We start from the raw sequence: 144,179 nt of genomic DNA, 5'->3' as shown, positions 1-144,179 counted from the left end.
GCACGTGCATGCATAAGAAGAAGGTCAATGTAACATGGATACACCATACTGACATGAAAAACTCTGACTAACCTATGAAGATCATCCACAACGAGAAATGTCGATCAAGTTCAAAAGGATCATAACTTGCTTAGGACGTGAAATGGATTTGATTGACACTAGCTAGCGTCTGATTGAATCTAATAATGGTCCATAGGAAGTAGGTGTATCGTCCTGTATTAACCGTTTTCCAGCGATTCTGGTTTCAGTTTTCAGGATCTCATTTGGCTACGATAAACCCGTACAGTATCTACCGCTGTTTGTGTCGTAGTAGTTAAATGCCAGCACAGGGAGTTGTTTCTCTCGGTGAAGTCTTTGCTTCTATTCGATGAAAGCTTGTACATTTTATCTTTACCGTTTGTATACAGTCACAGCTATACAATGAGTAAAAAAGCTGGAGAAAAAGTTAACATTTTTTATGCAGTTGGTTTTCTGAGCTTTCTTTGTACTTTCCTTTCTGATAAAAACTTCAAAAATAGTAAGAGCATGGCCCACCTGCCATGTTTAACGTGTTTAATCTGTAGGACAGGCTTTATATACTGTTTGTAGCCGTATTTAGGGATACATTTATAAATACACTCTCAAGATAAGTATTATGTATTTGTTATTTTGGAATATTCGCAACAAAACTGAAGAAACTGGTTTGGCAGTTAGAGTGTGTGATTTTATCAAAAGGGCGATCGTATCGTTCCTGAAAGCTATCGACATAACTTTCACTAGCATTCAGAACGTGTTTATTGAATTTAACAAGTTTCTTCTTTGTGATCATCAAAGTCTGAACAATCGTGTGGGATCTTAAACCCTACATACCAGGAATGAAGTCTTTAAACAAAGGGATGTTAGCTCAAATTGAAATGTGATCTATAAACAAATACACAGAGATGGAAGAAAAGACATGACTGAATGAACCGTATCAACACTGAAAATAAGAAAGCTTTATATGCTTATAAGTTAGTAGAGTTATGATATACTATTAAATAGAATTTAACTGTTGCAAAAAATAAAAGCCACAGTAATTGTTTTCAGAAATATTCATAACTTGAAAGAGTTAGAGAATTGGTCATTTAACAGTTGTATATTAGAAAATGTAAAGAGTTTTAGCTATTTCGGAATTTTGATGAAATTCAAAGGAAAATTATATAACAAAAGAAGTAAAAAAGACTAGTAGCTGGACAAGAAAAGAAAGCTTATGGGTATGTTTCATAGGTAGTGTATTGAACTAGGAATCTAGTATAGGGTTTTCATAAAATGCCAGACATTGGAAAAATGCATTCAAAATTTTGTACAAGGTGTTGGGATTATGAAAAGCACGCCAAATATTATGATTTGTGAATAACATGACAGGTTACTTTTACATATGATGAAAGTATATTGGCTTTAACTTCCTTACATCCAATAATTATGTTCTGAAGGTACATTACAAGGAAATGACTGAAAAGGGCAACGAATACACCGATGTATTACGAAGGAATTAGAGAGATAAGTGTTGACGTTTCTTACGGGAAACTGATATTGATAGCAGTGATGTTAACACAATCAGTTTCACTTAATGTAGGATGCATATTTCTTAAATGTTGTTAAACAGAGCCTATTGGCTTACAAAATTTCAAACAAATAGCGAAATACAGTTGTCATCGCATAAGCTGTTTTTGAATATGTTAGATATAATGATATAGACAAAGTCTATAGAATAAGTACATATTGTAATAGTGGTGACACCTCGTTCTCCGAAATTCATCCAATTTTTGAAAACAGGTATAACAAGAAATTAACAAATTTAAGAATTATTTCAGCGTCGGTAATCAGCGATGGATGATTAATGTTAAAAAACGCCATGTCTGTATACATCCTCTGTGTGTATGGTGTGTGTATACATCCTCTATGTGTATGGTGTGTGTATACATCCTCTGTGTGTATGGTGTGTATATACATGTTCTATGTGTATGGTGTGTGTATATACGTTCTCTGTGTGTATGGTATATATTCGTGTTGTGTGTGTATGGTGTGTATATACATGTTCTGTGTGTATGGTGTGTATATACATGTCCTGTGTGTATGGTGTGTGTATACATCCTCTGTGTGTATGGTGTGTGTATACATCCTCTGTGTGTATGGTGTGTATATACATGTTCTGTGTGTATGGTGTGTATATACATGTTCTGTGTGTATGGTGTGTATATACATCCTCTGTGTGTATGGTGTATATACGTGCTCTATGTGTATGGTGTGTATACGTGCTCTGTGTATATGGTGTTTGTATGTGTAGTCATTTATTCATGGTTTTTGTGGGTTTGTGCATAAATTGCATTGTTTTTACATTTACACTACATATATTTAGGTTAAACTAATAAATTTGTTAAAAGGTTATGCATTGACTAGATAATTAAAAAGTTAATATCAACGCTAACGTTAACTGCCCCACCCCACGGACATCTTCAGACAATTGTGATATGTATAAACAATGACAAACTTAAGGTTTAAATCAATAAATTAATTACAATGAAACTGGATGAACTGGCGAAAATATCCAAACTATCAGGATCATTACCATATATGGAAATATGCCAATTAACGTTAAGTATGATATGATCACTTAGCCGGGAAGATGAAAAGACCAGAGGTTCCCAACACAATAGGTTATTTCTACAGGTTATATCTAATTCATGACTTTTGTTATCAGTGAAAACTAGAACGATTATGAATATGTTTCATGTTTTTTGTGATGTGATCTAACAGACATCGTACATTAATGTAGAGTTCATTGCGTACAGAGGTTGTGCCGAAGTGTGAAGATATCAATTAACAATTAATCGTTTCTCCTTGTGTGTGGATGTCATTACCAAAAACAGGTCTGTCGATCGGAAAGCTAGTTATAAAAGATGCTATAAACTATAGTGGTAGAATGATGTAATTAAGAAAACCCTGGATATTTGATATTTCAAACGTCGTGGCAGAAATGCTCTGATTTATCTGTAGGTCTTTTTTTTAAACATTATATGTGAGTAATATACCATTCCTGTCTCAACCATGATTCATACTTCATTTCTCGACAGAGTATTGTGTCCAAAGTAAAGTAACATTACAATATTCAGGTCATATAATGTTGACTAGGAGTCGTTGTGGTGTTGTCAGTGCTCGAGGGTAAGCTTTTAAAGTAATGCTTTACAGACCAACCATCACAAAAGCTTGGTCCTGTTGTCATTCATTCCTTATCTAGCGAATGGAACTCGAGTGATGGTAGTATGATCTTGATCTTTTGTAACGGGTCACATTTTGTAATAGAAAATGTGCCGTTTACATTATTTAAGACAAGGCGTAACAAATATCGCGAATTAAGCGAAAACAAAATCTGTGGACACTAATTAGCAAATGACGTTGACGTTAAAAGTTGTTTATTTATTAAATGTATTTTCATCAACTTTGTGTAAATAACTAAGTCACAATGCATCGATTTGTTCCATCTATAAAGTATTTTGAGGTCACATCTACTAACACTAAAAGACAGACACTGTTGAACACTCCCAGCAGCTGATGGTCATCAAACAGAGGTCGAGCAAGAGTTACAGTTCTGTAACTGATGAAAATTAACGACAAATTCACTTCGGGAAACAACACTTGTGTATACACTATATTTACATCGATCGATGTGCCGGTACCGAGACTTCTGTCGAACACTATAATCTCGCTCATCGTCCTTCCTTGCCTTCGCTTGTTTCATATTACGATTTCATTACTCTTTTCTACTGCTGTTCTTTAGAAATAGCGTGATTCAAGATGGAATTAGCACACTATTCTATACTAACCAATTTGTTACTTATATGTTATACGTTGCTACAGACAATCTCACACACACTGTCAAGTTGATTCCTGTGCCGTTTTCCACAACAACGCTTCTGCTGTGTCGTGTTTTGATCCAATCATTTTTCTGAACACGTAATTATCGATTCCATTGTGTCGTTGCGAGTTTTATATTTCAAGTAATATCATCTCGAAGCACTTTCATGGTGCTTGATGTAACAAACCACAAGACTGTCTCTAGACACTACAGACATTCACTATACAGTGTGGAAAATTTGAGCATTAATATAGAAAAAGCAGTATTATGGGATGTTTTACGGTCGTCATAGTGATCGTATTGAAGAATATTCTGTTTCTTTTTGCGATGTGAAGCTGCATGTATTTGATACTCGTGAGTTTGCTTGTTAGTTGCGTTGTTGCATACCTTGTTATCATTTGGGAGCGCGATATTACTTACTTTAATTGATCAATGTTGACATAGCGGGTGTCATCGATGGAAAAGACGTTTGTTCTTCCGGAACACCTTGTCATATTCTCCTTATACTTTTTCATAAATCTTCCTTGTGAATGATTCTATCATTCATGTTTTCGTCTGGTTTCATTGAATTTGAATTGGATTATCTTCACATGGTGGTTTGGTTGATATTCGTGTGGACCAAGAACCGTTTCTTTACAACACAACGCGTTTTACTTAAAATTTACAGAATAGAACTTTACTTGACACTCAGATCAACATACATTGTCCAAAATACATGAGCGACATACCCACATCAATCTATAATTTAATTAGTAATTATTGCGGAACAACTGTTCTGAGTGGACAAACATACCAATTTTCACCCTCCACATAGTGTTGAGAGAACCGCTTGTTGCTGTGGTAGGAGTGGAACCAATCCCTTTCGGGTCGAGAATGACTGTTTCTTTGAGTTGAGAGGAAATGCCAATAAAACAATCTCCTTTAACGGTCTGGTATTTGTGTGTTGTAAATGAGTGTAGGTTCCACTAAGACCAGAATGTGACAGACTAATATAATGTCCAATTACATGTTGCCGACAAGATCTTCTCCGATTTCGTTGAGAAATCGACCTTGGCTGCTACATTGACTTCCGGCTGCGTCAATTTCCTTCCGGAAACGTCCATTGGCTTCCGGCCGAGACCAATTTATCAAGTTGGCGTTTATAGTCGATAAACAATTTGGTACCTGTCGTACCTAATGTGCTTTTATGAAATCAACAGCGAAAATCCTTGTGAAAGCTTTGTCCAACTAGCTTTCCATCACCAAACAAATGTTTGACCACCAGACTAGCTCGGGCATCAAGAAAGAACCCCCTGTTTATCAGACTAGCATGAACAACATTTGTTTATCAAGACACTTGTCTATCAAGATTTCAAGATTTATTGAAAACTAAAGGTTATTAGTACACTAGATATTATCACATAACGCCACGTTTTAAGAATGATTAACAGAAACAGATATATTTCATCCCAATGAAAGGTTATTAGTACATATCTACCTGTCTCTATACATTTACAATTCCTTGATTCTCTACCTGTCTCTATACATTGTTTACAATTCCTTGATTCTCTAGCTGTCTCTATACATTGTTTACAATTCCTTGATTCTCTATGCATTTTTTATATCTACCTGTCTCTATACATTGTTTACAATTCCTTGATTCTCTACCTGTCTCTATACATTGTTTACAATTCCTTGATTCTCTAGCTGTCTCTATACATTGTTTACAATTCCTTGATTCTCTAGCTGTCTCTATACATTGTTTACAATTCCTTGATTCTCTATGCACATTTTTATATCTACCTGTCTCTATACATTGTTTACAATTCCTTGATTCTCTAGCTGTCTCTATACATTGTTTACAATTCCTTGATTCTCTATCTGTCTCTATACATTGTTTTACAATTCCTTGATTCTCTAGGTATATTTCTATATCTACCTGTCTCTATACATTGTTTACAATACCTTGATTCTCTAGGTATATTTCTATATCTACCTGTCTCTATACATTGTTTACAATTCCTTGATTCTCTACCTGTCTCTATACATTGTTTACAATACCTTGATTCTCTAGGTATATTTCTATATCTACCTGTCTCTATACATTGTTTACAATTCCTTGATTCTCTAGCTGTCTCTATACATTGTTTACAATTCCTTGATTCTCTACCTGTCTCTATACATTGTTTACAATTCCTTGATTCTCTAGGTATGTTTCTATATCTACCTGTCTCTATACATTGTTTACAATACCTTGATTCTCTACCTGTCTCTATACATTGTTTACAATACCTTGATTCTCTAGGTATATTTCTATATCTACCTGTCTCTATACATTGTTTACAATTCCTTGATTCTCTAGGTATATTTCTATATCTACCTGTCTCTATACATTGTTTACAATTCCTTGATTCTCTAGCTGTCTCTATACATTGTTTACAATTCCTTGATTCTCTAGCTGTCTCTATACATTGTTTACAATTCCTTGATTCTCTAGCTGTCTCTATACATTGTTTACAATTCCTTGATTCTCTAGCTGTCTCTATACATTGTTTACAATTCCTTGATTCTCTAGGTATATTTCTATATCTACCTGTCTCTATACATTTTTTACAAGTCCTTGATCCTCTAGGTATATTTCTCTATCTACCTGTCTCGAACAGCTTATCCACCTCGATCGAAATTCTTTGATCTTATATACATGATTCCCCCTGTAAACGTAGTGTATCACACAAATCTTACATCTGGTAACGTAGTGCTAATGAGACCACGATTAAACAGGCCTAATTTTGATTATTACTCTCTTATCTTATACTTTTGTGTCTTTAATAAATTGATGAAACATTTCAATTTGATCTATTAAGTGTAGAAGTTCGCTTCAATACACAATAAGCCTTAACAGCAGAACAACGTGAATCTATCATGGTGGATTCCAGACACGATTGTTCAGGGTCGAAATGGTTCCTTGTCATGTAGCCCGTCTATTAGGTTAGTATGATTGATGCTACATGCCAAGCTCAATCTATGTATATTTCCAAGGTTCGTTAAATTTATTTACCATGACAATGACGTGTAATTACAGATCAAAGGTAAACGCAGTGAGGGTTGATCAATGTAAACAATCCGTACAGTCAATTTGACCTCTCATTTTTCTATTACGTTGTATCACACACAAACTATATCGGATACCGAATAAATATACAGAAAATATCTATCATTTTGTTAGCAATGTCGAAACGAATTCCAAATATTCGGAAGTATCCTAATTATCACTTGGATTTTGTGGTAAAATGGGATAGTGTCTCAGTTTATGATTATTCATAATCACATATTCCAATCTTGTTTAGATTATACGCGTGTGGTTGGGGGCAACGTTTTACGTTTTCTGAGCTAACCAGTGAAAACGCTTGATACTTGTCACTAATAACAAGGGCTTTCAAAGCTAAATTGAAACTCGAAACTATCAATCTGACCTGTCACAACAAATCTATAGCTGTGAAACGATAAAAAATATTCCTTTTTTGGTTAAATTCATCTTTTTACTGTTTGAAATAGCTATCTAATGACTTGCTATTTTCTGCATCAGCATTACAACTACGTGTCTGATATCTGTTGTGTCGGTCATGTAAGTATAGAATTTTACACAGATGACACAGATGTACAACAATGATACTCTATACTAGATATGTTTTACTTTTACAGGCTTACATCTCCTGTACGCTAGGTGTCACTAGCATCGGGCCGGTGATGATATGTTTCGGGGCCGTCAGCGCTGTAAGCTGTGTAATGATTGGTTACTTTGCCAGCAAGCACATCAAGCGATTCGCCTTCATCACTGCCGGGGCCACCTTTAATGTGGGGCTGCTGATAGTATTGTGGCTATGGAAACCTAGCCCGAACGACATTCCCAACTTCTTCGTGGTGGCTGGATGTTTGGGTCTCTGTGACGCCATTTGGCAGACCCAGACGTATAGTACGTAAAACCATGTACACTTTTTTGTAAATGACGAATTTTCCTTTCCAGAAGCATGTTTTCTTTCCTCAGTTTCAATTCATGCGTTTCAAACGCACCTGCCGGTTGTACCCTGTGGTTACTAAGGGCTTTATAGTCTTTGACATATATCAAGTTTGAAAACAACAAGAAAAAGCAAAATGTTAAGATAGTACAATCATGATCCAAACTCAAATCTAATAAAGCAATGGCAAAATATTAACAAAAGAAAGATTTACACGGAGACTCCTGAACAAACTAGGAGAATTAGACCAGGCGTTTCGGAAGAGCAAGCTCCTCTCTCTCTCTCTCTCTCTCTCTCTCTCTCTCTCTCTCTCTCTGTGTGGTGGTGATGGTGTGTGTGTGGGTGTGTGTGGGTGTGTATGTGTGTGTGAGTTTGTGTGTGTGGTGGTGGAGATGGTGTGTGTGTAGGTGTATGTGTGTGTGTGTTATTAACATAATGAATTTTTTTCGATGACACTTGTCATTTGTCATCATCAATGTCACATGACGTCGTCGAATACTTTAATGCTACAAAATGAGGCACGGTTATCTTTGTAAAGACTCCATTGCCAAGGTACATAAATAGCTCTAATGCTTTTCTTTATTTTTGATTTCAGCATTATACGGTGTACTATTCCTCGACAGACAAGAGGCTGCCTTTTCTTCGTACCGGATGTTCTATGCTACCGGATGTGCCCTAGCCTTCGGTTACAGTCATTTCCTTTGTGTTCAGACCAAAGTCTACGTCCTTGGTGGGGTTCTCGTGCTGGCTTTGATAATGTACTGTGTTATCGAAATGAAAGTTCAGTTACAGAGCCAGCATATCAAAGACATCGTTGCCTTGTAAACAAGCAGCATACGCATCACGTTACAAGAATGAATTGTACCACATAATCAGAAAAACACGCGCAAGATGACGGGATTATCTGTCTTTGACAGCTTAATCTTGTTGTCAAGAGCGGGCAGGGTCATCACGTTTGTAAAGAGGTTGCCCGAATCGCTGGTATGGTGAAGGCCTCTTACTTTATAATGGTAACATGTAACCGTAGTACCACTTGAGTGGACTGGCATTATGAACACAGATAGTTCTTAAGACCAGGAAGTCATTCCGAGATATGACTTAGATAGACAGACTACGTGTCTGTAGGTTTTGTGGACTTCGTTATTCGTGCTTGTGATATGGCATGTGTTGTGCAGAATCAAATCATTGTGACATTTCGAGACATCTCAGGACGATTCGCTCTATTTTCCGATAAGTAACAAACTCTCCCGTTAGGAAGAGAGCAAGTGGTAGCCTCGATTCTATTCGAGAAAATCACTTTTGGATACATTGTAACTTTTTCGGATGATGTTTGGCTTTGTTTAAACAGACTCATTTTGAAGTGTTTTGGGTTCAGATAGGTGAGAAACAATCTAAATGTTATGACCACCTCACGTACAGCAATGTCGTGCTCACGGAGTTATTACATTATCGCATTGTTTCAGTGACCTCTACTGTGTTGTAATTAGCCATGTATCATTTCTTTGTCGGATTTCTGTCTGTCTTTAGGATGTGCGTGTCCGTCCACCAATCATTTTTTAAGTTTCGATAAGGTATTTTCTCAAACCCAGTGTGTTCAATACACTTCTCGTCAGTGTTCGTAACCCCCTAGAAGTTTGTGGGTGTCATGTCCTGATATATAGTCTATACACTTAAATACACAGATTTGTTCTGACAAGATACCAAAATACAGGATAAGTAATGAGTTCGTATCCAACGCCTATGATAATCAGTAGCTATACCTACTGTACAGACCCCGTCATGAGTTTGTGACAGACATTTGCAGTGTTCGCAGTCGATGAATAATTGTAGAACTATTTGGTTGAATATTTGTGTGGGGATTCGTAACTTTTAACATTAGAGATGTGTAACCCAGAAACTACGTTTGTCTGTTTGAGACTGGCTTACTGGGTTCTCCAGATATATCATACCAACAGAAAATGTTATGTAATATACATGTTATTCAATCATCATTCGGTTGTTCAAGTGTTTTGAACTTCTTGTAAATTAAATGTATTATGGTATTTCATGTTTCATTTTTAAACAGCTAATTTGTTTAAGATACAAGAAGTCCACTGGAATGTAAAGTTCTCCAGTTTTTATTATTATTTTTGTCATGTCATCCAAAACTTAACACCTCTTCTTTAATGAAGGTGAAATATTCAAAATAAATAATTTGAAGATATGAATGCATTTTATTCTTTTAGCGATGAAGGTGAAATAAGGTCATTCAATTGAACAAAAACGACAAACAACATACCACCATGTTAACAGAATCTTAATGCAAACTCAAGATCGATGAAACTTGGGCAGAAACCATCATAATCCAAGATTAGATAAAAGCTCATAAAAAACAAGGAGAATAAGACCAGGTGTTCCGGAAGAGTAAGCGTCTTCTGCTTCATCGACGACACCGCCATGTTAATCGTTGTCAATGTAAGTAATCAAGTAATTAATGTCATGTTCTCAAATAAGAACAAGGTATATAACAACGGAACCTACATGCAACATCACGAGCATCAAACTCGTCCAGCTTCATATTCACAAAGAAATAGACTATTTCTCAATGAGGTCACTATGGGAATGCCAATAGTCTGTTGGAAGGTCTTGCCGCTAAACTCGGCGAAAAACTTTTCTACCAGAAACTCATTTTTTATTATTTCGTCCTCCGTATATTTATTGTTTGGTTTGAATGTATCTTTCATCAAGTACGTTTTTTAAGAAGATATTTAAAATAAGATTTCTATTTATTGAACCAAAGGAACATTGGAAGTTGGTCAAGTTCATTTATCTGAACAACAGGTAAAGTGCTTAACTCCAGTCATTCAGCTTTTAACACAATTTATTGCTAAATACAATAATGCCAGAATGAATTAAATTTAATAAATTAATTAATAATGAATAAAACCGCATCATATAGCTGTTTTGGTTCTTCAAGGAATCGTCAGTGATTATAACGGTCCATTTTTCAAAATATAGAAGGCGACTGTGAAAAATCTCGAAAGAGAAGTCAAAATCTGGATGGGAAGGTACCATACCCCTTTAATTCAATACATTTAGTAATTTTCCCAAGTCTGAACATTTCAGGAGACCACGTACCAGTAGATATTCGGAACCCTGCCACTATTTGAATGAAATCAAACGTGACATGCAGGTTATGGCAAACATTGGGACTCAAAGTCCACCAACAAGGTCTAACATCTGCCATTTCGAAGATTTTACAAAAAACATGTGAGTGACGCCTTATAACACAAAAAATCACCGAGGAGGATCGAGCAGTCTAGGATAGACCAGTTAGAAATTTAGTTAAATATTTTATTTATTTGTTCTATTTATTTTTTTTCAATACTGAAATTAAGAAATCCTATTGTCAGGAAACACGTTACCAAAGTCGCAATTCATGCTTAAATTCGATGAAACTAGGTAAAAACATGAAAAAAAAACAAACAAACAAAAACAAACAAACAAACAAACATGGAGACCATCGAAAAGCAAAAGAAAAACAAGACCATTTTACCCGAATTGAAACAGCTTTCTTCACCAACTAGTGAAAAACGGTCACGTTTTCATATGAAGTAAGTTAAAGCGACAAAACTACCAGGCAACGTAAACCTCACCCAAGAAAATGGAATATCTTCAAATAAGATCATGGTGGTAGCTACAAGGCACTCCCCTTCCTCTAAAGCGACAAAACTAACCAGACATGTTAACAGGCAACATGAAACTCGCGCCAAGAAAATGGAATATTTCCTAGTAAGAGCATGGTGGTAGCTACAAGGCACTCCCCTTCCTCTAAAGCAACAAAACTAACCAGACATGTTAACAGGCAACATGAAATTCGCGCCAAGAAAATGGAATATTTCCTAGTAAGATCATGGTGGTAGCTACAAGGCCGTCCTCTTCTCCTACCTTTATTTTGATGTATACCTAAGTTGTATGAATTGATTTCACATTAAACTATGCTGAGAACCTACCTATTTGTTCATTTATAGATATTTATCACATAAACATAACCGCATTTTTGAACGTGCCACTAATATATTGTTCCCTGAAGCATTTTTCATTGGTTGTTCTTGTTCGAATTCGATTGTGGTGACGTAATATAGACAATGGCAGTGCGACATGAATTTATGACGGTGTAACAAAATGACTGCCTCCTTTTGATTTTCTCTTCCATATTTTCGACTTTACAGTTATTTCAGAACGTAAATAGTTTTGATTTGATAAGTTTTACTTTTGCTCGACAAATCTTGTTTCAGCAAATCTCGTATGAAATAAAAACAGATATATAATATGTAAACAAAGTATTTCTCTGGCGTTTTGGCGGACATATAACGGATTGTGAAAAAAACCCCATCCTTTTCAGTGGTTCAAGATAATTTACTTCAAACAAACTACACCTGGATTCTCTTTGATATTTATCAACCACGAAATAGGATTAAAATGATTGATTTGAACAAAAGGAAATGATTATATGGAAACCCAAACAGGCTTCTGGATTAGTATGACTCTACGTCTTCCAACCGATAACCTTGAAGGAGGGTTGAGTTCGTTCATATTGATCATAAAATAACAGACCAGATTGCCAGCATGCCTCAGGTAAAAAAACTCCAAGATTTTATGTTATTGAGATGTCAATCAAATATATTTTCAAACATAACCCACTGATTCAAATAAAACAAACGTTTGATTGCACTTCCTTGACGTTCTTCCGGCAGAATACCGTGACCATGAGCCTCTTGATTATGAGAAAGTATCGTAATTGTTTTCGCGCATTTGAGCCCTCCGACTTTGAAATTAGATATGGCTTTTCAAGCATGCAAACGAACATGACCCTTATCTAAACACATTTGATGCATTTATGACCTTGGAAGTGGATCACCACAATTCATCTCAACAAACTTGATAGTTTTCCAACCTAGCATGCTTCTGCCCAAATGTCATGACCCTTGGTATCTTACTTTGCAAAAGTCATTTAGAGGGAATGTGGACAGCAGCAGGCTTTTATATAGCGGAATCAACGGGAGACCATGTGACAACAAAAAACCACCAAATTGTCAGTATAATCATAATTCAAACTCAGATTCAATAAAACTGGATCAAAATATGAACGAAAAAGGAAGATTTACACGGAGACTCATGAAAAAGTATCAGGATAATTAGACCAGGTGTTCCGGGATCGTAAACATCGTCTGCTTCATTGACGACACCCGACATATAAACTTTGGCCAATCCAAGTAAGTTATGTCACGATCTCAAATGAAAACAATGTGTAAAAATGAACCAACGGGCAAACGAGCATCAATCACGTCTAGCTTCATATCGCACAAGAAAATATAATTTTTTTCTCCGAGATCCTTATGACAATCGTAGCACTTCCCTATAATATCAACATGTATCTTTTGAAACCCTGTATTACGAGTTTGTCCGTCAGTTGACGAATTCTTGCACGAAAATCGTGGTAATGAGAACAGGCCTGCGACATGTAAAGACTACAGGTTGGGGATGCTGCTATCCTGAAATGGAAAATTCACAACGGAGAGACCGAAATCATCACTTTTATCACACAGCTTGGTGTAAAGCTGTCCATGTTTGTTTCGTAATGGAAACGATCGAAATAAGCAGCTGATGTAGAAGAGTCTGTCATGTTTTTGATTTCCGGTACTGGTGAATATATACGATAGACATGGCCAATAAATTGTCCTGCTATTTAACGAGACGTCGTCAAAAGTCTGAAAGTGAAATTAAACAACTTTGCAAAGTTTTGATGACCTATTTTGTTAAGCTCTGTAATAAAGTCGGCCATGTATGAAAACGAAAACAAGTCAGCTAACAGAGAGACAGAGACAGTTCCCATAGGTACGTCAATAATCTGTTGATCTTGCAACCAAACTCTTCGGAGATGTTCACAACCAGAAACTCGTTTCTTTAATATGATTTCGTCCTCTGTATATTTCTACCTTGTTTTTTGCTACTTTTCAGTATAGTTCACAACCATGTTTGTACACCCATTCACGTAGGAGAAAAAGTTATTTCAGTTTAGAATGAGATATGACGGTGTACAGGATGGGAAAATGAAACGTTTCTATAGAAATTTTTTTCAAAGAGGATGCTGATGATTGTTAAAAAACTCTTCATAGTTCTTTCAAATCCACAAACTATTAATTGTATTTCTTAAGTACAAATGTAAATAGTTTCACAATAAGACTGTAACCGAAATTTGATGGTATGTAGTTTTGATAAAGGCGTGGCGGAACAGTTAGACGAGCGAGCAGTAAAACGTTGTTAATATGAACTCTTGTAAAGCTCAGGAATCCAATATATTCGGATCCTTGTCATTAATAGGCCTTCTAAATTATTGTAATACCACAGGACGATTCGCCAGTATTTCGTCTTTGGACAGGTTACATAATATATATTTGTGGTTTCCTTCGTTATCAAGCGAGCCAAGTTCTCTTTGTGTATTGGACTCCTTTGTCTTCAGGCACAATAACATACCTGTAATGTAAATCTCCAAGTGTGGACATAGCATCACGACTCGGGAAAGCTGACATGTGTTTTGTTTTCATTTTAGCTTTCAAACTCTAAATTCTATTAAGAATGACGGACCGAATAGACTTAACCCACTCAGAAAGTGGCAGCAGGTTCTGGTTTCGCCCATTCTCTGGCAGAGTTTTCAACGGAGTCCATAAGTTTCTTGAAATTCATATTCCCAATTAACGGACGGGGTTTCACGATATTTAGGACCCTTCATGAAAATCTCTAGCAGCTTAACATTTTGAGTAATACTAACATCACATGTTACGGTGTGCTCAGCTGGACCATAGTGTGAACTGAGTTTTCTATTTGTATATTCTTAACTTACGCGTCCCTTTCAATCTGTCGATTTTCCCTTTTTTATGTAATATAATATCTCCTTATGGAGGAAATAAAGTTTGATGAAAATGTGTGCCCAGCTGGACCATAGTTATAAGTAAGGGTAGAACAAGAACAAGCTGATGGAGGACCAGTTATAAACGTAATATCTTAAGGTAATTTTAAGTAAACTTAAAATACGCTTAGATATAAATCAGCTTCCTAGTGAGCCATACAATGTATGCTGTGTACTAGTAGTGGTCTGGGCCCTAGTGGTCAAGCTAGGAGTCTCTTTAGATAATATTTTACTTTTACAAACGTACATTTTAGTATCTGTTTACGATAACAGACAAAACAGATAATAAACAAGTAGATGATATGTGATCATCTAAAATCCTTTTTCTTTTCACTAAAACAAGAATGATAATATGATCAGCCCTGCTATTACTGAGTTGGACATTCTCGTTCCTTCATGAGTATACACAAGCTACATAAGCAAGGAACTGCTGAGCAACACGGCTTGTCTTATTTATACCCTTCAATATTTCTAAAGAGCAGAATTTACTCATACTTACTCCTTTAAGTTCCCCTTTTAGATAAATATAATGTCTAAAACATCACGACATTTTTTTCACCTTGTCCATCGTACATAAAGTCTACCACTCAGAAATGGAAATCAGTCGCTCGCCTCGATTTTTTCCTACTGATACGCGTGGTGATTTCAATTTCCCATTTTGTGAAATACTCCTCTCCTGATAGCAGTTTCCTGTCCTCCCGACCCATGATGTCTACATGTCACGGTCGATACGATGTTCAATGAATTGTAATAAACATGAAATGTGCAAGATGTCGACAGCTGACAACTTCGACAGATGCAGGTTGATCAGATTATGGGCAAGTTTAATGACAGACATAATGATCTCATTAGTTAATAATCTATTCCTTGTGCAACATGAAGTGGGACGGATTTAATGATCATTAATATTCCTTGTTCCCGTTATTTTGTTCTCACTAGGGAACGTGACTTACTTCGATAAACAAATATTTACATGGCGGGTGTCGCCATGACATAAGACTTTTCCCGAATACCTGGTATCATTCTCACAAGTCTCCATTAAAATCTTTCGTTTGCTCATATCTTTTCACGTTTCACCGGATTTAAGTTTGAAATAAGAGTGTGTTGACATATCCGTGTTTCCTCTCTTGTTTTAATATTAGCGCATTCAACATTTAAAAGTTTGATAGTACATTACTATGAAACATAAAACATGAGATTATGCCAGAGACGTATATATACCTGTGTTATATATGTCTCTGATTATGCTGTGCTAGATGTTTCAACTCACAGCCAGCAGTTCGTCTAGCTGCGGATCAGCTGACCTCCAAATCAATGCAATGGTTAAAAGACTATATTCAACACAGCCAACAATGGTAACTAAATTTATTTACCATTTAACAGCTGCAATTTCTTACAGTCATGTGTGTGTCAATCACGGAATTTTTTTTAGTAATTCAACAAATATGTACCGATTGTTTAATTTAAAAAATAGACAAAACCTGGAATGTTATTTGTAAAGGTTTTAAAACCTGTTTTAGTATAAATGCAGTCCTTACTGTCTATGTATCAACTTTAAAACGAACCTTAATTCAGGGACAACTTCTATCCAGCCTTCATTCAAACTCACAAGTTAGTTATATTATACAGCAGACATATAAGAAATAACAGTTAACAATGAATCGGTTAGATCTACATAACAATTTGTTGTGTGTATATATAATCATGTACAAATAAAATATATCAAATGGTCTCGGTTTGTAGATCATAATGTACGTTATTTTCCATTTTTTACAGAATTTAATTAATTGATAGACTTCTTCATAAAGCATGTCTTAACGGTAATAGATGTCTCAGAAAACATATAAAATGAAAAATGAATAAACACGTTTGTCAATCAACTCTGTTTTGTTAATATTTCATTAATTTTCCTTGTAAACAGTAATATCCCTGCTGATATTTAAATACATGACACTTTAAATCATGCGACACTAAATATGGCACAGCATCATGAAATAATATAATGATATACATCATGGTATACTGCACTTGTTATCAGTATTATATCAGTGGTCGCTGCTTTCTGCACTCTCTTTCACTTAGTAAGATAGGGAAATAATGTGGCGACTTTTCCTTTAATAGAACTGACATAGAATGGATATACATGTTTACTGTTGAAGTAGGTGCCACTAGGAAGTCATCACTTACATGTACAACCTTTTTTGTATTGGTAATCCTCCTATACCATATAGAATATAACGCCATCACTACATCATGACACTATTATATGTTTTAACCACAGGAAACACATGCTACTGTAAAAGTGAAAATTTAAGCTAGGGGAAATTAATGCTAATTCAGCAAAGATGGTTAAATCGCACAAATTTCCCCAGCGCATAATTTGTGATATGCTTAAATTTTATTGACAAAATAAAATGAAAATTGATCACAAAAAAAAAAAAAAAAACCAGACATACAGTTTACCCACAGAAATTGCAAGATTAACCCCTCTTGAAAATTTCCATGTCTACAGTAACTCAACTAAAATTGGTTGGGAAATGTTACATGTTAACAATCATCTCACTTTAAAACAATATTTCTAAATTGAATTGAAATATAAAAAAGTATAAAATGCTTCCAATCTAACTGAACCTTGACAAACTGAAGGAAAAAACAAACTTATTCAGAAGAAATAATGTAAACATTTTTATTAAATAAACTATATAGCAATCAGCAGATCACCTAAGAAAAGTAAAATTGTTACTTTGTAATCTAGGTTCACAAAAACATCATCATCATCATATCATCATCATAAACCTCCTCCTCCTCCTCATCATCACCATCATATAATCATCATCATCATCATCATAATCCTCCTCCTCATCATCATCATCACCACCATCATATAATCATCATCATCATCATCATCATCATCCTCTTCCTCAACATCACCATCATCATCACCATCACTATTCTACAATAACAGACGCTAAAAGGTTGGTGTACTTGCACTATGAAGTAAAAGTTTTATGGCTGTGACAGTTGTTATACCACCACAAACTCTGGACAGTCAGTCTAGCATATTTTGTACCGTGGAAGCCCTTTAGTAACATGATATAAACACGGTTTGTCTAGGCTATATAGGGCAGCAATGGGGACACCAAAGTTTGTAAGGACATCACAAAGAACAAAATACCTACCCATAACAATTTCTTCACACTCAGTTGTGTACATATGTAAGAAATCTATTTCATTTGTTCGGTAAAAAAAATCTTACAGCATTCTGACTAAAACCTAAGATTGCACACAATCAATATTACTATGGATTTTTTCTCTACAATAAACAAATTATAAATATCAAAGCTACCAACAATATATCATTTTGTTAAAAATATTCCTGCTGAATTCTATGATCTCATGCTGTTTATAGTACAGTAACTCCTTGGTAAAACACATGTCTCAACAAACCAGGAGTACGTAAAGTGTCAGGTAGGGTTAATATATTAGTAAAAAACCAAATGAAGACATGTAATAAATTACACAGTTTTAATTCCGATTTTCATTTACAAATATAACTAAAATAGTAAAATTGATCGAATGTTAATAATGATTAAAAAAGTTGAAATAGAGATCAAAAATGTAGAATTTTTATCATTTTTTCTACGTCCAAATTCTGATATCAATGAAATAAATATGTATGAGTGGAAATGTGTAAGGTATTTTTGTGTTATGTTGAAATAGAGGATGGAAAACAAATATGTCCTGGTAATCGATGTGAAAGTGAAACATATTTTTAGTGTTTAAATGTGAACAGGTAACTTTGTTTTGTGGACGAAATATGAAAGGTATTTCTGTTTTGTGGTTAAATGTGAATGATATTTTTTTTAGGTAAAGTGTGGAAGATGAAACATCATTATCTCCCTGTAATAACGGATTATAAATTGGATATAAATTTGTACAACAATTGTAAATATAATTAAATCCTGGCATTAAGCACAGATGTAAACCTGTTAGATTAGTATAGAAAGATTATTCCTTAACTTCACAAACATTGTGCACATAAGTGTTCATTGACCATTTGAATTTAATACCGGGTCATTTAAGAAGTCAAATCACAAATTTGTCCCGACTAAATTTGAAATACGCATGTCCCTTTTAACACCAGATTTGAAACTTATTTTTAGGAGTCCTAAACATAATTTCAAGGGTCTACGGAATGCCCTGAACCCTGCACATGTTTAATATGCTTTGTAAAAGGCGGGGGTAGTGTTGCATATTGTGGTCATTCACAAATTACATTTCCATATTAAAAAGAAATTATCATATTTGAATGAGAGAAAAAAAATCATGAAAACAGACATTTTAGAATCTTGACATAATCATATCTGTCGGTGGGGTTTTCCTAAAATGTTGGGTACCAAGTTAAAATATATCTCAAGCTGAATCTAGAAATCTAAACCATTCAAGGAGAGTGTCTTACAGATGAGTATTTATTATCAAACTTGTCACGACTAAGGATAGAAATTCTATTTAGGCCGATAAATCTGTCTTTATTTCATATATAACCTAATATATAACCTAATATATGATGCAAGCAAACTATATGTACTTTGATAACGCTTGAAGGGACTTAACTCTTGTAATTCTGAACAAAGCGGGGTGAAAATTGAACTAAAGGAGGATAATTGTACAGATTCTGGGCATAAGATAAATCACTGAGATCCAGCATTGTATTTTATTGATAAAATAAATCATTGATTCTTTCATTAACACATCATCTCAAACCACAACCGAAGTCTGGAATCTCTTCATCACATTCACTTCCTCTGAATTTTTCAAATGGGTTTTTTTTCTATCGTTAACTGTATTATCATCAACGTGGGTGGTATATAGAACAACATAACATTACAAACATTGGTAATATTTAGATATAAATGTATACACCTCATAACATACCATCATGTAATTTATTTCTATCTAGTAAAGATGTAAACAGTCCTCACTTCAATTTTATTATCCATCAAAATATGGTCTTTTACCGCATGGCTTCCAGAACAAGATAAATTTCATTTTTTACCTGAGATAAAAAAGGTTTAAATTCTAGACAAAACTCCACTGCTAATTGTGGAGTAGTTTTCAGCACTAATGGAAGTATAACATTTAGAACGACAGAACAATGGAAAATACCACAATATCAAACAGCCATACTGCGTTATCAGCAGGGTGCAGTCAAATCAGTCACTGCTGATCCTCTCACTGATCTCAGGGACATATAAAAATATTTCTTAGAACACTTCAGGCAGCACAAATTTTCTCTCTCATCTCACTTTCCGAGTAAGACTTAAAACAGCAGTGAATTACAGGGTGTTTTTAAAAGATAGACATGAAAGGTTGAATATAGCAAATTATATGTATTGCCTGTTGTAATAATAATTCTCTCCAAATTTAATTGGACTAAATATCAGTGGTTAAAATAATCACAAAATTTCCTTGAACATTCATTTTAACTTCTTTATAAACAACTACATATACACTTGTGAAGGATAAATAATATTACTGATCAAAGAACAACTTGATAAATTGAGTATGGTAGTCATTCATTCAAGATACAAATTATAAATATCAGCTTAAAACAATATATGTCCAGTTCTCAATGATCAGGACTGTCACACTCAACATTACACAAGCACTGTATGTGATATTCTGATCAGGACTGTCACACTCAACATTACACAAGCACTGTATGTGATATTCTGATCAGGACTGTCACACTCAACATTACACAAACACTGTATGTGATATCCTGATCAGGACTGTCACACTCAACATTAAACAAACACTGTATGAGATATTCTGATCAGGACTGTCACACTCAACATTACACAAGCACTGTATGTGATATTCTGATCAGGACTGTCACATTCGACATTACACTGTATGAGATATTCTGATCAAGACCATCACACTCAACATTACACATTATAAGCACTACGAGATTGTGTATCTATCCATCGCACACATGCACATTCTTACTGCTTATGTAGTATTTCTTTTTTTTTCAATTTCTAAACTGAAATGAATTATTGCCTCATTAAGAATATAGCATTGTAACTACCAAGGAAGTTGTAATATAGGCCACAGAGTACTGTCAACCATACATTCTCTGTGATCAGCCTTGTAAATCACCACACACAGCTGTACGTGGTGAATGGAAGTCTTTAACGCTGACCACAAAAAGGAAAAATATTTCAATTGTAGGTACTATATAATGAAAACGCTAATCACAATTAGGTTCACCAACTGGCACCCCGTTTTCTTGCAACTTCCTGTAAAAAGTCAATGTGACTGGCATAGATCTCAAGTTTACTTGTAAGGTCCATCCATTTCACTCCCACAGCATCATCACCTGGAATAGAGAGAAGCAGTATAATATAGCATCTTACATGAGTTTACTGTCATTTGTGTAATGGATGTAATTACAAAGGTAACACGATAGTAACTTATGTGGTTAAAAGGGTTGTTATCAGAGATTTTGGGTTTAAGTACAAAATCTTCTAGTTAAACAGAAACAAATGTCACGCTTTACAACAAGACCTTACTGAGATTAAGGATTCTGCTGTGTACCTGAAACATTACATAACATATCCTGGATATCTATATCAAAGGTGTGACACGATTGGTTCTAAATATCATCTTTTTTACAAAACACATCCTAAATTTTTCAGGCCTAATCCAATGATACATACGTTGAACATCCGTCCCGGTAATACTTCCTAATAAACTTACCTGCATGTAACTTGATTTGACTAACTCCTGTACCGTCCCTGTATCACTTCCTAATAAACTTACCAGCCTGTAACTTGATTTGACTAACTCCTGTACCGTCCCTGTATCACTTCCTAATAAACTTACCAGCCTGTAACTTGATTTGACTAACTCCTGTACCGTCCCTGTATCACTTCCTAATAAACTTACCTGCTTGTAACTTGATTTGACTAACTCCTGTACCGTCCCTGTATCACTTCCTAATAAACTTACCAGCCTGTAACTTGATTTGACTAACTCCTGTACCGTCCCTGTATCACTTCCTAATAAACTTACCAGCCTGTAACTTGTTTTGACTAACTCCTGTACCGTCCCTGTATCACTTCCTAATAAACTTACCAGCCTGTAACTTGATTTGACTAACTCCTGTACCGTCCCTGTATCACTTCCTAATAAACTTACCAGCATGTAAGTTGATTTGACTAACTCCTGTACCGTCCCTGTATCACTTCCTAATGAGCTTACCAGCATGTAACTTGATTTGACTAACTCCTGTACCGTCCCTGTATCACTTCCTAATAAACTTACCTGCATGTAACTTGATTTGACTAACTCCTGTACCGTCCCTGTATCACTTCCTAATAAACTTACCAGCCTGTAACTTGATTTGACTAACTCCTGTACCGTCCCTGTATCACTTCCTAATAAACTTACCTGCATGTAACTTGATTTGACTAACTCCTGTACCGTCCCTGTATCACTTCCTAATAAACTTACCAGCCTGTAACTTGATTTGACTAACTCCTGTACCGTCCCTGTATCACTTCCTAATAAACTTACCAGCATGTAAGTTGATTTGACTAACTCCTGTACCGTCCCTGTATCACTTCCTAATGAGCTTACCAGCATGTAACTTGATTTGACTAACTCCTGTACCGTCCCTGTATCACTTCCTAATAAACTTACCTGCATGTAACTTGATTTGACTAACTCCTGTACCGTCCCTGTATCACTTCCTAATAAGCTTACCAGCCTGTAACTTGATTTGACTAACTCCTGTACTGTCCCTGTATCACTTCCTAATAAACTTACCAGCATGTAACTTGATTTGACTAACTCCTGTCCCCGATTCGTCATGGAAATTGATCGCCACTGTCTCCATCCAGGAATTATCTGTATTGCGCGGGTCATCCACGTAGCCTCGATAGACCTGTCATTAAAAGTCAACTTAGTATCTATGCTCAAATACATTTAGTCAGATGACACAGTGGTCACACTCTGGCCTTCCAGAAAGACATCCAGGGTTTAATTTCCCTGACATGAAAAGGTATGGGGTCAACTTCCATATTCTGAAGGTTTTCCCCCAGATACTCCAACCCAGGTACTCCAATTTCCCCTCACAGTAAGACCCCTTCATATGCCCCAATCCAGGCCAACAAGCGTGACTAGGATATCGGGTAAGTCGGATTACTTGTTTTACAATTTTTGCAAGATAAATAAAATCAATGTTTTTTTTTATAGAAATTGCATATTTTCTAGAAAATACTTTTGCTACAAAATAAAAATTGACCAAAGAATCAGATATGATAACTGAGTGACTTACGCGTTTCAATCCATTACCAAGCTATTTGCCACACAACACGACCTACCTTAATTACAGTTAGTGATTAATTTTGACTTCCTTGTACACATTACTTACCTCGTCGCCATGTTGAAATATATTACTAATTGCTTTTTCTAGATTCTCCTTTTCTTTTTCAGACATTTCTAGTGAGTTCATGGCTTCCTCACCAAACTCACGTTTTAAGGTTTGTGTGATGACTTCACCGGGATCAACCATGCCCTGTGAGATTAAAAATATATCTAAATAATATTGATTTGAAATCATGTAACAAAAAGATATGTATTTCTATTTGAAAGATCAAACTGAACTAAACTTAGGAATCATTCCTACTATATCTTAATAAGTAATGGATTTAACAGTGTTTGAGAAATGACAACTTACTGAGGAGGACTCTGATTACATACCAACAGATCCAACACCACTCCTCTAAGGGAAGTGTGAAATGTTTTTAAATTAACTGATGAAAACAATAGCTTTCATAAGGAAACCATGTATGATACCCAAATCATGACACCTGAGAGAAATCATAGTAATCAAATGAAACCGTGACATTAAAAAAAAAACAAAAAAACAAACAACATCACCAACCAAAAAAATCTGCAATGTACTACAGGTAGCCATGGAATTATGTCCTGGATAACAATGACAAACTATTCGGTCTAAAAAGGACTACTCAGGAAAATAATCTGGGGTAGCCATGATTGATTGATAGCCTATCAACAGAGTAAAGGTTATAGGACAACTGACTGTAATTACCCACATCATACACGATAACTTACCCCAGGTATAGCCCACTGCTTATTGTCAGACCTCTGGACTGCCACAAACTGTAATATATCTTTTCCATCCTCTCCTTTCACTTTTTTATTATCTACATCTCGTAGCCATCTGTAACAAAATTTTAATCATGGGAGGTGATACTGGTTTTACAGTCATACACTTGTATACCGTATATGAAATATCGGCTTAAAATTTTGCAAGGTTTTTTTTGATGACAAGATGTCCAATGGCCTTGACCTTTATCTGACAAAGAAGACCTATTGATTATACAGATGTGGTAATGCACACACATACCCAAAATTTTGTTCACACATCATGACCAACACACACTGTACACTGTCTAGAATTGCACATTTTGTGCAGTGTGGTAAAAATGGTTGACCAATATTATGGATTGAAAATTAAACAAAAAAATTGTGCAGGTATGATTAAATGGCAATCACATATCAAAATCAGTGACTATAACAATGATTTTTAATTTGACAGTTTTTGAAATAACAAAGGACCCTGCATTGTTTGGTAGTTCTATCATATAGGTTCACATCTCAGAGAGTGACTTGGGAAACAAAAATTACCTGTATGTGGGTTAAAACCTTACAGATTGTGTAAATTTGTGCGATTGCCAAAACTGAATATCAGAAATTAGTGGTAGTGGGAACATTTATCAAAAGAATACCGGTAACACACTTCTGAATTTAAGCAGTGAAGGTAACAAAACCCAAACTTTCTTTCCTTCAGTTTCACTGGGAACATGATAATCTGGACACTGATGGTATGGAAAATATCATATCAGATGGAAATGTTGGGGTACAGATTTCTGCAACAATTGTACTCACCAGCCTGGAAAATCAAACCCCCTATTCAGAAATACTAGATGGGAATGGAATGAACTTTTAATAGTAATATTTTTGCAATACATGTACGTAGATAGATACTAATTACAAAATTATATACGAAGTAAAAGTCCAAACTAAATGTTTTATAAATTCTGAAGCTCCGAAGATTTCTACTGATAAATTCATTCTACATAAAAATTATAACAAAATGTCATCACATTCAATTACTCTACCCCAAAACACCAACTATCCACCTTACCGTGTTACAATAGGGTCTGCTGCATGATTTGGTCCCCAGCGACCTAAACAACCTCGCCCTTTAACTCCTGTTCGTCCTATTGGATTTCTGAAATGATCACAATATATGTGATATCATACCATTAGATTAGTGAGATCTGATGAAAACTGTTGCTTACATTATGTCAAAGCATGCACTACTTCAAATGCAATTTCATTACGATTTGAGATAAAAAATGATCCAAGCAGATACATATTCAAATATCTACATACCTTAAATATGAATTAAATATATTAAAGTTTGACTATTACTAAATACAGCAGGAAATAGAGAAATCTGGGCACCAATTCCACATAAATACCTTGGGAGGTTGTCATTTCCTAAATTGTAAGACCCCATATGGCTGGCTCGACTCACTTTACCATCTAGAGCATTCCATTTCATTTCAGCAGTTGTAGTTCTTAAAAAATAATATATAAAAATTGTAAACATTTCTGATTAATAAAGCATAATTAGCATATTACAGTAAGATCAACGAGTATATAAGTATATAAGTATATAACAAACAAGAGATCCGAGACCCATCTTGGCATCCATTATCATATGATCATAATAGTTTATATCATGAGAAGGCAAACCTATACATGAAATTAAAGGAGGGGGGGGGGGATCCATTACTTGCACAAGAAAGAACAAAGGGAAGCTTCAAGTAAATTTTAACAAAAATCCAGGAATGCAGAAAAAATGAAAAAAATTATTTTGATACAAGATGGCCACCTAAGCGACTGTCCCAAAACTGAACTTTCATCATAATTAAGGAAATGGAAATCTTCATATAAACTGAACTTTCATCATAATTAAGGAAATGGAAATCTTCATATAAAATTCTAAATTTATGTTTCTAATTATGACAAGAAATAGTGATAACGATCTTCACAAAATATTTTCAATATGATCACCTCCCAGTCATTTTTTTTTTTGCTTTTCATATCAGTCTGAAAAGGGAATGAGCACCCATGCACCATAAGGGACACAAGGGAGCCTCCATGAATTTTGAAAAAGATCAATCCTTCTCATGAATAATGATCAAAATATTGTCAAAATCCAAGATGGGCACATATCAACCATTTTTTTCCCTACTCACTCTCAAAATTGTGCATGCTTCACTAAGAACCAAGAGGAAGGTGTATGTATATATATTAGTGAAAGTTTAATTCAGCATTTTTCAAGAAACAAAGGAAAATTTAATTGTCATACTCTGAATTAGCCACTCTTCAGTCATTCTGATTTTCTGGTCATTCTCAAAATTGTGTAGGCACCACTAATAATATAAAGTCCTACAAATAGACTTTGAGACAGATTTATACACTGCTTATCAAGAAATAACAATGACAAATTTCAATTTTCCAAATCAAAGATATTCTCTTGTCAACTGAAGGGTAAGTGGGCAATATTTATGTACCAACAGTGCATTATAAGGACCAGTCAAGTATATATACTTACAACAGATCTGGATCTGCCCAAACAGGACCTTTTAATACACCTTCTGATGTGTAAACCACAGGATCATACTCAGGATAGTCAACGTCCCATTTCACATATTTATCTTCTACTTGGAATCTTTTCATCTGGGTTCTTGGATAAATTTCACCTCTAGCCTTTACATGAAGCCGGGTCAAGAAACTGTCTACCCGTTGTATCTTTGCATGTTTGGCACACTCCCCTTCCGTCGTCATTTTGGCTATTGTTGGCTTGGCTAATCGTGTAGCTCTGCTTCCCATACAATGTCTCTGTATAAAGAAAACAATTCCTAAAGAGTTCAAATTGCAAAAATCAAATAACACCCAGATTTACCTCATATTTTTCTGTGGCATCCACAGATTTAACCCACAATTATCTGAGGCAATATATAGATATAAACCACCATTAAACACCAATTAATGGTTACCATGGCCACTAATATCCACAGATACACAGGTACTTTATGTATACACAATAACCACAGGTGGTCCATAACATCTACAGATTTCCCCCAAGTATTACCAGAAGCCAATAACATTCACACTTATACCCCACAATTACAACTGACCAATGACATTAAGATTTTCCCCACAATTACTAGAGGTCAATAACATTCACACTTATACCCCACAATTACAACTGACCAATGACATTAAGATTTTCCCCACAATTACTAGAGGTCAATAACATTCACACTTATACCCCACAATTACAACTGACCAATGACATTAAGATTTTCCCCACAATTACTAGAGGTCAATAACATTCACACTTATACCCCACAATTACAACTGACCAATGACACTAAGATTTTCCCCACAATTACTAGAGGTCAATAACATTCACACTTATACCCCACAATTACAACTGACCAATGACACTAAGATTTTCCCCACAATTACTAGAGGTCAATAACATTCACACTTATACCCCACAATTACAACTGACCAATGACATTAAGATTTTCCCCACAATTACTAGAGGTCAATAACATTCACACTTATACCCCACAATTACAACTGACCAATGACATTAAGATTTTCCCCACAATTACTAGAGGTCAATAACATTCACACTTATACCCCACAATTACAACTGACCAATGACACTAAGATTTTCCCCACAATTACTAGAGGTCAATAACATTCACACTTATACCCCACAATTACAACTGACCAATGACATTAAGATTTTCCCCACAATTACTAGAGGTCAATAACATTCACACTTATACCCCACAATTACAACTGACCAATGACACTAAGATTTTCCCCACGATTACTAGAGGTCAATAACATCCACATATATACCCCACAATTACAACTGACCAATGACAACAACAGATCTCCCCACAATTACCAGAGGCCAATAACCTCCGCAGATATACCCCCCAATTACCACTGACCAATGACACCAACAGATCTCCCCACAATTACCAGAGGCCAATAACCTCCACAGATATACCCCCCAATTACCAGTGATCAAATGTGAATTATGATTTTAACCCTGACCAATGTTATCATAATCACTATTAAGCACAGGACAAGCTATAAGCTACAGTTGTGTAATTTTAAAGAGTGTGTTTGATGTGTTTGGTAAGAAAACTGGATAAGATTTAAGATATATTTTGTATACTTCCCCTAATTTAGTTGTTGCCATCTACCACTAAATGATCTAAATATAAATGAAGTTATATATTATGTATAATCTTCATTTCTTACTTTATCATGTACATTTTTGTAAATGCACAAGATTAATTATAATGAGAAAATTCAATATGACTGAATTAAGAACTAATGATCTGTAATGAGGGCCATGAAATACAGGTACTTACTTATAGATTAATGACACTTATTGATTCTTTGATTTTAAATTATTTGTTGAAAAATCAATTAACATTTGGTCTTTGTAACATGGTGATTTATTTCAGGTGAAAAAACCCCACCTGGTCTTTATCTTGAGCCTTTAACAACTCCAGCCAAGGTAGATTTATTGATGTTTACATGTGTATATACCCGGTAAGTCATAAGCGGCCATGAATGACATCTGAGAAAGCAGTTCAGTGTTGATAGGTACATGTATAATCACCAGGAGGTGAATATGGTAAAATTGATTTTTTTCTCAATCCAACCTTAACATAATTATATCTGAAATCAATTCTCGTTCAAAAACAAACAAAAATGTTCACAATGAAAAGGGAGAAGAAACAAGAGGTCCATAGGGCATGTATTGCACACCTAAATTGCTTCATCTAAACTAAATGAAAGGCCTTTAAACATGAATATCTATTTATCCTTTTAGGGCTACCCCTCTGCCAAGGGAATGAGACACATCATTCATACAACATTATATTCCCACACATGGATGCTTCTGACCAAGTATGGGTAAAATTCACAGTTAATATGAAAATGATTCCTATTCTCTCTACGATACTTAAGAATGAATTTAGGCAACTTCAATCATTTCTACAGGAGTAGGATTTTAAAGAACTTAAATGTTGCCCCTAAGGCCCCTGTGACCCAAGACCCACCATCTGTACAAAATTGTTCCACTTCCCCAAAGGATGCTTCTGATGAAATTTGATACAAATGCCCCAATTCTATATGACAACTAACAATTTGAAGAAAAAGTTTACTGAAGACAGATGCCGGCAGTATATGGCATAAACTCTCCTGTCCTTCAAACCAGGTGAGCTAAAAAAAATATACACATATCTTCACAATACCAGCATGTGGAGAAAGAGAAAATGTTAAAATGACTTATACTAAAAGATATCAGATGTTTAAAAAAACCAAAACAAACTTCAAAAATACAAAGCAACGTACAAATTCATTACAGTCACTTAAATTGTGAAGGCTGGGCAAAGTTGTAATTGACTTTTAATGAAACCAGTGTTAAAGGTGACCAACATTAGAAAGCTTTGTGGGAAACACCTTTACCATGTTCTCAAAATAGGAAGTTAGCAAGCAATCACACTCTGTAGGAGAAACTTGGAGAAAATAAGTTGGTTAGATAAGCCAAACATTTATGTTCTGTTATATAATGAAGGCCATACATGTGAAAATGAGGTAATGATATCACTGCATTATAGGTCATATTTAAAGCTTATGATGTAAACTAAACTGAGTGGGATGTCCTATAATGAAGACCTCTTTTGAACAGAGGCATATCTAAAGCATGTGCCTTGTTGGATAATATTAACTGAAATTTATTGAATGATTTTTTTAATGAACATAACAAAGACCCTATTTAAAGTAATTTTGATAAAATGTAGGCAGAATACATTAATTTTTTTGTTTTTTTTTTTTGTTGCTGTGTTATCAACTCGAAGACAGCCACCTGAAGAGTCGTTTGGAAGTGAAGCTTCCTGGTAGTAACTGGTGGTTACTTCACTGAACAGAATGCAGGAGTGTTGTGTATTTTCAAAGCAATTGAGGTGAAGTGAGTCTTTTTTCGTTTTAGGCAATTTTCTATACATGTGCCCATAGTTTTTTGTCACATAATTTAAGCATAGGTCCTACAGGCATTGCCATATCATTGTACCAACATACATCTTCATGTTTAAACTCCAAGCAGCAGGAAAATTAACAGTAAGTGGTGACTCAAGACCATTACTTCCCTACTTATGGTGACTCAAGACCATTACTTCCCTACTTATGGTGACTCAAGACCCTTACTTCCCTACTTATGGTGACTCAAGACCATTACTTCCCTACTTATGGTGACTCAAGACCATTACTTCCCTACTTATGGTGACTCAAGACCATTACTTCCCTACTTATGGTGACTCAAGACCATTACTTCCATACTTATGGTGACTCAAGACCATTACTTCCCTACTTATGGTGACTCAAGACCCTTACTTCCCTACTTATGGTGACTCAAGACCCTTACTTCCCTACTTATGGTGACTCAAGACCATTACTTCCCTACTTATGGTGACTCAAGACCATTACTTCCCTACTTATGGTGACTCAAGACCATTACTTCCCTACTTATGGTGACTCAAGACCATTACTTCCATACTTATGGTGACTCAAGACCATTACTTCCCTACTTATGGTGACTCAAGACCATTACTTCCCTACTTATGGTGACTCAAGACCCTTACTTCCCTACTTATGGTGACTCAAGACCCTTACTTCCATACTTATAGTCAGCTAAAATGTTATGTCATTTCACAAACTTTATAGGCTGATGAAGGTCAAGACATTTGAAAGTGAACTCTGAGTTTTATATCTCGTATATTGGAAAACACAGGAATGATGGCCTACGATGAAGAATTTGTTAGAAAAGATTTCATCAGAAGTTAATGCTGGGTGATGGTGATCAATGCATCATTACAAACGTCAATCTGGGAGAAAGAAATCGCTCAAAAACAAGTAGAGGATGATGTAGGGAGAAAACACTTCTAAAATGAGATGGCAATATTTACATGATAAATTACCTTTAAATATAGATCCCCAAAGTATCCGTGCATATTATCCATGCATTCATTCCTCACCTGAAACACATCGTATCATGCAGTGACCTACATATGTCCTTGATCTCATTCCCAAAAGATGATGTAAACATTTGAATTCTTTACACAATGAACAGCAATTTCCCTGTTGTTATTAATATAAAAAATCCCAATTATTCTGTCTTACTGAACAATTCAATATAAAAACTTTTTAGCTCCATTTATTAATGTATGACTTCTTTATTTAATCAAATCTTCGCTGAAAATAGATTTTATTTCAAAAGAAGCTCCAGTAATTATCAACTATTCGGTAAGACTAGCTAAATACATTCAAGTTTTCTACAAACTTGAAAAACTACAATGTGGCAGCAGGAAAGCAGTAGCTGGTTGTCTGACTATGCAAGAATAAGAGAAAAATGTAAGAATAAGTTCTGGGAAGAGGTCTTTCTTGCATGAAAAAAATTCACAAATCTAGAAGAAAAATATTCAAACCAAAAATAAGTTCCTAATATGTCTTTTTGGTTCAATGAGAGAACTAAGATATAAAAATTTTGTGTTTTACGAAAACTAGGAGTAGTAGTCATTAATGATATGATAAAAGAGTAACGTTACTTTTTAAAGTTTTCTAGAATTCAAACATATATACAGTAGTAGAACAAATTTACTGCAATATCTGGGTATCATAACAGCTATTCAGGAACTATGTAACCAACATGACTACACCTATCTAGAGATAAATATTCAATTTATCCCAAGAATGTATTATGAAGTATCATGTCAAGAACAAAATGAAAACGCACAAGAAGAAGATTACATGAAAACATCAAAGAATCTTGACCTGATATTTCACAAAACATTTCAGATTTACAGATATGTTTTTTAACGGTATACAATATGAGTTTTTGATTCGATAGGATATAAAACATTACAACCTAGGGATCACATATACATGTATATAAAGTGGATACTTGGGGAACCCACACTATACATGTACCAAACTGATACACACATTACTTTTTTTTAACAAAACAACGTGTGAAACTGTCGTACATTTCTGAGCCATATGATCATTGATCTATGATACATCATTCACTGTCACTGAACATTTACATTAGGAATCTATCACTTCCTGTAAGCATTAAACAGAATTGAAAGTGGAAATGACAACAAAATTGTTTCCTGTTTTATCATAATGTATGGTCTAAGTTAATGTGTTTTAAATGGTTCACAGGACATTTGACTGATACACATGTAACAATTTCCTTGTATCTTTCTATGCTTTTTAATAAAATAATAAATTCAGTTCTATTTATTGTCTGCCTATTCAGAGATATCATACCAATATTGTGTTTGACAATTGTAGGATATCCTACTTCTCAATTGGACTGAACATATTACAAACGTATCTCAATGTTGCTTTCTTGGTTATTATAATAACTTGGATTTTACAAAAAAATTCCGGAAAACAGCATATCATAATAAGTGGGCTCCATTGTATACCTGTTGAAAAGAAATTGATGGTTGCTGACTTTTCTGTAACTTAAAAAGAAATCTATTTCCATCCTTTATTTTGTTGAAAATAAAAAAAAACAACAACATGAAATTCAATTCATAAGTCATGCTAACTATAGAAATTCTTTTTGAAAATTTACTTCAGTTGTAACTTTTTTTAAAGTTTTGTAAAAGATGCCTTTGAAAAAAAATGGAGTCAATTTCAAAGTGTATAGAACAACATTTCCCACTAAATATATTTAGTGTGTTTGGCAACATTTAAAACTTACTGATTCAGTTAAAAAAGCTCTACATCTGTGTGGAACCTGTATGTATTAACCTTCTGTAATTATTGACAATACATGGGTTTATATATAAAATACAGATAGTTACTATTGTCCATTCCAGATTCCTTATATGGACTTTCAAATCATTATCAATGTCATACTTGACTGAATAATATATACAGTATTGGTAATGATCAGGGCTTCTCTATATTAATTACTATTACTCACACAATGACCTACCAAAAACTGATGATTATCAGATATCTGAACCATTAACATAAATAACAGAGGGGTGGAGGCGCAACGTCCCTGCAGGGTATTCAGTTCCATATAGTGGCGGTGGGGATTTAACCTAAATGTTAACACTGTAATTTTCCTGTATCTATAAGTTATATATCAATACCAGTAATAAGTCCATCAAAATCATGACCAGAAGTTTATGTAGAATTACATTGTATGACCTAACAATGGCAATCATTTTCTTGTTATAAGATGCCCCCCTCCCTCAAATTTGAGACAGATGTGAGGTTTTGTTAACATCAAGTGCATTACACTGCAACTGCATACAAAGGTGAGGTGCACATATTCATGACCTGTTTGATACATCAAACCATGTGACAACACGTGGAAACACAGCATGCATGCGCATGTGACTTATAGTGTATGTTAAAGTCTTATACACAATAACACATCATTTGCACCCTGACATCTTCCTGTGAATAATTTATCACAGTTCTGTTTATGTTGGTATCTTCCAGTTCCAGGTGTGGTTAAGGAGAGCAGACTAGTTACAGTACAGACCTTGTGATTGTTTATACTGCTAGCATGTAAACACTGCTAAAATTGTTACAGGTTTTTCATCTTTTGGGAACAGACAATCTTCATATTTTGAGACAGAGTGGCCAAAACTTCAAGAGTGTAGAAAACAGAAAAGATGTATTCTTTTTTATAAAATATATAAAACTACTGTGTCATATCTGAATAATCTTCTATCCTGAAATGTTAATGATGTATGGTAATATAACCTAATAAAATACCTTGCTATCATTTAGTGTCATACGAAAAGTCTTTTATTCCGGACACAATCAAAATGTGGAATTTGCTATATACATCAGTTAGGAATTCCAAGTCTTTGAACATATTTAAAAGCAGGATTACAAGGAATGTACCAGATAGATAGAATTCCTCATTAATATTCATTAGGCAACAGAAAATTAAACATTATTCAAAGTAAACTCAGACACAGATGTAATGCACTAAATTCAGATCTTTTTAAAGTCCATTCTGCAGCAAGCAGTTGTTCATATGAAGTTGAAAATGTTATCAAACATCTTCAATCATCATTTATATGAAGAAATCAGAGACACTTTTTTTTATTGAATTGGCAAGACACAGAGAAATTAATATAGATTTAGATATCTTGTTACACAGATTAAGTGTATTTTCTTTGAACGAGAATAAAGATATATTTCTGGCAGTTCACAAATATAAAAAGGGTTCAAATCACTTTAATTTTCTTTGAATATTAACATCAATAATAGTATTAATAATAACAACAATAGTGTACATTTACGTCAAAACATGACGAGATCAAGATGATTTTTTCTTAAAATGGGTCAGTCTGGATCAGATATATGTCAGAGGATAATTAGGAGTGGCTTAAGGATATTGCGTTTTTGTGGAGCCGAGCTACTAACATTTGATAAGATACAATGTTTAAGGTCATTTGTTGTTAAAGAATGTCAATACCATCCTGCTTTGATAGATACAGATTCATTAAAAACAGAAGTATACATGCGCTGAAATCTTAGGATTGTATTAATATCATATGTTCTGTGTCATTCTCATACTTAATAACAGGTGTTTTGGGTGCCAGCATAAATCATTTTATCTATTATTCTAATGTTAATCATATCTATAAATCTATCATAAAGAAGACATCATGTTAATAAACAGCAGTGCATTTTGCTGTCTTTTGGATCACCTATATGTATATTATGGGAGAGCAGATTGAAAAGTTTTTTAACTTGTGTACCATCCTGTTTGATTTCATCAAATGAAATATGTTTAAACTAAACTGCTAAGCAGTGTTAAAGTAAACACTGTCCATGCTTATTCAGCATTGAGTACACCTGTCAGAGAAATTCGTGGGACACACCTCTGAGAAAGGTAGGCTTAGACAGGTGTAATAAATATATTTCAGAGTTAATATATAGCAGAATCATTCCGAATACTGGCATGTTAATTAAAGTGACAATGGCTTACCCTCTGTTCATGAGAACTAGCTGGACAAACAATATATATTGCTAGAACGAGGAACTTCACTTGCTCAAACAGGAACGCCACAGTAAAACCACTCCACACCCGGTATGACGTCAAAGTACTTCCGGTAGCAGGTGCGCATTGAGATTACGTTAATAATACACGCAGTAACAAACGAGGTTGCGTCAAAATATTGTAAGGGTAAGTTGCGATAACGTATATACTATTCAGGTTCATAGTAACAAAGAAATAAATTGTTTGTTTATTGGTTGTTAGCTTTGATTCTTTGATATTTACTAGACAGTCGTGGTCGGACTACTTTCAAGAAATGAAAGTGCAGATGACTTTGTCACATTCGAGAGTCCTGCAAAACATCGTGGAATTAGATACATATTGTATATTAACGATATGTACATGTATGTTAAACAATTTGATCATGCTCCTAAAATTGCAGCATTGATGTATTTAAATACATTGATTAGATTGAATAAATAAATAATTGATTTATACATCAACCTGTACGTGAATCATGCAGTGTTTGTTGCTTATATGTTTGTATGATAGGAAGGAGTAATGAAAAACATCCTTCAACCGCCGAGGTTTGAATTATCGAAGCAACCCCGGAAGCTGTCGGATTTTAGTTAATCAGATATATCTTTTCTATTTACAACAACACGTTTTATCCTACAACAAAATGCAGGAATATTTTTTGTTGACAATAATTGGTATTTTGAGCGTATGCTTAAGCATGCAAGCATACATTATTGATTGTCGATATAGTTTATACGCCACTATTGACGGCTCCCGTCGGCTGTCAAGCTAATTCGCTGTACCAACAGGGTGAACCGAAGAGCAGTTATTATGGGAGTTCAGAATGCGTTGTCAGTTTCATCTTATTTTTCCGAAGACAGTTAACGCAACTAAACTTTATTTTCATGGGTAACATGATTGACTCAGTATTATCTGACTTTGTTTGTGAATATGAAATATTGTAGAATAAAAAAACCTCTTCATACACACACGACGTACTACAATGGGTGAATTCTCACTAACGGAGGCGACCTGTGCTCTCAACTTCTACATTTATCATTTGGCACATTAACCTTCCGATTTGGTCTGTTAATTTTGATAATTCTAACCATAGATCTACATTTAAAAATCACTTTATATTTATCAACTGCAAAAGATTATTCAATGCCTTTCAATTCACTTTTTGTTACTTTGATAAACTTTGCCATTTCTTTCTCTGGAAGCTGGCAAACGGACCGACGTTTGTTGTCGTGGTTTTGTCCGTGGGCAAAACACTTTTACTAGAAGGCATGTGTCGGGCCTCCCCAATGTTATTCCGCCTCAAAGTGACCATGGCTGTTTCCTGAGCCATGATCTGGCAGGGATTGACGTACGACCTTTTGATAACACTACCTATTTGTGCTTAGACGCTGACGAAGAATTCAAACAAGAAAGAATAGGCCCGTAAAATTGGAAAACTTCTTCTCAAGTTCTACACGATCAAGAGTCATTATATTACTTATGATCGTTAGTTATTAAGTGTGATAAATATGAATGTCCTTCCTCCGCTTTCAATGTCACAGGGGTCAATTTTGTTCAAATCATTTTATTTTCATTGGCTCCATTTCAAAAAGTAAGTGGTAAAAGGTGATGGTGTTTGATAATTTGCATATTGCGCACGATTGCTTTTGGACTTATCTATTTTTAAGTTCATTGTGAAACTCGTTCTTCCGTTTATATGTAGATGTTGCGTGAACGGTGTCTTGTGTTATCCTACAGTTGTACCTTCCCCGACAAATTTCACTCATGAGTGTCCGATTAGTTTTACTTCGGTATTTTTTTTTATTATGGAACCGAACAAAAGTCAGTTATAAGTACAAAACGCGCTAGAATTATTAGCTGACATCAGTTTAACATCGACAGCTGATCGACGTCTGATTTATCTATATAACGACTTTTCGGCGAACGAGAACGATGTCTGAGAACAGGTGGATAATAGGTATGCTAACTAGTAACGCATATCCTCGTGGGTGTATTCATAACTTTCATTTATGTGTAGATTTTCTAAGTAAACACGTGCCGCCTGACGACGAAATGTTTACAGGTAAAACAGAAAACACCGGATCTATTTTTAGCACACGTAATACACAACCAAGCGATGTTGGTTCCCAGTGGTGTGTGTAAAATTACGCCGGAATAACGGGAATGTACCGACAGTATCTGTATCAGCTGTCACTTTTATCAGGTGTTAACGCCAGGGTTGAAAGTGACAGGTAAGTTTGCGTGAGAACTGCGTTATTTAGATAGCTCTGGTGACTCGCTAGACAGGATTTTAGTCTTCCCCATTTCAGTATTTTCATTATATTAACCTGTTATCCGGGGATATGATTGGTTATGCAGAAAATACATTCACTTTCGCTGATAAGATTAGATAAATAAATATAAATATTGACGTGATTTACAGAGAGAAGAATGAATCGACTACGACAGAGACGCAGGCATTGGTTAATAACACCAAGTCGTCCCCACCAGTTGGCATCCCACCCCCTCCGCAACCTCCTCCACTGCCACCTCCTTCTCCACCCTACCCTGGAACTTCAGAAGAACCGATTTTGGATACTTCAGAGGAGACAAATCTACCCCAAGTGCACCTGTCTCTCCTAGGGGACACCACCATGTCTGTAGGAACACTGGCAAAGATTGTCAGAATCTTTACCAGTAGTACATTTACAGGTAAAATGGCGATATAGGTTACAGTAACAAGGACCTACACAGGTAAAATAGGTTACTGTAGCAAGAATCTTAACAGGTAAAATAGGTTACAGTAGCAAGGATCTTAACAGGTAAAATAGGTTAAAGTAGCAAGGACCTACACAGGTAAAATAGGTTACAGTAGCAAGGACCTACACAGGTAAAATAGGTTACAGTAGCAAGGATCTTAACAGGTAAAATAGGTTACAGTAACGAGGATCTTAACAGGTAAAATAGGTTACAGTAGCAAAGATCTTAACAGGTAAAATAGGTTAAAGTAGCAACGACCTACACAGGTAAAATAGGTTACAGTAACAGGACCTACACAGGTAAAATAGGTTACAGTAGCAAGAACCTACACAGGTAAAATAGGTTACAGTAGCAAGGATCTTAACAGGTAAAATAGGTTACAGTAACGAGGATCTTAACAGGTAAAATAGGTTACAGTAGCAAGGATCTCAACAGATAAAATAGGTTACAGTAACGAGGATCTTAACAAGTAAAATAGGTTACAGTAGCAAAGATCTTAACAGGTAAAATAGGTTAAAGTAGCAAGGACCTACACAGGTAAAATAGGTTACAGTAGCAAGGACCTACACAGGTAAAATAGGTTACAGTAGCAAGGACCTACACAGGTAAAATAGGTTACAGTAGCAAGGATCTTAACAGGTAAAATAGGTTACAGTAACGAGGATCTTAACAAGTAAAATAGGTTACAGTAGCAAAGATCTTAACAGGTAAAATAGGTTAAAGTAGCAAGGACCTACACAGGTAAAATAGGTTACAGTAGCAAGGACCTACACAGGTAAAATAGGTTACAGTAGCAAGGACCTACACAGGTAAAATAGGCTACAGTAGCAAAGATCTTAAAAGGTAAAAACAGGTTACAGTAACAAGGATCTTAACAGGTAAAATAAGTTACAGTAAGGAGGATCTTAACAGGTAAAATAGGTTACAGTAGCAAAGATCTTAACAGGTAAAATAGGTTAAAGTAGCAAGGACCTACACAGGTAAAATAGGTTACAGTAGCAAGGACCTACACAGGTAAAATAGGTTACAGTAGCAAGGACCTACACAGGTAAAATAGGCTACAGTAGCAAAGATCTTAAAAGGTAAAAACAGGTTACAGTAACAAGGATCTTAACAGGTAAAGTAGATTACAGTAACGAGGATCTTAACAGGTAAAATAGGTTAAAGTAGCAACGACCTACACAGGTAAAATAGGTTACAGTAGCAAGGACCTACACAGGTAAAATAGGCTACAGTAGCAAGGACCTACACAGGTAAAATAGGCTACAGTAGCAAGGACCTACACAGGTAAAATAGGCTACAGTAGCAAGGACCTACACAGGTAAAATAGGCTACAGTAGCAAGGACCTACACAGGTAAAATAGGCTACAGTAGCAAAGATCTTAAAAGGTAAAAACAGGTTACAGTAACAAGAACTTTCACAAAGAAAAACAGGCAACAGTGACCAGGACCTTCACAAGTAAATACAGGTTACAACAGCGAGGACCTTCACAGGTGAAAACAGGTTTCGGTAATAAGGATTTACACAATGCTCTACATTTTCAATATCTAACATATTTATATATCAACCAACACGTGTCGTGTTACAAATACATCATTATCTATACATGAACAACTTTGTAGTCTATATGTTATAAAACTTCATCATTTGGCTTTGTGAAAAGACAATCTCTTTTCTTGGGGACTAATTATGTTTTGGCCCCAAGGGTTAATGCTGAATGTATACATTGAAAAATAATTGGTCATTCATCAAACTGTTTTACCATTATTTAAAACAAGATCTTTTCAAATTTGTAAAGGTATACTTGAAATTAGACTATATAATATATATATATATATAGAATATAAACTCTGATAGCAGGTATATATCCTCCTTGTTTTCAGACACAAAATTTGAGAGAAATACATGGATGAGTGATGCCTATCCACGTGTGAAGGCTTTCTGTCAGGAACGAGGCTATGAGTTTCAGGTGGTGGACATGAGGTGGGGGGTACGAGATGAAGCTTCAGATGACCACAGCACAACAGACCTCTGTCTCCGGGAACTGGAAATGTGCCAGAAACTCTCCACTGGGCCAAATTTTGTGGTTAGTAAAACTTCAAGATCAAAATTCAATTTTCATTGGGTAGAAGTTTAAAGAACAGGTCAACTTACTAGCTTTAGCATGTGGAAATTTCCCTCACTTTAGCAGAAAGAGTGTCTGACTGGAGACCAAATGGTTGCTAGTTCAAACCCCATGGAGCAGGGTGTTTTTCATTACTCCTTTCTATTGCAGATTCTGTGTCATTGACCAATCCAAGGGTAGAAACTATAGGAGAATGAGATACTTCATTGGAAATATTATATGCTGGAGGGACAGGTTTTTTTTTTCAGAATTCCTTCCTATAACAGATTGTACAGAAGTTTAATACATTGCAGGTGTAGATTTAAGACGTCTTGTCCCAATTTATTATGAGAAACTAAAGTGTCAGCTGTTTTACTGAATTTAAATACAGCAACATTTCATGTTTATTAAAAATGTATGGGAGGACATATCACAGCATGTCATGAATCTGTTCATCTGCTGTAATCTGAGATTTCAATTTTCACCCCATTTCTTAATTTCATACCTTGTAGTTTAGGTATTAAAAGCAATTAAATATATCTGTTTAATCTCTTTCCAGTCTTTGCTATCTCACAAATATGGATACCGGTCTCTGCCAAAAAGTATAGAAGCAGAAGAATTTGACAAAATATTTGCTGCTGTGAAATCAAGTGTAGCCAAAAACTTGTTGAGCAAGTAAGTAATTTTTTTTCATAAAATCATCATGATTGATAAGAAATGAGAGTTACAATATTTGACTTTCATTATTACTATGAGAAAGAAATAAGGGACTATGATTAAGTATAAAAAAGTGGACATTAAATTTAGCTGTAGGTAACATTTTATGTAACGTTTGTGTATTGATAAAGGGACAGGTTGCCTCAAAAATTTGACAATTCACTTGTCTGTAATGTTATTATCACTTCATTGATCATATATATATATACCTGTTATGTAGTAATGTGACTACATCAGTGACCTTTGACCTTTGACCTGTAGGTGGTACCTGAGAGACACTAATGCTGTACCACCTGTATACCTACTGTCCTCAATCAGCAAGCATCTCCCTGACTCTGTCAGTCCGGACAAGGATGTTAGCAAGAAGGCGAAGCAGATTTGGTGGGACGAGAGCGATGCCATGCAGGAGGCTTTAAAAACAGCAGCAGAGGAAGTATTAGGGGAGGAAGAGGCCAAAAAATATGTCATCTCTGGTAAATTGTGGATATTGTTTACAGCATTGTGTATAGCGATACTACCAAGATATACATATATACCTCAACAAGGCTTTTACAGAATGCAGCGTTTTCCTGACATTTATACACGAAGGATTAACTACCTCTTTCTTGACAGTTGTCTCCCCTTTCTTGTTTTAGTTACTGAGAAGGAGATCCAGATGGGGCTGTTATCTGTTGATAAAGCTGAAGTAGAGAGTGGCTGTGCATGGTTTAGGAGGAATATCAAGGATATCAATTTGGTGGAACCCAGCTATCAGTTATCAAGATATATGGGTAAGATGTCAATAGCTTGAAAGATGTTGATAATTGATTCAAACAGACCCATCTTATATGAGTGTTAAAGTAGCTTAAAGGTTTTCAGATAATAAGGATAGTAACTTGCAATTAGCTCTGACTCAGAAATACATGGCAGGCAAATACAATACAAGCTCTGACATCTGATAGTTAAGTTAACCATTAATAGAATTATTAGGTAAAGGGGATAGATACCTGTAGTCAATTATTACCAGCGACAAATTACATGTGAACAAACAACAGTGGACACTGTTGAGGGTAACGTTGTGAATAAACAACAGTGGACACTGTTCAGGGTAACATGAACAGATATCAGTTATCAATTACTACCAGCTACAAATTACATGTGAACAAACACCTGTGGACGCTGTTGAGGGTAACGTTGTGAACAAACATCAGTGGACACTGTTCAGGGTAACATGAACAGATACCAGTTATCAATAAGTACCAGCTACAGATTTCATGTGAACAAACATCAGTGGACACTGTTGAGGGTAACATTGTGAACAAACATCAGTGGACACTGTTGAGGATAACATGATCAGATACCAGTTATCAATAATATTAGCTACAAATTACATGTAATGTGATAAAACATCAGTGGACATTGTTGACCATAACATGTGCAGATACCAGTGTTACTTGCTGTCATGATGTATTTACTCTGAAGTACCTATGTTAATCAGTATTGTCAGGAAGCTAGTATTTAGTAACAGTAATGCTGAGATAATAGAGAAAAGTATAGGAGTTGACTAAGTCAATGTTTTAGAAATGCTATCAATAAACATATTACACAGTAACACCCTATCAAACGTTTGGTCATTTCAGCTCATTATAGATCATATGATGTTGTATTTACATGTCTTTAGAATGTTTGGGAAATGAGGAGACGGTGAAACTGGCACAAGGACTTCTGACAGATCTAAAAGATAAGAAGATGTCAGCCCATTTACCAAGCCACAACATCCTCACTTACTCAGTTCCATGGACAGAAAAAGGTCAGTCATATTGTGTTTCCTTAGTGTAACTCGGAGAGCAGTGCATATAGCATTACATTGAAACTATATAAGGTATCAACATAAAACTTCATAGGTAAATAGATCTTAACAAGGAGAAATGCAGTGCACAAGAACCATAACTCTTTTTGCATAATTTAGGAGTTATTGCCCTTGATATTACTGTTATGAATATTTTATTGAGATATATCCTGATCTTGATGAAATTCAGGTATAAATCCAGAGCTGTTAGATCATCAGAAATATCTGAAAGAAATGTCTGAAGACTTTGTCCAGAAAATGATGTCTATGATTACAAAGGGTATATCAGACCGATCACCATCAGACAGCAATGATCCTCTTGAGGCTGAGTGCCTACAGCATATCCACTTCTGTCAGGGGAAATGTGAAAACTTCCATGGAAGGGAGGCCACTCTTGAGGTAAAGTATTTTGTATGTTTGTAACGTGTATAATTATGTTTTCATTTAGCACTAAGACATGTGTCCAAAAGTGTTGTGTTGTCCTTGGAGTGTATCATCCTCTTTCTTAATTAATTTAAGTTAGTTTCAGTCACAAGACACATTGTATTGTGATTGGAACTTACTTGAATTGATTTTGATATTTAATTTCATTGCCCTGCATACATTTTGTTATCCACACCCAACACACCTCACCCAACTTATCAACCTACCAACTCTCACGGAATGAAAATTGGTTCTATCTTTTTTTTCCTCCTCTTTCTTTGTGAGGAAATAAAAAAGATCCATAATTTTTTTATATCCCTTTTTCATATTTACAGGAGATTCAATCATATCTGACAAACTCAAGTCGGGTTCCACTGGTAATACATGGACAATCTGGATGTGGTAAAACCTCTATCCTGGCTAAAGTAGCATCTCTTGTGCCAAGCTCCTACACTGACGACCCAAGTAAACCTGCTGTGATTATCAGGTAAACAATGCTATTGATGTAACAGTATTTTTCAATGGTGATAATCAGATATTGAATTATCATGCTATAGTCTACTGTACATAAGTACATGATCTTAAAGCCTTGATCTTTATATTGGAATTGTAAAGATTAAGTTTGAGTGTGACCTGTGGCTGTTGAGTTAACTTGTAGATATGAGGGTACATGTAGTTACATGTGCTCATTGTTCCCCTTAATATTAATGTTGAATTGGCTGGACAAGGGTATTTTCTTTTTTATCCACTGTCCAGAAAATATGAAATATGACTGAGTGATTTTTTCCAAAGGTGGATGTGACAAGCTAAGACGACAACATTTATATGTTGCACACAGCACTATTAAATAACGTTTACAATGTTTATAGTTTTCAGGGTAATGGATCTTCTTTTCCAACTAATTGATGTTTAATTTGCTGTATTTTGTTTGTTAACACAGATTTATTGGGACAACTCCTGACAGTTCTAACATCATGAGTCTACTCACAAGCATTATCCAACAAATCTACGCTCTCTATGACATCCACACAAAAATCCCGGAGGTAGGATCAGTTTTACAAGTGACACATGTCTTACCAGATGCTATGAATTTAGAATTGGGTATCCTTACCAGATACAGTGAGTCTACGAGAGGGTATCTTTACCAGATACACTGAGTCTATGAGTGGGTATCCTTACCAGATACAGTGAGTCTATGAGTGGGTATCCTTACCAGATACAATGAGTCTAAGAGTGGGTATCCTTACCAGATACAGTGAGTCTATGAGTGGGTATCCTTACCAGATACAGTGAGTCTACAAGGGGGTATCTTTACCAGATACAGTGAGTCTATGAGTGTGTATCCTTACCAGATACAGTGAGTTTATGAGTCTATGAGTGAGTATCCTTAACAGATACAGTGAGTCTATGAGTGGGTATCCTTACCAGATACACTGAGTCTATGAGTGGGTATCCTTACCAGATATAGTGAGTCTATGAGTGGGTATCCTTACCAGATACTGTGAGTCTATGAGTAGGTATCTTAACGAGATACTTGAAGTCTATGTATTGGTATATACATGTTTACTTACCATATTCTACAACATGTCTATGGGTGGGTAAATACATTTACTTGACACTAAGTGTCTATGTATGGGTATAAATTTACAATTTTTAATGTTGGTATCCTTTATCAGGTACCAGGAGTTTATTCTGTTGCCTGAAGTATAATTCTTTTGCTTTTTGAGTTTAAGGAATAAATAGACAAAACAACATGTTGTATTAGATATTTTTCTTCTACTTGTGAATATGCAGATTAAATGTGTTGATAGCTATACAATTCTGTTATCCTTGTGATAAATCATAAGGTCTTGACAGCTGTGAAATCAAACTGAAGGAAGCATCGAATCTGTAAAATCTAATTGATGTTCAGAAAAATTTGTTGTGAGTTGAAAAATCTCTTTGTTTATGAACATGCATTAATCTACAACCATGACTGATGTGAAGGGTTACTGTTGTAGGATATCAAACCACTGGTTAAGATGTTTAAATTTGCGTTGACCTTGGCTAAAAATGTCCGACCTCTTGTGATTCTTCTGGATTCCCTCGACCAGCTCGATCCATCAAACAAGAGTCGTAGTCTGAATTGGCTTCCAGCCCGTCTTCCTGCCAACGTTAAAATCATCGTCTCCACTTTGGAAGATGCTGTGTATGAATGTTTCCCTGCTCTACAGGTATCTTTCAATATCATCTATATGATTAAAGATAATTATAAAGCTTGATTATATTTTGAGTTGAAATAACAGTTAACAAGTGATTTTGTTCATATTTTTTTTCGTTTGAATATCAAACTGGTTACTACGTTATTAATTAATACATGAATTTAAAGCCTGATTGAGTCAGATTCTGTATCACCAAGGCTGAGTCAGATTCTGTAACATCAAGGCTAAGCCAGATTCTGTATCACCAAGGCTGAGCCAGATTCTGTATCACCAAGGCTAAGCCAGATTCTGTAACACCAAGGCTAAGCCAGATTCTGTAACACCAAGGCTGAGTCAGATTCTGTAACACCAAGGCTAAGTCAGATTCTGTAACACCAAGGCTAAGCCAGATTCTGTAACACCAAGGCTGAGCCAGATTCTGTATCACCAAGGCTAAGTCAGATTCTGTAACACCAAGGCTGAGTTAGATTCTGTATCACCAAGGCTAAGCCAGATCCTGTAACACCAAGGCTAAGCCAGATTCTGTAACACCAAGGCTGAGTAAGCTTCTGTAACACCAAGGCTAAGGCAGATTCTGTATCACCAAGGCTAAGGCAGATTCTGTATCACCAAGGCTAAGGCAGATTCTGTAACACCAAGGCTGAGTCAGATTCTGTAACACCAAGGCTAAGGCAGATTCTGTAACACCAAAGCTAAGGCAGATTCTGTAACACCAAGGCTAAGGCAGATTCTGTATCACCAAGGCTAAGCCAGATTCTGTAACACCAAGGCTGAGTAAGCTTCTGTAACACCATGGCTAAGGCAGATTCTGTAACACCAAGGCTAAACCAGATCCTGTAACACCAAGGCTAAGCCAGATTCTGTAACACCAAGGCTAAGGCAGATTCTGTAACACCAAGGCTAAGGCAGATTCTGTAACACCAAGGCTAAGGCAGATTCTGTAACACCAAGGCTAAGGCAGATTCTGTAACACCAAGGCTAAGGCAGATTCTGTAACACCAAGGCTAAGGCAGATTCTGTAACATCAAGGCTAAGCCAGATTCTGTAACATCAAGGCTAAACCAGATCCTGTAACACCAAGGCTAAGCCAGATTCTGTAACACAAAGGCTAAGGCAGATTCTGTAACACCAAGGCTAAGCCAGATTCTGTAACACCATGGCTAAGGCAGATTCTGTAACACCAAGGCTAAGTCAGATTCTGTAACACCAAGGCTAAACCAGATCCTGTAACACCAAGGCTAAGGCAGATTCTGTAACACCAAGGCTAAGGCAGATTCTGTAACACCAAGGCTAAACCAGATTCTGTAACACCAAGGCTGAGTCAGATTCTGTAACACCAAGGCTAAGGCAGATTCTGTAACACCAAGGCTGAGTTAGATTCTGTAACACCAAGGCTAAGGCAGATTCTGTAACACCAAGGCTAAGTCAGATTCTGTAACACCAAGGCTGAGTTAGATTCTGTAACACCAAGGCTAAGGCAGATTCTGTAACACCAAGGCTAAGCCAGATCCTGTAACACCAAGGCTGAGTAAGCTTCTGTAACACCAAGGCTAAGCCAGATTCTGTAACACCAAGGCTAAGGCAGATTCTGTAACACCAAGGCTAAGCCAGATTCTGTAACACCAAGGCTGAGTCAGATTCTGTAACACTAAAATTGATCCAGATTCTGTAACACCAAGGCTAAGGCAGATTCTGTAACAACAAGGCTAAGCCAGATTCTGTAACACCAAGGCTAAGCCAGATTCTGTAACACCAAGGCTAAGCCAGATTCTGTAACACCAAGGCTAAGCCAGATTCTGTAACACCAAGGCTAAGGCAGATTCTGTATCACCAAGGCTGAGTTAGATTCTGTATCACCAAGGCTGAGCCAGATTCTGTAACACCAAGGCTAAGGCAGATTCTGTAACACCAAGGCTAAGGCAGATTCTGTAACACCAAGGCTAAGTCAGATTCTGTAACACCAAGGCTGAGTTAGATTCTGTAACACCAAGGCTAAGTCAGATTCTGTAACACCAAGGCTAAGGCAGATTCTGTAACACCAAGGCTAAGCCAGATTCTGTAACACCAAGGCTAAGGCAGATTCTGTAACACCAAGGCTGAGTTAGATTCTGTATCACCAAGGCTGAGCCAGATTCTGTAACACCAAGGCTAAGGCAGATCCTGTAACACCAAGGCTAAGGCAGATCCTGTAACACCAAGGCTAAGCCAGATTCTGTAACACCAAGGCTAAGGCAGATCCTGTAACACCAAGGCTAAGGCAGATCCTGTAACATCAAGGCTAAGCCAGATTCTGTAACACCAAGGCTGAGCCAGATTCTGTAACACCAAGGCTAAGGCAGATCCTGTAACACCAAGGCTAAGCCAGATTCTGTAACACCAAGGCTAAGGCAGATTCTGTAACACCAAGGCTAAGGCAGATCCTGTAACACCAAGGCTAAGCCAGATTCTGTAACACCAAGGCTAAGGCAGATCCTGTAACATCAAGGCTAAGCCAGATTCTGTAACACTTAAGGCTAAGCCAGATTCTGTAACACTTAAGGCTGAGCCAAATTCTGTAACACCAAGGCTGAGTCAGATTCTGTATCACCAAGTCTGAGCCAGATTCTGTAACACCAAGGCTAAGCCAGATTCTGTAACACCAAGGCTGAGTCAGATTCTGTAACACTAAAATTGATCCAGATTCTGTAACACCAAGGCTAAGCTAGATTCTGTAACTCCAAGGCTGAGTCAATTTCTGTAACACTAAAATTGAGCCAGATTCTGTAACACCAAGGCTAAGCTCGATTCTGTAACACTTAAGGCTGAGCCAGATTCTGTAACACTAAAGGCTGAGCCAGATTCTGTAACACTAAAGGCTGAGCCAGATTCTGTAACACCAAGGCTGAGTCAGATTCTGTAACACTTAAGGCTAAGCTAGATTTTGTAACACTTTAAGGCTGAGTCAGATTCTTTAACACAAAGAGTTTGTTAATTTTCTTATCTTGATATATGTATTATTCAACAATTTCAGCAAAAACTCAAGAAAGCATCAACAAATTTTGTAGCAGTCCCTGTTCTTGGCAAGGACGATGTGAACAGTATCATCAGCAGCTGGCTGGATGCTAATAAACGTACACTGACTGTGAATCAGAGAGAAACAGTAATCAATGCATTTGACATTTGTCCTATTCCTCTGTTTCTCAAGTTGTCGTTTGACCAGGCTTGTAAATGGAACTCATTTTCCCCACCAGATGATGTGAGGCTGCAGTCTACCATTAGAGACAGCATTGACCTTCTGTTCTCCCAACTTGAGGTCAAACATGGCAAAATCTTGGTCTCTGATGCTCTTGGATATTTAACTACAGGTAAAGTGTACCTGTGTCATTGTATTAAACCCTTTACTTGACTCTTTTCCACCTTAAACAGGGTTTTTCTGATGGCTCTGTGGAGACCAATGTGAGCCCCACACCTGAAGGAATGGAAAAAACCTTCTTATACAACACCCACCTCAAAACATTACTTATTGGTCTCCAAACACATCAGCTTTAGAGATCAAACTCATTTAATCATGCAAGTTATTGCTTTAAAATCATGATGATATGTAAGTTTAATGGTCAGCACTATTAATGATGGATAATGAGTTATAATCAGGTGTCTTTGATACTGAATCCCTGATCTTCGTACTTGGTTTACGCTCTCTCTAAATACACACAGTCAAGCTGTATCTATCAGACATTAAAATGAGTAGTGCTCCTAGAATGGTAAAGCAGTGACAATCATATCTGAATATCATGTTTCACACAGTAGAGTTAAATCTCTTCGTTCGTTTTCTATTTCAAAGTTTGCAAGGCAAAAAAGAACAGGTCAGTATTAAAAGTATGTGTTAAAACTTTAAACAACGATGTTTTAGCCACCAATGGCCTGTCAGAGTCAGAGTTAGAAGATATTCTGTCCTGTGATGATGTTGTCCTTAATGACGTATACGTTTACTGGACGCCTCCCATCCGTCGACTTCCACCTCTGCTCCTGGTACGACTGAGGACAGACTTGCAAGAGTATATAGGTAAGTAAACACTACAATTAATATATGATATGGATATAAGATATGGAGGCAGCACTTTGATGTTTTTACTATAATTGTAATGTACACCTTATCTCGTTATCTCAGAACCCAGAAATCTGACATTTTATATGTTATAGCTGTTAAATATGTATAACAGACACATCAATCAAAGTCAAAGTAGATCACTTCCCTTACAAAATGTAGAACATTGGAATCTACTTCTAAAATTACGATATGTCATTGTATTTTGGATAATATATATAAACTTTATTAATTTTTCAACAATTGCGAAACAAGTTATGTCAACTTATACTAATCACTCTTGTTGGCCCGGTGTCGATATGACACCGGGAATTGAACCGTATTTTGGAGATATGGATAATGTCACTTAATTAGGTAAACTGGGTTGGATCCTAATATAAATATACAAAGTGGTTACTGATGAAAGTTAAAATGTCACTATGTGGTATTGATTAGTTTGTATCAAGGCAAAAGGTCCTAGTTCACACAAGAAGCTTTCAGGTGACAGTGATATACATACAGTATTTTCCTGATGTGAGAGTATAGGGGATGGACAGATATTAGGACTTTTGTTCTCCAGGACACTTTTTTCTTTTTTAATTATTTGAATGCACAATTACAGCAATGGACTATCTTTTTTATACAATAAAATAATGTATCCTGTGTCGTTGAGGTGAGCTAGAAATTCTTTGATTATTCTGCGTGACTGTAACACGATATTGTTGACAGTGGAGAGAGGAGCTGATGGCATTCGTGTACTGTACTGGTACCACCGACAGTTTATAGAGGCAGCAAGGGAGCGTTACTGTGGAGATACAGTCATACAAAACCTTCACCAAGGTCTGGCAGAGTTCTTTAGTGGAAAGTGGAGCAATGGTGAGAGTTTTCAGTAAGCTTTGAGAAAAATCCACAATACTTGTACAGATATATTGTTGGTCTGAGTTCACTTTTGAACTTTCAACATATACTTTATGTCATAATACAGTTTATACTGGAGGTAAATTTCAGGAATGTCTTTGATTAGAAAGTGAACAATAACTAAAGGAAATCTGCTGTTTTAATTACAGGAAGTAAGAAGCCATTTACTGACAGATCAGGTAATGCTGGGTTGGAGGACCGTCACTCCTCAGTTCAGCCATTAAGACATGGAGACAAGTACAATTTGAGGAAACTTAACAATCTTCCCTTCCACCTGACCATGGCCAGAAATCTGGAGGACCTTAAAGAACTCTGCTTATTGCGCATAGATTTCCTACAAGCCAAGATGTTGTCTTCCTCCCTCAGGTCAGTGTCTTAACTGCAAGTGGATTTCCTACGGACCAAGTTGTTGTCTTTCTGTCTCAGGTCAGTGTCTTAACTGCAAGTGGATTTCCTACTGACTAAGTTGTTGTCTTTCTGTCTCAGGTCAGTGTCTTAACTGCTAGTGGATTTCCTACTGACTAAGTTGTTGTCTTTCTGTCTCAGGTCAGTGTCTTAACTGCAAGTGGATTTTCTTCAGACCAAGTTGTTATCTTTCTGTCTCAGGTCTTTACTTTGATAGCTGTGAGAATATCATTGTAATTTTCAAACAATAATCTGCAGAGTTATGGCCCCTTATTCAATTATGGAAAGGGTGTGCCCTTGATATTGCAAGTAGTTTTCAAAGAATTAATTTCAAACCTCATAGCAATGTTCATTACTATAATAGCTCAGACAGCTTTGATGACTGCAATTTTTGGACCTAGATTTAAGAAGTTATGGTCCTTTATTCAATTATGGAAATTTTTTGTCCTCTTAATATCTCAATTAGCTTTTTAACAGATCAACTTCAAACTTGATAGGAACTTGAGTATTTTTCACTGATCATCTGGGAATGTTATCACGATTGACACTGGATGGTTAACTCTGGTTCCTTCCACCATTACACAACTGACACTGTCAATGACCTTAATGTGTTGATTAGACATTAGACTTCACTTTTCTTCCCTTACCTGTTTCAAAATACTCATTTTCCTATGATGGGCATATCATGTACCACCTCATATAACTTTTATTTTCTGATAATGTATTCATGTATATATGCAGAGAACCAACATAGTAGTATGTTTATTTGTTGGTTGGGTATATTGTTGTGTGAAAAGCCAGTGCCATTAAGAGGTAGCTTGCAAATACCTTCTGACATAGAACACTATCACAGGGGGTCCTATACATGCTAACAAGGCTACAGTGGCTGTGTAGTTAAGGTGTTTAACCAACTTTATCACTTGTCCTTGACCTCTGGGTCACAGATTTGAGGCCTACATGGGGTAGTCACCAGGTACTGGCTGCAGGTCGGTGTTTTTTTTTCCGAAAACTCTGTCTTTCCTCCACCACCCATACCTGGCACATTCTTAAATGACCCTGGCTGTAAATAGGAGGTAAAGCTACAATAAATAAACTGAATACTTTCTTCTGTGTATTAGGATAAATTATCCAGCTCTGGACAAAATCATACGACCACCGGATACTAAATTATTTTCTTTTAAACACGAACTGCCACAGGTTGGCAGCATTGAATCATAAAACATAGATTTTGATCTGATGTTGCAGGCTGTTGCTTTACTGGCTACGAAACAGAAAGTTAATTGTGTAACCATACACATGTACACAAGCCTGGCCACAAATGACCATCATTCCTTTTTATTTAGGCAGACGCAGTTGATCCGCAACATGAGATAACCTAGCTGGATATTTGAAAATCTACAAAATTGAAATCACCATAATTCTAGAGGTTTTTCGACTGTTACATCTGGACACCACTACTGCCTTTCGTCTGTCATCCCAATACTGTCCTTAACATCTGTTATACTTGTCGTCATCAGCTGTCATGTGATGGTGTAATTACTAAACATTAAATACTGCGGTCCTATATGTAAAACCAACAGTCTTTACCTGAAAGGACTGCCCAACATAAGATGACTGTAAAGTTATAAATCTCTGTTACACAGGAGTTTAATGTCAGACATACACCTAGCTCGGAAGGAGTTTCCGGAAGACTATGCTATCAACACCCTCCATGACGGCATCCAACTTTCCATGCAGGCTTTAGTGTATGATCCACAGCAGTTGGACTTACAGCTCCGCGACAGGCTTGCTGGTGACCAGGTTAAGGCTTAATTATGTTTATATCATTTGAACTTAAGCTCAGTGACCAGCTCACTGATGACCAGGTTAAGTTGTCTATGTTTATCACCAACTGTCATCAGATGGTGGGTTAGTCACCCTATGTCTGCTATCTGTGGTTAGCTGTCTGTCCATAAACAATTTTTGTTATTGTTGTTTCTTGTGACATGCGAGATGGATTTTTAAATTTTATAAATTTCCATTGTTCCTTATATAATTAGTTGTGCACATATGATTTAAGGCTAATTAAAAAAACACAAAAACTGACAGATGGCCATCTTGGATTTTGGCTATGAAATTTTGATATTGGTATTTTTTGAGAAATACTTCCTCAAATTTCATATGTAGATTTTCCTTACTTTCTAGTTGTGCCATTTGATTTAGGACTAAGCAGTAAAACTATACAACTGACAGGCAAACTTTGTATAGTTAAGAGCAAAAGCACAGAGGAACTTTTAAAACAAGTTGAAGATTTCTTGTATATCAATCATAAGTCATTCGTTGTTTGTTGTATACAGGATGAAGGACTAGTGAAGCTATGTGAGCAGTGCAAACACATTTCTAGACCACACTTACTGCCTGACCAAGAGATATTGACTAAACCAGGTGGTCAGTTAGTCTACATGCTGTCTGACCACACAGCAGAGGTATCTGATATGGACATTAGCAGGGATGGCAAGACCATTGTCACATGTAAGTGTAGATATAAGGAAAACACATAGGCAATAAACCCATGTCTGGCAAGAGAGAAGCCACCTGTTTTTATTACATTTTTGCTGAAATCGAAAATATCAATTTAATAAAAAATCATATTGTCACTGAAGTACAGAAATCTTACATCTTCCTATGCACCTAATGACCTTCTCTCAGTTGAATGGCCATTAGGAATGATAATAAGTAATGATATATCTTTTCCATTAATGATATACATTGTATCTTTTTGGGTTTGACCAATCAAAGTGGTGCTTTCTATTTATTCATTATATTAAAAATTGCCATATTTTTCTGCTTGATGGCAAAGGAGGCATATATTGAATCAGTGTAGCTTTCACCAAACATGTACTTTGACTGGATGTTTTCTTTAAATCTTTTTATGCTCCCCGAAGGGAGAGCATATAGTCGCCACTTTGTCCATCTGTCCGTCTGTCGGTCCGTCTGTCATAATTTAATCTGGAGCATAACACAAAACCTATAAGAGGTACCAACATAAAACTTCATAGGTAGATAGATCACAGCAAGGAGAAGTGCATAAAAATCTTCACTATCTTTTTGTATATTTTAGGAGTTATTGCCCTTTGTTATTTTTGCAAACTTAAATTTTGTCTGGAGCATTTCACTAAATCTATAAGAGGTATCGACATGAAATGTTGACGGTTTGAAATGTGCAGAAATACCAAAAAGCACTCACTTTTTAGTGTAATTCTGATAGAAGTGAAAAATATTGTGTGGTTGGAAACACAAATTTTTGTATTGTCACCATTTTGAAAATTAAAAATTTGAACTAAAAAAAATGTTTCAATAAGCCCATTTAACAAAGTTAGAAAATAAATGAATAAAGAAAAATTAAGTCAAACTTGATGTATTGAATTGACTTTATGTAAACTATATTTGCAATTACAGGTGCTGATGATGAGGATCAGAGTGTTAAGATATGGAATTTAGAGGATGGAACTTTGATCAAGTCTTTCAACAAGCTAGGTAAAACCCCTTCAAAGGTGCGATTCATGGTCAACGATTCACTCATCCTGGCTGAATACGAGGGAGGCAAAGTGAAAGCAATCCAGCTCACAGGTGAAGTGGCCTATACATTGCCTAATGTGACTGAATACTGGGTCGGAGGGCAGGAGAAAGATATACTCATTAAACTGAAGGATGATGCCGCTGTTTTGTATAACGCCCTCACAGGGGACAGAAAGTCAAGGGTGAAGACAAAGGGCAAGCGTTTGTTTGCAGATGGTGTTGATAATCTGGTACATGGTAGGTAACAGATTTTGTATAATCATGATAAATTCAAACATCAGGATTATGTTGGCTGAAAAATTTTAATTGTTCATGATATGAAATTACTTACAGCAGAAAGAAACATGCCTATATAAAGCTAACTTAATCACATCAGCTTGGGAAATGACTGTCTATATGTACATTTACTATTGATGAAAATTACATGTATGTTGTTACAGTAACCTCAATTTTTTTGTGTGATAAGAATCTGGACGTGTTTGATGTTCATTAATTAGCATGTTGGTTCTGTTGTTTTATACCTTGTTCTTATTTGAGAACATGGCATTACTTACCTGATGGAGCACCTGGTCTTACATTCCTGGTACTTTTTCAGGAGTTTCCATATAAATCTTTCTTTTGTTCACCTTTTACCCGAGATTTATTGAACTTGAGGATTATGATTATGTTGACATGTTGATCTTTTCTTGTTGTTATTTATTACTAATTAGCTTAAATCTTAAAGTTCTTGAAGTTCATTGTTGTCGCAAATTTTTTCTGAAAGATACATAATATAAAACTCTTAGTATGTATAAGCTCTTCTTGTCTGATACAGAAAAAAGAAAAACAAAATGACTAGAATGATATTCATGTTCACAAGGGCTGTAGTTTGATTTCTATAACAAGTTATTCTGATTAACCAAAAGGCCTTGCATCATGATATTTGGATAATAGCTTACATGTATAAAGTTGGACAAATTATGTGAAAAGAAATGACTGACCCATATCAAACATCACTGGGATCAAAGACAAAGTACATGTAGTTAGAAATACACAAACAACGGATTAACTGTTTAGCTAAAGATCCTACATGATATTTGTCTCAAAGGTTCCAGGGAATGATTGAACAAATGTGCAAAAAAAGGAAAGCAAAAAAAAAAGGCCTTGATCTATTTTCAAGGACACAGAGGAAATACCAGTAACTAAAATGCTCATATGATCATGGCTTCTTCTGATTACAAAAAAGGCCTGGAATCAAGGTATTTGGCTGGTAGTTTCCTTTGATTTGGCCCAGCCAACTGTAAAAGCAAATTTACCAATATCCATCCGAGGTTCTTTTTTAAATATTTAATCAAATGCTTTTAAGGCTCTGAAGAATCAAGAAGTTTGGCCACTAGGTTCCTAATATGAAATAGACATATAAGGCTAAAGGTATAATCTTTACCTGTATTTTAGGTCAAGGAATCAAATCTGTTTAAACACTGAAATGGATTCACCTGCTCATAAATTGTGTTCACTGAAGTCCTCCACACCAGCATCCATCAGTGGTAGACAAAAGACTTGCAGTTGAAGCATGCTAGTTTCAAGGTTTATTTACCAGAGTACATAGATGTAATATAGACTCTGTTGAATGTCTAGTGTAATATAATTTGTTAAAAAGCCTTGGATACCATGTTAGCAGTGCAGGTCCATTGGACCTCTTGTTGAATTCTCTGCCAATGTAATGATCAATTTTTACCCCCTCTGTGTTTTTGAGCAGGATCTGGACGCTATATGGTGGTTGTTGATGTAGAACTATACAAAGTGTCCTTGCTTGATCTTGAGAAAGAAGAGTTTTCACATTGGATTGAAGTGTTCAAAAAACCTCCAGTTGGTGCAGATTTACCAAACTTGAGTGTAGACATGGTGTGTGTCTCACCAGACGAGAAAAGTTTTGTTGTTACAAGCATAATAGATGGGGACTTTATATTCTACAGCACAGAAACACTCCAGAAGACCAGAGTCATGAAAGGTAAATGCTGGCATTAATGTAGGCAATTTTAAAGGTATTTTTGTAAAACAATTATCTTGAGGGGAAAATAATGTTCACTTTAGAGACTTTTATGATAGCTCTTGGGCAGATTTACTGTATGATGAATTTAACTATGGACTTCAACATTCTATTATGAATATTGCTGACTTTTATTTTCTAAGGAATTTTAAAGTTATGTAAATTTTCTCTTCTCTCAGGAAATACAGATGATATTGGACAGTCGTTAGGTTTCACTCCCGACTGTAAATGGCTATTCTTCTCCAATCACAACAATGTCATAGTGTACAACCTTGAGACAGAGGAGAGACAAAAGACCCTTCCTCACCTATCTGCTGTCAGGAAGGTCATGTGTGCTTCATGGAAGATTTTGGTTACTCTGTCTGAGGAAGACAATTCCGTACGTGTCTGGGACATGACACGGCCAGAAAAGCTAAAAATGGCTGACAGAACAGCTCTGGGCATATCATGCAGGTTGTCATCAATTCAAATCAATAGTTGTGCATATTTAGTTCATCACAGGAAAATACAACAGATTTATAACAAGTTTATAGATAAAATTTCCTGAAGTAGACCAGGACTTTACATGTACCTTACATGTATCCTTGTTTTTTTTAAATGGCTGACTTGAAAAATAAGCCCATTGTAAAAATAAGCCCATTATACAAGTAAAAAATAAAAAAAGACCTTTTGAAATCATTTGCAATCAGTTTACATGAAGATTTGTCTATTTCTTAAAATCATTTGCAAATCTTTTTTATCTGCTAAAGTCCGGTTCCCAAGCAAAAGTTTTATCAAACACAATTATAACAATTATAAAGGATATTTTGATGGCTAAGAATTTGGATTACATAGTTTTGTCCTTATTAGAATTCACCTGTTTGAGAAACAGTTAATGGTGTATGGTATTCTTCAATCCTTTATCCATGGAATGTAATGTTCTTTCTGAGTAATTACCTGTTATAATGTTGTTCTATATGGTTAGTGCCACAATGATAAGGTCACTTCCAAATCATGAAAACTCACTCTATTGATGTTATAATCATGTTTACTGTCCTCAGTTGTTATTGCACTCTGCCAAACCCGCGATTTTTCGCCATGGTGGTACGCACTAAAAATGAAGACTACAAAGTTGGTGCTATCCTGGTGTATGATTTTGTGACTCGGAAGGTCGTACGTCATGGAACGTTGGTAAGTTTCTTAATACTAAAGATTAAAAATTTGCACATTCAAATTATTTTACAAACAGCTTTATTTACATGTAATGATAAAAATTGTGTTTATATTTATTCAGAAAACAATAAAAGTATTGGATCTATGAGATTAAGTGAAGCCGGAATGTGTTATAACTATATATACTTTTACACATGGCAAGAGTGATGGCCTCCCCAGCACAATGAATTGTATCAATGACACGGAGGTTGTCCTGGCAACAGCCACCAGGAAGATCAAGGTCCTGAATCTGGACACAATGACCGTTACACGAGTGTTTGAAGGAAAGTTGTGCCGTTATGGTTCTAGAATGGAAATTATCAAGGATGGAAAAGGTAAACAAGCAACAAATGCTATTTAAAGTGATGATAAAATCCAAGATGGCTTCTGAAACTTTGATTGGTCTAGAAACATTAACCTTTTTACTTTGTAAAACAATTTCAATCTTAGACCCTATTTATACTGAATGTATTACATATTATGATCAACATTTCAAGGATTGTGATTGAAGTGTCTTTTTGAAGATTTTTATTGTGAGTTCATTTTTATCCTGGAATGATTTCACTTGCTTGACTTTATTTTGGTCAGAAGAGGGTGTTGAATAAGTACTTGGCTAATACTCTTCTCTCCATTGTTATGTCATCTGACCGAAGGGTCTGATGACCTATTGCGATGGCCTTTTTATCCGGCGTCATCCATCGTCTGTCGTCCGTCGTAAACATTTTCAACTTCTTCTCAAGTTCTACATGTCTCATTGAGCTGAAACTTACCTGAAATGATTGTGACACGATCCTGACCAAAGTTTGTTAATTTCGGGGTGGTCTGAAATCCAACATGGCGGCCATTTTGGAAAACACATTTTCGACTTCTTCTCAAGTTCAAAATTTGAAATCTTGTATTTTATTTCAGATGAACATTAAGGCCCATGGGCCTCTTGTTATACTTTGTATACTTCATGTGATAATAATGATGTTTGTGCTATGCATGTGTCTGTGAGACAGGTGTGGTCATGTGATGTTTGAGAATAAAATATCTGATGAGTCTGGGACAGTTTTAGTTCATATTCTAACTATAACATCACAGCACAAAGTTCTACACCTGAATAGATTTTGGTGGTCATGGATCAAACTGTAACCTGACCACTCCTATTTCAATAGTTGTAATTCTATTATGGTTATGTTTCAGTAATTGATTTCTGTTGGTTGGTATTGGAATTTTTTCTGCAGAAATCTTGACATTAATGCAGGGAAAACATGGATTTAAGACATACAACATAGAAAGCGGGAGAACTGTCAGCTTAATACACGCGCCTTCTGAAATAAGGGAGAGCAAACACAACATGTTTGACCAATATTCCCTCGTAGTAAGTACATGTTGTCAGTGTTATTTATTCTTACTTTTTAAAAAGTGATAAAAGTTTCCTGACTTAACGACACTTTTGTTTGTCAGAGACTTGGAACTGCTACTTAATAACAAAACGAGAAAGGCACACACAGAGCTGGTTCCTAATGGTGTAGGATAGACCTTGCTTGCTCATTTTCTTATCTATTTTTAATCATCGTCTTACCTTATTTTTTCACAGTTTTATTATCTTCCTGTTTCTTTAACATGATTTTTCAGTAAATAATGAAAATAATATACCAATGTTGTTTACTTAGAGACTACTGAGGTATTTGATTTAGGTGTAAGATTTGAGGATATGACGGATCTAGAAGTGGTTTATATAATGACAGGAGTTTCAATCTTGATTTTGGCAATATTGCCATGACAACAACTACATCAGGAGGCTAATTATGGCTTTTTGTGGTGTGATGTCATCAGATAGATTTTTTTTTATCAAGTCCTGTTTTTTTTTGTGATGATGATGAAGTGGTGTAGGGATACAATGGCTTTCATCTGGATAATTTGAGAGGTCAATTTACAGATTGGAAGAGATAAGATATAGGGTCATATACCCGACTATGTAGGTTTTGCAATGATACTCTAGTTTCCTCTAACAGTAAGACTCCTCATGGTTTCCTCCTGTAGTTGGACCCCTCACACACTTCCATCTGAACCAGCAGGAGTGCTTTATACAAGTTGATGTAACTTGTTTCACAATAATTGTTGCAATGTAGATGGTGTTTTATGTTATATATATCAAGCTGTAAAATTTTCATTATGCATACCAGTTAAATGGCATGATATTTTGATGTATTTTGCTACAGATCAACAACATCAATCTAATGGCGTGTAACATTGGATATGAAGGTCCTCATTTGATTGTGGTGTTTGACTACCTACAAAATGTTTGTGTCCGGATTTTGAGGGCATACTCTCATTACAGTACATTTTTGGGAGCATATCTGTCACAAGACTGTTCCTATTTGCCTGTAAATACATACAAAAGCTTCCCTCACCCAATCATTGAGGGCAAGATGAATTCTGTCAGTTGTATAGTTGTGTACAACATTGAACAAGGTGAGAAATGTCTGTATGTTGTTGATGTATGAAAGCTTATCCTCTATTGTTCAGATTTTTTATCCATTAATCAAATTTTTCGTGAGTTAACCAAAAGTCTGGCAGAGAAAGGGATGTGTTGTATTTATTTAATCATGAAATGGACGATTTATTTCTATATCAATTTAATTTTCAGAGTGTCTTCCTTTTGCATTTTCATTCCATCCTTGAAATAGTAAAAACATAGAACCCCTCAAAATTGTTATCTTTTCAGTAAATGCTTTACATGTATGTAGATTTCATCTTTAAACATGAACTCATGTCATTTATGGATAAAGTTTTAATGTTGATGGTTGAGATATGTAGTAAGTGTGCCAATCTAGTGATAGACATTTTTGTGTACCTGAGATATGTAGTAAGTGTGCCAATCTAGTGATAGACATTATTGTGTACCTGAGATATGTAGTAAGTGTGCCAATCTAGTGATAGACATTATTGTGTACCTGAGATATGTAGTAAGTGTGCCAATCTAGTGATAGACATTATTGTGTACCTGAGATATGTAGTAAGTGTGCCAATCTAGTGATAGACATTTCTGTGTACCTGAGATATGTAGTAAGTGTGCCAATCTAGTGATAGGCATTTCTGTGAAACTGAGATATGTAGTAAGTGTGCCAATCTAGTGATAGACATTATTGTGTACCTGAGATATGTAGTAAGTGTGCCAATCTAGTGATAGACATTATTGTATACTACAGGAAAGATAACTCACTGGTGTTTAGACCAGGACCTCTACAACACGTACGCCAGGGAAGGAGAGCTGGAGAAAATGGAAGTGGACAATGCTATATTGTTAGATGATGACCGTTTGGTTACCTCCAGTGAGGACTCCATCCTTCGGGTGTGGAACATAAGGACAGGTAGGTATATGTCAGTGAGAGACGTTTTGTTGTGTACTCATGTTGTATTGGTTGTTGTAAAAATATCTAACATTTCAAATTACAAAATTAAAATCTGTACTATATCTGTTCAAAATCAGACAAATGGTCCCTTTGAATAAGTTGGTTAACATTGAAAATTATTCTTTACCACGTTACACTTTCTTTCCATCTACTTCAGATAAAATTTTGTGTCCTGAGCAAAGCTTTGCTTGCATTCAAACTAGGATCATGAAACTTTGTTTATACATCAGTCATACTAAGAGAATGTGCAGTATACCGTATCCAAGGCTTCCAACCCCTTAACTACATAATTATTGCCCTTTTTTTTTAAAATTTTGTGTTCAATAAAGTTGTTATTGGGGAGCATTCATCAGTTTCACTGATGCTCTTGTCATTTTTCTAGTTCCGTGACTATATCCTGATTTCTTTGTTACAGTTTCCCAGATTATTTTGTTTTGTTCAGTCATTCTAGTCCAGGACAAAATTTGGGTCAGGTTGTCATGATGATGTCACATACAGTCATCATAAAGAACGTTACTTGGTCTTAAGATATAGGTGTATATAATTCTATCTCTGCGGCACTCCTGTTTTATAGGTGAACTGATAAAAAGATTAGAGGGACACAAAGTTCTGCCAAAGTTGGTTAAGAACCATGAAAAGAGCCCATACTTTGTAACCATGGCAAATTTTGGGGAGGAGAACTCACTGCGTATGTGGGACAAAAAAACACTGACGTGTGTGGCGATGTACCGACTGGATCACAAGGTATCGTGTCATCAAACAAAATATCTAACAAAGTTCCAAAGAACAAGGATATTTGTGTCATTTCTTCTCCACCATTACAGGGTTGGAAATTCTGTACCCTTTGATGTCAATAATCAAGGTTTAATTCAAATAAGTCTATGATAATTGTAATAAATACATGATACTGGTAACAGCACTGTGTTTGTAGTAAAAATAATAACTCCTCTGTGTCAAGAATACATAATGTGAATAATACTAATAAAAAAAGATAATCTGGACAGATTTTTATGAAGAGGAATCAGATAAACGTCAGTCAACAGACACAGCATATGACACACACATCATATATAGAAATATTTAGTACCTCACATGGTTGGCCTGCTGAATTTGTACATGAAACAACTCTAGTAGCCTTTGATATAGAAAATTTTCCATTGTTAACATGAGATCTAATTGAATTTATCATGAAAGAGGGAAAGAAAAGCATTCTCTCCCTTGGTAAAACAATGTGATTTTCTCTTTATAGCTTATTTTATGAACATCCTTTAGTAGTGACCATTGGGCAGTCCAGAATACATACCCAGATGATGTATAAAAAACACTAACAAGACCTATGTCCATGTTGTACAATTGTATTTCATAATTTTGTCTTTGTTGTAAATATCTCTATTTGTTTTAGATCCAAATGGTCACATTCTGTGACGATGGACAAAGCCTTGTTTGTATCATGGATGATTGTAGTCTGATACACTGGACACTGGTCAATCCAGACACCTGTACCAAGTCCACCATCCTGGCTGACCATCCACTCACCTTCAAGGGTCAAGGTCAGTGTATTTCTGTTGTGCTAATATGGCTTCTGAGTATCAGTGTACAGACACAAAATATTATACCGTCTTTCAAATCTGTGATGGAATAATCTGTAGGTCTTTTTCTGCAGTGTTTTTAATCCTTGTCACTTCTCTGTGATTTTAACCTTAAATGATCAGATTTCTGGATACTCGTCAACATATTTTTCAGTTTCATATAACCAGTATAAAAGCTGTACATATGGAGAAGCTATGTAGAATAACAAAGTCACACATATGGAGAAGCTATGTAGAATAACAAAGTCACACATATGGAGAAGTTATGTAGAGTATCAAAGTCACACATATGGAGAAGTTATGTAGAATATCAAAGTCACACATATGGAGAAGCTATGTAGAATAACAAAGTCACACATATGGGGAAGTTGAGTATGAATTTTTATAAAAGGTGAATCTGTCTTTTGTTCAATTACAAAGTCGGTACCCAATAGGAAAAATATTTCAGAAATTGTTTTTTCATATTTGATATTCTTTTTAAATGAATTAATAGCTTAATTAGCAAGGAGTGTGATACGGGCCCCTTGGATGACTTATTTTAAAATATGATCATTACTGTTATGCTATTAGATATTATGTTTTCTTCCCATGTTTGTTTAAACCATCTGTCTGCATGTAATAACTCTTTATTCTCTGAGTAATCTTGTTGAAATCATTGCTGTAGGTTTATCTTAACATTGTTTCCAAGTTGTGTGTTTATCAACAGTCGACGTCCCTGCTGTAGGGTTATCTTGACATCGTTTCCAAGTTGTGTGTTTATCAGTTCTGTTGACGTCCCTGCTGTAGGTTTATCTTGACATCGTCTCCAAGTTGTGTGTTTATCAGTTCTGTCGACGTCCCTGTTGTAGGTTTATCTTGACATCTCCTCCAAGTTGTGTGTTTATCAGTTCTGTCGACGTCCCTGCTGTAGGTTTATCTTGACATCTCCTCCAAGTTGTGTGATTATCAGTTCTGTCAGCGTCCCTGCTGTAGGTTTATCTTGACATCGCCTCCAAGTTGTGTGTTTATCAGTTCTGTCGACGTCCCTGCTGTTGGTTTATCTTGACATCGCCTCCAAGTTGTGTGTTTATCAACACTGTTGACGTCCCTGTGGTAGGTTTATCTTGACATTGTCTCCATGTTGTGTGTTTATCAGTTCTTTTGACGTCCCTGCTATGGGTTTATCTTGACATCGCCTCCAAGTTGTGTGTTTATCAACACTGTTGACGTCCCTGTGGTAGGTTTATCTTGACATTGTCTCCATGTTGTGTGTTTATCAGTTCTTTTGACGTCCCTGCTATGGGTTTATCTTGACATCGCCTCCAAGTTGTGTGTTTATCAGTTCTGTAGCCTAATATGCTTGCCATATCTTTCCGCAAATAATACAAATAATTTCAACTGAGATTTTATATACTTATCACCCCCATAACGCTTAATATATGTGAAAAGACTGAATATGTATATCTATTTTAGGAAAAAAGTATTTATCACCATTCTGAACTCTACTCTCATGTTTGTTACACACAGAGTGTGATATCACGCTAGAGATAAATAATGAAGAGGAAGACAAACAAACTGACGAACTTGACCCGGATGATGATGATGATGATGATGATGAAAATGTTGATGCTGAGAATGATGACGGCGATGATGATATCGGTGATTCAGATAACTTTACAGATGACAATGACTCAGATGACTTTGATGAAGAAGATGACGACGACGATTATTGAACAGAACAATGTTGGAATCTCAATAAAAAAGTATGAAATGTCATTAAATCAGCAAATGTTAACATCATCATCTCATACTAGCTACATATGTAGCATGTGAAGGCAGCATCCTAATGGGAAAAAAATAACTGTTTTTCTTTGTAGGTTCTCAAATGACAATACTATCTGGTGTGTGTGTAGCTATATATATATATATCATTATGTTCCCAATTCACTCAAGAATGTAAAAATAATAGAAAAAAAATTCACTTCAAACTTCATACATGATTTGGTCTCTATAAGAACATTTGTGATAGTTTCTTTGAGTTTTATCACACTTTGCCAAAACTTGTACCATATAGTGATCACTATGATAATGTTTACCTGTAAATGTTTTTACATAGTACCAGTTTCTTAGTATATCTACATAACAAACATATCTAGTTTTTTGTAATGTTCGATTTAACCAAAAGTTCCAGTTAACATTTATGTGAAGGAAGATAAATTTTACACTGACTTGATCTCAAAAGTATGATTTATTGTTGATTTGTTTGTAGCTTGCTTGGACAAAAAACATTCCTTTAGGCTTTTAACCATTAAGTATTCCTGTTATTGATCTATTTATATAAATCATAGTGAAGTGCTCTAAGATAAAGTAATTATCATCATAGCAAACTCAATGTGATGTTTTCACTTCAATTTGTTAATTTTGGACAAAATCCTCTGGATTTCTCTTTATTTTATTTTACATTATTTTACATAGATAATAAATATTTACATATTTATTTACAAAATTATATCTTTTACATAAAATGTACACATTAGTATATATTTACTCTTTATTACAATCACATTTTATCCTGACTTGTTAGAATCATATCTCATAGTATGATTAATTATATGTGAATTTGGTATGATAGAATTTTTAATACTTTACAATTAGTGCAATTATCAAAGGGTGATTAAAACTATGATATACTGACAATTTATGAAACATGATTATATTTAATAAACGTATGGCGTTTGGCTGATATTAACATAGTAAGGTAGTATTTTCTGTTAGGAGTTAACCTATTGTTGCTGTTGACGATCTTTATCAGCAGGGATATTTGTTTTTAACATGTACACTTGTTCAAAATAAAATTCTATTTCTGACAACTGTTATTCTTGTTTTGTATGAAGATTTATCTCGTAAAATGTATAATTTGTTAATCTATTTCCTTGAAACCACACAAAAATTTTAGGGATCTTGTGTAGAGATGCATTAAATTTGAAATCATCATGCTTTGTGGAAAGCTGGTATTGTTGTGTGAAAATTATGTCCGGAAAACTTCTCCTGAACTCGAGAACCAATTTTCATGAAACTACCCAGGAATGTTAGAGATCACATGTAGATGTGTATGCTGGTTTTTTTGCAGAAAGTTTGGTTGCTCTGATTATTGGTTCATTAAAAACAGGTTTTTGTGTAAAGAAATTGACAAGTCAACTCCACATAGTTTTTGTGTAAAGAAATTGACAAGTCAACTCCACATAGTTTTTGTGTACAGAAATTGAAATGTCAACTCCACATAGTTTTTGTGTAAAGAAATTGACAAGTCAACTCCACATGGTTTTTGTGTAAAGAAATTGACAAGTCAACTCCACGTGGTTTTTGTGTAAAGAAATTGATAAGTCAACTCCACATAGTTTTTGTGTAAAGAAATTGACATGTCAACTCCACATAGTTTTTGTGTAAAGAAATTGACAAGTCAACTCCACATAGTTTTTGTGTAAAGAAATTGACATGTCAACTCCACATAGTTTTTGTGTAAAGAAATTAACAAGTCATCTCCACATAGTTTTTGTGTAAAGAAATTGACAAGTCATCTCCACATGGTTTTTGTGTAAAGAAATTGACATGTCAAGTGCACATAAGCTGTAGAACTGACTTACATAAAACTACATTGAAATGGTAGGGATCCTGTGTATATGTTCATGCAAGTTTTTGTTAGCAGCAATTATAGTTGTCAAAGTCACCAGCTAATTAAACACCAGCTTTTAAGTGATAATTCTGTCTGAACAACTCCTAAACTTGTAAAATGCCAGTTTTAAACCCCTCCTGCAACATTTGACTTGGCAATTGTGTATGTCTAGAGAAATTCAAGGTCATAGGTAAACTTTAAGGTCACTGGGACTGATACTTAAACAACTGGTGTAGAAACTCCTTGCACCTGTGGGTGTAACGGATGTCCTCAAGATGACATTTCTAGGTGGCCTACAATTTTCAAACACAGACTTGAAGTTAATTTCAAGAACGTTTATTAAAATCAAATGACATATGAAAGCCTACTTTACATACGACTTGTTCTGTAACAGGTTTTATTCCCTTTTCTCTGCTTCGATCAGGTATCTATTGGCCATGTAACCTGTAAGTCCTGAGGCTTCAGGAGAATAATCAGCTGTAACACCAGACGGTAATCTGAGATTGAATTTTTGAAGGATAATCGATATCATCAGTGTTAGCTCTTGTTTTGCTGTAGATTCTCCCATACACATTCTTTTTCCGGCGGAAAAAGGCAGCCAACTTTCAGGTGATGGAGCTAACTTCCCTTCTGACGTCAGAAACCTCTCCGGGTCAAATGTCTCAGGTTGTTGCCAATGTCTTTTATCATTGTGAAGTGCCCAGTGGTTGATAACAACTATCGTGTCCTTGGGAACATCGTACCCACCTGATATAGAAAAAGACTCTGTTTATAACTGCATTTAAAGACGAAAAGTAGTAGTTGTGATGGAAGAGACCAAAAATGTGAATAACTAGATGTAGCATTAGAGAAATCAAACTTGATTCACAGGATATTGGAAAAGAAAGATGTACTAAATTAAAGTGACGAATAATTTCAAACGTACATGGATATATTTTGTACCGATACTGCTATTAACATTCAAGTAGCTGTAATAACTACACAACATTCTGGAATAATCATGACAAATATCACCTGCAAACATGCATTTAGTAAAAGTTGATTCAGTATGTAGAAAGAAAATTTTACTACTGTTAATTAGTAACCTAATTGTAATTAGTAGTAACCTAATTGTAATTAGCGGTAACTTATTTTTAATTAGCAGTACCTTAATCGTAATTAGCAGTACCTTAATTGTTATTAGCGGTAACTTAATTGTAATTAGCGGTAATTAGCGGTAACTTAATCGTGATTAGCGGTAACTTATTTGTAATTAGCGGTAACTTAATTGTAATTAGTAAGGGCAAATTTTGAAAGGTAAAGTAATTTGAAAGCTTCAAGATATTTCTTAATATAATTCAGTAGTTCACTTATTTCATTGGAATATGTATACATACAAATGTTGGAATCAACTCGAGCAGCATGGGCAACGCCAAACGGTACCACCGAAGCAATTCTCATCACCTCGTATAGTACTGCCTCTGTGTAAGGGAGGGCGGCGCGGTCCTTTATTGTTGGGAGTCGGTCTCGACCTTTCGATGTATAATATTAGGTATCAAACATCAACGTTATGAAATACAGAAAATAAAATGTTGCGCATTGAATATTATCGTGATGGTTTTCTATGCTTAAATTAAACAAACTTATTTTGATCTAGTGGTACGTTTTTATTCAATTACAGCAGTCAGCGTCCAATTTTGTATAGAGAATACTCGACAGTGATGTTTTGATCAAGGAGGAAAGTTATTGAGTTGGTCCTTTTGTTACATCTTCAGTGTGACCTAATACCACGTGTTACACATTTATATTGGAAATATGCTATGTAACAATGACATTGTTAGAATCCGTGTTGACCCATTAACCAATTAACAAATAATGATAACGTATGATAAGATCCGCCTGTCACAACTATCATTAATGCTGCATAATGTAAGTACGGCTGTGTCAGTTGCTTTGGGCATGCCTTTGTGAGTACGGCAATAAAATCCTAGTTGTGTCTATTTGTCTAAAGACCAAAAAAGTCCAAAAGACGGACAAGGAAGTGCTTTATCTGTTCCTAGTCAATGCCCTGGAAACATTTTAGTACTAGTGAGTTTATCTTCACATCGTCCCACCCCAGCCACCACTGTTGTTGTGGTTACCTGTAGGCTGGTATACACTCGTTTACATACCTACGACTGCATCGATCTCGTCCTGGGCCCGCTTCTGTACTTCAGGATGATCGGCCAAGTATAACAAGCCCCAGGTCAGTGTTAATCTTGTAGTTTCAAATCCCGCTGATTACAAAAAATCACTTATCAGGATACTTATATTACAATATAATAATAACAAAGTGCTCTCATATAAAAGTTAATTCATTGCTGTAAATTTTCAATATTTCAGTAAAATAATAGCTATCAAAATGTGTGCCGAACATAACTTACCAAAGAAAAGGTCCGCTATTGTCTGTCGTAGATGGACATCAGTTAACTGACTCAGTAGCTCAGCATCCTCTTCGTCCTCTGCTTCCTTTCGTGTCAAGATGACAAAATCAGTCAGGTCTTTGATGTCATCTAAATGTCAAACAGTTTATTAGTTCTAAATGATACCAACGTTGTCATTTATGTTACGGAAAAGTACGTTACCCAGAAAGAATAAAGACTGAAACATCTCAGAGTGGTAGACTATTGCTTACTGCATAAGTACTGCTCATTGATAACCAATTATTGTAGTCGGTCACGCGAGAAATGGTTTGCAATTAAAGACGGGTTTATTCTAAATAAAAGAAATAAGACAATTCTGACATGTTCAGAAAATTTAACTTCCAACTCATAATCGATAACACGAAGGCAAATTATAATAAACAAAATAGAGATTTACCCGGAGGACGTTTGGAAAAGTACAATGATAATAAGATAGGGTGCTCAAGAGGGGTAAGCTTGTTCATAAACAAAACTCGCAGTATAAATCGTGCTCAATCCTAGAAAGTAGTGTCAAGTTCTCAAAGAAATATTTAAAATAAAAAGAAAGAAAAAGATGAAATACGGACATTTGATGAAAATTATGAGGAAGTTTTACTGTCGTCATAGCGATCTCATTGCAAATATTGGTTTTGTCGAGCGATATGAAACTGGACGTGTTAGATGTTCCTTAGTTTGCCTGGTCTGTTGATTACGTTAACATATTTTCTTGATGTTTTTGAAACATCGATTATTGACTTGGGGCTGGTATCTTTTTTTAGCTTTTTAAATATGTTATATCCAATAAGTTAATCTTATAAACAAATGTGATGTAACGGTCATCTGCACATTTATTAACTTTTTTGGCCGTCAAATCTTGGTTTTTATAAAGATCTGAACTTGTCGTTTATTATTAGAGAAAACATTGTCTTGCTAAATCCGTTAGTTTAACGTTTTCATGATGTGTTATCTTTAATTAATTCAATAAAATGACATTGCCTTACCTACCAAATTTAATGTTGTACAGCTGATCCAATCTTCAGGAGCTTTACCCCATGCCATTTTATAAATAATTTCAAACTTTTGCGATCGTCAAAAAAGATCATTATCGGATGTTCCACGATACCAAATGTATTATGATTTTAGATTTAACGTGTACATTCTGCTTTTTTTGTTTTTTTTTTGTCTAGGTTTCTTTCCTCCTAACGTATAATTTTGGGTACATGACTTTCACCGAATTTGAACACTTACTTGCATCAAATTTCTCGACATGGTCGCGGAATTCATCTAACAGAAACTGCAGCATTTCCTTGAAGTATCCCATAACCTTTCGGTATTGTTGGCTGGGCCAGATTTTGGCCAAAAGAGGAAAAACATCTTCTATTAACCCATTACCGAATACTTTAATGAATTCATCGTCAGCGTCCATAAATTTGGTAAACTTTGGATCGTCAAATTTGTACCTGAAATATATATATATCGATGTAAGAAATCAGGATTCAACTTTCGATTTTGGTGCATTGTTCCTACACAGAGAAAAGATAATTCCATTTTGAATTGCGCAAGGGTCCAAAGATTTGTTGACCGACAAGTTAAGCACCATGTGCAGTGATTAGATCTTAAATGTACTATCTAGTGCAGGGTTGGTGATTTTATTCTCCGACAAAACTTTAACTCTTAATAACAGGTCAGTAAGGAATCAGCGAGGTAACAATATCAAATATGTATCAAATATTTTGTTTTATATGTATCAAAATTTGTCACCCAATCGCGGTTTCAAACAGATATAAATTATACACCCATTACACATTCAAATTAATTCCGGTTGTTATAATTATGTCGAGGTTCATTCCAACAAAATACTTACGAACGTCTACTTCAATCATCGTTATTTTCTTTTTCTGTTCAAATCTACAAAGTCATTACCACACACAGGAGTTGTTTCCCTTATATTACGAACTTCAATAGGTTCCGGTAGGTGTAAAATTCTTTCGTTAACATGCAAACATGTACATGTCAATGAATCAACGATATTGTTTGAAATTAAGACTGAATTATATTAGATAAACCCAAAAGTAATGCAAACTTACACTTTGTTGAAACAGAGTCCACACATCACATTGAACAAGGCGTGGTCTACGTAAGCATGAGGTGTGAAGGCTTGTCCCTCAGTTTTCATCAATATAGTAACGAATTCCTTCATAGAGGCATGAACAGCAGCTTCTGGTTTCTCACCTCGTAAGTACTTCCTGAACAGAAAAGACATTTGTCTTGCGATTAGAGCCTGGTCGTAAGATAGAAAAGTATAGATATATTGTTTTTTACGTTTTGTTCACGTGTTGTTTAAAACCAGTTGTCTTTACAATGCTTCCGAAAACTGCAATCGCTGTCTCGTTATGGTGACATATTTGTGTCAAAATTATGAGTTAAGTAAAAAAAAAGTAAAAGTTTGGTGGGTTTCTTTAAAGAAGTAAAAAATATGTGATACGATCATATAAAAAAGAACAACCATTTTTCTGAAACAATAAAAAGATGGTTTTGTTAGATCAAATATACAAATAATGTGACCTGTAGTCTTAATAAGAAATTTCTAACTAAATACGTTCATTTCAAACCTATAAACTGATATATTTTGAAACTGAAAATATGAACAAAATAATAATCAAAAGAATCAACAAGATTTACATCAAAATATTTATCAGGTATAAAAATGGCGACGGTGACTTTGTTCCATTACTCCTTAGTCTGGATCTTCTCTTCAATGTGACTTAATTATATACCGAGTCTATCAGAGAAACACCAGACAAAGAATCCACGGCAGGATGCAGTAAGGTCATCTTATCACGGTCTCTACAATTAATGTAAGACACGTTTGGTAAAATGATAACATACATAGGTTCGACCAATGATAAGTGTTTTACAATAATGCTTGTGGTTCCACCAACCTGAGAGCTTTGGTGGCAATTCTGCGGTGGATTTTCCACGTGGGTGAGTATTGTGATAAGAAGATGTTCTTGCCGCCCTCACTAAGTTCTGTCCCTTTGTTAATAAAAAGATTAATAAATAAAATATTTATGGAAACATCAGTCAAAACGGTCTCTGTACTACTACCCCATCATTTGAATCTGATCTAGATTTACATGGCGTCAGACCATAATGAAACAGTGAACCGTTTCCTTTCCAAACACTTTCTACATGCTGTTTACACTTTCAGTGTGTTTATCGAGTCTGAGTAAGAATGGCTGGTTCGTGTATTTGACGGTATCATTTGTTGTTTTCTGTCATAGATGTCAAAGGCATATTGACATGCAATGTTGTATTCTTTTCAAGAACGAAGTAAAGAAATAAAATTCTTCACACATTTTGCTCGGTTACAGTCCTTGTTACTGTCCGACATTGTCACCATGCACCTTTTACATCTTCAATGTACCCGGTATATTAGAAAGTGTAGTGATGTTACACAGACCTGATAGGATCATTATCAGCTTTAACAAAGAAAATTCCTATTAAATCAGATGAGTATTTTCACAGATAAAACACCTACCAGAAAGGGTGACGGGTCTGTTTGCAAAGTCCGCCCCTTTTGTAACCATGGCCTCCATTACGGCTTCAATGGTATTCAAAACCACCATCCGGATTGGACCTGTCGTAACATGGATAAAGCTCAAATACATATATGATCATGACATGTTACGTGGCATTAACCTGTATTTCAATATGCCGTAATAACCTCGAAAGGAATATTAACTATTATTTTCTGTATTGGTTTTGATAGTACAAGAAAGGGAACCGTATTTTTTTTTATTCTTTTCGCGACGTTTTACCGCTCGGTTTCGTAATAATAAAAACAAAATGGCTTCTTATCGAATAACACTACAGAGGAACGCCAACAAGACTTAAGGTAAAATCCTTGATAATGACTTCTACTACATTTTTGTGGGGATGAAACAAATCGACATGAAATTAGCTTCTAGGGGTTAATTTTAAACAACTAAAATATATATCTCTTTGCAGTTACTGAAAAATATACCTACTTACCAAACTGAATAGTGATGACGGGACCATAGGTACCAGATAGTCGGGCACATGTCTCGTGCAATCTAGAATCTCCCAATACTATCATGAAAAATAGATATATATAGTGAGTTGCAATCTGATCTGCTCGTTATCATATATATACTCAAGGGATAAAGAAACGCAGGGTAAACTTTGAAGATGATTCTAGGCAAGACGTCAATATTTTAGAGTAAGAATGAAGATTAATCCATACAGAACGAACTGCAAAATCAACGATTTGTATTTGGTAAGTGATTTGGGAGTAATCGAAGGGAATTGAAAGAGAACTCTGTAATCTTAAATCGGAATGGACTAACTGTCGGAGCTGGCTAGTCAATACAGGGTATGTCCCCATTCGCTCTCTCCACAGCCCTGATTCTCATAGGCATATAGTTCATGAGTGAGTTCATCCTCGTCAATGGGATGTTGGCCCATTTTTCCAAGAGGGCTGCTCTCAGTTGAGCCAGAGTAACGGGAGGCTGGCGTCGTCGAACCTGTCTATCCATTTGGTCCCACAAATGCTCATTAGGGGATAGGTCGGGGCTGTATGGCGGCCAGACCAGTGGGTGGATATTGTTTTTAGTAAGGAAGTCGCGACAAATCCTCGCTACATGGGACCGAACATTAATCTGAGGGAATGTGATGTTATTTTACTGCAATAATGGGACAATATGAGGTCGAAGGATCTCATCTCTATACCTAGCGGCAGTTAAATTACCTGCTACCACACCCAGTGGTGATTTACCTGCATGTGAGATTCCTTCTCACACCATAACCGATCCACCCCCAAACCTATCCATCTCTGCTAGCAGCAGTCGGCAAAACGTTCTCCACGACGTCGGTATACACGACGTCGACCATCTGCTCGAAACAGGGTAACCGGGACTCATCAGTAAACAAGACTCGCCTCCACGTCTCAGTGGGATATTCAGGGGTCATATGCCGCCACCCAAGCCATACGACGCTGGTGACAAGCAGCAGTAAGGGGCAGACCTACAAACGGGTGCCGTGTCTCCAGGACAACTTCCTGCAATCGTTTCCTTACAATTTTTGCATGGATAGAACGGTTATGAGTACCTATGCTATGAAGGGCAACTTCAGTGACAGTAAGGTGCCGATTGCGTAAATGCGCGAGATGAATATAACCTGTCCTAACGTTGTGACTTCACGCGCAGACGCCCAGATCTAGTCTTTCAGCAACCTGCCCAGTTTCCCTTAGACGTCTAACAAGACGTTCTACAGTGCTAATATGGACACCGAAATGTCTGACAACCTGTATTTGCCTTTGACTTTGCACAATCATCGCAATGGCCTGACCCCTCTGAACTTCCGTCAGCCATAACATGTGTCTTTATGAAAACTACCTAATGGTATGACGAGCAGTGTCACTCAATGTCACAACACTGCTGTACACGAGATTTTCCTGTTTCGTACTTTCCCCTAAAGACATCGTCCCGCAATATATTAATGCAACATTCGTTATTACAGAACTATGCATTGTAACAGAGAGTTTCTTGACTGCTTTACATTGGTTTTGAACCACGCGTCCGCAAGATATTACAAATAATGTCACCCTGCGTTTCTTTATCCCTTGAGTACATTTGTTATCACACTTTAGAACGGAAGTATATTAAATGTACGTACAACTGTAGTTCCCGACTAATGGCAAAGCAAGTGGTCCTGGTGGTAGGCGGTATCTTTTTCTTTTTATCAACCAATAAGCAACAAGACCCGCACTAAAGCTGACCAGACAGGTAGTCGGTGTGAGGTGGTTCCGAATGAGCGAGAGCATTTCTTTGATATGACATAAGCCATCTCGTATTTGTTCTTTGAGTTCGTCCATGGCGAAGATAAATGTGACGTACCTGCTTATATAAAAAAGCAATGCAATATAACGAGTTAAACTTAACGGATGTGGACGTTTATCGCTGGTGCTGGTATACATATTTCTGGTGTAACAAACGCGAGAGGAAGAATAAATCATTATAAATAGATTTTGACAAAAATGAATAGAGAAGAATTTAACATTATTTACCAAAATATGCTATCTATTCAAGAGAAGACGAATTAATTTCGTATATTGCTGAATTTTCTCACTCTTTTATTGCATTAAAGTAACTTAAAAATACGGGTGAAATCCTTCGTTTAAACAACAGTGGTCCAATCAATAACGGAAACATCTATCATACGAAGACAGGTATAGCGGATATACTACCAGGCAGGATGATAAACAAGTCCTACATATGCGTTATAAAGGTGTATATACTATATATACGTATCTAACATAATATCTCATATAATTTAAATAACATATTATATATGATACACATGTTTTTCCCGAACATACATGAGTTAAGTTTCGAAATCTAAGCTTCTCAGGTCACTGTCAACTGGATATATTGACATTATCTCGTAGTTAAGTAAGTTGGTTCCCCTTTAGGGGTTAAATCACAATGAATTCCTTTATCATGTACATGATGTCATTTTTTCCAAAATGAACACAATGCATCAAAGTGAATAACACACTTCATTATAAAGATTATAAAAAGGAGAATAATATATTTATATATACAATCTGGAGTTCGATACGGAAGAGTGAAATAGTAAATTAGTATTGGAGGAAACTGGGGAAGTTTCACGTTGTTGGAAATAGGTGTGAAAAACTATCTGGAAGAAATACAATTATTTTCAAATCAGTGTAAGAAATCCTAATTGCACAGATCATCAAAACATGTCATTATTTTTGTAAATGTAGAATAATTTGTGTATCCAAGCATAACGAACGGCATAGAAATATCTGTATGCGTGTTGTCAAAGCCCATCAATGTACTAAAGTTGTTTAAACAATCATAACATTACCTCATGTCTCCTATTGACACACGGAGGAATACCCACGATTCTATAATAGTGTACGTAGTTTACAGCAGATAGAGGACGGACTTACTCTGTCACCGATATTATATATATAAACTGTTCACGGTACACATTTGTTTTGTCCGATCAGATGTTCGTCATAGTAGTGAGATATGTAAATATGTTGAATCACACGATATAGCTGTACAAGTGATTTGTGACCTGTTGCTAACAGCGAGATGATTTGTTTGACCTATTAAAATACAGCGACATGTTCATAGTACTTGTAATTATAGATGATAGGATATTGATGTACACTGGTATATAGTGCTCTCTCACGTTTACATACCTGTGTGTTTTTGGAGATGTGAACTCACGTTTACATACCTGTGTGTTTTTGGAGATGTAAACTCACATGTACATACCTGTGTGTTTTGGATATATGAACTCACGTGTACATGCCTCTGTGTTTTTGGAGGTGAAAACTCACGTGTACATACCTTTGCATTTTTGGAGATGTGAACTCGCGTGTACATACCTGTGTGTTTTGGAGATGTGAACTCACGTGTACATACCTGTGTGTTTTTGGATATGTGAACTCACGTGTACATACCTGTGTGTTTTAGAGATGTGAATACCTCCTGTGTAAATCAGAACTAGCGTTTATAATTTCAGTCTCAAAATAGATATACCGAGTCTTTTAAGATCTATCTCTTCAACTCACCTCTACTCTGCTTTTGACGAACTGTAAGGGTATACTGAATGCAACGAGTGACACATATTCACCTCGGTGAGGCGTACGTGTTACACTGATATAGAAATGTTACACGTAGCCTACTGAATGGCGTCCCCTGCCTTTTTTTTACACGACCTTAACTACTGTGTGCGAGCCATACATACAGAGACTATCAGTGCGCTTGTACTTTTGTCGTGGTGAATTTTCACCGGTTGGACAGGTGACATATCGTACAATACAGTATTGCCGTTTTCATTATAAATTTGAAAGAAAATTGGTATTTCGCAATATGAAGAAAGTAAATTTTCCTCACACAAGTCTTGATCACCGCTACAACTACTTATCTTGTGTGCTAGTTTGGAGACAGGATTGCATGTTGTTATGTACATAAATAAACTAATCACTATATTTTGCATTGTTTCCAGCTGCATGATATATCATTACTACTTAGTAATAGGCAATGAAAAGTGTATGTTGTAGCGATGGAAGTATTGTATAGAAACTTTAATCATGGAACATGTATTACCAGTATAAATTTCCTTATGCCTAAGGCGTGTTTACGTGTAACTCCACACACGAGTGATCTAAACCTCGTCCTGTATCATTTTGTGATCCTAAGTTATTATTAATGAATCTAATGAATTATCACAGACAAGAAAATAAAAGTTTAACACATTTTCTTATTGATGCAAGTATTTTAAATGAATATTTCTTTACTCGTTTAAAAACAACTGATATGAATATTTGGATAATAGAAATTAGGATACTGATCTAAATGTGTACCAACTGAAAATTCTGACTATTTTTATTCTTGTTTTGATTTGGCTCAGGACTAGACATTAAAGTACAGCATACCGGATATCTCAAACGAGCGGGAACTGTTTTTGTATAAAGCTATATGCTAAATGCTAAAAGCTAAATGTATCATTCCGTTGTGTATTCCTTTCTATGCACATTTCGCAAGTTGTGACACTCGCAGTACTTCTGTCCTGAAATTGTTTACGTGCGGATGATTTATTGCAAGATAACCATCCCAATTTGTTGATTATTTACTTCACTGTCCCATGAAAAACTATACCCAATTCAATGAGCATAGTGAAACTCTTACTGGTTAGCACGATAGCATCCACGATTTATAAAAAAAACAAGAGATGATATTCCGAAAGAAAAACAGGTAATGATCGACTTCAACAGCTTAAATGATGTCTAGAACTACGCCACCAGGTAGGTACTGCTCGATAATTAGAAATCCATAATCAAGAGAGGTAAACCCTGTTAAATTTTCAACATAGAGCTTTTATGACACCAGTTAGAGAATTTTTTGGAGAATAACCAATAAAGAACGGAAATGTCCCATTGTGACAAAACAAGTAATCAGGCAGATATAGTCCAGTGCATCTCCAGGGTGAGATTCATAACTGTTGGACGCTAAGATGGCGCTTAAATAAAAAAATATATTATGAGGTTCAGAAATGCACGGAATATTCTATACCAAAAATAGCATGGAGACTACAGGTTATATTCCTGACAAAAAAATCAGATCAAAGTAACATCGTCGTGATCAGGACTTTCATTAATTCTTTATTTTTCCTTGTGTTGTACCATACATCGGAGAGAAGACATTATGGCACAATATGATAGTACACCATTACACATATTGCAACAAAGTAGTCTAACACTTACTTTGATAATAATCAATATTATAGTAATAGACACTAATTCACATACTAATCGACTGTAATATAAATTCTAGTAATAGACGATAATTGATATAGAAACGCGCAATAATTCATATTATAGTACTAGACAATAATTCTCATTATAATACTGGATAATGATACATATTACAGTAATTGCCATATTGTTACAAATACTGTTTACTATCATAGTCAAAACACGTTATAACACATCATAACTGTATAATTGTAATGTATTATGATATACTTATAACATCCTACACTATAATTACTGACTATTATAAAATGGCTTGGATAATAAAAGTACATTTAAATTAAAAATATAATTATCAACATCGTACAATGTATTAGAGCAGCACATTGTATTGTGTTGATGTACAGTGTAATACTTAATAATGGGGTGAACTTGATTACACTTGGTCTTCCATAAAAGTATATCTTAATATATGTACCTCAAAGATTGTTATAAAAACTACACTTAGTATCAAATGAAATTCATCCTCTATATCATTTTTCTGACGTAATGTACAGGTTCTTTGCTTTCTTTGCTGATTTCTATATCCACCTTGTTCTATGTTTAGATTATGTGAGCTAAACAGAAACCTGGCTATATATATACTTTTCCACTTATCCAGCATTTAAAGAAAAAAATATCAATAATATGTTAATATATTTTACCTATAGAAATATTACTAATATCAGATAATATCCCTTGATGATAAACATCGTAAAGTCTTTGTTTAATCAAGTTGAACACAATTTGTCGTTACAATCTGTATTCCACAAATAGCGTAATCCTAATCTGTTAAGCTCGACTTGAATATTCAATATCCATCTATCATAAAATGCTACCCTTTCATCAAAACAAGATACATTTATTTGTATCCTTCATCTTAAACTAATATTTAAGTATTCTCAGTCTCCTACAGGTTAAAAGTGGTAGTTGTCCAACTCACAACATACTAAACTAATATTTAAGTATTCTCAGTCTCCTACAGGTTAAAAGTGGTAGTTGTCCAACTCACAACATACTAAACTATTACATACACTTTTGTTTACACCAAGGAATCATTTGCAAAAATAACAAGCATTTTTTCAACATCCAAAGTTTTATAAAATTTATACTTGGTATTATATTTTTGCGATCTATTCGACATTCTTTGTAATTTATCGGACGATTTTGCAAATAAAACCATGAGGTCTGTATACACCAAAAGAAAAATATTTATCATGTTGATTTCTATCGATGGACAACCTTCTTTAAAAAGATACATTTCACAATCTTTAACATATATAGAATGTAAAATTGGTGATAAAATTTCTCCTTGAAAGAGGCCGTTGTTGTTACTAAAATATAAAGAATAAGCTCCATCGTGCTTAACACAGGATTCAACACAGCTATACAAGGACTGAATAATTTTACCGCCCACACATTGTATTAATGTACACCACTTATTAGGTTTATCAGTATAATCAAACGCCTTTTCTTAGTCTCCAACACAGCATGAAAATCTCCCTCTTTTTTACCTGAATATTTATTTATTATTAAAGATTAGAGAACAACAGTTGCACCAGTAATAGATTGACCAGGTCTAAAACCAAATTGAGGCTCGTTATTGCACTATTTTCTTTATCATTATCAAATTATCATGTATTCAATATGCCCATGTAATTAACCAAGGTGATGCCTCTGTATTTGCGTCATCATTTCCCCCTTTCTTGTATACTGGTGTTTTATACAACCAAACTTCTGGAAAAGAAACCTGATTGGAAAATGGAAATGAACGACTTAAGATATATCTTTGCATTCTGTGAATAATTCATCAAGTGATTTTCTTCCTCAAAGCTCTAATTCCTGTTCAAGTTACTGATAGCAAAACTAACCTCTTCTTCATTAATAATCATATCCAATTCGTCAGATATGTTTTCTTTTCCGTTCATGTCAACTGTACACATACTATTATGTTTCCATGACGACTTAACTTTAAAATAGTTTGAAAAACCTATCTGGAGTAATTTTGCCTGAAGTTTATAATTTGCGCTTACTAAAACTATTGGTAAAGTGTTTTGGATTTTGCCTTCATAGATACTCCTTCATATCACCCTAATGACGTTGGTATGGGAAGTATCCTAATTAATTCTTCATATTGAAAGCCTGCAGAGGACGAAGAAAATGATGCATTTTCAGTATGTAGATTAGTATCTGAGAAAAGTATCTTTGATACAGATCCATTAAACGCCAGACATTTCTCTGGACAATCCTTTCGTTTATTACTGTCTTCAAAGAAGGGAAGTTACTTTACTGATGTTTTATAATGATATAAACAGCGGTTGTCGTGTTAGTAGACCTTATCCAACAAATGACTGTATGACACGATAATTACGTCCATTCTCAGGTCATTTGTTACCCCATCACCTAGATAATTTCGATTGCAGAGTATATTTTTCGGGAGTAATGTTCTCTTTCCTAAGTAAATGTTCTCTTTTAACTTTTTTATAACCAAGGTTCCAAATGTTACATAGTATATTTAGATATTTCCATGAATGAAACGTTGACGGTCTGTGCTGTTGTATTGCTCATTGTTGAAGTAAAGTGGTGTTGTGTTTCCCATTAAGTAAAATATAGTGTTGATGTAATGTTGTTTATGGTTCAGGTGAAGTATAGTTTTATTGTCGTGTTGTTTATTGCAGAAATAAAGTATAATTCTATTGTCTTGACGTTAATTCTTTAATTGAAGTATAGTGCTGTTGTCATGTTGTTTATGGTTTAAGTGAAGTATAGTGCGATTGTCATGTTGTTTATGGTTTAAGTGAAGTATAGTGCTGTTGTCATGTTGTTAATGGTTTAAGTGAAGTATAGTGCTGTTGTCATGTTGTTAATGGTTTAAGTGAAGTATAGTGCTGTTGTCTTGTTGTTTATGGTTTAAGTGAAGTATAGTGCTATTGTCATGTTGTTAATGGTTTAAGTGAAGTATAGTGCTGTTGTCTTGTTGTTAATGGTTTAAGTGAAGTATAGTGCTGTTGTCATGTTGTTAATGGTTTAAGTGAAGTATAGTGCTGTTGTCTTGTTGTTTATGGTTTAAGTGAAGTATAGTGCGATTGTCATGTTGTTTATGGTTTAAGCGAAGTATAGTGCGATTGTCATGTTTTTTATGGTTTAAGTTAAGTAAAGTGCGTTTGTCATGTTGTTTATGGTTTAAGAGAAGTATAGTGCGATTGTCATGCTGTTTATGGTTTAAGTGAAGCATAGTGCTGTTGTCATGTTGTTTTATTCATTGTTGAAGTGAAATATAGTGTTGTGTTTCCCATTAAGTGAAATATAGAGTTGTTGTGGTGTTATTTGTTGTTGACCAGTTCTGTATGCTGTTTTGAAAAGTTGTTTTAATGACACATTTTGTTTTTCTTATGGCTCCATGCTTTATCCAAACGCGCATGAGAATATATATATTGAAGAATGATTAGTTCTTTTCTACATGTGTTTCTAACATATGGTTTATTCTGACAGTTAAAGACAATGCTTATTTGAATATGGGTTTAAACTCTTTTCTCGACTTGGATGAGATAATGTTTTGCTAAATAACCAGCTAGCCCCGATGCCCCCTCCTGGTGGCAGTTTCAGGGTGAACTGATGAAGGATAATCGAGATAATCAATATAAGTTCCTGTTTCGACGCTGATTCTCCCAAACACACCCTCCTACCAACAGAGAAAGGAAGCCAGCTTTCAGGCGTCGGAGCAAGCTTTCCTTCGGACGTCAAAAATCTCTCCGGGTTGAATTTCTGAGGATGGTGCCAATGCCTTGGATCATTGTGAAGTGCCCAGTGGTTGATAATAACTGTTGTGGCCTTTGGAACATCGTACCCACCTGGAATGTGAAAGTGTTATATACGTCATTGAAACTTAATTGTTTATATTCCTGCCTTTCCTACTTGGTTGTTGACTGTTAAAACTTTAAAGTTTAGTAAAAATTGTGACAAAACATTCATTTATATGTTTGAACGTTAGTCCATAAGATAGGTCCAGTTGATTTTAATATTAAAACGTACAGATCGTGGAATCAACGCGAGCCGCATGTGCAATACCAAGAGGTGACACCGTAACAATTCTCATGATCTCAAGGAGGACAGCTTCTGTGTATGGAAGGGCCGCACGGTCTTTTATTGTTGGGAGACGATCTCGACCTTTACAGTAGTAAAAATAGAAATCCAGTATCAATATCATAAAAATCAATCTTCTGAACTTTACTCATATATTATATATTTAATCGAAACTGAATAGTTTTATGACTCTTTTTTTCTAATTTTATACTTGTCTATACAGATGTTATTTATTACTGTGTCATTAGTGCAATCTTCATTACTTTTTCCTTATTCACTTATATTCCAACATTAAGAGACAAATAACGTGTTAGATTATTGCTCCGTTTGTATGTTGGCGTAAGTTCTAGTGACAACCATCCTAATCCACAGAGATGAGAATAGCTGTGGTTGTTATCATAATCTGCGTAAAGAGTTATACTTTACAATCAGGCTTGATCAGTCTTGAGAAAATACAACATTCCTATGACTTCCTATCCTCACCTGGGCTTGTGTCTGTAATTACAAACCAAAATCCAAACTTCAACTGTTACCATTACATTATATATACCATGCTACATACCTACGACTGTATCTATCTCTGCCTGTGCTCGTTTCTGAATCTCTGGATGATCGGCTAAATATAGCAAACCCCAGGTCAAGGTGAAACGCGATGATTCAAATCCCGCTAGTGACAACAAAATATCGACATGCTGGTATTAGGAAAAGTAAGTAAAGAATAAAATTAATACTGTTATACCAATAGATTGTACTATCTAAAAGTTCAATAATCAAAACCAGAGATGCAATATTAAAAACAGCTTATCTATCTGCTTGTATTGAAAGATAATCATAATAATATATTAATGATTTTGCTACCAGTAGGTGTGAGCCTATCATCAAAGAAATCAGGAATGGCAATGTGATATATCGAATAGGACTAGCAAATAGGACTAATACAGGCAATATTTAAAGTGATTGTATGTAAAGCAGTTCAAATAATGATAAATAATACTGTTTATTTATAACTTTAAGAAAATAACTTATCAATTGTTTTATCAAAAATATTGTAATAGTGAAATCACCGAAGAAAATATCAGCAATGGTCTGTCGAAGATGCACATCCGTTAACTGACTTAACAGTTCAGCATCCTCATCATCCTCAGCTTCTTTTCGTGTCAAAATGACAAAATCTGTCAGATCCTTGATATCATCTAAACGTTGAGGATTTCAGAAATAAAGAAAATACCAACATGTTAATGGAATCACAGACCACTTAAAATCAATAAAACTAGGGTAAAATATAAAATAAAAAATGACCATCTCACATTTAAAATACATCGGCATTAGAATTAAATGGACAAATTACTGTATTGTCGATATATCACATTACTCTTAACGATTCTAGTATTAAATCTATTTGGACTTTAAGATAGTTTTGTTCCTTTGTATAAATCTGCCTGAGTGTCCGATAATACCACGCTATTTCTTGTACCGCCCATTGTTTTAGGTATTCATAGCGTATACAGACACCAAATTTGTACCGAAGTTCTTTATTTTCATATACATGTATTGATATTGCAAATCGTATATATAAGAAAACATTTACCTGCATCGAATACATCCACATGTTCCTGAAATTTGTCTGTAACAAACTGTATTAATTCTTTCAAATGCCCAATAACTTTTCGGAAGTGTTTGCTGGGCCAAATTTTGGCCAAAATTGGAATCACGTCTTCAGTCAAACCGAGTCCAAATTCTTTGATGAATTCATTGTCGACTTCGATAAAATGGTTGAATGTTTGATCGGTGAAACTGTATCTAAAAACAGCACATTGTCATTTTCATAAATGTCAATGCAGTATGCGTATTTTCATCTCTATTTTTCAAAACTTTCTACCCTCAAAGACGCTATTCATTCTTTCAGCGTTGTTAAAACACATTTATATAAATTCAGGCTCTCTGATTCACATAAGTAGACTTGACAGAAAACTATCTAATAGTCATATGATCAGGAATCAAAGGAAAAAAACAAACAAATTGTATAAAACGTATACGATATTAGATGTAAAAATACTTTTATATAAACTACCAGTATATGTTTAATGATAAAAATAACATTGTTTGACTGCATATTAATGACATGATGTTTAATTGAATAGATTCCAAACTTACACTTTGTTGAAACAGAGTCCACACATCAGGTTGAACAGGGCGTGGTCTACGTAAGCATGAGGAACGAAAGCCCGTCCTTCAGTGTCCATCAGAAGTGTAATAAACTCGTTCATGGAAGCATGGATAGCGGTCTCCTGCTTTTCACCCCGTAAGTACTTTCTGTGTAATGATGTGTATGGGTAAGAGTTATCTCTCATTGCTTAGGAAAAAATAAAATAAAAACAAAAAACCCCAAAGAATCCGACAATTCTTCAAAGGATCAGTGAAGAATATGACTTAATAAGCGTTACTTGCCATCAAAGATATATACTAACATGTTCGAATATTAAGCAGAGTAGTATTCTTATACATCCTTTGAATCCACACTAATGGTTGCAAAATTTTGTATCGACCTGAACCATGCCACAATTCGAATTAATCAAAACGTGGCATGCATATTGGACTCAGTGATTCTGAAAGTATCAATGTTGAAGCCTTAGATTCGTCTGAGGAAACTCCGCAGTAATCGAAAGAACAGTCAAACTCTAGATTTGGAGGCACAATAGCACCATAATTCAATGAATTTCATAATTGTCATATGTCGGATAATTCTAGAACAAAAAAAGTACGTGTGTATATTCTGAACCATGTCACTATTTGAAAGAATTCAAATATGACGAACATGTTATGGCAAACCTTTGGACAACAAAGTCCACCAGCTGTGTCAGCAAGGTTCCGTATGCTCCAATTTACGTAATATATCACTCAAATAAAACTTCTTGTCCGTTAATTATCTGCTGGTTTACAAACTAAACTCATTTGAAAAATAAGATGTCTCACGATGACTTCAAAATAACGCTACAGTATGACATTACGGTACATAGTGTACATGTTATATTTGTCACGCACCTGAGAGCTTTAGTGGCAATCCTACGATGGAGTTTCCACGTGGGAGTGTATTGTGATAAGAGAATATTCTTGCCTCCTTCACTAAGTTCCATTCCTATATTACGGAAACATGAATTATAGGTCGTTTAATTGCATACGTGATTAAAAGCAAAGTTACTGTCAGAAAGTTGCTTCCTTCAAATTCAGAACCACGGTACTCATACTGGCTAGTAAAATTATTTCGAACATTTTTTTAAGTTGTTTCACATTCATACATTAGAACATTCATCATTTTAAGCAGAAAGTTAGGTATATTTAGGTAAAGACTTGAAATTGACTTTGTTCACTTTGTTGACATGCAACTTGAAAATCGCGTTGCTGTTATTTAGTGCTTAACACTGACCAGAAACAGTCACAGGTCTGTCAGCAAAGTCCTCCCCCTTTGTAACCATGGCCTCTGTTACAGCTTCTATGGTATTCAAAACCACCATCTGCATAGGACCTGCAGTAACACATATAAAATATCATACATTATTTCTCATCTACCATGTTCAAATATCATACTATAAACTTGTTTGTATAATTATTTTACACTTATTAGAGAGAAAATGCCGTTTTGTTTATTTTGTCTCCGTTCAGAAAAGATGGATATCGTTTTTCGTTTAGTAGCCACCTACCACAGGGAATAAAGCATTTGGCTCTACTAAGAGATGAAATGTTCATAAACTGAATTGTTTATATGGATTAGAATTAAATATTACCAGACATATCTTACCAAACTGTATGGTGATGACGGGGCCATACTTATCAGACAATCGGGCACACGTCTCATGAAGCAAGGTGTCTCCCACTACTGTCCAAAACAAGAAATACAGTTTGCTGTATCTATCAAATAATGATGTTTACACACAGATCAATAAAAGGATATTGGTAAACAGAGTATTTTAGATGTAAGAGATACTTACGATTGTAATTTCCAACCAATGGCAAGGCTAGTGGTCCGGGTGGTAGGCGGTACCTTCTTCTTTTTATCAGCCAATAGGCAGCAAGACATGCACTAACGCCGACCAAAGAAGACGTCAAGCTGATATGGTTCCGTAAAAGTGAGAGTATGTCTTTAGCGTGACGTATGCCCTCACGTGCTTGTTCTTTCAACTGAGACATGTCTAACGTAGAAGTATTATGTGCCTGTAGTTCAAATATTGTTTTTTATCACCAGTTGTTGTTATGGGTCATTAAACAGCATATCAGTGCTTATGTTTTTATAACTGACCATTGATAAAGCTACCAGTATTCAAATACCAAACTCTCAAGTTTTATCAAAATATGCAATTCATTTCTGCGTCTTCTGTAGAATATTGAATATTTTTTCTTATATCTTATAATATTTTTGGATATGTTTTGACGAATCCTAATAAGTAAAAGATAAAAAAAGAAAACAAAATGGAAAAACAATACAACCATAGAAATTAAAGTTAGAACGCAATGTTGGGCGAAACTTTCACTTTTAGTATAAAACAATTTGGAATAGATCTTAGGGTAGCTAGGTGACGCGGTGCTAACGCACTAGCCTTGATTTCACTCAGAGTCCGAGGTTCGATCCCAAGAACGCACGTGACACGGTATTGATTCACCAACCTTACCACGTGGTATTCTCTTAACTCTTCCTACAGAATGACCCTCTCACCTGCACTTATTTTTAATTCACTGTACATATCGTATTTTATCAATGACATAGACTGGAAAATGCATGTATTACTACTAATATAGACACTTCTTATAAGTATGAGGTGCTAGGATAGTGTATAGTTGATTCCATCATCGAGTAATTTGTGTATCATCAACAATTTTCACTCATACGGAGAACAAAATATAAAAGGTTATCGAGGTTCTGGTCTAGAATATCTTCGTCGAGTGTGGTGGTAACGTCTTCCAGCAGCCTATTGGCATACCTATGTAAACTCACTGCGCCCCTCTGTTAGCTGACTTGTTTTTGTTTTCATACTAGGATGAATTAATCAACCTTCGTGAATTATGATTGGCATTTAAACACTATTACGATGTGCTGTATTACTCCACACGATCAATATTAGCATGCTAGGACATGCAGTAATACTGAATATTCCTTTGTCAAATATTTTTAAAAAAATTCTGTGAACTACTGCGTAATTGAATTATGTGTTAAAAAGCGACGTTAACCAACAATGCAAATAATAATAATAATGATAAAACCCCTACATCTTAGTATTGCTGTCTGCATTACACACTATACAACGAAATATCGAAAGTCCTGTATTCACGTCATGTATCGATTCTATACACACATTGTATGCCTTTGTCAAATCTTTTGAGAGAAATTTCTGTGAACTACTGCGCTACTGAATTCACATTCTGTGTTATAAAAGATAGGTAAACGAACCATGCAAATAATGATAACACTAATAATGATAACCCTACGTTTTAGTATTGCTGTGTGCATTACATAATATACAGCGAAATATCGAAAGTCCAGTAACCAGGTAATGTATCGATTGTATACTCACATTGTATGAAGTAATGTCAGAATATTTTCATAACATGTTTACACTGATATAGAGAGGGGGACGAATACTTACGTCAAAAATCCTAGTCAGAAGCACAGCTTGTCGAAAAACGTCAACAAAACTGAGTCAACCATGTGACACTTCCTGTTTCTTTAACCGTAATGTAAGGTCGGCCAGAAGAGCCCCTACCTCGTGATTTCAGCTGGTATATGCGTTGCACAGTTGCGTTCGACTTAATCTTTCTGCATTGAATAGTAAGGTACCTGGGTGTATTATAATGTATTGACATCTACCTGTATTCTGTTGTATAGCAAGTTATGTCTCCAGGTCGACGATTTAAAAAGTATACATGTATTTATCCATTGCAATATTTGAAACTGTACTGGTACTTCAAGGTTAAATCCTGATGATGTAAATATGTATCAGTACGGCCACAGAGTTATCAGAGGACATGTTTGGGGTATCAGTACGACTACTGAGATATAAGGGAACACAATCATGTTTGGGGTATCAGTACGACCACATAGTTATCAGTGGACACAGTCATGTTTGGGGCATCAGTGCGACCACAGAGTTACCAGGGGACACAATCATGTTGGGGGTATCAGTACGACCACAAAATTATTAGGGAACACAATAATGTTTTGGATGGCGAACAATTATGTATGCTTGTGAACGCTAAAACAAAATTAATTTCAACGTCATATTTTAATTAGAAAAAAAATCCAGCTCATTGTCTAAGATGTTTGTCACGCCCATCAAAATGTGAAAGTATTGTCAAATGATATTAACTGGTCAATCAGTTATGTTACAATGAACATTTTGGTAGAGTATGAAATGCAGAATAAAGTTACAGAGAAAAGAAAGGAATTGACATAGTATTGTTGTTCTGGAAAGGTAAGCGCCATGTAAACCGTGGCTGCCTGTTTTGTCGTCTGCAAACACACGATAGAGTACAGAGTTGTTATAGCTATCAATTATTGATTTTGTAAGGTAATGTTTGAATATTTCTGAAGGACTGTATTCAGCTTGTTTACATAACAATCATATTTGTTCATGCAATATGCATTGGGCATGTCTTCCCATATACTGTAATACTGGTACCCAGAGTGAAAACGTCCAGCAGACTAGTCAGACTAGGTTTAAGAAGGGCGAGCAGCGGATACACGCTACATTGTCATTATTACATGTGGTGTTTACAAGTTGCTGATCATTTGATACACAAGGGTTATTTTTTATCAATATTGCTGTATCCGTGATAAATGATGACATCAGACAGACTTGCAGTATGGAGTCTCGAGTTGTTTTACGATAGCCTGCCACTGAGAAATATCTCATTCCATTGCCCGATATGAAATTAGAGGTATAATATGTTGTTTTATTCATTTTAAGTTTCTCAAGGTTTTCTATGCATGCTGCATGTTGTATAAAAAGTAGTACATTATAATCAATCACCTGAATATAATCTCCACATAACGAGCAATGACTTTGGTACAATTTGGTAATTGCCATGTTTTATATCGGATATACAGTCAGATTATTTGTAATGTAATTTGAAATGTATTCGCGATACCCTCCTCAGATTTTTTCCTTGATGTAAAACTGAAATATTTCTTGATAAAGACTGTTATTTCATATTGAGCTGATTATTTTGGGAGAATTTATTATTTCAAATGTTCAACCTCTACGAGGGTGTGAAACCCTTGATTTCCCATGTATATACATTACATTCTAAGTTCACACGAACACTATATTTAATTAAAAATAGAAGTTTGGCTCAATGTTTACGCATAGATATATCATCTACATGTAATTTTTTCGAGTTTGATGAAGGTACCTATCTGATAATCAAACTGTGTAGTTGACGATAATTGAAACATTCGGCGATGTTGACGACACTCTAGCGATCTCTATTCATCGTCAATACTGTTTACTGACATTGCTGAAATGCAAGCATCCTACCGTCCATGTCGAGTTATAAAGTCATGTCAGGCAGATCGTATAACCAAGGATGGTTGTCATTTGTTTGTGATAAAAGAGTGATCATGCATTGTCTTTTTTATGAAACAGACAAGTTTATCCGCATTAGATACGAGACTCGAGAGCTTTGCATATGCTATTTATTGTTTAAAAGTTTGCCGGGTTTGTCGCTTCCTTAACAGCCACAGGTCAACATTCTTGTAATAGCTGGTGACTTCCTCACTAAGCATCCTTTAAGAGAGTATTCGTATACCAGGAATCCTCCTCTTGGGTTTGAGAACCGGTGCTTAACTACACTGTTGTAATGACAGTCAGTAACTAATATTGGCTACACGTATTACCTACAATATTTTACCCAATGATCAATTACATTTCAGTATAAACTATTAAATAGTCAATGAGATTAAGGCCGAAAGCGCGATTTTCATCTGAAGGAAGCTACAACCAGGAAACCGGTAAAGCACTACGTCTTAAACTGGACAAATTATAATTAAAACACTGATAGGTATATAATTTCGAAGCCAAAGTCATAGTAGAAACGCGTACGTTATACACTAAATGAACCTAACAACAAAAGAAATGCCAGTCTGAACCAAGACAATATATGAAAAAACCCGACCACTAAGAAGAAATATGGGATAATTCCAGCGCACGATGTAGTTAAAACCTTTTTTCAGCCACGATTTTGTATCTATTGGCTGTGTAACCAGCAATACCGCTATGCTCTGCCGAGAAATCAGCTACCACGCCTGGCGGCAGTTTGATGGAAAATTGGTGCAATATAATCGCAAGGATGATGATCAATTCCAGTTTGGCAGTCGACTCTCCGAGACAAACCCTTCTCCCTGCAGAAAATGGAAGCCAGCTTTCTGGTTTCCTTGCAAAGGTACCGTCAGGATTCAAAAACCGTTTGGGGTCAAACTTGGAGGGTTCTTTCCAGTGGCGAGGGTCGTTGTGTAGAGCCCAGTGGTTTAGGATGACAGTAGTATCCTTAGGTATGATGTATCCACCTGGAACAGATAAATAAAGGTGTACAGGTGTTATATTGACATTGTCATCAAAATTATTTAAGCGGTAATTATTTATTAATGTATATCAGTAGCAATTAAACACTAAAAAATACAATATATATATATATCAGCAAACTATTGACTATTTATCAAATTAAAAGTTTAATTGATATAGATTACAGAATTTGTAATTTCTTTCCGTACTTCGTAGATTACCAATAATGTCGTGACGCGTGAAATGCCGATTGAAATTCTGAAAAGAATGTCTTTCAATCATTGTTCACTTTTTCAGTCTTTAAATATTCAGTTCATTATCTAACAATTATATTCTGCATGATGTTTACCATCATCTTACCTTGGTCAAATGTAATAGCCAGTTCCGTAAAAAATCATCTTGAAGTGTTAACATTAAAAGTGTCATATAGTCCCCAGCTCCTTTTACCCTCATATTGTCTTGAAGTGTTAACATTAAAAGTGTCATGTAGTCGCCAGCTTCTTTTACCCTCATATTGTCTTGAAGTGTTACATTAAAAGTGTCATGTAGTCGCTAGCTTCTTTTAACCTCATATTGTCTTGAAGTGTTAACATTAAAGGTGTCATGTAGTCGCCAGCTTCTTTTACCCTCATATTGTCTTGAAGTGTTAACATTAAAAGTGTCATATAGTCGCCAGCTCCTTTTACCCTCATATTGTCTTGAAGTGTTACATTAAAAGTGTCATGTAGTCGCCAGCTTCTTTTACCCTCATATTGTCTTGAAGTGTTAACATTAAAAGTGTCATGTAGTCGCCAGCTTCTTTTACGCTTATATTGTCTTGAAGTGTTAACATTAAAAGTGTCATATAGTCGCCAGCTCCTTTTACCCTCATATTGTCTTGAAGTGTTAACATTAAAAGTGTCATGTAGTCGCCAGCTTCTTTTACTCTCACATTGTCTTGAAGTGTTAACATTAAAAGTGTCATGTAGTCGCCAGCTTCTTTTAACCTCATATTGTCTTGAAGTGTTAACATTAAAAGTGTCATGTAGTCGCCAGCTTCTTTTACCCTCACATTGTCTTGAAGTGTTAACATTAAAAGTGTCATGTAGTCGCCAGCTTCTTTTACCCTCACATTGTCTTGAAGTGTTAACATTAAAAGTGTCATGTAGTCGCCAGCTTCTTTTACCCTCACATTGTCTTGAAGTGTTAACATTAAAAGTGTCATATAGTCGCCAGCTTCTTTTAACCTCATATTGTCTTGAAGTGTTAACATTAAAAGTGTCATATAGTCTTGAAGTGTTAACATTAAAAGTGTCATGTAGTCTTCTTTTAACCTCATATTGTCTTGAAGTGTTAACATTAAAAGTGTCATATAGTCGCCAGCTTCTATTACCCTCATATTGTCTTGAAGTGTTAACATTAAAAGTGTCATGTAGTCGCCAGCTTCTTTTACCCTCATATTGTCTTGAAGTGTTAACATTAAAAGTGTCATGTAGTCGCCAGCTTCTTTTACCCTCATATTGTCTTGAAGTGTTAACATTAAAAGTGTCATGTAGTCGCCAGCTTCGCTAACAAGCATAATGAAAGGTTAATGTCAAGTGTCGTGCCGTTGTCAGTTTCGTTTACCATCTTCTTGAAGTGTTATTTGCGCAAGCTTTGTGTAATCGCAAACTTTTTTTACCAAATTCTTGAGGTGGTTATCTCAAAAGCTTCATATAATTGCCAGTTTCGTTTACTAGCATCCTATATAGTTAATATCAAACGTGTTGCGTTGTCGTCATTTCCGTCTACCATTAAGTGTTTATGTCAAAGGTGTCATGTAGGCGTCAGTTTCAAATTTCAGATGAGGTGTCGTCCCTTGACGACAAGTATACAGATTAGGAAGACGTTATGAAGAATAATGTTGATTATACCTTTATGTTTCCTACATGTACCGCTTCATGTACCAATAGAGATACCTACCTACAGAGGAGTCTACAACGGCAATGTGTGGCATTCCTAGTGGCGCCACAGAAGCGATCCTCATCACCTCATATAGTGTAGCCTCGGTGTAGGGTAAGGAGGGACGATCGTCTACCTCAGGAAGGCGGTTCCGACCTGTAAATAAAACATTTCTTATAATGACCTGAAAACGTATGTGGAAGGACCATACATGCGATTGACATAGAATATCGGTGGATGAGTACTTTTTACCTTGCCTCGCGTCCATTATCTTTCTCCAGTACTAACGTGCATACATACCGACCACTCTGTCCAGTTCCTCCTGTACTTTCCTCTGCACGTCCTGATTGTCTGCTATATATAGTAGAGCCCATTGGATTGTAAATCGTGACGTTTGAACGCCCGCTGTCAATGTTAAATATTGGACTCATCATACAAAACTATTTATATCACGGAAATAAAGCGATACAATGGCTCAGAACAGTAATTATCACAGTGTTTGCTGCGTTTATCGCCCCGTGAAGAGCAAGGGTCAATATATAGAAATCGGTGGCTGCCTCTCTGAACAACAAATGGGAGGCACGTCGCATGCCTTACAGAGCAATCAGGGTAAAAAGACTTGTTATAGGTAACACCCACGACAGCCCGGTCCATCGAAAGTCGAACCATGTACCAAAGATACGTTTATGACAAAGCCTTATCAGAGCAATATGATGAATAAAAAACAATTCGTATATCAAGTATTTTTTTTTTGATGATCTTGTTAGAACAATAAATAGAAGGTACTAGATAATGATTTCAAGAGAACAAAGGAGTTACCAATAAAAATGTCCGAAAGCGTTTGTCTTAAGTGAACATCTGTAAGTTGATTCAGAAGCTTGGGATCATCTTCCTTCTCGGCCTCTCTCCTCGCCAATATGAGACAATCAGCGAAATCCCGTATATTCCCTTCAATATACAAATAAAACAATATACTTATCAAATTGCATATGCTTTGATCCAGGAAGATCATACTGATACAAGCATATCTTACGTTTACTATTGTAAGTGACTGTAATAATCTCAAGACAAAGGATTCAATATTCAGTTGTGCTGTGACAGACATAATTGTCAGATATAGGGGAAAATGTACCACATACCTTCGTCAAAATCTCGTTTGTGTGCTTCTAGTTGTTCGTTTAAAAACTCGACAAGTTCACCGAACAACTTTGCAACATTCTTGTATCGTTGACTAGGCCAAACCTTTTCCAAAATAGGGTACAAATCTTCAATAAGGCCCATTCCAAGCTCTGCGACGAACTGATCGTCAACGCCTAGATAATACTTGAAGGTTGGGTCGTCGAACTGATATCTAAAACCATATGCGTTTATAGGTTGTCAAAACTTGAAACACAAGTTTAGCTTTTTGTCAACGAGGACTTTGCTGATGTTAGTAGAAAATGACTGCATTATATCGTAACCAGAATTATTTCTGGAACTATCTCAGTAACTTAGCATTTTCTAGAACTATCTCAATAACCAGCATTTTGTTCAGGCTCTATCTAAAACTTTTGTGTATATGTATATTTAACAATAAAACTGGTCCCTTGGTTCATCATGTTTTAAGGAACGATAAACACACTATAGACGTGTTCTTTGTGTTTACTTGTAAAATTAGTATAACGTATACATTCATTAACATTTTGTTGGAAAAAATAGTTCACAAATGATCTATTTTGTTGCCTTTTTACATACTAGAAATTACGTATTCATGAAAACATTAATCTTGACATAGGGTAATAGACACTTATAGGCGACTGTTCCGTGCACAAGAACATCTCAACTCGAGAGCATGGCTGGCCTATATAAGTTCAATAAAGAGCTACCATCGGCACTGCATATATAAGGAAATAAAACCATAAAACCAAGTCAGAGAAAAATAAACCATAATGTTCTTAATGCCTGTTAAAATGTCATATCCGAATACATAGTAAAACGTTAATGAACAAATATTCTTACACTTTCTGGAAGCAAAATCCGCACATTATATTGTAGATGGATAAGCCTATAAACTCATGAGGTGTGAAAGGTTTCCCATTTGTCCCTTCCACCAGCTTTAGAAACTGTCCCATAGCCTTCTCTAATACCGTCTGGAGTCGAGGTCCTTTTAGGTAATTTCTGTGAACCAAAATTACCTGTATTTCAACATGATGTTAAAGATTTTGACATTGCTAAACATCCACAGCTTCAAATATGTCTATCCATATGAAAAATTAATCATTACGAACGGAATCAAAGTCTACATGCAATATTGAAACAAATCAAAACATATATCCTCAAAGGAACAATGTTCTCAGGTTTTATTTACACTAGATAAACGTGTAGTTATATATAACTATATACAACGTTAATAACAGACTAAAATAGAAAAAGTGTAAACATAAGGATGTTACTTGTGCCGATTTGCACTTTTCACTTTTAGCATGTTGAAGTTCGAATGAAACATGTCTTTCGGAAAAGGAAGACAAAGTGGTCGTCATTTAAAATGTATTATATTTTCTAATGTATTCTGACCTATTTAAAAGTTATTTCGGTGAAACTGACTAAATGGCTTACTTACTACATGACTGTACTAACCTATATAAAAGATATTTCAGTGGTACTGACTGAATGGCTTACTTACTGAATGGGTGTACTGACCTATATAAAAGATATTTCAGTGGTACTGACTGAATGGCTTACTTACTGAATGGGTGTACTGACCTATATAAAAGATATTTCAGTGCAACTGGCTAAATGGCTTACTCACTGAATGGGTGTACTGACCTATATAAAAGATATTTCAGTGGTACTGACTGAATGGCTTACTCACTGAATGGGTGTACTGACCTATATAAAAGATATTTCAGTGCAACTGGCTAAATGGTTTACTCACTGAATGGGTGTACTGACCTATATAAAAGATATTTCGGTGAAACTGGCTAAATGGCTTACTTACTGAATGGGTGTACTGACCTATATAAAAGATATTTCGGTGAAACTGGCTAAATGGCTTACTTACTGAATGGGTGTACTGACCTATATAAAAGATATTTCGGTGAAACTGGCTAAATGGTTTACTCACTGAATGGGTGTACTGACCTATATAAAAGATATTTCGGTGAAACTGGCTAAATGGCTTACTCACTGAATGGGTGCACTGACCTATATAAAAGATATTTCAGTGGTACTGGCTGAATGGCTTACTTACTACATGACTTACTAACCTATATAAAAGATATTGAAGTGAAACTGACTGATTGGCTTACTCACTGAATGGCTGATCCTGCTATTTTGCGATGGAGTTTCCATGTTGGTGTATACTGGGCCATTAATATATCTTTTCCACCTTCACTCAGCGCCATTCCTTTGTTAATAAACATCATAATATGATAGGTCACTACCCATTATCACACCTTGTTTAACACGGACTCACACAATAAGAGTTTTCTAATTAAATGACGCGACAATATTATTGATTCATGAGTAACCACTCAATAATTTTGAGAGTAAAAGGTAACTTATTTCCTCTCCATTACGTAAGGGATACACAAGACATCCCTCTACATGACAATGAACAGTGTTCCTAATACATGATTTTAGGAAAAAAATAAATAACAATGCTGTTTACTACTATAGTTATTTAGACAAAGACATTCGATATATCATATTGATAATATTTTCTTGTATACAAGATAAAAATAATAGAAAAAAAAAAAAAAAACAAACAAATAAACAAAAAAATCCATATGATTACTCATCCTGGTTGTGATTGTGAACATACCCGACGGGACTGGAGGTCTTCCAGCGAAGTCTGCACGTCTTTTGACCAGAGCCTCCAACACAGTTTCTATAGTGTTCAGAATGACGACTTTTGAAGGACCTGGAAGTAAATCACATAGGTTTTAGATATTGAATGCTTGAAAGTTTAAACCGAACGCAAAACCAGACAGTAAAAAAGAATGAACTGTGTTTTTCTTTGATTTCTGCGCATTAGCTCAACACTTACCAAACTGTACTGTGACTACCGGTCCGTACTTATCAGAAAGCTTTGCACAAGCCTCGTGTATTTTCGGGTCTACTAAGACTGAAACAGAGATCGATATGAAATGTTTGTGAGGATGAAATATTGGGATGTCTACATTTCATGACTAAACATCGCAAGCTCTTAATAAACTGTACGAATATATATCAAAACAAATATATAAAAAATGAATTCGATACGGCAAAATAAATAAGGACTAAAACTGCATCATACAACTTTTTATAGAATTGGTCAGTGATGCTATGGGCTCTGGTATCTCCTGTGTTGTCTTTTCTTTGAATATGTAATAAACGTTAATTATGCGTATCATTTATTTGGTGTAACTGGTCCAATAAGAAATCATAACTCACAATCACAATACAATCACAATATTAACAAGAGTGCGGTAGAATTGTGGAAAATGTATCAGGATTAATGAACAGGATATTTCATGAAAAAGTACCAGGATTAATGAACAGGATATTTCATGAAAAAGTACCAGGATTAATGAACAGGATATTTCATGAAAAAGTACCAAGATTAATGAGCAGAATATTCCATTAAAAAGTACTAAGATTAATGAACAGTATATTCCATTAAAAAGTACCAGGATTAATGAACAGGATATTCCAGAGGGTCAATGACTTCCGGTTTATCTACAAGTACCTGACATATATATCCCTGTTCAATTAATGGCATGAAAAGGATTCGTGTGTACGTTTTCATGTTGCACCAGAACCTTTCTGTGCGGATGCTGTATAATACATACGTTTATAGTGACCAATAATTGGAAGAGCCGCGGGGCCTGGTGGGTACTTAGGCCTGGTGAGGAACCTATGTATTACGAGTGCCACTAGGAAGAAGAGGATGACAGAGGTTAAAGTGACATTCGTCATAATGTTGTCCATCATGCTACTCAGTCCTGTCGGCAGGATTTGTCTCAAGGAATCCATCGGTCAGCTTGTCTTGGCTTCCGACCTGTAAGAGGCATTCATAGTGGTACAAATGATCACAAATCTATCTTTATAGATCTGGAATGTATCAATACATAGAAAATATGTCTTTATAAGGTATTCCATATTTTCGCCATATCTATTTAGCAACAATAGGCATTTGGAAAAACTATTATGGGTAACAAAATTCTTCTCATGTTCCACAAGGTGTAAAGCAGCTTTGATATTTCATACATATGAAACTCTGGTAACTGTCCATCAAGTTTGGTGGTATAAATGACCTTGGCCTATTTTCAATATCATTGGATACAATTCTTTAGATTTAAATAGCATTTCTCAATAGTCAACATCCACACGTTGCTGAAATTTGTCAATAGCATGCTGTGATTAATTGCTTTTGAAAGGATATATAAAATCATGTCTGAAAATTCACTTCAGGTTCTTGAAAGGGGTCACCATTGAAAATTACTATTTCGGGTAACAAACGTTGGTCTTCAAGGTCAATAGCCTTGATATTACATATGTAAGATGTCCCAGTCGTTATTTATCAGGTTTGATGATATGACTCTGACTCGCTTTCAAGGTCACAGGGGTAAATTTTGTTCAAATCATTCATTGCTTCTTTTCAAGGTACAGGATGACGGTGTCTGATCACTTGGATATCGCGTGCGATTACCAATGTTAGTGGTAAGAAAACATTGTTGCAGATGTCAACTTCCAGTTTTAAGAAGAAGGTCACATTTAGAAAGTTCTTTTCTGGGTAACAGAAATAAATAATCTGAGATCATACAGTCTGTCTGTCCGTATGTATGTCTGTCATTCTGTCTGTCTGTCTTTCAACTTTAAAATGTTTGTAAATGTCTGTGTGTTTACTTGTTTGTGTGATGATCACGATGACAATGATAAATGCATGATCTGATTGTGATAATTATGACATATATGACTGTGATAATTATGACATATATGATGATATGATTGTGATAATTATGACATATATGACTGTGATAATTATGACATATAAGATGATATGACTGTGATAATTATGACATATATGATGATATGATTATGATAATCAGGACATACATGATGATATGATTGTGATAATTATAAAATGTTGAAAATGGAAAATTAAATAAAATTACGGCTTTTTTCTTCATGATTTTTCAATATTTCCTATTTTACTTTGATCAAATCATCGAAAAAAACTTTATTTGCATCGATATATGATATTTAATATCGATACACTAATTCATGATATTGTGTGATCATTTTATATTATTCCATCCTTGTTAAATATAAAGAAGTAAATGGTACCTACCTATAGTGAACTGCTCCTTTGTTGGTCCTGACTATTATACTAGGCAACACATATATCAGGGGGACTTATCAACTGGTTTTTTTCTCGCGACCTTTGTTATCACCGACATCATAAGTATGGAGAGTACGTCGGAGCGTCGGGTATTTTTGCATAGTCAGTATGTTACTAATCTCAAAACTAAACAGATCAAATTAAAACATTGTTTAAATTGATTAAAACTATCGTGTCTGAAAATTATCAAACATGACTTTTTGATAAAATAAAGTGTCTTGGCCAATGTTTGTTGAACGGCCGTTAAGTCTTCGTCATCGTGATCAGCGTATCTGACTATGCGGAACCTGTATACCATTTTGTGAAATAATTGGTCGATGTGACCAGACCCCACTGTTCATCTATCAATTTTCCATACTGACGTTTAACCTTTGGGTAACATTTTCGCGGACACATTAAAAAGTATAATGACTATAATTTACTTTAGTACAGCGTTTGGGAGCATTTTCTCTTCCCACTGAAGGTTACGACGACTTAAAATGCTTAGCGTTGTATTCAGTCTTGTGTATCTCTTGACTTTCCAAAAAATGAAACTTAAAGCCCCAATATACGTAACATTCACCAAAATTTAGTGTAGAATCACATATAATTATTGAGATATTCTCTAAGATGTAGTTAAAATTAAGTTATTCAAACAATAGTTACCATGACTTTCTGCACAAAGTATTGATATATGAGCAGTTGAAACTCGCTATTTGTAAACACACCTCCATTTTAAACACACCGCCATCGAAATTACGATTGTTGCCGAACCACGTCGAAAAGTTCGTCACCTGATCTTGCGAGAGTTGAGGTTTCTACTTATAGAGGAAGCACATGCAGATATGTCTACGGTAAGTTTTTGTTTACAAACATTGTTTGCGAAGTCTTGTCGTAAACATAAGGTATTCCTGTGATAAACATTCAGTTTTGGGAAATTATTAGAAGGAATAATTAGTTTAGAAACGATACGACGCACAATTATAACGTAAGAATTCAGAACTGGCCTGATGTATGATTGAAAAAAAAGGAAGCGACTGGTGAACGTCTATACTGTGTCTGCCATGTTTACACACACGGAATATGCGCATGCGCAATGTCATCGCTACGAGCGGTAATGTATGAATTATTGTGGGTCCCACATTGTTTATTTTCCGATTTTTTCAATTTTTATTTAAATTGAAAACAGTCAGTTTTATTTTCTATAATTAAAGGAAAGTATTTGTTTTGTTACATATATTACGGGGAAAATAAGATAAAGTTTGTTTTTTTATAGTGATTTTTACGTATATTGGGGCTTTAAGGAGATATATAAAATCTAATCGTAGTAACCGTGTCATTAATCCGGATTATTTGCGAACAATCTGAAAAATTCTACTCCAGATGAAGTATCGAAATCTACCAGCACGACAGAAGTTACGAACATTCTGCTTCAAATAATTTTGATGCAAAGCGTCAGATAATGTTGCTTATTAGTTCAATAAAATACACATCTAAAACTGCATATCAAACCAGTTGTATATATATATATATATATCGAATAGTGCCGTTACAAAATTTTTTAACCTTTCGAAACAACAAAAAGATACCAACATGTCAACCTAATCATAAACCAAACTCAATTTCGATAAGAGGCAAACATATCAACATAGGGACCCCTGAAAAAACATACAAGAAGTTCCGGAAGGTTAAGCGTTTTGAGGACATCTACCATGTAAGCTTTTGTCAATCCAAGTAAGTAATGTCAGGATCTCAAACGAGGACAAGTATAACAAGCAATCGTAGACAGAGATTAGACTCTTGCGGACGTGGTGATGTATAATATCGTTATAGCGCACATCGGCACACAGTACATTCGAATACGACCGTCACTGCTATCAATGTGGTGAGTTGCGCATTTCTCCATCACTATGTTAGGCGCAAAACTTTGTAATGTTGAAGCAAAATTGTTTGGATGGCGATTTTGAAGTTTACAGGATGTCCTTGGCATATCAAAATCACTAACGTACCGTTCTCTTAAATTACCACGACATAAAACTTCACATGAAACACACTTTGAATGGCTTTTCTCGATTAAGGTGTAACATCATATACACACCACGCTTTTATATCATTGTAAGAACAATATCATTGAAATGACACAAGGTAGTATTAGTATTAAAATCTGTCAATCTCATATCAACAAAATGTTATGCATACCGCTAGATGATGATGATGGTGGTGGTGGTGGTGGTGGTTCGGGATTATCATGCGTTTAAGACGAACAATAATGACCTTGTGAATGAATGTGTTAACAATCACAAATAAATACCTGTGCGAGTATGTTTATGTAGGGTAATGTCATATATGTTATAATAAAAGTGCCTTCTTCACATATTCGTCTTAGAACTTTCCTTCCAAACCTGATTTTGTAGTATTTTCTTGTCACAATAGGATGTATCTTTATTGCATAATCTTTATCCAATTACGATATGATGAGATGAATGTGTCTTGATGTACGATCATCTGTTAAATGCACAATTTTAGGACAATAAAATTGCTTGAAATTCATGTTCGCCATAGTGTTTTCATTCAGAAATATTTTATCTCTTTGTGCGATATGAATATGGATATGTCAGTTTGCCTGTTGGTTCCGTTGTTGTAAACCTTGTTATTATTTTAGAACGTGACATTACTTACATGTATTAACCAAGATTTACATGGTAGGTGTCTTCGATGAAACAGAAGACGTTTACTCTTCCGGAGCGCCTGGCATTTTTCTCCCGATACTTTTTCTGGGGTCTCTATGTAAATCTTTCTTTTGTTCATATTTCGCCTAGTTTTATGGAATTTGAATTTGGGTTATGACTATGTTGACATGTTGGGTGTTCAAAATTGAACAAGGATACTTTTATTATCAAACAGAATTATAACGAATTGAACAACACAAAATGGCAATAATCCCTGCTGGTTGTTGTGGACTTCCATACGTGTAGCTCGCTAAGTTAAGCTAATATACCAGATTAATGCAAACAAGTCAATGACAGTCTTCAATCAATTTTAGAATTATTTATAGCATAGACAAATAATGCGTGTTAACAGCATTCTAACGTACAACTTTAAACTTACAGTAGAGCAAAACCAGAAATAAAACTACATGTACATCACACAGCTGTTTCGTCCTTCCAGGGCCTAAAATTTGAAGACTCGGGGCGATTGAGGAAAATCTAAAGTATTCGAAAGAAATGCCAAAATTCTACTGCATTAACGTTATTATTTGGGAACGTGACACTACTTTATTGGATTGACAAAAAAATATTTGGTGGTGTCGTCGATGAAGCAAAAGACTTTTTATCCTTCCTCACACCTGAACGTATTCTCCTTGCACTTTTTCAGGAGTCTTCCTTTCAATTTATTTGGTCATATTATACTTTACCTGCTATATTCTACAACGAAATTTGAGTTTCAGTTCAGATTCTGATGACCTACCGGTATCTTCGCAGTTGTTTTTGTATGTAGAATTAACTTTTAAAAATTCAAATATCGCACAAATGTAGTTATAGTTTATAGTCTTTATCTACGTTCATTATAGTGCTGTTTTAACCACACTATATTAGCTGGCCATTTAACACTAGGTGTGAAGTCTAATGTCCTTTGATTAAAGTCATATGGGTACATGTTGTGTCTGCTCATGAACAACTGGATTGTCGTGGCAGTGCCGGGCTGTTTACTGTATGTCCACTCCATTATAACGGCTTGTACGTCAACTTTGTGGAAGAATTCATCAGCACCATTAAGTACGTGGTCTTCATATCCTTCCACATCCAGTTTGATGACGACCTTGGTAAGAGGATTGGAGGACAGCAATGATAGCAGGTCATCCAGCAGGGCAGTGTTAACTAGTTCACGGTATTGTCCAATTAGAGTTACGTCTGATCCATTTCGTTTGTTTGGATTATTATTTAAAACAAACGTACCACCAACATTATCCTGATCGCGCCCCAGTGCGACCCGTTCATGAATGTCTGACACAGCATTGAACACTATTGTGGTATCACTTGGGAACTGACCCGCACGAAATGATGAACATAATCGTTGAACATTATCTATTAATGGTTCCACCGACACTACTCGGCGACCGAGTTTAGCTACTTCTAATGATATGACTCCTATATTGGCACCAATATCAAGAAATTGAAGATCTTTGTCGGCCTGAAGATAAAATACCACTGCTAAAGCGACCTCCTGTTCAAAGGTCCCTGATAACAACACAGTTTGTGAAATATATTTATCTACTCCTGGTTCATGGATGAAGATAGGAGTGTCCCCGGAGAATGTTCGTAGCGTTCCTTGTCGGAATCGCGGGAGATTTTCACAAACAGTTTTATTTTCTTTCCAGGTATGGCCATTCCAGCTATAAACAGCTCTGTTCAGATCACGTAATTGTATCGAATTACTTTCGTTGACTGTAGTTTTTAGATGATTTCCACTGTCAGCTGTTGTACTGTATATATTTAGCGCTGCCTTTTCATATGGGTTTGACACTGTAACGGGGCGAATACCCATATGCATTTTTTCATGTGAAGTTCTCGTTTGGGATTCTTTTGTTTCCATCACCATTGCACTCGATGTCTCGTCCTTGTTGACTGGGGGTCTACAGATGCCGAAGTATATGTAAAGTACACAGCCGATATTGAATGAGATTGAAATCATCACAAATGTACTGTGTCTTGTTTTCATGGCTCGCACAACGGTTTTCGTTGATATTTTCGCTTTTTACCTACAAGTAGTCAATAAATTATCATATAGTAACTGTAATGATACGAATGTACTTTATTAATAACTATTTTTAGTGAAATATTAATGACGTAATGGAAACAAAGCAAGGTTTAATCGAAAGATTTGCATTGTTGGATGTTCCAAATAGAGCTCATCAAATTATTGAAATAGAATAAGATCACCATACAGGGTGATATTTGTGTTTCATGAAAATTTCATCATAAGACAATTAATTTGAAAACAATATGATAAATCAAAGCTTCATTATAGAAAGTATTATACAAAACAGCTTCCTTATAGAAAACATAATACACAACAGCTTTATTATAGAAAACATAATACACAACAGCTTTATTATAGAAAATATTATACACAACAGCTTTATTATTATACACAACAGCTTTATTATAGAAAAATAATACACAAAAGCCTCATTATAGAAAACATAATACACAACAGCTTCATTATAGAAAATATTATACACAACAGCTTCATTATAGAAAATATTATACACAACAGCCTCATTATAGAAAACATAATACACAACAGCCTCATTATAGAAAACATAATACACAACAGCTTTATTATAGAAAATATTATACACAACAGCTTCATTATAGAAAACATAATACACAACAGCTTTATTATAGAAAACATAATACACAACAGCTTTATTATAGAAAATATTATACACAACAGCTTTATTATAGAAAATATTATACACAACAGCCTCATTATAGAAAACATAATACACAACAGCCTCATTATAGAAAACATAATACACAACAGCTTCGTTATAGAAAACATAATACACAACAGCCTCATTATACAAAAAATATTATACACAACAGCTTTATTATAGAAAACATAATACACAACAGCTTTATTATAGAAAACATAATACACAACAGATTTATTATAGAAAATATTATACACAACAGCTTTATTATAGAAAACATAATACACAACAGCTTTATTATAGAAAACATAATACACAGCAGCCTCATTATAGAAAACATAATACATAACAGCCTCATTATACACAAACATAATGCACAACAGCTTCATAAAAAAAAAAAAACAAACAAAACAAAACAAATACACAAAAGCTTCATCACAGAAAACATAATACACAACGACAAAGTTTCCAACTGAAGTAGACAGGTGAACGCAGTACGGCTACGATGGCATAGATCTATGTATAAGTTAATCGGTTATTTGTAATGGCAGTCAATGAACAAAACAGATATATTTCTACTTTCTCATGTTCTTGTTTAGTCATGCAATAAAACAATATAATCAACTACAGTTGTAATCACTTCGTTCTGTCATGCATACACCCTTACTTTCAAAGCATGTATCGATGATATAGTTTACGGAATGTCAATACAACGAAAATAAAAACTGGTCTTGATATGTTACTAGAAACGAGGTGTGACGATCATATTAACTAGACTTTACTATGCACATAAGAAAAAGTCTACACAGGAAAGAGTTTACCTGTAGAAAACTTTATACAAGCGTTAGACCTAACAAATCACGCACAGGTATATATACTCTATCAAGGAAAAATGCTTTCAGCACTACATGGTTGAAGCACTAAATCTAGAAAAGTATCCGATTACAGTCCTTCATTAAACAAGCACTAACATAGGTTCTCTGGAAATCGTGGAGATAAGATTTCGTCATAAAGTATGTATTGGTTTGACGGTTTCGTTCCACACGTTCCTAAAGATGTACACAACCAACCTCAATGTTTTCATCTCTTGTGTAAAACTTGTTTAACGTACAAGTATAGGTTATTCACTGCTACACGATAATGACGCTAATTAAGAAGCCAACGTTTAATAGGATGATTAAAATGGTAATTAATCGCGAGAGACCAAGTGTTGTATAGACCGACACGCCGTAATTAGTCATGTGTTACGTACAGATGACATTCCACTTTGTGAATGTAATGACCTATATCTTCAGAAGACGTACCGACAAAAATTAATTTCGAGACATTTTCCAGATGACATTTCTCTTCTTTTACAATTGAAGGTGCTGAAAAACCACTTTGACTCAAACGATATCTCGACACAAAATTCGGGTCATCAGAACTAAAATTAAAACAATGAAGAAAGAAAACAATTGGGACTGAATTTCGATTTAAACGGAATTTCTACTCAAACGATTTCTAGACAATACATTTATATATGTATATATATATATATATATATATATATATATAGAGAGAGAGAGAGAGAGAGAGAGAGAGAGAGAGAGAGAGAGAGAGAGAGAGAGAGAGAGAGAGAGAGAGAGAGATTCAGCCGTTCTGTGTTTACTATAACACCTATGTCAATACAATTTCTCTGTTGTGTTGCACCTCATATTTGTCCTTTAGCAGCCTTAAATGTACGAGGTAATTAAGCAGCAGTGTGACATACTGTCTAAATGAAGGAGAATTTGCTGTAAAGATACAACTATAAAACTATGTCCTTGTATGTAGCTAGCCAAATAAATAAACAAATATATACTTGATTATCCGATTGCGACCTTGAAACTGTAGAGCTGCCTCTTCAGTGTTTGGTAACTATCATTATCAGGCATAAAAACTGCCCGTTAAGATCATCATGAACTGGGATGTTTTTGTAAGGTTGGCTACCGAATAACACTGGAGTTGAAAAACAGCTTAAGTCTTAATTAGGTCCCCGCCCAAAGATTGTACAAAAGACAGAAAAGTGATTTGGACCATTCAATACAAATTGAAAGCTTAAGAACTAAACCTAACGGCTGTTTCACACTACTATGACTCGCAAATGAAGATCTGTAGTTTAAAAACCTTTCTTTAGGAGGCGATAGCTGATTATTAAACCATAGTAGACCGAAATGACAAAATTCAGAAAGAGGGCTAGATTAACCACACAAAATTATAGATTTCAGAAAGTTTGGTATTGCAAAATTGCGAACGAAAGTTAATTTCGATTTATCAAAACGTGTCATGCAATTCATGTCAAACATCATGGACTTAAGTTCTTGATCAATCTAGAAGATTGTAAAAAGGACAAATAAAGTGATTTGCCCATCTCAATACAAATTCAACATTGCATACATTATAGCTAAATAATGAATGAAACTAGTTAGTGCTGATCTGTGTGCTATTAAACACACGTGGGAGTGTAAAAATATTCATATCTTATATAAGCTGTAATCAAAAGTAATTAGTGTGATAAAGACCTCTTATACACATATTCCGACGTAACTTCCGACGAATATTAGTTAAAGAAAATGATATGATGAACACATATACATTTTGTGTATTACCGTCTAAATTTAAATATAATTATAAAAGAAAAACAAACATGCGTAGATTGAATGTCTATTTTTATATTTTTATTTGTACCTGTAATCACCTAAATATGGCCGCAGGGCATGGAAATGTTAGGTATACATTTGTCCTGTTGACTTTATCATTTATTTAAACATGTATATACTACGTGCTAGTAATTTTAACTAAAATATGAATTCTTTCAAGAAATATGAGAACATGACAGTACACGTGTTCAGACGGCAGTCTACGAAATTACGCCACCTTAAGCGGCGTATTCAAACTTATGGAAACAGAAGTGTTAAAACCACGGTACAATATTGAGTCTGTTCAACTTACCTACATTATCATCCAACCCCTCCCAAACCACTGATTTGAGGCTATTCAGGAGCACATAGAATATCCATATACACTCAGAATTTGAGGACAGCTTTGCTTTAACGCGTATATATTTTTCTCAAATCCTTTCTTCTACTCTGGGTGAAGGTGCCAATGGCCCATAAAGAATCTTTCATTTGGGCTGCATTGTATTGCCAATAACTCCAGAACAGTCAGGATGAGTCAATTACCGTGTTCACCTTAAACAAAGTAATAGGTCTAGTAGTCCATATTACATTACGTGATCCGCTCAATCGCCACAATGATATATGACGTTATGTCCTCATTCACTATTACGTTCAAGTCATGTGCCACAGGGTTCATCGAGCATGAAATATAGTTTTACTGACACTTTTAAAATACTGCAGTAAAACGTTTCTTCTTAGAATATGTTACAAACCGTCTGCATGAAGTCAGCAGTTAATCATGGTAAATCAAGAGCACGTACAATACAAAACTCACTATTAATAACAATGTGACATACAGACTGCCAGACAAACGACGAAACTGAGTGACACAAAACAGACAGACATACACACAGTTGTCGAGTCCTCTAGCTAGGTGATATGTAGGTGTATATATATATATATAATTCAAAAGATAGAATTATCATGGTAAATATATATAGGATCTAACGTTCTTTATTTTTGTTTTTTGTTTGTATTATTTTTCTTTCTTTCCTGTTTTGTGTTTTTTTTTCATTTCTCACAATATGGCCATGTCTCGAACATACACGTATAAAGATTACAAAATTGATGAAAGAATTTAGCCCCATTACCACCTATTCACAAGATTATAATATAAAAAAAAACTACTCTTCAGCATGTATCTACATTCATTCACTGCTTGTCGGTCAGAATTATATAGAAAGAGAGGCGACGATTGGACGATGACCTCTGTAAAAGTGCCTCTTTTCCCAATTCTTTATTCTAAGTTTATTAGTAACACACAGCTTACTTCTAACAAAGCAATAACACACATGAGAACTATCTGTACCCTCCGTTTTCTGACATGTTTTTGTTTTCATACGCGATATCTATCGCGGAGAGAAGAACAGGTCACAAAGACCTCGCGAAATAATTTTTCTACTTCACTTACAGATATATCAATGATATCTAGTCTTTCTTAAATTTACACGAAATTCATCGACAACGTCCATCGTATATATCTACCAGTTTTGTGAATAAAGGACTGGACAGATTATTCTACATTAGCTTCTTTTCTCGATCTTTTCCTGCAACGAAACTAACATTGACAACTTTCCGCCGTGCTGTATGATAAACATTATGATTTCAACTTCCCTATTGTGAATTTTTATTTCTGGATAGAAATATGTCTACATTCCCATCTTATGGTATTTATATATCACAGTTAATTCGACATTCAAGGCCTTTTTACATAAGCACGTTTTTCGAGCAGGAACAGATAAACTCATAGCACAGGGTTTCAAAAGATGCATTTTAATGAAATTATGGGAAAATTCTGTGGACGCAATAGTGATCTGATAGAAAAATGTTTCATTTCTTTGTGTGATATGAAACTAGACGTGTGTGATGCTCTTTAGATTGTCTGTTGATTCGGTTGTTTTGTATACGTTGTTCCCATTTGAAAAACGTGCCTTATTAACTTGGATAGACAGTGGTTTACATGACGAGTGACGACGATGAAGCAGAAGACGCTTACTCTTCTGGTACACCTGGTCTTATTCTCCCTAACTTTTTCAGGAGTCTCTATGTGAATCGTTATTTAATTCATATTTTGTCCTAGTTTTATTGAATTGTGTTTGGATGATGATTATGTTAACATGTTGGTATTTTGTCCGAGTATTATTTAATGTCAGTTCGGATGATGATTATGTTAACATGTTGGTATTTTGTCCTAGTATTATTTAATGTCAGTTCGGATGATGATTATGTTAACACGTTGGTATTTTGTCCTAGTATTATTTAATGTCAGTTCGGATGATGATTATGTTAACATGTTGGTATTTTGTCCTAGTATTATTTAATGTCAGTTCGGATGATGATTATGTTAACATGTTGGTATTTTGTCCTAGTATTATTTAATGTCAGTTCGGATGATGATTATGTTAACATGTTGGTATTTTGTCCTAGTATTATTTAATGTCAGTTCGGATGATGATTATGTTAACATGTTGGTTTTTTGTCCTAGTATTATTTAATGTGAGTTCGGATGATGATTATGTTAACATGTTGGTATTTTGTCCTAGTATTATTTAATGTCAGTTCGGATGATGATTATGTTAACATGTTGGTATTTTGTCCTAGTATTATTTAATGTCAGTTCGGATGATGATTATGTTAACATGTTGGTATTTTGTCCTAGTATTATGTAATGTCAGTTCGGATGATGATTATGTTAACATGTTGGTATTTTGTCCTAGTATTATTTAATGTCAGTTCGGATGATGATTATGTTAACATGTTGGTATTTTGTCCTAGTATTATTTAATGTCAGTTCGGATGATGATTATGTTAACATGTTGGTTTTTTGTCCTAGTATTATTTAATGTGAGTTCGGATGATGATTATGTTAACATGTTGGTATTTTGTCCTAGTATTATTTAATGTCAGTTCGGATGATGATTATGTTAACATGTTGGTATTTTGTCCTAGTATTATTTAATGTCAGTTCGGATGATGATTATGTTAACATGTTGGTATTTTGTCCTAGTTTTATTTAATGTCAGTTCGGATGATGATTATGTTAACATGTTGGTATTTTGTCCTAGTATTATTTAATGTCAGTTCGGATGATGATTATGTTAACATGTTGGTATTTTGTCCTAGTATTATGTAATGTCAGTTCGGATGATGATTATGTTAACATGTTGGTATTTTGTCCTAGTATTATTTAATGTCAGTTCGGATGATGATTATGTTAACATGTTGGTATTTTGTCCTAGTATTATTTAATGTCAGTTCGGATGATGATTATGTTAACATGTTGGTTTTTTGTCCTAGTATTATTTAATGTGAGTTCGGATGATGATTATGTTAACATGTTGGTATTTTGTCCTAGTATTATTTAATGTCAGTTCGGATGATGATTATGTTAACATGTTGGTATTTTGTCCTAGTATTATTTAATGTCAGTTCGGATGATGATTATGTTAACACGTTGGTTTTTTGTCCTAGTATTATTTAATGTCAGTTCGGATGATGATTATGTTAACATGTTGGTATTTTGTCCTAGTATTATGTAATGTCAGTTCGGATGATGATTTTGTTAACATGTTGGTATTTTGTCCTAGTATTATTTAATGTCAGTTCGGATGATGATTATGTTAACATGTTGGTATTTTGTCCTAGTATTATGTAATGTCAGTTCGGATGATGATTATGTTAACATGTTGGTATTTTGTCCTAGTTTTATTTAATGTCAGTTCGGATGATGGTTATGTAAACATGTTGGTATTTTGTCCTAGTATTATTTAATGTCAGTTCGGATGATGATTATGTTAACATGTTGGTATTTTGTCCTAGTATTATTTAATGTCAGTTCGGATGATGGTTATGTAAACATGTTGGTATTTTGTCCTAGTTTTATTTAATGTCAGTTCGGATGATGGTTATGTAAACATGTTGGTATTTTGTCCTAGTATTATTTAATGTCAGTTCGGATGATGGTTATGTTAACATGTTGGTATTTTGTCCTAGTATTATTTAATGTCAGTTCGGATGATGGTTATGTAAACATGTTGGTATTTTGTCCTAGTTTTATTTAATGTCAGTTCGGATGATGATTTTGTTAACATGTTGGTATTTTGTCCTAGTATTATGTAATGTCAATTCGGATGATGGTTATGTTAACATGTTGGTATTTTGTCCTAGTATTATTTAATGTCAGTTCGGATGATGGTTATGTTAACATGTTGGTATTTTGTCCTAGTTTTATTTAATGTCAGTTCGGATGATGATTATGTTAACATGTTGGTATTTTGTCCTAGTTTTATTTAATGTCAGTTCGGATGATGATTATGTTAACATGCTGGTATTTCCGCATTTTTTTTATACAGGAAAGGTAAATGTATATCATAAAGTTCTGTAATACATGTATATTACGTCAAACACCAAGAGTATCAGACACAAATAAAACTATAATTGCGCAATGTTTATTCACGGAACGCTGAAAACACATCTTACCTGTCAAATGCTCCGGATGTAGTCTGGTGACATAGAACATTTACATACCAATAAAAAAACATCTGTATAACGATACATCACTGATAACGAACATGAAACTAATTTTCTCAGCCTGTCATAGACACGTTTATAGACAATGTTAAACGTAGTCTAAACTACAGAAACTTCTCTGATTCGGAATATTAAGTCAAATGATCAAATTATTGAATATATCAAATTAATACAAAAGTGTGGATAATGATAGTAACAAAGGTATGGTTATTATGATTACGTAATACAGTCTTATTTAGTCTATTAAACAGATGACATAAGGAATTATGTAACAATAGACAATGACATATAACTTATGCAGTGACCTACCTGACACTGTATGCCAAGAAGTCCGTTCCCGTAACAAAATGATGGCTTCAGTTCTACTTGTGGCAGAGGACGCTTCAATGTGTCACAAATACTAGAACATAATAGCTGATATGAAGATGACGTTCAAAATCCCTTATGTCACTGACTATCAGGTACAGATGTGTGTAGACTAATCTTGAAATCTGGTGCATAGAGTAAGACTAGGTTAAGACGAGATTTACACTACCATCTTGTACACTACATATGTCAGTGATAGTAGGCTCCATGCTGGTCATTTGTCAATTCATTTCAAATCAAAGCATTCGTAAACTAGTTAAGATTAAAAAATCATTCGACAAGATCTCAGACATTCACCTGTGTGTAAGTATAAATTAAAGGTTTGAATTTCTTTGTGCCTTAATGTAATCATTCATGGTACATATATATGTAGCAGATTTCCATAATTTTAAAAGAAAGTACATGTATGTATTCATTACTTACAGGTAAAAAAATTATTTTGCTCGTTTGACCTATAATATGTAGGGTTGGCTCAGTTATAAAAAAATATACATTATATAATGTGTGCACATGAGCGTGACGATCCTAAAGAGGGGATGAACAATGGTATGACACGCTGTGCTCTGTGGATAGGTCGAGGTTACCAGAGGGTTAATTTGTTACCCGTAGTAGTAATTACTGGTAATACAGAACTCTATTTAAAGTTTTGTTTTCAGAACTGCCTTTAGGAAGGAATGGATAACATGGCAACCCCCAACACCAAACATCTGTCTTGACACCGTTGATTATACCTCGAGCAGAGGAATGGAGAAGAGGCAATTGTCTTGTCCTGGATTACTATACCTCGAGCAGAGAAATGGAGAAGAAGCAGTTTTCTTGTCCTGGATTATTATACCTCGAGCAGAGAAATGGAGAAGAGGCAGTTGTCTTGTCCTGGATTACTATACCTCGAGCAGAGGAATGGAGAAGAGGCATTTGTCTTGCCCTGGATTACTATACCTCGAGCAGAGGAATGGAGAAGAGGCAGTTGTCTTGTCCTGGTTGGCTATACCTCGAGCAGAGGAATGGAGAAGAGGCAGTTGTCTTGTCCTGGTTGATTATACCTCGAGCAGAGAAATGGAGAAGAGGCAGTTGTCTTGTCCTGGATTACTATACCTCGAGCAGAGGAATGGAGAAGAGGCAGTTGTCTTGCCCTGGATTACTATACCTCGAGCAGAGGAATGGAGAAGAGGCAGTTGTCTTGTCCTGGATTACTATACCTCGAGCAGAGGAATGGAGAAGAGGCATTTGTCTTGCCCTGGATTACTATACCTCGAGCAGAGGAATGGAGAAGAAGCAGTTGTCTTGTCCTGGATTACTATACCTCGAGCAGAGGAATGGAGAAGAGGCAGTTGTCTTGTCCTGGATTACTATACCTTGAGCAGAGGAATGGAGAAGAGGCAGTTGTCTTGTCCTGGTTGGCTATACCTCGAGCAGAGGAATGGAGAAGAGGCATTTGTCTTGCCCTGGATTACTATACCTCGAGCAGAGGAATGGAGAAGAGGCAGTTGTCGTGTCCTGGATTACTATACCTTGAGCAGAGGAATGGAGAAGAGGCAGTTGTCTTGTCCTGGATTACTATACCTTGAGCAGAGGAATGGAGAAGAGGCAGTTGTCTTGTCCTGGTTGGCTATACCTCGAGCAGAGGAATGGAGAAGAGGCAGTTGTCTTGTCCTGGTTGGCTATACCTCGAGCAGAGGAATGGAGAAGAGGCATTTGTCTTGTCCTGGATTACTATACCTCGAGAAGAGGAATGGAGAAGAAGCAGTTTTCTTGTCCTGGTTGGCTATACCTCGAGCAGAGGAATGGAGAAGAGGCAGTTGTCTTGTCCTGGATTACTATACCTTGAGCAGAGGAATGGAGAAGAGGCAGTTGTCTTGTCCTGGTTGGCTATACCTCGAGCAGAGGAATGGAGAAGAGGCATTTGTCTTGCCCTGGATTACTATACCTCGAGCAGAGAAATGGAGAAGAGGCAGTTGTCTTGTCCTGGATTACTATACCTCGAGCAGAGGAATGGAGAAGAGGCAGTTGTCTTGTCTTGGTTGGCTATACCTTGAGCAGAGGAATGGAGAAGAGGCAGTTGTCTTGTCCTGGATTACTATACCTCGAGCAGAGGAATGGAGAAGAGGCAGTTGTCTTGTCCTGGTTGATTATACCTCGAGCAGAGAAATGGAGAAGAGACAGTTTTCTTGTCCTGTATTACTATACCTTGAGCAGAGGAATGGAGAAGAGGCAGTTGTCGTGTCCTGGATTACTATACCTTGAGCAGAGGAATGGAGAAGAGGCAGTTGTCTTGTCCTGGATTACTATACCTTGAGCAGAGGAATGGAGAAGAGGCAGTTGTCTTGTCCTGGATTACTATACCTTGAGCAGAGGAATGGAGAAGAGGCAGTTTTCTTGTCCTGGATTACTATACCTCGAGCAGATGAATGGAGAAGAAGCAGTTGTCTTGTCCTGGTTGACTATACCTCGAGCAGAGGAATGGAGAAAAGACAGTTGTCTTGTCACCGTCAATAATAATTATTTTCGAGGATGTAATAGACTTCGATAAACATGCACTTTAAAATGAATAGAGAGATCCGTTGTCGATATCATGATTACCGTGAAAAGTACATTTCTGAGGAATTTGGACCATCGATAATAAAAACAAAATATTAAAAAACAAACAAACAAACAAACAAACTTTACCGTATAATTTCTGTCTATCATTATGTCACAATTAAAGTATTGCATTGTCACGCTCACAGCTAACCTCTACAGCGGATAATCCCATGACGTATTTTCTTGAACAAATGCCAAATAAATTTCTTCGTCTGCCAAATGTTAACATCTTATATCAATAATATTTTAGTTAAGTGTTAAAGCAATGATAAAGTTTGCTGTTTAGAATTTAGTTATCATTTTCTATTTGAGCTGCTTGCTTTGTTATAAACCATATGGAAATGGCAAAACATTGCATAAAGAATTGAATCTCTAGTACAGTAATTTATTCTTCAATCTGTCTCTTTAGTATTTTATTTTCTGACTATTGACAAATGTGCTTCCCGCTATGTCATCACTTAGCAAGTTGCAAAAAATATAACTGATATTCTTTGAGAACGATATACGCAGGCCATTTATCATCAAATCCCCTACAATAACACGTACCTGTATCAACCGTTTCTTGGTTCTACCTTACATGAGACATTTCGTACACAAATCGAAAAGAGGGAGACAAAAAAACGCACCTTATGTTACCATAGTGATATGGTACAAATTGATACTAATTATTTGTTATAAAGTGACAATTAACAGTCATGCGTAATGCAGATTAGTTATAACTCAATATTTAACCTACTTATAACGAAAATGTACCAAATGATTCTGTTTTGTATAAAGGGATTGACTTTGTCGGTAGACAAAAAATGATCCTAGTTGGCATTACAATCCCAGCAGGGTTTACATTTGCTGCAATTTGAAATGTTAAATTCAGATATCGCTTTAATGGATGCTATAAACATCCACATTCACTGCACATTCAAGCGAAGCAAGTAATGTGAATGTATTGTCAGTTTTTATTTAGGAAAAAGGAGTGACTTGGATTCTCAGTACTTTGTCCTAAGATGTTCAGAGAAATCGACGTATAGGTTCTAATTTTTTTCTGACAATCATGTCCGACTAATCAGCCACTCTTACGTCTTTCGTGGTGTGATGTCATATCAAACCAACACGTATCCAAATGTTGAATTTATATCAATCACTTTCAAAGGAAAATAGAATATGTGATAGTGTCTTCAGTAGAAACAAGTGTGTCTAATATTTTAGTACCTGTCAAGAGTGCGCAACACGAGCGAAAGATGTAAAATATCTTAGACACACGACTGAAATATATTTGTTATTGCTGAAAACATTAATATTCATTACATTTTCACAAGCAAGAAAGCCCGATAACTGGCATGTTTGGAACAGATATAAAACGAAGAAGCTGACAAGGCTTTAGGCGAATACTATTCATTTTCGCGATGCGCGACAAAATTAGGTCTGTTATTTTATTAACCTCATTAAGAATATGTCAATATAAAGATAAATATCAATGTAAATTTATTTCCATATTCATTAAGAAAATGTTACTTATTCATGTCGCTAACAGACAAAATTTTCTGTAAAACGTTCAAAGTGAATTTAATCTATGTAAAATTACTACGCGACTGAAAATATGGCGACAACATACAGCTGTCGCTGTTGATCACACGAATTCTCTTTCATGCTGACTAACGTGTTCGCTTCACACTCAGTCGGGGATTGAGTCTGATCTCTGATCACTTTTTGCAGTCGTATTAGAAGTAAACAACCCCTTCGGGTTTTTTTTTTTACGGCATTTACGATTGGTCAATTTTATGAGGTGAATTTTGACTCTTTTCACTTGTGTTAATCTACAAAAATGTGAAATAACAATCTTGTGAATATTTGGCATTCAACTGAAAAGTTAATTGCTCTCGTACTTCCAAGTAATTTCTTGTAACCATATACAGTACATACCAAAATAAAACAATCGGTAACTTGAAAGCGACCTTATCAAAATCGGATCTTTCAACTCATAACTCTTCACATGGATATCGATCAGAACATCGGTGGAATAACTGTTCCAGTGACCTTTTATCGCTAACATAGGGTTCTTTTCAATCTATCAGATTTTCCCTTTCTCTGATGTTTCGGAAATAAATAAAATATGAAGTATATGGACGGGGCAGACATATCGGCCTCTTATCTCGATCTTTTCCTACAACGAAAGAAACACGGACAGTTTTCTGCCACTCTGTATCATAAGAATGATGATTTCAACTTCCCTATTGTGAATTTTTCATTTCTAGATAACAACATTATTACGTTGTTGATTCGATATACAAACGCATGTCCCGTTATCACTGATTGCGAGAAAGAAGTCACCTGATGGACAAAAGGTGCAGATTGATGGAAATTTTTGGGATGTTTTACGGTTGTCATAGTGCTATCATTAAGAAATATTCTATTTTTGTGCAATATGAAGCTGAATGTATTTGATACGGTCAATGTGTCCGTTTGTTCCGTTGTTGTATACCTTGCACTCATTTCTCATTTGAAAACTTGACATCTGTTAATTGGATTGACAAAGACTTGCATTGCAGGTTCCGGAGATGAAGCAGAAGACGCTTACTCTTCTGGAACACTTGGTCTTAATTCTTAAGTCCCTCGATCTTTTTCAGTAGTCTCTCTTTCTTCATATTTTGCCCTAGTTTTATGGAATATTAATATGGATTATGATTCAGATTACGGATGTGATAAAATAATATTTCTTCTTCGTAAAAACCAACGCTAAGAAACGACAGTGGTTTGATTGGCTGGTTAACATTTGACATTAGGTCACCAGAACGGCGCTTCCTCAGATCCCCATGTAACGAAGTTATAGAAACAATTGAAATGAAGCATGATTTTATAAGACTATAACAAAAGGTAAAATGATGAAGTTTTCCTCTTGGAGCTGAAATGATGTGTTTTTAAATTAGAACTATTATTTGTATAAAAAATATCCCTGCCTTAGTTGTTTCTTTTTCGCCGGATTCCAAGTTAAGAAATCGCTCAGAGGGAGCAATTTTTGGTGAGCGTGAATGAACATTGGAAAAACTTTATTGAATTTTTATTGTCAATAATGACAAACTGCGTTTAGGAGTGATAATCTTTCTTGTCATTCAACATGTACTTGACGTTGTTTTAAAATTATCTGATATGCACATAAAGAATTTTATTGAATATGGGACTAGTGCATAACCCCGTCTAGATTTTAACTTTTCATTTTGAACACTTTATCAACAAAATGTTGCTTCAAATTCGCTAAAACTAGTGGAAACCCTGAACAAAAGAAGGACTTAAATGGATACTTCTGACAATAAATACCACGGGAGAGTCATGTAACACAATGTGGATGTATTCCCTCGTGTTTTTTCTCGAGAATAATCTCAATATGACGATATTCAACAATGACTAATTATTCTTTGTTTATAGGTTCAAGGTAGCAATTAAAGTTACAGATTCATTTTACAAATACAAAACACATGTAAATATATTTTTTTTTACTTCCAAACAACGTAATCAATTATTGTGTTTTCGTTTTTCTTTTAACCACACTATATTAGGTGGCCATTTAGCACGAGGTGTGAGTTCTAATGCCCTTTGATTAAAGTCATATGGGTACATGTTGTGTCTGCTCATGAACAACTGGATTGTCTCGGCAGTGCCGGGTTGTTTACTGTATGTCCACTCCATTATAACGGCTTGTACGTCAACTTTGTGGAAGAATTCATCAGCACCATTAAGTACGTGGTCTTCATATCCTTCCACATCCAGTTTGATGACGACCTTGGTAAGAGGATCGGAGGACAGCAATGATAGCAGGTCATCCAGCAGGGCAGTGTTAACTAGTTCACGGTATTGTCCGATTAGATTCACATCTGATCCATTTCGTTTGTTTGGATTATTATTTAAAACAAACGTACCACCAACATTATCCTGATCGCGCCCCAGTGCGACCCGTTCATGAATGTCTGACACAGCATTGAACACTATTGTGGTATCACTAGGGAAATGACCCGCACGAAATGATGAACATAATCGCTGAACATTATCTATTAATGGTTCCACCGACACTACTCGGCGACCGAGTTTAGCTACTTCTAATGATATGACTCCTATATTGGCACCAATATCAAGAAATTGAAGATCTTTGTCGGCCTGAAGGAAGGATACTACCGCCACAGCGACCTCCCGTTCCCAGGTCCCTGACACCAACACAGTTTGTGAAATATATTTATCTACTCCTGGCTCATGGATAAAGATAGGAGTGTCCCCGGAGCGTGTCCGTAACGTTTCCTGTCGAAATTGCGGAAGATTTTCACAAACAGTTTTATTTTCTTTCCATGAATGACCATTCCAGTTGTAAACACGATTCGACGCACGTGACTCTTTCTGAATATTAACTTTAACTGGAGTTGTTTGATGATTTCCACTCTCGGGATATGTAGTGTTAATGTTTGTTGCCTCCTTAACATTACTTTGTAGTAGTGTAAAAGGCTGAAGACCATTGATAAATTTCTGGTTTGAAATACTGGACGATGTTTTCCTTGGTTCCTTTGCTATAGCTCGTGATGACTGTTGATTGGTGACTGGTACTCCACAGGTGCCGAAGTAAATGTAGCATATTAAGCCAATATTGAAGGAGATGGAAACCATCACGATTGTACTGTGCCTTGCTTTCATTGTGAAAATGAAGATTCCGTTGAAATATCTTTTCTGCTAAGTTCTCTGTAATTTAGGAAACATAAAATATTAGTTGTACCAATACATAGTACTTGAATTGAAACTTTTTTGTGTTGATGAACAAATAATCTGTCTTTGCCCTTAACTAGAAAACCAGCACTCAATCGTACTTTTAGCAATTTAGGTATTGTCACTGATAATTTAATGAAAATAGACAAAAAAGTTTGTAGCTGAAGAAAAACATATTCGAATCATTATTACTGATTTATATTTCATGTTGAGAATTGCATATTTTCACACTTTCAAATTGATTGGTCATGTGGAAAAGTTAGTAAGGTTTGTAACTTTGTTCTTAAAAATATCCACAGTATTTGGTACCGAATCATAAACAATAGGTATTAACTCACGTCTTCAACAATACCCAGTTATATCTCTCGAAAATCAAGATACCTCGCATACACAAGATTGAAATAATGTTATCCTTCCAAAAATTAATGAAATATTGCAGATATATCTTCTAAAACTCTCTATTTAAAAAAAAGTGGCGTGCTTCAAAATTTCTGGTATTTTTTAAACAAATTAAAACAACAAAACAGAACCTTATTTGATGTCACTTACTGAAATACGGCTCTTCATCTATCGATCTGTATCTTTTAGCACCAAATATTTTGGTTATTGAAAAATATCCTCAATGTTGAAGCTTAGTGTTTTGCGAAATCAGAACTAACACTCTCGACAACAACACTCCTAGAACATTTAACACCAAATCCCGTATACGATGACATACTCAAACGTTTAACCTGACGTGTTGGGAAATCTTACTGTAGTCACATCTCCAGTCGTTTCTTTGTTTTATCTGATGTGATGGAGATTCACACTTCAATCCTAAAGCAGCTGGAAACAGAAAGCTCCTTATGTTACCATGGTTATACGGCACAAATTAGCACCAATATCTGAATAAATCTTTACCTGACACATCATGTGTGCTATAAATCATCACTATTAACATTTACGTCTAATTCTACCCTACAATGCATTAGTCGTGTAATTAAATATCAACAAGTTCCATGCTTGATATTACTGATAAACTATCCTTAGAGAATATGATGAGAAAATGCACAAAATAGCTGCCTACCATTCAGAAGGGTCTTGTTGAGAGCATAACTTTATATCTACATGATGATACAGGTAGTATGAGCAACAACCGGCATCTTTTGAAACCTCTGTTGTGAGTTTGTCCTTCAGTCAACGATTTCTTGCACGAAAATCCTGATATTGGGATATTGGATATCGAATCAACTGCGACATGTAAGATACAGGTTGTTGCTCTACAGAAATGGAAAATTTTCAATACGGAAATTAAAATTACACAGCTTGATGGAAAGCTGTCCATGTTGGAATAATGTTAGGAATATATTGAAATAAGTGGCTGATGTAGAAGTGTCTTGAGTGTCCTTGAATTCCAATCCTGGTGGGTACTTACTCTGAACATGGTCAAGATCGATTTTCTCATCGAAATAGAATAAGTATTTTGATTTTCAATATCAATGAATGTGAAATTAAAAGACATTTAATTTACACGGTCTTTGGACCTGTTACTACAATCTCCTCGATTGAGTCAGTTTAGTATGAAAACAAAATCAATTCAGCCAACACAGAGTCACAGTGAATTGCCATTGGTATATCAAAAATCTGTTGGAAGACAACGACAATATATTTTCAACCACAAACTCGGTTATAATTAGGATTTCGTTCTACGTTTACATTGTATTTAAGGTGATTATAGAAATATTTGAAGTCGACCAAAATGCAGTTCTTACCGATACCTAAAACCCAAGTGGGTTCTATGAACGGTATGTTAATTTTAAAGATACATATCCAATTAACTAAAGTAATACACGAAAACTCTAGGACATGTAGCTCAGTAAAATGGCTTATCTGGGTGTCAAGACAAAAGTAAACAAATATTACAAAGAATGTTTTAAAGAAACAAGAAAATAACAACATGACAAACATTGTCATAAACTTAAGTCAAATTCCATAAAACTAGGGCGAAATGCGAACAAAGAAATATTTACACGGAGAACCCTTAAAAGGTACAAGAAGAATAAGACCATCTGTTACGGAATATTAAGCGTCATTTCCATCGCCGACACCCACCATGTAAACCTTGGTCGTTGCAAGTAAGTAATGCCCGTTCTCAAATGAAAACAATGTACACAAGAACAAAACTAACAGCAAACTTACGAGCACCATACACGTCCAGCTTCATATTACACAAAGAAATAGAATATTCCTCAGTTAGTACCACCATAAAGCTTCCCCCTAATTTCATCAACCTCCCTCTTTTGAACCCTTGATTATTACAATGTCGGTATTGAAGGATATGTTAGGATCGAAAATAGACCAGGAAAACATATTTCGAAAAAAAAAGATCCTATTATTATATAAATTTATTTTAACCAAGTTACAACATAAAAGAGGCCGAGATTAGATACAAACAATGGCCGTTTATGTTGGAGTGTTATCAGTACGCTGCCTTTATCTTAAGGTCACACACAGTTAATACCAATTTCACATAACTATAGCCGGTTTATCAGCGAGTAGTGGCGCTTCGACTACTGAAACACTGGTATTTAAAGAATGCTATACAGGTTGAGTCTAATAGATTTATGTTTAAAGAAGTACATATTTGTTACACGCCGGTACTGTTGTTCTAATCTGGTAATGCAACACCACTTATGTAGCATGAAATGTCTTACTTTTTCACTAGACAGCGACAGATCCTCAGTCTTAAGTCATATTGCTTCATAGATTTGTTTAAAAAAAGTATGTATTTGGTACTCGCTGATACTGTTGTTCTAATCTTGTAAATGTCTTACCTTTTCACTAAACAGCGACAGATCCACAGTCTTATAATTGTTACAATCACGTCTGGTGACAAACGGTAATGGTATAACTTTTAACTACATCACTCGACACGTATGTCGAATATAAATAATAATCCACCATGCTGATTTCATAGTATCACTCTCTAACGGGTTGTAATGATATTGATATAATTTTGTTACTTAATCTAAAATAACTAATTTTTATACATGTATATAACCTTGTGATCTGTACAATCACATACACACACACGCCGACACACACACGTTACATGGATTAATGTAACTCCGTGAGCTAAGGAGATAACATCCGTGTACATGACAACACATCTTCAAAAATGCCGATATCAACTAGCACTATAAATTAGCGGCAACACCAAACGACAATCAAGGTATTCGTGACATTTCGGCTGATGGTTTCAGGGAAAATACTCTAAACTCCAACCCCATTAACTGATGAAGCGAACAGACTCTCATTCTCGTGATAGTAGTATATCGACAAGGTGACGTCAAAAAAGATGGTTATACACGTCAAAGATATTACCTGTTTGGAACGTCGGGAATCGTCCATAGTCGACCAATAGTGACACAGTGTGAGGTTTTAAGATAAGAAGTAACAGGAATTAGGCCTCAAAGTAACAACGATAAGACTTCAATAGACCCTTGTTTATTATAATGATAGAATGCAGTACCGACCCAATCGCTTTTCATGATAGATCATAATTCAGCACGAACCCATCACTTGTGACAAAACTATTAAATGTGACTCATTACTGACCTAAATACAAGAAAAGAAATTTAATTCAACACTGACCCATTCATTTGGATGGAAGTGATAAAACTGATTTAGCACTGAATATTACATATAATTATTACAGAACTGACAATCGTGACTCAGGACTGACCCAATAATTAAAATAGAAATGATAATCGTAATTGAGGACTTGACCAATAATTAATATAAAAATGATAAGAGTGATAAATAATTATGATAGAATCACTGATCTAACAAATATCATGGAAATGAAAGACGTTATTTAGCACTGATCACAAACTTATGTTACATTTATGGAAAAATAAAATCGTGATTCAAGATTGTCCTGAAAATTATGAAGGAAATTAAAATCGTAATTCCTAACTGACTTACATTGGAAAATGATAATCTTGATTCTAGAATGATACAATAATGATAATAGAAATATTCTGACTCAACACTGACTCAATAGTTATAATGGGAATGATAAATGTGATCTAGCTTTGACCAAACATTTATGAAGCATTTATGTGAAAATGAAAATCATGATTCGAGACTGACCCAATAAGTATGAAAGGAGTTGTAATTGCGATTCTTGATTCACCCAATTATTACGGTGTAAATGATGAACGTGATTCTGAACTGATACGATAATATTGTTTAAAATCATATTGATATGTAAATAATGATTCTGAACTGACCCATTGATTATGATCACATTTGAAGAAGTTCATGCAGTATTCGAATAGAAATTGCTTGTATTCAGGCAACGACAGTCATCTATTCTTTTGACACTTTTCATTCATTGAAAGTTTTCCCTTATTTTTTTGTTTGTTGTTAAAGTCGTCAAAAGGCTGATAATGTTTTATTATTTTTTTCATGTCTTTAGCAAAGGTTGAATTCAAATCTTAAGAAAATTAATTAATCAATCAATCAATGTTGAAACATAATTACAGATATGATGAAAAGTATGTATATATAAACAAAATATTATATTTGGAGTAAACGCAACATGTATAATGAAAATCACAAACTAAATACATACAAACACAAACTTTTTGCATCCTATATTCCACATGAAACATGGATTGAAAGTTGAACATACCCTAAATGTTTCAGTTGACCTCCTTTAAGACTCAAAATCCCCAAATCGAGTCACTGTGATATAATTCAGGCGTTGGTTTTAGTCATTGACTTTTAAACTATATTTTGTTATATATTTCACCACATCGTGGCAAATCTGTGTTTAACAAAATTCCTCGCAGCAATTATGTAAAATTCCAAAAAAAAAGTGACCTTCTTGATAGTAACGAACTAGTAATAATTCAAAACCACGTATGGCATACGTCTCGCGAACGTGGTAGCTTATGGATTCTGTATAATGATTTTATAACTATCTTTACATAACTTAACACAACCGTCTATATCTTTCTTTATATGGACAAAGCTGTTCTTAGTTTATCAGGTTCTCAGTAACGCAGTGCTGGACCTATGACCGAAAGCTAACTAACGTGATTCGTCACTGAAATAGTATAGATACAGAAATGACAGAAATACGATGGTGCAATGATCCACTAATGGCGACACAATAGTTCTTCGAGAAAATTCAGAAATTTGGACAAACATTAATTTAGCTTTAGGAAGAATTGTACCTAAGAGACACAAAAGTGAATAGCCAAACGTATAACTGTATCGTGCATTTTTTTTTATTCTTCCAGGACTCGTCAGTGGAGCGCCGGTCATAGATTGTACAAGTCTAGGAGATGACACAGGAAAATCAAACTCAAAATGTGAATTGGTAGGTGAAAACGTATATACATGTATTTGATACTTATGGTATGCTTTCTGGAAGCTGTATTCCAAAAAACGTCTTGGAAGCTTTGTAACATTTCACTAGCTTGATACTCGTTAATTTGACTGTTGACTCCGTTATTTAAAAGTGTATTATAAAAGTATTTTTCTAACCATCATAAAATTAACCGCCCCTCCTCCCCCATAGTATTTGTATTCCCATTCTATATATTTTTAATAACATTGATCATGGTTTCGGAACATAATCTCAAAATTAGAGGAAGATATATCTGCACATGTGTTCAAGTGAATCTTAAAGAGGAAATAAGTGAATGTTTCTGCACTTTGTTGTGATCTTTTCTTTCACAAGAAGCTCTATGTAATATCAGAAAAAAAATCAATGGAATTGTAATTCACTTCATAATAGTTATTTAGAATCTTCTAGGCCTTAAAAACAACATCAACAAGATAACTATTTTATACTCAACAGTACAAATATGATTAAGATGGGGTACGCACCATTTTGACTTGACATTGTGTCTTCTAATCATCTTAGGTATGTATAGATAGCCCCATTCAATAATATCAATACTATTGTTCATATTTATGACCGATAATTATAAACAACATGACGTTTTAAACTACATGTAGCAATCAGAACTAATTCATAATCAATTGTTCATCTAAGTTACATCTAGCTAAATTACTTTTATGAAAATGGCACGTACAGTTTAGCCCAGCAACAGGTAATTTCCTCCTGGCTAGTTGCTATGGTTTAATGGTCAAATGAATTGGAAGCTGTTATCCATCATATAGGACAGCAATCATGTGATTCGATAGGGCGGATACTTTTATGACGGGTAAAAACATATATCGGATTATTTTATGATTGAAAAAAATACCCACGTACTTTTATGATGGAGAATACAAATATGGAGTGACAATGGGTATATTCTTTAAAGCGAAATGCTATAGAGTTACTGTTTTCAGCAGAAAGATTGCAGTTTTTAAGATCTTAACCGAAAATTACTTTGCAGGATTCACAAGATTGTCTACTGTAATAAATCATAACCATTGAAAGATGGAAGCAGGTCACATTCACTTGATAGAAAGAGGCCATGCTGCGTTGGATTAACTTTCGAAGTATCCATCTCCATATCAGACCCATCCATACTTTCAAGACTTACATCATGAGTTTGTTTTGTTCCAGTTGGTAAGAAATCCAATAACTTGATCTTTGTTAACAGATATTGTTTCATTTCATGTGTAAAAAAGAGCCAGGTTTCACGGATGGCTAAGAACGAGTTCCCGTAAATGGAATTGCCGTTCTCAAGATACATACATAAAGTATGTATTGTCTACTGTAAGGTAACTCATTTCAACATAATAAGACTCCTAGGTTAAATGTTAATTGGTCAATAAAATCATGTCCCTTTTGATAATCATTAAAAGTGAAGACATTATGATGAATCTATAAGGGGTGTTTTTAATTTTAAAAAAGAGCTATTATTGTGTTTTCCTTGAGAACCACGGTTATACCCTCAAGAAAGTCTCCCAATTATCAAATGAGGTATGAGACAAAAATTTGATATCATCTTTGTTGTCAGGAATGGTATCTGATTCAAGCCGACATTAACAAACAGCTGAGGAAATATCACCTTACCCACAACGCACAAATCTTATATTTGTATTACACAAAGCGGGGAAAGTAAATTTGTCTAGAGATCAACTCAATCTTACTCCGAATGAATTGACATTATCAACAGCAATTATCTTTAATCAATATCTGCGTTTTGTCTTTCACTGAAGGGCTGCTGCTATTTTTTTCTGTCGCACTTTCAAGAAAGACAACATCTGCTATTGCCTCCAAGCTTATTGGTCCACTTTACGGTACTTTGGTGGCGCCTTTCGCAGCCTTATTTCCACAAACGTTACGAGAATCACCGATACCAGGAGCAGTCCCCCTACCATGTAGAGTTTGACATTCACACACAAAGAGTTACTATAAAGATAAGCCACGGAGAATCCCAAGGCTTCAAACATCCTGAGATTAGCGAAGGCTGCCTCTGGATTTTCTGGGAAGGCGTAGCCAATAAGTGCTGTAACATAGATACATGTAGGCGAAGGTCACCATTTTTAAATAAATCTAAATACGTTATCAAGTGAAAGCTTTACAAAGACATGTTTTTATTGGATGCATAGGTAGTCATGTGAAATATTCAATATCAGTCACACTGTCAGACAGTGACAGTGACACGTTGTTTAACGAGCGCCCAGCGGCGATATCTACTCAAAATGCCTTTAAATTTCTGTGATGTGCAATATAGACTGTGAACTAAGAAAAACAAACGGTGGTTTATTTATCTTTTTCTCTCTTTCATCTGTACAATATTAAGAAGTTTCTTATCTGATGCATGTTTCACATGATATCGACAACAGGACTGCATATAATTACCACTATTTTGTGTTTGCCATATAGCATCTCCGATTGCCCAAGCGCCTGGTATAATGAAAAAGAGTGCCATGTCATGATCCCGTGGCGTCCAAAACAGAAGGACAGTAAGAAATCCGGCATTTAGTAGAGTAGCAAATATATACAATGTGGAGCGGCCTAACCACTTTGCTAACACTCCATTAAGTGGTGATGCTGCTGTGTTGGCAAGTCCAAAGCAAATCATGGCGTAACCTACCCACTCCAAGCCGAGCTCGCAAGCGACATAAGCCTAATAAACACAAATATTTTATCAAATCAAGACCTCAGCCGAGAATAATATGTATGAAACTTTCTGACAGAGAAAGGAAAACATAAAATACAATAAGAAGATAGATAATCCACAGCAGATGTGGTCTTTTATCTTTGTGCATTGTGTTAGAGAACGAACCAAGAAAGTTTTGAAGAAACAGCCAAAATCCTGAACATATCGAACTTCTCACAGCGTGGCAAGATATCCTAATACATACTGAGTCGCGATGTAATCATGGCAGTGCCTATTGTCTTTGTCGACTATTATCTTTCAAACTACTGTACTTGAAATCATGATATTGGTACAAGGTAGCATGTACCTAATCAGTTTTATAAATAGCGGTATCTTAATCTGTGAGAGGAGATTTGTTAAAAAAATTAACAATAAACACTAGGTAAGGTATCAAACTTAAAAACTTCTGAAAGTGATTTTAATTTCATTCTCTACCTGAATAAAAATAGTATGTGCTCAGTTTCAGATTTTGTAACTGACTTAAATATCAGGTAAGAGCCCATAGAAGCTAAGATAGAACAAGTAAGTATGTATCTACAGATTACATCATATTACCATATCACATTTACCTTCCATTACCAACAAATAGCTAGATTTATCTAAAAACAATTCACTTTTAACTAGACAGAGTAATAATCTTATTAGTTACTTGAGCTATTTTCTGATATCTTTGACATTTATCATGATATTAATTAAATCAAAGTAATTAAATCGCATTTTCACTGGAGGGAATGTACTGTATAAACCCAAGCCTATTCCTACAGTAACAAAGCCCACTCCTGTACACTTTTAAGCAGCAGGAGCGCATTTATTCTTGTCAGCCCAGTGATTAAAGATATTCCAAACTTCCATGGGATAAAATACATATCTATTCTATCAGTATGACTCAGTTTCGATTAGCAAAAATGTGATAGTTTTGACGTCTCTGTAATGTTTGTTGATGCTACTGTGTTTAATATATAGTTATATTTCGCGAAACATCTCGATCACACAATTGGTTTTATATGTCATCACACTGTTTCAGTCCAGTTGCGTTATCATGGATAAATCAATTTACTTCAGTCTTACCCTTGTAAACTCAGCATACAAGACCACCTGTTCCATTCCGCTGTACATTGCCAGGGGGACCAATAGTGCCATGTTGCTATTGGTAAGTAACAGCTTCAAAGTGGCTAAAAAGGCTGTCCTCGAACTCATGACGTCACTGTTGTATCTGCTTGCGATTGGTCGCAGAAGGAATATGGTAATGAGGAGACCTGCATAAATAATTACAATAAAAATATTATATACCAATGATTTGCGCTTATAAGCAATTAGCTTATAAGATAACCATATTATGTCTCCAAATTTGGTGACTCTACTATCGCAAACTGATTTTTCCCGACGGTGAGTATTTTTGAAGAGACAACATTCGGTTTTTCATAGAAAATTCGCGATAAGAATTTCATGTCTGATCTTAGTTTACTGCTGAAATTAGCGGTAGGGGGGGGATTAAAATATTATGTAAGATGGAGCGCTTTACATAGCTATATTGCATTTTCAAATTCTATCCAAGATGTCACCATGACGATATATGAGATAAATAAATTCTGATATAAAGATATTAACATACCAATGACTGGTCCAAACAAACATGCCATACTTTCCAATCTACAATCAACATACAAAACCATCCGATTATTTAATTCTTACTAAAAATTGAGCAACTCAAATATACAGAGATGAGGACGTCCACTACTTCTGTGTCTGGTTTATCTGAAGCATCGTCTGTCGGTTTCGCCATTCCTGGACAAAAGTTAGCACCACACGTTTCCATTGAACCTGTGGAGTTTTTCTCAGATTGGCCAGTCTGTAGGATCACAGATGACACCAAGTTCCCCCAGATCTGAGTACTTTGAAAGGCCATGCAAAATATTCCAAAGAATCTGCTTAGCACTGAATCAAAAGAGTCACATACAACTGCTGCATATTGTTGCGATATTGTACTGATGTATACTCCTTGCGCGGTCCAGAGAATCCCTGAAGAAAGTCCATAAATAGCTGCTCCCGGAAGTAGAATGTAAGTTTCAGGGTAATAATTTGTTGCAATGAATATTGACAGACATATACTTGATAGAATGAGAGCTCCTTTCGGTCCAATATAGTAGATAACAGTTGGTGCCAGTATACAGGACACCAAGCCGCCAGCAGTGATTACAGCCAGAGAGTACACCCCGATATCCGGGTTGAGACTACTTTCTAGATTTTGAAGACCGGAATATGCAGTAAAAGCAAACACCCAAATAAGGCATATTGCAGTCAGATTTATGTAAATTTTCCCTTTTGTTGTCGGTGTCACCATATCCTCCAATACTAATAAACTCGTGTTCTCTTCCATGATTCTTGTATAGAGTAACTTTGTGTTGGGTGTTTTTGGAATTTTCTGTTGAATGTTCCGTTCGCACTAGTAATGTGTGCTGGTTATACCAGATCAGTGGAAGCAGCTGATTTAATACATCAATGATTTCTGTTCGCCCAAACTTAATCAACATTTCACTGGTCACACATACTGTCGCCGTTATCGTTATTGTTAATGTCTTATTCAACGCGTGTATATACTATGTATATGATATACATCAGTCCACTTACGTACCCATCTATAAAATAAACACTGACCATGCTATCTGACCTAATCCATATCCATATCATCCTAACGTGGCGAAAATTGGCCTCAAGTGGGGGCTGCGATAGCCCAGTGCAGCTTCGGACCTTAAAACCTAAGATGCAGATCTGAATCGTATGGTTCGGCGTTACCCAGTGGCAAATGGTACTTTGTGTTTCCCATGCAACTTAGAAACAGACTGGTCTTTGCATACGTGGTTGTACCTTCTAGCAGGAAACTTTACTGTAATTGCTTTTCGATGCCAGGATACCAAGTGTTGTCTTTGAAAACGCAAAAACAAGCAAGATGATGGGGCGGCTATCTGGGTAGAGGTTTATGCGTCTGTCAGAGATTTTGTTCACTATGTTGAAATTAATTCCTGCCCCTAATGTCGTTCCTTTCCCTTTAACGGTAGTTTTAAAACTACATTCACACAAATCGTTTCAGTAAGGTTATCAAATTTGACCAACTGTGTCTAGCTTAGTGGACAGAAGATTAGACAAACTGATGTATCATTTTCTTTCCTTATCTTTTTACATTAAAAAGAACGAAAAACAAAACATGAATCAATTTGAATATTTCAATGATTTTTCAAATACATATACGACTATCGTTACGTATGAAATATGGTTTACACAGAATCAGGTAATACATACCAGTACATTCTGATACTATTTTGAAAATGTACACATTGTACAATGAAGGTGTTGCTGATACATCCCCACAATACATAATGTCGAAAACGTAACATGTAGAAGGCAGTATGATAAGAAATAATAAAGAGACATTTTATGTATGTGAGCTATACAGGAGCGTAATGGTGAAAAGTCTAAAGACAAGAAGAAATAAACTGACGCTGAAATCGAAAGGATTGTTGAATTCCTTGTGGTCTAGATATGTGTTGTTTCATGAGACAAATTGTGTCCTTCTCTTATCTGACCTGCTGGTATATGAGGCATAATGTATCGACGAGTTTATCAAAACAGGCCACATAGACCATGTCAAGTCCTTCAATTTCATTTTAGAATCGCTGATTTTTTCATCCACCGGAAGTCAAAAGGACGCAATAGACACTTCTATATCAGTCGCTTATCTCGATTTTCTTACAGTCATCTTTCCTCCAGGTTATATGGTGAACGTGCTGATTCCAATATCCCTATTCTCAATGTTCTTTTCCTCATTAGTTAGATTCCTTCTTCCTTGATTTATGGGTGTTTTACTTCTGACAGATCTTTCGATTGGTTTTGTTCCCAAGATCAGAATATCAGGATGTCAACAGCTGACTCACTACAGCGGTTTGAGGATACTAAACAGTAAACTGTTATCAGGAAGGGTATATATTCGTTATGAAGCCAGTCAGGGTGGAAGATAAAGCGAATGGCGTCCGTGCGGGAGCCATGAATATCTATCTTTCTTCCTGGTTGGTTTCATTTTTGTTTGATAGAAGGTTATTTTACATGCTAGTGTTTACCTGTTGTGTTTTGTAAATAAAAAAAAACATTAATGTTATAATAAAAGACGACTACAATGATAATTATACACCCTTTTTATTTGATTATTTTAAAGAATAAACAATTTTGATACGTAACATCATTCCAACATGGTGTAAGTCTAGATCTTCCTTGGGGCACGACAAACAAATATGAGACATTTTCAAGCATCCGTGATAAGGGGGATAACTCGTCCTGTCATATGGTGTAAATGTGAACACCATACCAATGTCCATGACAAGTTAAACAACTTTGTTGTTATTTATATTTAGGACAACTGCACCTTAACTACCGCTACTTTTATTCTTTTTTTAAGATTATGTATTCCTATATTTAAGCTCATTTCGTTTCCTCTGATTTGCCATGAGATTTACAAAGCATTTTCATTCATTGACGTACCTCGACAAGCTCGGTTATGATAAGACCGTTCTGTGTAAGTGGCAGTATATTTCGCAAACTCATTGAAGTTATTTGAATCGCAGTTAGCGATACAAACAATGTTGGCATCAATTATAATTATTGCGTTTAACATCTTGTGAATGTATTAGAAATTCCAACAACTTTATCAACTTTACTCAAAAATTATTTCTAGACTTAAGCTGGGTCGATATTCCATGAGAGTATCATCATCATAAGTATATGTTAACATATTGTCTATTTAGTCTGAATATCAGGAATTTTCCTCTGTCTGTATCTCCTTATATATGGCTAGGCCTCTGTTTCGTATCCTGATCTCCACCACAAATACCATGGTAACAGCCAACACAAGCCACGCCCCTACAACGTACAACTTAATGTCCTGACACACGTGGTTACTATAAAGATACACAACAAAAAATCCGAGAGCTTCAAACATCCGAATATTTCCGAACGCCGGTTCCTGTTGTGACGGAAACACATGACCCACGAGCGCTGAAATACACAGAACACACACTGTGATTATTTTTAATATCATTGCGACATTTCATTTAATTTATACATTATGAACAGCCATGTTTTTCAAAACATAAACTTGTATGTATTTGACCTCTAACGGGTTTCCAATTTCAACATTACAGAGCATTATAAATGAGTAAATAAATAAAATAGAATAAAAAGCAATGTTCATTTCCTCTAGCTTGTTACTAAGACGAGTAAACAGCGACACTAACCTCGACTTGGCTAAGGTTAAAAGTTCATACAGTTGATGAATATATCACAAATGTACGTAAAGTAAGTAGGAACAGTTAAAGGAATTGTCTGCTACACGAGATGTTACTTACAAGTAGTTTCTTTTACATATTTACCAGGTGACCTCTTTGTAATAAGTAAAGAAATATTTGTTATGTACCAGTATTTTACTTGAGTAAAATTAACTTTCACTAACGAATTTGATTTCAAAGTAAACATGTTCTACCTTATATAACCTCTGTTTAAAAAAAAACCATGACATGATGACGTGTGTAACTCTTTATACATACCTCCGTATGTATACACTATACCAACATAGTTTTGGTATTTACATTTCCGGTGTGTATTCCCTATTTGACCTTACCAATAAAATTATATTTACACTTCGGTAATCGTCAAGTCTAGTGCGTAGGAATCCGGACCGCTGTACACTTACGAAAAAATTTAGTGTGAATCCGCTGTCGGGTATATTCTAGTTTGTTTTTTGTCCCCTAACCTCACCTATATTTCTTAATTTTGTGACTTTTTATATAAACTAGAAATCTCAAAGCATGTGAATTGAAATGTAACTATCTAAATATCTCACAAAAATATAAGAAAAAAAAATGTTATTGTGGAACTATTTTCTATTTAAGCGTATACTGTCTTATGAGCGACGACTTTCGTTGTTTTAAGGAGCGTATATAAAGAAAAAAGCAATCAAAGTGTAAATAAAAATAAAATGCTTTCTGTTTGTTATGTATTGATATATAAACTGCCCTTTTAAAGACTATTTTACTTCAATTACTAACCACTGGTTTGTGTTTGCCAAATCGCATCAGCGAGCGCCCAAACTCCAGGTATGATGAAAAACAGGAAGAGTTGGTCTTTATCAGGCGTCCAAATTCGTAGAAGGACTAACATTCCACTGTTCACGCAGAAGCCAAGGAGAAATAGGAAAGGGCGACCAACGTATTTAGTCAGCATCCCGTTCAAAGGGGAGGCAACTGTGTTGGCAGCACCAAAACATATCATAGTGTATCCTACCCAGGATAATCCCAGCTCACAAGCCACGTACGCCTACCAGAAAAAAGAGCGGATGATACATATAAATATCGGTATGTCTACAGGAAAAAATGAAATGCAAATGTGTGTTAATGGCTCTCCAGAACAAAGCCGTAATCATTGTCATTGTTGTTGATTCAGTCACCGCAGCGTCTGTATCTCTACGTACACAGATGTATGTATCTGATGTAGACTGGGAATATGTATGTACATGAAGGCAGATACATGTTGTGTACGTACCTGTATGTAGACATGATGTGTAGGTATACCTCACATATCATCACACTTTCTGTGTATGTAAATGCATGTGCCTTGATCTATCTTTAAGTGAAATATCTACAAGTATACTTATATTGTGATAAGGTACAATGAATTTTTGGACACAACTTAATATACGTACACGTATACCTTCATGTCTTTCCAGCTGTTTGTACAATGTACACTTATCTTAACGTCATGTGTGCGCGTATATTTGCGTGTGTGTTTTTGTATTTAACCTGCATAAACATGTATCTACATAATGATATGTACGCATACATATATACTGTAATATACATGTGTGCCTCTTGGTACAAAACGTATATACGACCACCTTGGTAAACACCTATTTCAACTGTACCTGTGTGTACTGCGCGTACATCACCACCTGTTCTACACCACTGTACATCGCCATTGGCACAATCAGTAGCATATTGGTATCTGTCCCGAGAAGTCGAAGAGTTGAAAACAACGTTGTTACGATTCCTGTTCTTTTGTCTTCGCTGGTCCTAGACTGTATCGGCTTCAGAAGAAGTGCACCAATGAAAAAACCAGACAATGCACACCCTATATAGATAATTAAAAGTGTATCTAATATATGCTCGGGTGGTTTACTTAAAAGGGGTGTGGCGGAACTATTCCTAGAGGAAGAAATACTATTGGGACAAAATGCTGCACCACATACATCCGACGTCATATTTGATTTCGGTGCTGTAGCGTTGTCTGATGATCCATCAGTTTGAAGGACGAGTGACGAAATCAGATTTCCCCAGATCTGTGTGCTTTGAAAAGCCATTAGAAAAAATCCGAAAAATCGGCTTATAACAGTTTCTGCTCTCTCCCCAATTACGTGGGCATACTCGATGGCGATGGTCGTGACGTAGGTACCCTGTGCCGTGAGCATAAACCCGGACGACATCCCATACAGGATCGAGGCAGGGATCAGTACATCTGTTTTGGGGTAGAAGTTCGCTGCCACGAACGCTGCCAAACAAAGGGCTGCAGAGGAAATAGCCCATTTTGCTCCAATGAACCTGATCACAGTCGGCGCAAGAATACAGGAAATCAATGCGCCTCCAGTTATGGAGGCAAGGGAATATATTCCGATCCCAGGATTTAAACTACTCTCCAGGTTTTGAAGACCCGAGTAAGCTGTAAAGACGAGTATAAATATCACACAGAGTACAACCAGGTTAAGTCTTAAGCGCACTACAGTCTCTCTCCTCAGTGGACGCCCTATGTCTTCATCACCTACTAATCTCGCCGTCTCCTGTTTGGTGGACATTTTACTTAGTGGTTGATATAGTGATTTTTCATTATACTCGTTAAAAACCCGCGAGTATTACACAAATCTTTCACGTTAAATACATGTTAAGTAGAATCTCAGAATGTTAGCAGATCACGCAGAATACCGCTTTGTTTCGGTAGATACAGCGACATGTGTACCCTGATGTAAAACTTCCTAGTCCACAGTGTATTGATTCTGTTTCTCTGTATACATATATCTTTACATCAATCGTATACATGAACTCCAAACTTTCACTGACCCATCCAGACAAGATAACACACCTATTTATACAGCCACCATTGTCCGCCTTATCACGGCCGTATACACATACTGTGGTCAGTTTTCTACATCCCTCGTCACCTTGACCATTGTTATCCTACCGAAAACGACAATATTAGTAAGGTTAAACACACCATTATAATCATGTATCACTAAACACGAAAAGTATACGTCTAGTGAAACTATTCTTCTTCACGGCTAACGACATCGTGATGACCAACTTTTGAATCTCGTTCACTGAATTATAAGGAGTTTAAGATACTGGTCGTAAGAGATGTTAAGGTTCGATTAAAGTACACAAATCTCCTTAGAAAGCAATATAAATCGAACGCCCAAACAACTCGTCATACCTCAATCAGGCGATAGGGGAACACCTGACAATGTGTCCCATGTCACTTACAATACCACGAGATCAGTTATCTCAATCAGGCAATAGAGGAACACCTGACAATGTGTCCCGTGTCACTTACAATACCACGGGATCAGTTATCTCAATTAGGCAATAGGGGAACACCTGACAATGTGTCCCGTGTCACTTACGATACCACGAGATCAATTACCTCAAACAGGCGATAATGGAACACCTGACAATATGTCCCGTGTCACTTACAAAACCACGAGATCAGTTATCTCAATCAGGCAATAGGGGAACACCTGATAATGTGACCCTTGTCACTTACAATACCACGAGATCAGATACCTCAATCAGGCGATAGGGGAACACCTGACAATGTGTCCTGTGTCACTTACAATACCACGAGATCAGTTACCTCAATCAGGCGATGGGGGAACACGTGACAATGTGTCCCGTGTCACTTACAATACCACGAGATCAGTTACCTCAATCAGGCAATAGGGGAACACCTGACAATGTGTCCCGTGTCACTTACAATACCACGAGATGAGTTACCGCAATCAGGCGATAGGGGAACACCTGATAATTTGTCCTGTGTCACTAGCAATACCATGTGATTAGTTACCTCAATATGGTGATATTGGAACACTTGACATTGTGGCTACCGTCACTTTCAATACCACGTGATCATCATCAATCGGTTTGTATGGTATTATTGTACCATCTACTTAGACTAAATGAACCAATTTTTCAAACATGTTGCAAAATCGACATTTTGATTGTGCATTGCAGAAAGAATGAGAGTTTTTTCCCATAATTTTCATTGTTTAAAGGCAGTGACACTTTTTCATGAGAAATCCATGAGTTGTTCAGATACAGGGGACACTTCTTTAAATCTTCCACGAAATCAAACGGTTTTCTTGAACTTACAAATGAATATGACAAAACTAGTATTCAATGTATACCGATTTTTGTCTATAATTCATGGTTGTGGTAAGCTTTCCTCAGTCTGACATTCATTCTTTTATAGGTATCTTGAATGAATTTATAGAAAAAGCGATAATCCTTTTACATAGTACTTCAATAACTTGCCTGGTTATCATATAAGTACTACACGACAATCTGACATGTTTGTCATTTTCCTAATTCAAGTCTTTTTGTCCTACATAGCCGATAATAAATTGAAATGAAACCAAGATAAAAATTATACTCTGATTGTATCACTGCATTCATCTCTCGCCAACTGTTAAGAATTGTGCAAAGAATGACTTGTTTCCTTTCTGAAATTCATAGAATCTGTACAGAGATCAGTTTCCTTTTTTTCTAATCAAAGCGTGTGATTTTACGTCATTTCCATTTAATGTTTGTTTAGAATCGTATTTAGAATTACATCAAAAATTTCAATCTGTATATCATCACAGTCAAAGCTATTTTGCTAGTTGATGAATTGATATTTATGTAGGTCAATAATACATCATATAGAGGTCAGATTATATAAACATGTCAATAGTACATCATATAGAGGTCAGGTTATATAAAAATGTCAATAGTACATCATATAGAGGTCAGATTATATAAACAGGTATATAGTACATCATATAGAGGTCAGGTTATACAAACATGTCAATAGTACATCATGTAGAGGTCAGGTTATATAAACATGTCAATAGTACATCATATAGAGGTCAGATTATACAAACATGTCAATAGTACATCATATAGAGGTCAGGTTATACAAACATGTCAATAGTACATCATATAGAGGTCAGATTATATAAACATGTCAATAGTACATCATATAGAGGTCAGGTTATATAAACATGTCAATAGTACATCATATAGAGGTCAGATTATATAAACATGTCAATAGTACATCATATAGAGGTCAGGTTATATAAACATGTCAATAGTACATCATATAGAGGTCAGGTTATATAAACATGTCAATATTACATCATATAGAGGTCAGATTATATAAACAGGTATATAGTACATCATATAGAGGTCAGGTTATACAAACATGTCAATAGTACATCATATAGAGGTCAGATTATATATAACATGTCAATAGTACATCATATAGAGGTCAGATTATATAAACAGGTATATAATACATCATATAGAGGTCAGATTATATATAACATGTCAATAGTACATCATATAGAGGTCAGGTTATATAAACATGTCAATAGTACATCATATAGAGGTCAGATTATATAAACATGTCAATAGTACATCTTATAGGGGTCAGATTATATATAACATGTCAATAGTACATCTTATAGGGGTCAGATTACATAAACAGTTATATAGTACATCATATAGAGGTCAGATTATATAAACATGTCAATAGTACATCTTATAGGGGTCAGGTTATATAAACATGTCAATAGTACATCTTATAGGGGTCAGATTATATAAACATGTCAATAGTACATCTTATAGGGGTCAGGTTATATAAACATGTCAATAGTACATCTTATAGGGGTCAGATTACATAAACAGGTATATAGTACATCATATAGAGGTCAGATTATATAAACATGTCAATAGTACATCTTATAGGGGTTAGATTATATAAACAGGTATATAGTACATCATATAGAGGTCAGATTATATAAACAGGTATATAGTACATCATATAGAGGTCAGATTATATATAACATGTCAATAGTACATCATATAGAGGTCAGATTATATAAACATGTCAATAGTACATCTTATAGGGGTCAGGTTATATAAACATGTCAATAGTACATCTTATAGGGGTCAGATTACATAAACAGGTATATAGTACATCATATAGAGGTCAGATTATATAAACATGTCAATAGTACATCTTATAGGGGTTAGATTATATAAACATGTCGATAGTACATCATATAGAGGTCAGATTATATAAACATGTCAATAGTACATCATATAGAGGTCAGATTATATAAACATGTCGATAGTACATCATTTAGAGGTCAGATTATATAAACATGTCAATAGTACATCATATAGAGGTCAGGTTATATTAACATGTCAACAGTACATCATACAGAGGTCAGATTATATAAACATGTCAACAGTACATCATATAGAGGTCAGGTTATATAAACAGGTATATAGTACATCATATAGAGGTCAGATTATACAAACATGTCAATAGTACATCATATAGAGGTCAGATTATACAAACATGTCAATAGTACATCATATAGAGGTCAGATTATACAAACATGTCAATAGTACATCATATAGATATAACATCAGATTATAAAAATATAGTACATCATGTCAATTATATAAACAGTTATATAGTACATCATATAGAGGTCAGGTTATACAAACATGTCAATAGTACATCATATAGAGGTCAGATTATACAAACATGTCAACAGTACATCATATAGAGGCCAGATTATACAAACATGTCAACAGTACATCATATAGAGGTCAGATTATATAAAGATGTCAATAGTACATCATATAGAGGTCAGATTATATAAACAACATACATGTTAGTAGTACGATTCGACGTAAATTTGACTGTGAATAATTCAATGCAAGGTTTTGACAGTCCTCCTGTATCTGTGTTGATATTCTACCTTACATTATTGTTGGAATTGAGTTTGAAATATGATTCTGTTTTACTTTTTTGTAGTTGTTTATTTTTTGTCGTAGCAAAATCTACATTGTAAAACACGCCAAACTTTAGGTCGACCGATGATAAATACAATAGATCAGGTCATACGTAAAAACTAAACAATCAGAACATTTATATGATTTCAACAGGGAGTGACTTGATTTTTGTGTAATTTACGGGTGGTAACTTGAGCGGTCCTATTACTTGTTCATCAAATATTGACGTGTATAAAGACATGTTATTTCTGAGCTCTGCTAACGACGCGACCCTGTTAGTGTTTTATTTACATAGTGCGGATAGAAGTGTAGGTACATAAATGTGTGCTTCAGGTTTAACTGGATTTTATAGGTTTATGATAAATAGGACGAATACTTGAACAATGTAAATATGTTTATATGCATTATCATAACATGATTTACCTCACATTTTATGAATCGTTAAAATCTAAACTCAACATTTCATACTAATATGGGCCTGAAATAGAGAAATCCTACTACAGTCACGTTTTCCTACTGCAGAAGAGAAATCGTACTTCTGACAAGTAATCATACTGCAGTAGAGAAATCGTACTTCTGACAAGTAATCATACTGCAGTAGAGAAATCGTACTTCTGACAAGTAATCATACTGCAGTAGAGAAACCGTACTTCTGACAAGTAATCATACTGCAATAGAGAAATCGTACTGCTGACAAGTAATGATACTGCAGTAGAAAAATCGTACTGCAGACGAGTAATCATACTGTAGTAGAGAAATCGTACTTCTGACAAGTAATCATACTGCAGTAGAGAAACCGTACTTCTGGCAAGTAATCATACTGCAGTAGAGAAATCGTACTTCTGACAAGTAATCATACTGCAGTAGAGAAACCGTACTTCTGACAAGTAATCATACTGCAGTAGAGAAATCGTACTGCTGACAAGTAATGATACTGCAGTAGAAAAATCTTACTTCTGACAAGTAATCATACTGCAGTAGAGAAATCGTACTTCTGACAAGTAATCATACTACAGTAGAGAAACCGTACTTCTGACAAGTAATCATACTGCAGTAGAGAAATCATACTTCTGACAAGTAATCATACTGCAGTAGAGAAACCGTACTTCTGACAAGTAATCATACTGCAATAGAGAAATCGTACTGCTGACAAGTAATGATACTGCAGTAGAAAAATCGTACTTCTGACAAGTAATCATACTGTAGTAGAGAAATCGTACTTCTGACAAGTAATCATACTGCAGTAGAGAAACCGTACTTCTGACAAGTAATCATACTGCAGTAGAGAAATCGTACTTCTGACAAGTAATCATACTGCAGTAGAGAAATCGTACTGCTGCCAAGTAATCCTACTGAAGTAGAGAAATCGTACTTCTGACAAGTAATCATTCTGCAATAGAGAATCGTACTTCTGACAAGTTATCATACTGCCGTAGAGAAATCGTACTTCTGACAAGTAATCATGCTGCAGTAGAGAATCGTACTTCTGACAAATAATCATTCTGCAGTAGAGAAATCGTACTTCTGACAAGTAATCATACTGCAGTAGAGAAATCGTACTTCTGACAAGTTATCATACTGCCATAGAGAAATCGTACTTCTGACAAGTTATCATACTTCCGTAGAGAAATCGTACTTCTGACAGGTAATCATACTACAGTAGAGAAATCGTACTTCTGACAAGTAATCATACTGCAGTAGAGAAATCGTACTTCTGACAAGTTATCATACTGCCGTAGAGAAATCGTACTTCTGACAGGTAATCATACTACAGTAGAGAAATCGTACTTCTGACAAGTAATCATACTGCAGTAGAGAAATCGTACTTCTGACAAGTTATCATACTGCCGTAGAGAAATCGTACTTCTGACAGGTAATCATACTACAGTAGAGAAATCGTACTTCTGACAAGTAATCATACTGCAGTAGAGAAATCGTACTTCAGACAAGTAATCATACTGCAGTAGAGAAATCGTACTTCTGACAAGTTATCATACTGCAGTAGAGAATTAGTACTTCTGACAAGTTATCATACTGCAGTAGAAAAATCTGACATGAAATCCTACTTCAGTATTGGTCAGTAAACACGTTAAAATCATTTAATGATTCATTAAACCGCTGCAGAGGCATGTTACTTCTGTAGTACAATCATCATTAGGAATGGGAGTCTGACGTCAGTAGAGAGATACACTGTAGTAAAACACATCTACAGCAGGCGATCAAACCTATTTCAGAGTCGTAAGAACCGAGGTTATTAGCATGTTTTTATGTCAAAACATCATTAAAGCTACAAGCGATAATCGATATCCATAAGCAAACAAGATATTATTGTTATCATTCAAAATCCGACAGCTAAATAGGAAACAAATTAGTTACCATGACAACGTGTGATTGCTAAACGACATCATTGGTTGATAATCGCTCTTGGAGCAAATTGTTGTTGTTGCTCAGCTTCTGAAACAAAACATGAAAGAAATTACGAAACCAAATCTTCAAGACAGTTTGTTCTAGTCGTAAAAACCGATGTACGCTTTGAATGGATAGTATACTATCAATATCTAATGAGCATTTTGTCATTTTGTTTTTTGTTTTGTTCCAAAGATTTCTGTACTGGAAAGTGTACATGTTATTATTCGGTGATATCAGGACACGACGCAATAGGTCGTGTAGGAATAACGTGATAACCACAAAATGTAAATATCGTAACCTCATTATTGTCTAAAAAAGCAAAGGATCTATATCACGGTTCAGCAGAGTTGTTCAACCTTCAAAGAAAGTCTCAAAGATAATAATGATTCTATAAAAGATAGGACACAATAACGCAAACCACGCAAAATACAAATGTGTATGTTACTAAGATGTTTACAGCATTAATGTTTGTCTTTTCTTTCATAAATAAATTGCTTGTTAACTATATTTTACCTGGCGATTAGACTTATTTATACGACTTAGACTTCCCGAATTACAAAACCAATAACAGTTACTACTTCCAGCTACAAACAACCGCAACCATAAAACTCTCATTTACAATCCCACCTGACATTTTACTTTATAATAAAAAAAGATGTAATCTGAATACATTGTAAATAACATGAAAATGTCAACTATGTGTTAATACGGCTACCAGGTGTTTTCGGAATGTGTTGTCAGTAGTCTTGAGATTACCGCCCTTTGATATGCAATTTATAGCGAAATAGTGAGATAGAAGTCCTACAGTTCTGATAAAGGACGCCACAGTACCATGTCCTGTGTCTGCGCTGAAAAGTTTGAATAATTTCAAATAAATAAATATTACCCAAGATTTCTACAGGCAATAACAGCTTGTCATTTGAGGTACATTTAACGCGTTTGGTTACGTATTTATTTCCTTACATACCATTACAAACTAAATTGCATCCATTTTGCCGTGATCAAAGCACACTTTATCGAGTCAGCTTTCTTCTTTGCCACGGAAAAATATTGTAAAGATGTATTTTAATGATAAAAGATGTATTCATTGCAGCTCCGTCTGTGTGCATTCATAAGGGGCCCGTTGTTATGTAAATTGAGCGCTATTCAGGCGCGTCATTGGTTAGCTTCAGGAATTAAATATGTATTGCTGCAACTCGCGATGAATGCAGACTAAAAGAAAATTAGGTAGCGTTATCGAATTAGCACAAGCTAATTTATGTACATATACTAGGAATATATCTATACGAATTGTATATAACTGGACACATAAAATCAATATGTTAGTTTTTGTATGATACCATGTACACTGATTGGGTAAGCATAGCTAGTGGTTGGTTCTCAAGACAGTTTCAGGCATCTAGACAGAACAACGAACTAGCTTGTAAAATGATATCAAACAGATTGTGTGGATTTAAAATGGACTTTGATAACAATGAAATGAAATTTTATATTAGCACGTGAGCGTGCGAACTAGAAATTTGTGATGACGTAGCATCGCCGATCGAGTGTCTAACACACACTGTTTACCTGTACAGGTAAACGTGTCAATCACAGAAGGGAAGCATCAGATTCGACACAGGACCGTGTTTGGGTAGGAAGGTGTTTAAAATAATGTCGTTTGTAAACGTGGAAATTTCATCTGTTTAGGTCTTTGTGTGGTGTAAATTATCACTCCGCGAGGCCGGAATTGGTATCCATGGTAACTCGGCGAGTCTCTGCAGTCGTATCTCGTCGACTGCTTTTATTTTATAAATCTGTGTTTGGCATCGTCTTTAACCAAATTGAACAAAACTACGACAGCGTCTATAATAGTTACGATCTACTTAGATTGACAACAGTTTCGAATATATCTGTAAAAAGGTGATCCTTTCATAGGATTTACTCGGAAAACGAAACGGATGCGATTTCACAAGTCAGACGTCGTGGGGGAACATTGACAGTACACCAAACAGATCTTGCTTCATACAAGGAAGTCATATTACTATGTATGGAAATTAGATATATTAGCAACTTTGAGACATGAAGAGATTACTAATCTTACAACATCGATTTTGTTCCGAGAATCCTGAAAAGTACTTCACCGTCTTGTCATACAACATCAGTAGCCATCACAACATATCACACTGCTAAAGCAAACGAGAGGAGGAAAACGTGGCAGAGGTAGAGACTAACGAATCATCAAAACAATCATCCGGAGATAATCATGAACGAGTTACCAGGGATAGAAGGTAGGATATGTTTAATGTGACGTCAGAACGAAACATGATAATAATTATTATCAAACAATCAGTGCCGATAATTACTTTTTGAAATACAATGTTTAACACCACTAACGTTCAAAGTTTTACTATAAAGCTGACACATTAAAGATATTTTTTACAAACCTTTATAGATGAATTCAGTTTCGCAAAATGTCCCCTGATGTTATCAAAATGAAATCGCTTTTTTCCTTTTAATCTTTGATATAAACTTTATTCAATTCATTCATTATACAGGCAGTGTACAGTAGC

General features: G+C 35.4%; 9 protein-coding genes across 10 annotated transcripts in view; 3 read left to right on the top strand and 6 right to left on the bottom strand.

Moving 5' to 3' along the window:
- The window catches only part of LOC132549531 (protein unc-93 homolog A-like), a 21,221-nt gene extending 11,364 nt beyond the window's left edge, over nucleotides 1-9,857 (top strand). Inside the window, exons 2-3 of the mRNA XM_060213471.1 lie at nucleotides 7,556-7,826; nucleotides 8,465-9,857. Coding sequence (XP_060069454.1) covers nucleotides 7,556-7,826; nucleotides 8,465-8,694 — 501 coding nt within the window. The 3' untranslated portion in view covers nucleotides 8,695-9,857. The remainder of the gene's footprint in view (nucleotides 1-7,555; nucleotides 7,827-8,464) is intronic.
- An 8,538-nt stretch (nucleotides 9,858-18,395) lies between these two features.
- Nucleotides 18,396-35,148, bottom strand: LOC132549514 (ADP-ribose pyrophosphatase, mitochondrial-like). Of its 2 annotated transcripts, XM_060213452.1 has the most exons (9): nucleotides 35,067-35,142; nucleotides 31,009-31,065; nucleotides 26,544-26,830; nucleotides 25,402-25,500; nucleotides 25,062-25,148; nucleotides 23,966-24,074; nucleotides 23,262-23,405; nucleotides 22,655-22,772; nucleotides 18,396-21,203 (listed from the first exon to the last, which is right to left on the bottom strand). In XM_060213452.1, exons 2-9 carry the CDS (start codon nucleotides 31,048-31,050, stop codon nucleotides 21,091-21,093), a joined length of 999 nt encoding a protein of 332 aa, XP_060069435.1. In that variant the 5' UTR covers nucleotides 31,051-31,065; nucleotides 35,067-35,142; the 3' UTR covers nucleotides 18,396-21,090. The 2 variants fall into 2 exon arrangements, with proteins under 2 accessions (XP_060069435.1, XP_060069436.1); XM_060213453.1 differs by lacking the exon at nucleotides 31,009-31,065 and having other exon boundaries at nucleotides 35,067-35,148.
- A 2,129-nt stretch (nucleotides 35,149-37,277) lies between these two features.
- Nucleotides 37,278-57,400, top strand: LOC132549546 (NACHT domain- and WD repeat-containing protein 1-like). The gene is given in 22 exon segments (XM_060213485.1): nucleotides 37,278-37,345; nucleotides 37,537-37,805; nucleotides 39,738-39,940; nucleotides 40,518-40,633; nucleotides 40,937-41,148; nucleotides 41,311-41,445; nucleotides 42,336-42,476; nucleotides 42,667-42,902; nucleotides 43,262-43,413; nucleotides 43,867-43,978; nucleotides 44,927-45,139; nucleotides 48,138-48,471; nucleotides 49,017-49,169; nucleotides 49,920-50,066; nucleotides 50,258-50,474; nucleotides 52,157-52,313; nucleotides 52,850-53,024; nucleotides 53,952-54,308; nucleotides 55,810-56,061; nucleotides 56,280-56,553; nucleotides 57,141-57,270; nucleotides 57,374-57,400. Coding segments are annotated over 22 exon segments (4,080 nt in total).
- A 75-nt stretch (nucleotides 57,401-57,475) lies between these two features.
- LOC132549545 (uncharacterized) lies at nucleotides 57,476-61,953 on the top strand. The gene is made up of 6 exons (XM_060213484.1): nucleotides 57,476-57,626; nucleotides 58,518-58,654; nucleotides 59,499-59,751; nucleotides 60,489-60,650; nucleotides 61,267-61,436; nucleotides 61,942-61,953. The coding sequence occupies exons 1-6, from the start codon at nucleotides 57,476-57,478 to the stop codon at nucleotides 61,951-61,953; spliced, it is 885 nt and encodes a 294-aa protein (XP_060069467.1).
- Nucleotides 61,954-66,330: 4,377 nt separating this feature from the next.
- LOC132549544 (uncharacterized) lies at nucleotides 66,331-85,973 on the bottom strand. Its single transcript, XM_060213483.1, is given in 22 exon segments — nucleotides 66,331-66,680; nucleotides 67,310-67,444; nucleotides 68,084-68,188; nucleotides 68,336-68,464; nucleotides 69,602-69,813; nucleotides 70,441-70,599; nucleotides 71,296-71,389; nucleotides 71,895-71,993; nucleotides 72,389-72,466; nucleotides 74,051-74,271; nucleotides 74,979-75,073; nucleotides 81,233-81,293; nucleotides 81,295-81,556; nucleotides 81,738-81,872; nucleotides 82,351-82,455; nucleotides 82,853-82,981; nucleotides 83,377-83,588; nucleotides 83,943-84,101; nucleotides 84,831-84,924; nucleotides 85,213-85,311; nucleotides 85,585-85,662; nucleotides 85,775-85,973. Coding segments are annotated over 22 exon segments (3,210 nt in total).
- A 4,019-nt stretch (nucleotides 85,974-89,992) lies between these two features.
- Nucleotides 89,993-97,252, bottom strand: LOC132549536 (steroid 17-alpha-hydroxylase/17,20 lyase-like). Its single transcript, XM_060213476.1, has 10 exons — nucleotides 97,069-97,252; nucleotides 96,285-96,362; nucleotides 96,060-96,158; nucleotides 95,549-95,642; nucleotides 94,256-94,414; nucleotides 93,397-93,608; nucleotides 93,077-93,205; nucleotides 92,558-92,662; nucleotides 92,279-92,413; nucleotides 89,993-90,342 (listed from the first exon to the last, which is right to left on the bottom strand). The coding sequence occupies exons 1-10, from the start codon at nucleotides 97,250-97,252 to the stop codon at nucleotides 89,993-89,995; spliced, it is 1,545 nt and encodes a 514-aa protein (XP_060069459.1).
- A 4,900-nt stretch (nucleotides 97,253-102,152) lies between these two features.
- On the bottom strand, nucleotides 102,153-118,850 carry LOC132549543 (uncharacterized). Its single transcript, XM_060213482.1, has 2 exons — nucleotides 117,727-118,850; nucleotides 102,153-103,233 (listed from the first exon to the last, which is right to left on the bottom strand). Exons 1-2 carry the CDS (start codon nucleotides 118,848-118,850, stop codon nucleotides 102,153-102,155), a joined length of 2,205 nt encoding a protein of 734 aa, XP_060069465.1.
- Nucleotides 118,851-126,182: 7,332 nt separating this feature from the next.
- On the bottom strand, nucleotides 126,183-129,443 carry LOC132549542 (UNC93-like protein). The gene is made up of 4 exons (XM_060213480.1): nucleotides 128,759-129,443; nucleotides 128,135-128,322; nucleotides 126,766-127,033; nucleotides 126,183-126,409 (listed from the first exon to the last, which is right to left on the bottom strand). The coding sequence occupies exons 1-4, from the start codon at nucleotides 129,441-129,443 to the stop codon at nucleotides 126,183-126,185; spliced, it is 1,368 nt and encodes a 455-aa protein (XP_060069463.1).
- A 2,424-nt stretch (nucleotides 129,444-131,867) lies between these two features.
- On the bottom strand, nucleotides 131,868-134,954 carry LOC132549541 (protein unc-93 homolog A-like). The gene is made up of 3 exons (XM_060213479.1): nucleotides 134,031-134,954; nucleotides 133,159-133,426; nucleotides 131,868-132,109 (listed from the first exon to the last, which is right to left on the bottom strand). Exons 1-3 carry the CDS (start codon nucleotides 134,952-134,954, stop codon nucleotides 131,868-131,870), a joined length of 1,434 nt encoding a protein of 477 aa, XP_060069462.1.
- Between the last annotated feature and the right edge of the window lie 9,225 nt (nucleotides 134,955-144,179).

Source organism: Ylistrum balloti, unplaced genomic scaffold (genome assembly GCF_031769215.1).
Source record: "Ylistrum balloti isolate Yb309-2 unplaced genomic scaffold, AGI_CSIRO_Ybal_v1 Utg370064, whole genome shotgun sequence".
Classification (NCBI taxonomy): Eukaryota; Metazoa; Mollusca; class Bivalvia; order Pectinida; family Pectinidae; genus Ylistrum; species Ylistrum balloti.
The sequence above is the reverse complement of the archived record's forward strand: the minus strand, read 5'-3'. Positions and strand labels throughout refer to the sequence as shown.

Coding starts and splice junctions, on each gene's coding strand:
- LOC132549541 (XM_060213479.1), bottom strand. CDS start 134,954: ATGTCCACCAAACAGGAGACGGCGAGATTAGTAGGTGATGAAGACATA. Junction 133,427..134,030: donor TGTACGCGCAGTACACACAG/GTACAGTTGAAA, acceptor TTTTTCTGGTAG/GCGTACGTGGCTTGTGAGCT. Junction 132,110..133,158: donor TTGGCAAACACAAACCAGTG/GTTAGTAATTGA, acceptor TGTGTATTTCAG/CGCTCGTGGGTCATGTGTTT.
- LOC132549536 (XM_060213476.1), bottom strand. CDS start 97,252: ATGGATTCCTTGAGACAAATCCTGCCGACAGGACTGAGTAGCATGATG. Junction 95,643..96,059: donor AAGACCTCCAGTCCCGTCGG/GTATGTTCACAA, acceptor TTATTAACAAAG/GAATGGCGCTGAGTGAAGGT. Junction 93,206..93,396: donor CAAACGAGATTTTGACGAAG/GTATGTGGTACA, acceptor TGTATATTGAAG/GGAATATACGGGATTTCGCT.
- LOC132549542 (XM_060213480.1), bottom strand. CDS start 129,443: ATGGAAGAGAACACGAGTTTATTAGTATTGGAGGATATGGTGACACCG. Junction 128,323..128,758: donor TTTGAGTTGCTCAATTTTTA/GTAAGAATTAAA, acceptor TTATTTATGCAG/GTCTCCTCATTACCATATTC. Junction 126,410..126,765: donor ATGGCAAACACAAAATAGTG/GTAATTATATGC, acceptor TCTATGTTACAG/CACTTATTGGCTACGCCTTC.
- LOC132549543 (XM_060213482.1), bottom strand. CDS start 118,850: ATGGTTTCCATCTCCTTCAATATTGGCTTAATATGCTACATTTACTTC. Junction 103,234..117,726: donor TGGTTAAAAGAAAAACGAAA/ACACAATAATTG, acceptor CGGCATCTGTAG/ACCCCCAGTCAACAAGGACG.
- LOC132549514 (XM_060213452.1), bottom strand. CDS start 31,050: ATGGATAATATGCACGGATACTTTGGGGATCTATATTTAAAG. Junction 25,501..26,543: donor TGGGCAGATCCAGATCTGTT/GTAAGTATATAT, acceptor TTATTTTTTAAG/AACTACAACTGCTGAAATGA. Junction 25,149..25,401: donor GGAAATGACAACCTCCCAAG/GTATTTATGTGG, acceptor TGATCATTTCAG/AAATCCAATAGGACGAACAG.
- LOC132549545 (XM_060213484.1), top strand. CDS start 57,476: ATGAATTGTATCAATGACACGGAGGTTGTCCTGGCAACAGCCACCAGG. Junction 57,627..58,517: donor AATTATCAAGGATGGAAAAG/GTAAACAAGCAA, acceptor TTTTTTCTGCAG/AAATCTTGACATTAATGCAG. Junction 58,655..59,498: donor TTGACCAATATTCCCTCGTA/GTAAGTACATGT, acceptor ATTTTGCTACAG/ATCAACAACATCAATCTAAT.